The 140,494-nt window shown below is 45.1% G+C and overlaps 2 protein-coding genes and 1 pseudogene across 2 annotated transcripts; all 3 read left to right on the top strand.

Moving 5' to 3' along the window:
- Positions 1–3,477: 3,477 nt before the first annotated feature.
- On the top strand, positions 3,478–117,295 carry LOC8026114 (cytochrome P450 3A24). Its single transcript, XM_042290061.1, has 15 exons — positions 3,478–3,618; positions 3,651–3,753; positions 9,712–9,808; positions 19,399–19,451; positions 19,532–19,628; positions 23,934–24,050; positions 36,653–36,741; positions 41,013–41,158; positions 43,931–44,046; positions 101,931–102,078; positions 104,938–105,098; positions 115,916–116,007; positions 116,098–116,241; positions 116,816–116,978; positions 117,063–117,295. The coding sequence occupies exons 2-15, from the start codon at positions 3,689–3,691 to the stop codon at positions 117,141–117,143; spliced, it is 1,569 nt and encodes a 522-aa protein (XP_042145995.1). The 5' UTR covers positions 3,478–3,618; positions 3,651–3,688; the 3' UTR covers positions 117,144–117,295.
- An 8,082-nt stretch (positions 117,296–125,377) lies between these two features.
- On the top strand, positions 125,378–126,178 carry LOC120848838 (annotated as a pseudogene).
- A 2,141-nt stretch (positions 126,179–128,319) lies between these two features.
- On the top strand, positions 128,320–133,796 carry LOC120848843. The gene is made up of 3 exons (XM_040220880.1): positions 128,320–128,331; positions 128,396–128,483; positions 133,297–133,796. Exons 1-3 carry the CDS (start codon positions 128,320–128,322, stop codon positions 133,794–133,796), a joined length of 600 nt encoding a protein of 199 aa, XP_040076814.1.
- Positions 133,797–140,494: the final 6,698 nt, after the last annotated feature.

The following is a 140,494-nucleotide window of genomic DNA, read 5'->3' on the forward strand; positions in this document are numbered from 1 at the left end:
CAACCTTTTTGACGAAGGGGCCGGATCGGGGATCTGTCGCTGTCTCGAGGTCCAAAATATAAATAGGTAAGTATAGAAATTATAGAGAAAATGCAAGCGAGCTTGTGAACTTTCATCACTGTAAAACCCGAGACTTGGGACAAAAAAAAAGAAAAAAAAAAAGACCGTATTGCCACCTATTTGTCGTCTTTTTTTGTCTTAAGTCTCGGGTTTTAAAATGTTGAAAGTGAATATAAATCTGAAAAAAAAAAAATAATCATTCAGATAAGCGCTTAAATATGCAAAATTGAAAGTTACAGATAACCATGGAACAAGAAAGATAAAGGTGGATAAACATATCCAATTTAGTTATAAATCCAATATTTAGCTAGTTAAGACATTGTACAATAAATGGGACTAAAAACTTACCAGGCATAAATCAAAGTGCATAAAACCTTTGGAGTGTTCCGACGGGGCGGAAAACTAAGGAGAATGATAGAACTGATGCTGACAATATATGAAATATATAAAACACAGGAAGGACATTGTATACAGGGTATTCCACGTAACTTGAGCCAAGGTTTAAAAAAAAAAAAATATTTGGGTACATTTTAGAGAGACGAAACCAAAAAAAAAAAAGAATGTTCATTGTTTAGAGTAAGTCAGGCTATTTTCGTACTTTGCCCAATTAACTAATTAATTAATATCAGTTAATAAACATTTGAAATATTCAATTTAGAGCAAATGTTTTAATAGCAAAGCTGTAGAGCGTCCTCAGAAACGTCCAAATCAGTGGCTTTTGTCAAGAAACCTTTAAGACAGTTCGTTTTACTGGGCTTAAAAGAAAAATCATGCAAATTATTAAAAAACAAAGCGTGATTTTGCGCTTGAGAGTGTGTAGTGCAGCGCTCTGAGCCGCGGCTTGAATAAACTAGGCCCGCATGATGAATAGAACATTGTTGAGAGGGCGTTGTTCACGTTTTTTTTAAAAATTATATGCTAGTTTTTTTTTTTTTTGCTAGCTCTAAAAAACGAACAGTGTATGAGGTTTTTTGATAAAAAACAACTGAATTGGATGTCGTTGAGGACGCTCTACAACTTTGTGAGTAAACTTTTGCTCTAAATTGAATAATCCAAAAGTTCATTAATATCGATCTTAATTAATTAGTTAATAAGGCAAAGTATAAAAGATAGCCCGACCTGCTCTAAACAATGAACACGCTTATTTCTTCCACTTGGTTTTCCTAAATTGCACCAAAATATTTTTAAACCTTGCCTCAAGCTACGTGGAATCCGTCCTGTATATGGAAGCGCAAAGGAATTTTAAGATCCGTATAGTTACACCGATATGAAACGGGGCACTAATAATAGTAATTAGTAATGTTATTTATTATTCCACGCTTCAGAACGATCGAAGTCTTGATATGGTGATGCCGGTGATGCTGGTGGTGATGGCGATGTTTAATGAATAATGTTGCGACAGAACACACTGGTGGTTTTTTCTCGTTTTCTCTGGTCTCTTCGCTTACGCGGTTGATCCGTGTTGACCGTTGAGGAGCCGTTTCTATGCGGACAGCAAATCGTCTGCTTCTTGCGCAGGAGTTGCAATGACGTCAGAACAACGCCGAGCTCTGATTGGCTGTCTGAAAAAAATGGTGAAAGATCGCATTGTTGGATGTTTTCAGGTGTACCCACTATTTTTGTTTTTTCAATCAGCCAATAGGAGCTCGGCGTCGTTCTGACGTCATTGCAACTCCTGCGCAGGAAGAAGACGACTTGCCATCCGCATGCGCGCTTAGTTTTGCGCCGGGCGGCCCTGCTGGAATAGGGCCGCGGGCCGGGCTTCATTGGAAGGACCGCGGCCAGCCGCGGGCCGGTCGGAAGACCTCAGCGGGCCGGATCTGGCCCGCGGGCCGGGGTTTGGAGACCCCTGGTCTATACCAAAATGTAATTGACAAAAAAAGCTGCTTGCAGCTCTGCACTTTTTTTTTCACCTATTAAGTCCAAGCTTGATTGCATTTTTTGTGATTATATTTAATGATAATAATAATAATCTTTATTGGCTCGGGAGAGCCGTGGCACCGCGGAAAGGCGACAGCCCATACCAAGGAGGCCAGCGGTGCCACGTCTAGTGATGACGATTATAAGATGACATGCACAAGGGGAGGGCGACGACGTATAGATGAGAGAGAGGTGCTGACGCTGGCGATGTGAAATAAAGCCCGCGGGTGAGGGCGCGGGTCGATGTTGCGGGCGATGTGAGCCCAGTGTTTTCCACTGGACTGCTCGCTGGGCCTGTCCCCCGTCGAGCTCGCAGAAGTGTCCTGGCTCTCCAGGGTGGCGTCCGCAGGCCCCACCGTGCCTTGGGGCTGGGAAAGCCCTGGCGGCCCGGCGGTGACGAAGGCGCCATGCATGATGAGGACGACTCGCTCCTCCGAACCGCCGCGCGAGTCCTGGAGGCAACGGTGAAGGCCCAGGCGAGCAGGTCAAAGAGCCAAGGCGGCCCCGGCTGACCGTCCGATGTACATTCTCAAAGCAAAGTCCTGGCACCAGACGGTGCGGTCTCTCGCTTCGGTGAAGGCAGCGGCTCCAGAGGGGTGGCCCAGTCGAGGAGGCGGCTGCCACCCCCGATGCATTCATATCCAGGGCCAGAACCTAGCGCCGCGGTCACCCGGCACAGCTTGCTGCCATCGTCGTTTCTATTACGTTTTTATTACGTTACTAGAGCCTCGCACACTAACTCCCGAGTGTGCGATGCAAAATTAAAATGAGATACCCAGAAACCCGTTGCAGGTGCCCTGAAGGCCCTGAAGTCGCTGACGCAAATTTTGAGGAATGTATTTGGAAAAGTATTTGGGGGGAAACCAAACACATTTGGTTGTATTTGTATCTTGTACTTAAATGCTTTTTTTGGAAATGTAATTAGATTTGTAATTAAATACATTTTTGACGAAGAATTTTGTATTTGTATTTCGATACATATTTGCATGTATTTTGCCCATCCCTGGACGAATAGATAGGGAAAGAATTGCGGTAACTAGGAGGAAATCGGAAAATTGGTGAAAGAGATCTAGGAAAGGATAAAAAAAGAACAGATAAAAATAACCAATGGAATCACTTTAAATAGGGGGGGGGGGGGGTCGGTCTCTTATAACAAAATTCATACAAATAAAAAAAAAAGAGCTAGGTGGCGCAAGCTGCCGCCCGTTGCAAAGCTATAGCCATTACCATCTATCTACCCATCCGGCGGTTTACCCAAAAGTCTACGATCAAAATGCCAACCTCACGTGCAAGAAAAAAAAAAAGAAAAAGAGAGACACTCCCTTTGCGCGATGTTTTGAAACGGCCCGTTGCCCCCTTCCCCTCCGTCAAGGACAGAAAGACAGTCCGCCGCGCACCACGCGCACGCCCGAGGTCGTCGCCTACGGCAACAGCTTCTCTCCTTGCCCACTCTACCCTACGCTCTCTCAGGTCTCCTGCGCAGCTACGAATTGGAGAGGCTATGACGGCCGCTGGCGGTTTCGGAACAGCGTTGATGTTTGGGTGTCTTTTAGTTTTTGTCGCCGAGCTTGGTTGTCGTTAGAACGCCTGTGCTGGCGGATATAAGGAAAGAGCGCTGTAGAAATTCAGATTATACTTTGAGGAGTTTGTTCTGCAGGGAGGCATCGTTTCCACGCGTGCCGCTGTGCAAGGCGCCGACGTGTTGAGGATGAAATGCATGGGCGTTTTGGATTGGATACTCTTGTTGCTGACAGCTCTGGTTCTCCTGTACTTGTAAGTGGTTTCACTTTTTTTTATTTTTTATTATTGAATAGTTGGAGCTTAAAGTGTCCACGTTCGGGCTAAAGCTCTTCAGCGGTGGGGTCACTTGATGGTGGCTGCGTATTTTCGGCACCGATTTGTTATACAGGGGGGGCGTGGCCAATGACGCCACGAACGTCAAAATAACAGCTTTTATTTTGACGTCATAGTTATTTTGACGTCAACAACACGTTTTCTTTGGATGCTGCTGACTGCATTTTGAAATGTCGGTCGCTCGGCGTGTGCGTGGCCGGGTGCTCGGCGGTGTCCGCGCTGCTGCGTGTTGTCTTGTTGCCGCCTGCACTCGTCGCGTTCGCAGGAATCATCAAAATAAGCCTTCTCCATTTTCAAACTTCGCCCAGTGCCGTCCGTCACTCTTGTTGCAAATGAGGATTACGTGTACCGGAGGCGACAGAGCCGAGCCGCAGTAATTACATACGCATTTTTTTTTGGAGTGGTACCTGTGTGTGTAATACGACGGATTATCACCGTTGCATAGAATAGCTGCGAAGGCCGTGCAAGCGGCGAGCGAGTAGCCTTGACTGGCATGACTGCACCCGCTGCAGGAACGCTCGTGCCGCGCTGTCCAAAGCAACTAGCTCGTGCTTTTAGCACTGTCGTCGACAGCATTCTTTTTTTTCAGTGTCAGTCGTAAAAAAAGAAGTGTCGTAAATATCGCCGAATGCCCCAAGACAAAATGTTCGGGAAAAAAAAAGGAAAAAAGTAAGCCTTCTGCTGATCGAACCCACGACCGCTTACGCATGGGCAGATATTGTCACGAATGACAAGGTGACAAAACAACGAAATAACTGAGAAAACTGAAACGTTTAATGGGGCGAACTTGTGCCCAGGAATAAAAGGCAAAAGAAAATAACAACAGAGCGTCGCGGGCGTCGAAAGCGGCGAAGCAGCAGGATCGAACGCTGCGGCGAAACTCAGCCCGGTTCGCCACGCGGCGCCCCTTATGTATGCGTGAGCTTCTGGAATAATCGGCGTAGAATGTTCGACGCGTAGAACATGCGGACCTCGAATACGCCCAACATTATTCTCGAATCTACCAGAAAACTAAATTGCAGGAATAACAAAAGATGCGCGGCGCTCCCACGAATCGAACCCTGGCTTTCCGCGTGGGACGCAGGCGCGATAACCATTAGGCCACGCGCGCGCTGCCTACTTGGCCAGCTGCGCGCGCGGTAATATTTTAAACGCTAAGCGTTACGCTACGGCTTCGGAAGTCATGTTTTGACAATTCATTTTATACGAGACTTTCGGACGGCACTTAACGCGGAGTACGTAGTGTCGGTGGAGTATCGTCGGACGGCACTTGAACGCTTTGCAAAAGTCCCGTCGGACGTTACTGTAGTCACTATGAATCGCCTTTTGCAACATTAGTGACCGACGACACCGGGCGAACGAAATTGGAAAACACTGTCTCAGGATACGCGACGAGCAAAGGCGGCTCGTCGACACACACCAGCGAGTACACCAGCCGCCGAGCACCCGACCACGCGCACACACTTGCCGACCGACCGACGTTTTAAAATGCAGTCGGCGGCATCCAAAAGAAAACGTGTTTACGTCAAAGAACACCAAATATATATTGGACGTCCGTGACGTCATTGGCCGCGCCCTTTGCACTTCAAATCGGTGCCGAAAATGCGCACCCTTTGAGGCCACACACTTCCTACACCGTGGGCTACTCCAATTCAAACGTCAACTTTCGGTTACCTGAAGGACATCCGGTTTTACGGATTTCTTTGTGCGTTTTGTTAAGCAGGAATGAGCTGCGCGCATTTGAAGGTTCTATGAGGAAAATCGGATAAAGTACGTCGAAAAGCTGTTGCACCATGAATGGAGTTGTACCAAGTTCGTTCGCTTGTTTTTTCGTTACTCTAGCCTCCTCCCCGAAGGGACTTCTTTTGTGCACGCCGGTACGGAGCAGTCAGGCGATAGAATAGAGATCACGTGAACAACTACGTCGTCCCGCCTCAGTTTTTTTTTCTCTTGATAGCGTTCGCTGTCTGCGGTGTTTCTCCATCGCCCATTTGTTTTAGGGGGGAAGGGCAGAGAGAGATTTTCTAAAAGGAAACCGCTCTTTGTGTGCTGAGGCGCGCGATGTCGGATCGCGACGAACAAGCCATGCTTCGGAAGCACGCCAAGAATCTCAACGGTGCATCGGTTTCGACAGATGGCTACAACAAAATGTACCAAAGGCAGAAGGAAAGGCGTAAATAGAACAATTCACTCTTTATTAGATCGCTGCGTGTCACCAACTCACCTCGACGTGGCGACCTGCTGACGGGCGGGCGGGTGGGTTAACCCCAATGATACACGCGTGACGAAATGTCCGTACAGTCTCCGATTCCCGTAGCGCGGGTCCATGAAACGTTAGTGTCGACGAAACGTGCCCATGAAAAGTGGTCCACGGAACGTAATTCCACAAAACGATTTTCGACCTGGCCGGGGGCGGGCGGGGCTGGAGGTGGTTGGAATGCCCATAAATTGGAATACGTGTGTATGTTATAGGGGGGTCGGCTGGGAGGGGAGACTGAAGCTTCACAAGGCCCGCCTCTGGCTACGCCACTGCTGACGCTGGCTGGAGAACGAGAAGAATCCAAAGTGGAAGAGAATGACAGATGGCAACGTCTAACTCCGCTGACTGGTTTTTAGGGCGCAGCTCTTAGGTGCCCGTTTCCGGCTTGAGCGGCGTCGCCGTCGGCGTAACCGCGAGTGCATTATGGGACGTTCCCCATAATGACGTCACACTTGACGTCATGTGGGACGTCACGAGGGTCACCAGTGACACCATAGATGACGTCACCGCGCGTTGCCTTATGGGTAAATTTCCCCGCTAAATTTAGCAAAAAATTTTCCCCGCTAAAATTAGTGGAAACTTTTCCCCGCCAGCCGGAAAATTTTCCGCGCTAAAGTTAGCGGGAAATTTTCCCCTAAAGGGGAGGGGAGCAGTAGAGGAGGAAGGGAGGGTACGGATGTGGAGGAGGGGCATAGCCTCCTCTCTTTCCCCTCCTCAAGAACTGCGCTCTAATTCGAGGGGATTGGAAGCGTCTTTCATTTTTTTTTTCAGCGGACTCTTTCTATAAGCAAGTTGGAACATTCTCAAAGTCGCCAACCAACCACAGCACACATAAAGAAACGCCGACAAGTTGAGAACACAAGCGCGCACGAAAGATCTGACATACCTCCTAGAGTCAGCTGAGCTTAAGACGTTGCCTTGTGGGATTCTGTACCTTTCTATTCTCGTTGTCCGCCCCGTCTCGGGCGGTTTGAAAAAGATTGTCATATCTAGGCGTGAAACAAACGCGCTCGTTGGAGCCGCGACCACAAAGGAAGACTTTTACGGTTTCGCCGACCATCGAACACAGAAACATGACGCGTTTCATTGGAACTCGATGCCCAGGTTCTAGCTTCTAGCGAAAGATAATGCAACGAGAAACGCGAGGAGAAATGCCGGACAAGGGAAAGGAAAACCGGACGAAAATACGGAGCCAGGTTTCCGCAGGCGGTAACCTTCTTTTTCGTATCAGGTGACTGCCCGTACCGGCTTGCAAAAGAAGCGTCCCCTTTCCGAGTATCATACCTACCCCAACAGCCACAAATCAGTCGGTGCCTTCATTCGATGAACCGGAGAGCCTGCCTTCCCACGCAGTTGTGTGGACTGCCCGTCGTCGCGGCGAGTGTTCAAGTTGGTTCCCATACTATCGCATCACGACCGAGGTCCCAATTATACGACGAGGGAACAGGCGGCACGCCGGCGCCATCTATCTGGTGGCCCCAAAACCGCATTTCACTAGAGCGATGCTTTTTACCTAGTTGCGAGATCAATTCTACTAGGAGAAATGGTGCTTAATAACACCGGCAAATATATTCCAGCCAATAATTTAGAGAAAAAAAAGATGATGCGTGAGAAATAGGAAATTTACGAAAACCACAAGTATTCCACGGACAGATGGCGCCAGTGCGTTCTCGCGTCGAATGGGTCGTCAGCTGCTGCTCGTGTCTGAGTGCGGTCAGCGATGTTCCATGCAGGCAATTCGCGCTTTTTCCTGAAAATTTCGGTCTCAATTCCAGCGAAAAGTGAAATGGGAATTTTAACGCAATTGGCAGGTAATTTAAGGATTAGCGAGAGAATTGGGGGAACAATTTAAAGAACGCTGTATATTCTAAAAAAGAAAAAGTATTGTGGTTTATATGTTTACAGAAGAGAAAGTCACGGTGTAAGACAGAGAGGGGCCTGAGCGACTCGTAGGCGCCGGGATGCGGCCGCGTCTAAGGGTTCTTTCATGTAGTTTAGAAAAGCATAAACTGACCAGTATGATACTGGTCAGTTTATATGCGAAAATAAGGGCAAAGAACGTACGAAAATATGCGGGGATATCTCAGAATTTTGCGGGCAAGTACCTTCAATAGGGAATTTTTGGAGCCAAGAAAGGGGAATTCACTGAGTGTGGTTAAAGAAGGCAGTTCGTTTATCACCTAGACCAGACAGCGTTATTAAGCGATGACGCTGCTCCAGCTCCGCGAAAATCGAGCGTTTTCAACACGTTAGGTCATTCCTTGAAGCCCCGACTGCGTGACGGTGCTGATTTTAGGAAGCATCTATATAGGGGTAGCTCCGTAACTGACCTTTTCTACTAAATTTGGCTCCCCTGCGAAGGCACACCCGCGGGAAAGGTACAGTTCTTCATATGCGAATGGGAATAAGCGGAAAGATTGCATACGTTACGGCACTCTTCTGAAATAAAGCGAACAGCTCCAAGGAAAATGCGAACGCTAGAGTAATTATCGAGGCGCAAATACCTTAAATGAAAATAAAATAATTGGGAGGTACACGCAAAAATGTAGTGGTTCGCAAATTAATCAAATAAAAAAAAATAATATCACGTTCTTAAAAGAAACTGTTAAAAAGAAAACCAAAAAAAAAAAAAAAAACCACACCGTAGCACTGGGCGAGAGTTTCTATGGGTGCGTAAAATGGGTCAATAGTGGCTACCCGCAATGCAGAAAAATGTTGTTACTCAGAGTCCCCTAAATAGAATAAGCTACGTTAGAACGGGGCAGAAACGTATCTGTTTTAGACGCTCGTTTGTGGAGTGACCCTTTTCCCTTCCTTATTGTATATCAGCATTTTGCAGTATGCTGCCCGAAATTTGCTTTAATAGCTGTTAACTTAATCATTGATGGGAATCGAACTCTCGATTGGTTTTGTCAAATACCCCCGGTTAGTTCGACAATCCTAGAAACAACAACAACAAAAAAAAAGAATGTCGCTAGTTTGCAACAAAAAAGGAATGTGGTATTGAGATTACTTGGTGAGAAAGACGTGAAATACAAAAGTTTATAATTTATTTCCAGTAATTATAGCCGGCCACCAGGCAGTCATCGGACGATAGTTTAATAAAGGCCCACCACTGTCTAGCAATACCATAAAGTCCAATAATGTATGAATACACAATATTCAATAACGTAGGCTACGAAGTTTTCCTTATAATTACGTTTGTGGTGTACGAGGATTGAAGTTACCTATGATTTCTATTTTGTACACGTGTGCATAGGCGTAGACTATGGGGCGGCATCGGGGCTCGCGCACCCCCTGGTGAAATCCAGGGGGGGGGGGGGGGGGGGGCAGAGCCTCCCCCGGGCCCGGGCCATGATCCTTACCGAGACGCTGTTTACGTGCCATGCAACGAGCTTCTAGTCGTGGCATGTAAACAAAATTACGCCCACGTTGCCTTTATTGACGAAATACATAGGAAATGGTATCTCAGCGGGCTTTCGTTAGCTTCTATCTCGAGTTCTGTCGAGAAGGTAACGCGCAGCACCCCCCCCCCCCCCCCCTCCTCCCCGGCAAAATGGAAAGTCTGCGCCGCTGCACGTATGAGAAGTTTTCTTTTGCTCCTTCGACTATTTCAGGTATGCAGCCAGGTACAGGAATTACTGGAAAGACCAGAATGTTGTCCACGAAAACTTCTCCCTCATATTTGGAGCCGCAAGACGAATGCTGTTCAAGGTGATCATTTTATGACGGATGTTCTAAAGCTATATAAAAAAAGCTAGAATTGCGAGTAGTCCTATTTTTAACTGACAACAAGGCCTTCTTTTTGACGAAGGAACTTTCGAGCGAAACTAAGACCGATATATAACGTATACTTACGTTATATATCGGTCTCCGGTATATAACGTAATAGAGCTCCGGGCACTGAATTTTTTAATTTTTTTAAGGTAATAATGATAATTCTGTTAGCGCCCGTAAATCACGGCTTCGTGTGTTGGGCATTTTGTTCGATAAGTTAACGTTAGAGGTTGTTATGATTAAAACGTTGAATTTTGTTTGAAGTACCATTACTTACGTTTTCAGAAAAAGGCAAGCCGTGATAACAATATTGAAAAATCATCATGCACTGTACCGTTCTGCTTAACCATACTTCTGTATACGTATTTAAAATTATTTTATTTAAAAACATAAACGCTAATTTTAAGTTTTATTAATCAAGTTCATATTCTTATTCGTGACATTTTGGCGGAGGTGCGGGGTAACGACACCCACGATGCGTACGAGCTGTGCACTGACCACGATAGCTCCGAAGACGATGACCGTGAACACGACGTCCCCTGAAAACATTCGACGATGAATCCAACTGTGACATTAACGACGACCTCAACTATGGCCTCGAAACGACCCGGACTACGAACTAGACAAAGCCCCTGGCTACGACCTCGACGATAGCATGATGACGACGCCGACGATGAAACGGACAACGACATCATCAACAAACCCCGGCTGCTGAGCGCCCGGCCCCAATTTCCATCGCCGAGGTTGTACGAGACGAGGTTTAGCGAGCGTTCCTGCCAGATGCCACTGTTAGCGTGACTGCAGCCGAAGAGCCGACGCTGAATTACGCCGCGATGGCTCGACGACCGCCGCCATTTGCTGAACATTACTGGTGGCATCACGACGGGAACAACGTAAGCGTACACCCAACGCCACGGCGGACGACATCAGTGAGACCGCCGAGACACACCAAGGAAAACTGACGTATGGAGGGATTGACGCCCCATCTGCTGTCACAAGCCGACCCCATCTACCATCGATGCCCCTACCGGGGACTGCGCGGGTTCCACCCGCACCCAAGATAACACCCTCGTGACAGACCTCCGACGGTCGCCATCCTCACACTCAGGCTGTCACCTTACACCCTTTGGACCCATGGAATGCATTCCGAAACTTCAGTTCGATGCACTCGAGTCGAACAGACGGCCCCAAATTTTACGAGGGGCTTGAGAACGGAGCGATATAACTTATGAAATGTACGTATCAAAGACCACTGAGAGAAAACACTGAGGTTCTGCTATAAAGCCAGAAGAGCACCGATTATTTTTTTTTTGCAGTCAGTAACACGTACATCAGCTATTTTCATAAGCTGTACCACACGGCTATCAAGCCTCACGTGAAAGTTAGTGCCGTTGGATCGACGTCAGTGCGCTGTATGTCCAACTGAAGTTTTGGGGTGTATTGTATGGGACGAAGGGTGTAAGAATACACCTTTTTTTTTTTTTCGGAGAGTGCAGCGCCGCCTCTCCGCCCTGAAAATCCCGCTCACCATCGCCAAGACGTTCAGCGTGTCCAGCGCCACGACCCCGCCGAGAGAGTCTGTCTCCCCCTATGTCGCCGGGAGCACTAACTGCGCCTCGTGGAAGTGGCGTTGCCGAAGACGACCGATGTAAAGAGCCTCCAAGAACGCCGGAGCGCTCCCACAGTTTCGACACCAGGTATCACAACGATGCCGCTGCAACGGTGCCCAACATCCAAAACGTTGTTATCGACGGCCACGACGCATTAGCTCTCGTAAACACCGGAGCAGACTACGCAGCCTTGAGTGGGAGACTCTCTCGCCGCTTTCGAAAAGTGATGACGCCGTGGGATGGGCCGCAGATACGAACCGCTGGAGGACTCCTTATCCCGCCTGTCGGAAGGTGCACTGCTCGAGTCGAAATTCGCGGCGAGACGTGTCGTGTCCGGTGAAATTCGTCGTTTTACAAGACTGTGCAAGTGACGTCATTTACAGCATGGACTTTCTGTTTAAATACGGCACTGTCATCGACCTTGGGGAGAACAGGGTGACGCACGGCCTTGGGGAGAACAGGGTGACGCAACGGACACCTCTTCCGCCTCCAGAGAAACCCTAAACAATGTCAGTCGCCCGTCTTGACCGATGCAACTACCTGCAGCGAAGTTGTTCTGGAAGGCAACGTACACTTTCTCTTGGGAAGAGGAATAGCCGCCGCAAGAGGAGCATACCGGCACTTAAGGGTGGGCGCACTGTGGTCCACGTCATAAACTTCCGACAAGAAACGCAATACCTCACTAGAGGTGCCACTGTTGGCCACGTCGAGGAGCTAGGGAACTCTGTAGAAATTGCCGCAGTTTCACAAGAGTCCTCGCCCCCTCAGCAAGACAGTACGTCGCTAGCGTAGCTCGACATTGACCCTAAGCTTCTGGGCCCGAAACGACGGTAGCTGATTAACCTCCTCACCAAATACAGCGACTGCTTTGCGACGTCGTCGAAGGTGCGCCAAACCGCTGTTGCAAAGCATCGTTACTGAGGAGGACGCGCTCCCTGTGCGTCGATCGCCGTACAGAGTCTCCGTAAGAGAAAGGAAGGTAATACAGGAGGAAGTTCAAGATATGCTGAACGACGGCATAACCGAGCCTTCAAGCAGTTCCAGGGCCTCTCCAGTCGTACTGTTTTAGAAGAAGGACGGAACGCTTGAGCCCGGGTCGCCCTGCTCATACATCATACAAAAGACAGTCTGCAAACACGAGTCCTTGATTCGAATATGGGGTGCGCTAGTTTCTCCTCCTCCTCCTTGCCATACGGCATTCGAAGCACGGATCTCGCGCTGACTCGCGTTCGAATATGTTTGCAGACTGTCTTTTGTATGATGTATGAGCAGTGTGACCCCCGGCTTTAGTTTCTGCGCGGACTACCGGCAGCTGAATGCGGTGGCGAAGAAAGACGTCTATCCACTACCCGGCATCGACGACACGCCAGACCGGCTGCGCCACTCTGGATACTTTTCATCGATCTAAGTGAAGGCCGGCTACTGGCAGATCGAAGTCCATGAACGGGACCGAGAGAAGACAGCTTTCGTCACGCCGGATGGACTGTACGAGCTTAAAGTCATGCCCTTAGACTATGCAGGGGGCCAGTCACTCTCCAACGTGTCATGAACACCGTACTGGCAGTACTGAAGTGGCAGAGCTGTCTCGTATACCTTGACGACGTCGTAGTGCTTTCAAGCGACTTCGACGAGCACTTGCGACGACTCCGAGCAGTTCTCCCAGCCATACGGACCGCCGGACTCATCCTCAAGCCGTCAAAGTGTCGGTTCGCTTATGACGAACTGAGGTTCCTAGGCCACGTGGTTAGTAACAAAGGCGTTCGCCCAGACGCAGAGAAGACTCGCGCCGTGGCGGCATTTCCAGCGCCGACAGGCAAGAAGGCCGTGCGAAGATTCCTTGGGCTATGTACATACTATCGGTGCTTCGTTTCTGGATTTCGCTAGGATTTCAGAACTGCTCACGAACCTCACGAAGGACACCGAGAAGTTCGAATTGGCCGAGGACCAGCAACAGGCATTTAACGAGCTGAAGCGAACACTCCAGACACCTGCTGCTCTTAGATAATTTTATCAAAATGCGGAAACCGAGCTTCACACGGACGTTATTAACGCAGGACTTGGAGTGGTACTGGTTCAAGCGCAAGAAGACACCGAGCGATTCATCGCCTACGTAAGTCGGACAGTGTCCAAGGCGGAGAGAAATTACTCCACGACTGAAAAAGAGTGTCTTTCGGTCGTCTGGTCAATCACAAAGTTTCTTCCGTACTTGTACGGGGGCCAGTTCCGCGTAGTCACGGACCACTACTCGCTCTGCTGGCTTGCCAACCTCAAGGACCCATCAGGATGCCTCGCTCGCTAGAGTCTCCGACTACAAGAGTTCAACATAACTGTGATCTACAAGTCAAGCCGCAAGCACAATGACGGCGACTGTCTCTCCAGAGCCCCTGTCGAAAAGACTTCCGCCAGCAGCGACGACGACGACGAGTGCTTCCTAGGCGCAGTGAACACCGACGACATGGCACAACGTCAACGAGACGATCCTGAGCTGCGCGCCCTAATAGAGCACCTGGAATGGCGCGGGAGTACCGTGCCACGTGTTTTCTCACGAGCCCTGCCGACCTTCGCCATTCGACGAGATGTACTAGCTCTACAAAAAGAACTTGGGGACCACAACTCACCGTGTATGCTGGTAATCAAAACCGATCTTCATTTCATTTCATTCATTTATTAGCCATTTTGGTTGGGGTGGCAGGGACAGAAGGTGGAAAAATTCACCTGACCAGGGTCCGACACCCCATACAGATTTCAATGCAACGCAGCCAAAAAAAAAAAAAATATATATATAGATATATATAATTAAAATAAAAACAACGCACAGCGCAGTGTGCAAAACCAACAGCTCACACACACACGAAAAAAAATGCACTGCAGAAAAAAAGAACAGTCCAATGCAAAGGAAACACAATGCAATGCAAAAGGAAAAAATACTTGAAAATATACATTTCTACGCCAGGTTTTACACGTTTTCAAAAATAAAGGTCTTCATTATTTTCTTGAAACTATTGAGAGATGTTGCTATTTCTGCCATATCCAAAATTTGTGGTGCCTATTGAGAAGTTGTGTAATTTGCTGTGCTAGTTTCATCACCATAGTTCGAGAGGAGATCTCGCAAGCATGTCACGACGATGCGACGTCCGGACACCTGCGTTACATTTGTGAAAATTATTACTGCACCAAGCCCCCCAAAACCGTCCAGCTCTACACACGGTCATGTCTCAAGTTCCAGCGACGCAAGAAAGCACCGTCGAAGCCGGCGGGTCTCCTCCGCCAACTGCGCCGTTCCTGTAGATCGAAATGGATCTACTTGGTTCATTTGCGGAGGGGACCCTGGGAAACCGTTGGATACTCGTAGCCACTGATTATCTAACACAATACGCCGAGACAAAAGCCTTTCCGTCGGGCACTGCTATGGAAGTCGTCAAGTTCTTTGTCGAGTCCGTCGTCCTACGGAATGTTGCTCCTTAAGTCCTCATTACAAAACGGATGTCATCGTTCATAGTGCAGCTGACCAAAAAGATATTTCATCTAAGCCACGCCAAACACCGTCGGACCACGGCATGCCCTCCACAGAGCAGCGGACTGACAGAGCGGCTACACAAGACCATCGCCGACATGATCGCTATGTACGCCGACGTTGAGCACAAGATATGGGATGAAGTATTGTCGTACGTCACGTTTGCTACAACGCTGCAGTTCAAGAAATCACCAGAATGACACCATTCCAGAGGGCGCATGGCAGAAAGGTGACAACGATGCTCGACGCAATGCTTCCCCGCGACCCAGCAGTCGACGGAACCGACGACGCCCAGTTGATAAACCAAGGAGCAGAGGAGGTACGCCAGCTCGCCCGCCTGCGGATCCATTACCGACGCGGAACGGTACAACCTTCGTCGTCGCCTTCGTCCACTTTCAGCCCGGAGACGGAGTGGGGCTGTGGACACCCGTTCGCCGCCGCCCTCTCAGCAAGAAGCTGTTAAACCGCTGGACCATACAAGGTGCTTTGTCGACTCGAGGATCTAAACTACGAGGTCATGCCCGACGGAACAAGAATATCACGCCGCCCACCACGACTTGAAGTCGTCCACGTTGTACGCCTCAAGCCGTACTACGCGCGATAAGACTGAACTGTGATGCCGCGCTACGCTTGGTAGAACTGTACTTTACCAGCTTCCGGATTTCCCATTGTTTCTCTATTTGTTTTGCTTTGGTTTGTTCCCTTGCACGTTGCATAGAGACGATGCTCTTTTTAATTGGGGGAGTAATGCCAGGCGCGTTGCCGAGCGAGCGCGTCCGTGGCCGAATGGCTACCGTGCTTGGCTGCCGCGCGGAGGCTCCAGGTTCGACTCCAGGGAGAGGTAGACTCTTCTTTATTCTGTCAACTTGACATTCTGGTAAGTTCGAGAACCTTGTTGTCTAATCGAGTTCCGAATATTCTACGCGTCGAACGTTCTACGTCCAATGTTCCAGAGACTCGCGCGGGTATAAAAAGTGTTCCGCGTGACGAGCCAAAATCAGTCTTGCCCCAGAGCTTGATCCTGCTGTTACCCCGCCATCGACGCCTGCCGACGCTAGCCTTCTTCTCTCTCTTCTTTTTTAGCTTAAGTTCGCCCTATTGAACGTTTAGTTTCTCCAGTTATTCACCGCTGCATCATTTGTCATTCGTGACAATATATTGCTCTTAAAAACATTTTCGATTTTATTGATTGGATGTGAATTCCAAACTGTTCACTTGAATTTATTTTTCGGACGTAAATTTTCTAGATCATAAAACGTAGATATATTTCATTTCATTTCATTTATTGTACCTTAAGGGCCCCTGGGGGGCATTACATAAGGGGGGTAACATAAAACATAATATAACACTTCAAGGGTTGAAATCAAATGTAGGAACAAATAGGTTGAAAGAACATCTGTTATTTTACAGTGCAATATCTTCATTATACAATCATATGCTTAGTAAGTTCTGCTAAAAACAAGGCATGATCAGTAATTGTTACAATGGACTCAGGTAGCGCATTCCAATCCCGTATACACAAAAAAAGGGGAGAGTTTTTTAAAATGTTGGTTCTGGCAAAGGGCCTTTCTATCTTCTGGCAATCATCACGGCGTAGGGAGACATGACTGGCTGAAGAGAAGGATTCATGGTCAGTCCAGGGCTTGTAAAACAGGTTATGAAAAAAGGATAATCTATCTACGGTGCGTCTAGTATTAAGGAGAGGTAGTGATAAAGAAGCCTTAAGGGCAGAGATGCTCGTGGGTGAGTAGTCAGCAAGAATGAATCTAGTTGCGCGGTTTTGGATTGATTCTAACATGTCGGATAGGTAAGCCTGATGGGGGTTCCAAATGGTACAAGCGTATTCCATCTTGGATCTAACAAGGGTGCAGTATGACAGCTGTTTGATTTTCGGTGAAGCTTGACTAAGATGGCGTCTTAGAAAACCTAAAGTTTTATTAGCACCGGAAGTTATGTGTTCAATATGAGTTCTCCATGGGAGCTCAGAGCTTAAGTGCACGCCAAGGTATTTAAGAGATGAAACCTTTTCAATGGGCTGGGATGTAAGTTGATAGGTGTAATTTACTGGATTACGGGATTTAAAAAAAGATACACATTTACATTTATTATGATTAATGGACATAAGCCACTCGGCGCACCAGGTTTCAATTAGGGATAGGTCTTTTTGTAATGTTAGGCAGTCATCTTCACTGGAAATAGCGTGATAAACGACAAGATCGACAGCAAACAGACGAACACACTGCAGCTTCCCAGGCGATAACCGATATCATTTATATAAATAAGGAAGAGCAATGGGCCCAGTACAGTACCCTGTGGTACGCCTGAAATAACTGGTAAGGATTGTAAAGATGTTTCACCTAGACGTACGGATTGGGTTCTAGTCGTAAGAAAAGTTTTTATCCAATTAACTACAGTTACATTAATTTTTAAGTTTTGTAATTTTACTATAAGTCTGTAGTGTGGCACACGGTCGAAAGCTTTCGAAAAGTCTATAAAGAGAGCGTCTGTTTGTTTTCGTGAGTTAAGATTACTGTGGATATCGGTTACCAACTCGAAAAGCTGTGTTGTGCATGATCGATTCCTACAAAATCCATGCTGGTTAGAAAATAATACATTATTGATATCAAGAAACTGCATTATGGCTGTAAAAATAATATGTTCAAGGAGCTTACTACATACACTTGTTAAAGAAATACCTGTAATTGCTCAGATCGTCAAATGACCCAGACTTAAAAATTGGAATGACGTCTGCATGTCTCCAGTCATTGGGAAGCATACCAGTAATAAGTGATTGGTTCAAAATTTTACCCAGGTACAGGGACGAGATGTGCTTAGTAATTTTTAAAATCTTACTGTTTATCCCGTCGCGACCAGGAGCAGAGCTGACTGGAAGTTGCTCTATTAATTTTGATACTCCTTCAGAAGAAATATTTATTCACCCCATTTCGCCAAGTGCGTCCAGAAAAGCTAATTGCGGCATGGGGAACGTTTCGCGAGTGAAGACGCTACTGAAATATTTATTAAATCTGTCACATACTTCACTTTCAGTCGGCTGATTTCCAGTCGGATCTGAGATGATCGGACTTTTCTTTGAAGGAGGATTGATAATTTTCCAGAATCTCCGTGGATTTGAGATAAGAATGTTATACAGGTCGTTTCCAAAAAAAATACGTTTCGCCGTTCTTATTTCACGTTTACAAGTTTTAGCAAATTCACGGAAGCAAGACAACGAGGCGTCATCATTATCTTTTCTTTTTGCCGACTGGAATAGCCTCTCTTTCTTCCTTAGCATTCTCTTCGTATTAAGAGTGAACCATGGCGAACTGGGGTTAGAGATTGCCCGACATACCGGAACGTATTTTCTTTTGTCAGAGCATTTCTAGTCTTAAGTTGATTTTAGAGCATGAAGAGAAACGTTTTTAGTCGGCTGGAAATATATTTAAAGCACAAAGTACCACAACTGGGCAGAATAAATAGAATTCCATGTTTTCAGATGAATCCGAAAAAATCCGAATAGCCCTCGTTGATAAAATTTCTGTCCATTAGAATTTATCTAAAAAACCTTGAACATGGAGGTCACGACGGCAAAAGACGAAAAAGACCATGTTTTCGATATTTTTTTCTTTAAGAGCGTAGGGTTAGGGGGTATTAAGGAAAGGCCATTTGTGTTTTTCCCTTAAAATCTTCCACCGCCAAAAAAAGAAAAAAGAAAAAACAAAAACGGGTTTACTTCTCAGCTTTTCAAGGTTCGTTCAGTACCTCTGGGTCAAGACAAAAGTCATCGTTTATGTTTCCAGTCTGGGCCATGCTATTTGCGCTGCTTATAGGAACGAGGTGTATTGTTTCCAGAGCAGTGGATGCTACGAACCCATATATTTCAATGAAAAGAGAGGGCAGCGTACGCTTCCATGCTTTTCAACGACTACGTCCAGAAGCTTAGTTCTTTCCAAGCATCGACTGTCATTGAGGCAACACTTCATTGGGGGATCGGTCTTGGGATAGCTAATACTGCCAATAGCAAGAATGCTTATGTCAATAGCGGCTCCAGAAATAAGATTCGAGACAGATGAGTTCTCATTAATTTAGATCGGGTCTGTGTCCGAACTTTATTATTTTTTTTCATTTTGTTTATTTAGAATACAGTAAGATTTAACTTAGAAATTCGAAGAATTAGAAATCTAACGAAAGAAACTCCGATGAGCCCCCGATTTTCAGCGGAAAATAAATTCCGAAAAACAGCCTCCGAAATTCACTAGAAATAAACTCCGAAAAAACGGAATCCGAATTATAAGTCACGGCCATTGCGGACAAGCCTGTAACCATGGGTGGGTAGTTGGTGCAATACATAATGTTTTCGTTATTTCCACTTGCAAACGGCCATTACCTTGTGTTTTCTATTTCAGCCATTTCATCTTGTGGACCAAGAGCGGTACACTCAATTCGGGAAACTATTTGGGTGAGTCCCCATACATCTTGAGAGGCTCTTTTTAGCTAAGTTATAAACTTTCATTCCTCTGACTTTGGATTTGTTTGTAGTGTCTACGAATTCGGGAAACCGGTGCTCTTCGTGTGCGATCCTGAACTGGTGAAGTTCGTTCTCGTCAAAGACTTCTCTTCCTTGCCAAATAGAAGGGTGAGTAAGATATTGGATGTTCGAACTGTAATATGCAGTTGCATAAACGAAACAAGAGCTCAGGTAACTGGAGTCACCAGATATACGGAGTAGACGCTTGCAGTCACGGATAAGTAATTATTTAAAGCACTGGAAAGTTTATTCTCTCTGGCCACTTAAATTAAAATGAGAAAACTAGAATTAAAAAAAAAAAGCGTTTCGAGGAAGGATGCCATTGTAGATGTTTGCTTTTTACATTTTCGGCTAAAGAGCGGGTGTAACAGGAAAACATTTGTTTTAGTCATGACGCCTCGTTGGGATCACGCGGGATTTCCATCCTGAACACGGATGGCGCAGTGTTGCGAATTCAACAAATCCTTGTTGCTACGGAACAGTTGACTTTTGCTTCTTTCGCATGAAAAAATTGCGGGACTCATGCTCTTTGCTAAGTAGTTGTGCCGGAAATACATTATTCTTGTTATAAAGCTATTTTTATCGCTCATCGTACATTACGTACAGTTGTCAATAATTGTGGCCGAAAGGGGAATCTGGACACATTCCATTTCTACGGGCTAGAAAAAAAAATCAATGTGAAGTTCTTTTTTCTCTACGTGTAAATAATAATTTTACGAAGTTGCTCTGTTTGTTAATCCTAAAAGAGGAGCAAAGTAACGCATGCCTGAAAAGAACTATTCAGACGCTACCGAGGGATTACGAAAGAAAATATTTCAACGGTGTGACACTAAGCGCACTCTATAGAAAATTATTCGATTCAACAACTCCAAGGTTGAATCGAATAATCCAAGGTAGTTTTGGCTCCCCATGCCCCACCATGCAGCAAATATTAACGTTGGTGTACCTGCTGAACAGATACTCCGTTATACCTAGAGGATAAGTAAAACTAAAGCTAGAATCGTTGGCAGGTTTTCTTTAATAACGCCTCAGCCTGCGTACGCATAAAGGATGTTTCTGCTCTTCTATATCCTTTAAATTTGCTGCTATGTTGGGTCAAGTGGTGTACTTGTTTCGTTAGGTGGTTTCATTTGAAATCGAACACGCTTGTCGGAATAAGTCTTTCGATTTGAAAAAAAAAAAAAAATATATATATTTGTATTGCCCCATTTCTGGAAAGCACAAAACCACTTTTCGAAATTTGTTTAAAAATATTTCGTTTCACAAAAAAATGTTGAGTGGAGCAGGGTGAAAATTTGTTTTTTACTCCGCGATTTTTCTACCCAATTCTGTACGCTGGTATGAATACGGAAAGCATAGAAAACTCACAGTAATTTTTTGTGCTCTTGTATATTATTTCGACTATTTTCGAGTTCAAAGGAAAATACTGTTGTATTTTTGTTTATTGAGATAAAAAATGACAAACGTCGTGTCTTTGACAATTCGGTGACATCTTCAGAGCCTTGCAACTCATGAGTTATTATATTTGACGCTTACTAAATACTATGCGGGTGTAGCCCTATACATTGCCTATCGACTGACATAAGTTTAGTTTACCTTATCTCCACGGAATTGTTTATATAAAATTTGAAATATCGTCGAAAATGAGATTAACCGATATTTTGAACCGATTTATCGAAAAAGGCCATTTTCATTTCTTTCAATTTTGTTTAAATATTGCTGTCGATCATATGAACTTTCAATTGGCTTGATGCGATTTCGTTCTTTTTTTGTTGTATCTTCTCTAAAAGGGATCGAAACCGCTTCCACTTTCTCGGAACTGCCAAACGCAGTCTCCGCAGGGCGGCTTCGCTGCAAAGACTATACTTCTTATTTTTGTATTAAAAGGCAGCGGGTAAATTTATTTTTATTAAAAACACTCGTGCTTGGCTACATATAGTATTTTCTTGATTTTGTAATGATGGCAACTGACATTCCTTAGTCCGATCGTTAGCGGTTCAGCGGATGTTCCATTATCCAATGTCTAAAGCCAGGGCACAAAGAACGGAAAAAACGGAACGAGCTCTTCATGTAGCCAGACCGGGGTCATATGTCTGTTTGTGTTATACGCAGGTTGTAAGGCTTGAAGCACCTCGCCACAACACACAATTTTCGTTCGCAGGACGGCTCCTTGATGCGGACGTCAAAGTACTTCGTTGAAAAGAAAAATGAAAACAGTGACAGAAAGCGTTGTGCTTTTCGACTTACTGGAGAAAGAAATCGATATATTCAGGAAGCACAAAAGATAAGAATGGGCCTCAGTAGGCGCTCGCAAAGGATAACGCTTCTCACCTGTGTGGTGCACAGTTCGCGAGCCAGGCCTGGAACCTAAGGTGAAATTAGCACGAGATGTACATTCTCCGGCAATATGAAAGACAGATTCGCCGATGCTGTTTATGCAGCGGTGCCAAGCCCGCCTTGGCCGGACGTGCTTTATTTTGAACGAGAAAATAGGACAAACCTTTATTTATTCCCAAACCAAAGCAACGTGTGCCTAGCCAAAGCAAATCTACCGTGGCCACCTAAAATAAAATCGTCAAATCGCTTTTCCATTTTCCCGAAAGCTGTAGAATCTTTGCATTAAGCTCGGTGTGACAAAGTGGAGAACCTAAAAGTCTACAGAGACATTAAGTGACTGCTTTTGCTGCCTTCTGTGCATGTGGGGATCGTTGCTTCTTGGCATCAGAGATATCGATCAGTCTTGAACAAAACCCACCACTTATATTTTTATCTGCACGGATTCGTTGAAACAGAAGGGCCACCGTCTCGGGTTCACCGCTCGCGCTCGCTTTGGCTCCAGCTTTCGTTCTGTCCGTCTGGACTTACCACGCTGTTGAACTTCTTTGCTGCATCCGACCGTTGCGGTACAAAGTTCAGCTCGGCCCCCGCGCTCGATCTTCTCCGCAGAAGCAAGCCGATGCCGTTGTCAAAAAGTTCCAATATTGCGTTGCTCGTGAACTAGACTAATTAAAGCGCAGCAACATATTGGCTGTCAAGTGCATTCTAAATATATTAGCGCTAATTAGTAAAAGTGACTATTTATCGCCAATTGGTGTTTGTGTTCTGTAAAAAAATGTCTTCGCTTCATGTAAACTCAGTCCGTATTACCCACTCTCCTTCTGTAAACTTTTTTTTCCTTCTTAAAGAAGGCCACGTGATATTACATATTTTGATATACACACTGAGAATAACGAACAGGCAATCACATGGTTATTTGATTGCGCGCGACAAGACACATTATGGATTGGCGTCCCGTGCCGGATGCGGTGTAACGGACATAGCGCCAAGGGCCGGGCGTGCTGTGCGTGCCTTACAAGCTGTGTATAGCACAAACAGATATATGACCCCAGTCTGGCTACATAAAGAGCTCCGTTCCGTTTTCTCCGCCCTTTGTGCCCTGGCTTTAAACATCGGATAATGGAACATCCGCTGCACCACTAATGATCGAACAAAGGAATGTCAGTTGCCACCATTACCAAATTAAGAAAACACAATATGTAGCCAAGCACGAGTATTCTCAATCAAAATAAATTTACCCGCTGCCTTTTAACACAAAAATAAGCAGTATAGTCTTTGCAGTGAGGCCGACCTGCGGAAACTGCGTTTGGCCGTTCCGAGAAAGTGGGAGCGATTGAGCTCACTCCTAGAGAAGGCACAACAAAAAAAAAAAAAAAAAAAAAAAAAAAAAAGGGGGGAAATCGCAGCAACCCAATTGAAGGTTCCCATAATCGGCAGCAAAAATGAAAAAAAAAAAAATGAACGAAATAGAAAATAGCCTTTTTCGATAAAATGGGTTCAAAATATCAGTTAATCTAATTTTCGACGATATTTCAAAATTTATATAAACAATTAAGTGAAGATAAGATAAAATAAACTTATGCCCGCCGATAGCCCATGTATAGGACCACACACGCATAGTATTTAGTAAGCGACAAATATAATAACTCATGAGTTACAAGGCTCTGAGGATGCCAGTGGATTTTCAAAGAGACGATGTTTGGCATTTTTTACCTCTATAAACAAAAATGCAGAAGTACTTTTCTTTGAACTAAAAAATAGACGAAATAACTTGCACGCGCACAAAAAATACCTGTCAGTTTTGTATGCTTTCCGTTTTCATACCAGCGCATAGAACTGGGTAGAACAATCCCGGAGTAAAAAACAGATTTTCACCCTGCTTCACTTAATATTTTTTGTGTGAAGCGAAATATGTTTTAAAACAATTTTTGGAAAGCGGTTTTGTTCTTTGCAGAAAAAGGGCAACCACATATATTGAAAAAAAAAAAAAAAAATCTGAAGACCCACCCCGACAAGCGTGTTCAATTTCAAATGAAACCACCCTGTTGTGTTTATTTATTTATTTTTTATGCGCAGGAGATGAAATTTGCCGATCCACTTATGGACAACATGATGGGATTTCTACCTGTTGAGAAATGGAGGAAGATCCGACCCACAGCAAGTCCAGCGTTTTCTACGGGAAGGCTGCGCAAGGTTTGTTCATCTACACTTTGGAGTGTGTACGAACCTGAAGTTCCCCCTAAAAGGAGCCGAAAAACTCGGCGCTTATAGCAGTGAGGCAAGTGCTGCGCAACTTGCGCCAAATAAACCTTTTCCGAGAAGCGTTCTGCGCACGCCCGAACGCCCGATGCCAAGCGCCTAAAGTCGGAACGAAAAATCGAGGAAATTCGGAAGGAGGCTGGGGATCAGCGAGTCGAACACGTAATTGCAGCATATATATAATTGCCTTACAGAAAAAAAGAAAGTGGACGGAAAGAAAAGCACGATGTGTGGGTGGACGCCACAGATGCCCCTCTTCGAAGTCGCGTTGGGCACTCGCCGCAGCTCAGAGATCGAAAAAACTGGTAGCGTAGCTCCCATTATCGATTGGTAGCGCAGGTAGGTCACTTCCTCAATTTTTAGTTCGTGCAGTCACCACCTGGTGCCCTCGGTATGTGGAAAAGGTCCATTGCGACATGAACGAAGGCCTGTTACTGTCACAGGCTTGCTGATATTCTCTGTTTAAACACAAAGGACTGCCGACCAGGCGATTGGTCCACGCCTCGGTGGAGTCTTGCCAATGAAGGGGAGACCACAGTTTTGCAACCAAACGAATTTAATACTACAAAACAAAACAAAACAAAAGACAAAAAAAAAAAAGATTAACAAGTGCCGAGCTGCGAAAACAATAGGACTCGAACGCACTTCACCCGGCCGGTGCACTGGTGGCGAAGATGAAATCACTCAACACACAACGAATTAGGCAAAACCCAAAGTCTACCGCTCACTGCAATGCATTAACCATCTCTTACGCGGGAGCTTCCCCGAACATGGAAAGATAACAACTTCGGAGCTTAAATGTTATCAGTTAATACAATCGGACATCCGTGAGAATAAAAACCAACTACGTAAATACGGGTACCTTAATTACTATAAAGAAAAATGCGAGTGGAGGGGAAATCTTGTCTCACAGTGTCCAGGAGGGACGGTCTTGCGAGGCGCTGTCCGATGGAGGAAGGAATGGTCCCGGCGGTACCACGGTGGGTTGGGCGGCTTGAAGCGGCCACACAATCAAACACACACACTTCGTCGTCCAAGTCTTCCCCAGTCCGGACCTGGCCCGCTACCGTTGAGCTCGACGGACTCGACGCTTCCTCGTCTGTTGCTTCTGAGTTTCCCGCTCAAACTGCTCGCCTTTGCCCCAAAGAGTCCCCCTGGACGGGCCCCAGCACTCCAGCACGCAGGCGTGGAAAACAAAACAAAAAGAAACCCATGGGACGCTGGCCCGCTCGCCCCTTCCCCCAAAGGGAGCATCGCTTCGTTTTCGTGGGAGCTGGGTCCAAGCCTCCACACCCCGCGAATTTCTTGGAAGGACGCGTCTAGTCTAGCCCGGGAGAATGGATAACGTAACACAGTCGGATTTTGTGACATGAATAACGTAACATAGCCGGATTTTGTGACAGTTACATCTCGCGCCAAAATGCATTTTTGCTAGGAATTGCGCCACCCATGCGCCGAGATGGGCTTAAAGCGCAAACAAAACTATTTTATTATCGGTCCACCCAGTGTGAGAAGTAGAAGAAAAGTTGCGCAAATATGAATTTCACTGCGTCCCTACTCACTGAACACTTAGTTTTGTCTTAGGTCAGAGCACATTCGAAGGTTCGAACACATACAACCCCAAATGCACGTACTAACAGCGCTAGTCAGGTGACAAAGGCGGCACTTGATTGGTTTAAGAACGGGTACAAGGAGATGACGAATGCCATCATGTCGCATTTTTGATTCTGCCAATCAACCGGCCAGAGCCGTTGACACTGGACATCAACCGCTCTGGCCGGTGAATGCGCTGGCTGCTTGACCGCTCAGATCGTCTCAATTTCCAGACCACGTCGTCGATGTCGGGAACTAAGGGTCCCGAGAAAACTTGGTAAAATAGTCGGATTGCCGATACTGCGATAAGACAGGGTCTCACACTCCTGATAAATCGATTATCGTGTGTACCACGTGACTTTGTTCCGTAGCTGCAGAGTAGCGTGGCACCGCTCGCTCCAAGCTTCGCCGCCTCTGACAGCGTGCGGAGCGTCGAGCTTCACCGCTTTGCCCCGGAGCGCTAGGAGCAGCTGCTGATCCGGGGGAGTGTTTGGGTAGCGCGAGAGGCGCGCAAATTATGCTCGGGATTCTGACGGGTCGACCTTCTTGGTCTTCACTGTAAATTAATCTCTAACTAACAAGACAATTGAGCGGGGAAAGAGAGAAGAAAACACCGGTCTCTATTTGAGTGAATACGGCAGTCACGGTAGTTCCCGTGCAGCTGTCGATCGAAACAGTAGCGAACTTCGATGGAAATCTGGTTCCTACGCCGCTAAAGAGCATTGTTACCCTTAAAGCGCAAGTGGAGACTTGTAGAATGTTTTGGGTGGCTGTTTCTTCAGTTTATGATATTGCCGCGCGCAAGGCTGAGAAAGCAACGCTCGGTCACGGTCCTCCAGAAAGTTCCCGTTTATTCATGTACCGCACGTCACTTCTATCATTTATCCCTGCATTTGTTTTCTAGAAAGTGCGTGTTCATTCTCGCCCCGATCACGCGACGCTCGAACCGCTTTCGCCGAATCTTCGAGATAGCGACGCACTCTAGATAACAGGCCGCCCGCGACCTTGTCGAGTCAGTCTCGCCCCAGCGCTCGATTCTGGTGACACGCCGACTTCGACGCCCGCGACGCTCTGCTTTCTTCTGTTTCCTTCTTTATTTTTTTGGCACAAGTTCGCCACATTAAACGTTTATTTCTTTCTGTATATTTCCTGTTTTTTCGTTTGGTCACCACCCGTGACATTTGGTGGAGGTGCGGGGTACCGCATGCCCTTGCAGCGTTCCCCTCCCAGGACCCGCAGTGCAAGCCCGACTCCAAGCTCGCTGAGAAGACCACTCAGCGCGGAACCTGAAACTCGGACCAGCCGCCGCACCAAGGGAGAGGATCCGGAGTACGGTTTGCTGCTGGACAAACCCAAGCCGAAGAAGACGACGATGGACAACCAGTCGCAGGCCCCCACCGCTCCTGCCGTCGTCTACCTACCCGTCGCTCCTCGGACACCGGCTCCATTCCACGGCGAAAGCCACGAAGACATCGACGACTGGGTACAACACTACGAACGAGTGGCCCGTCATAACGGATGGACACCGGAACAGTGTCTGCAAAACGCTTACTTCGCCTTGGAAGCCACCGCCCGGAACTGGTTCGAGAACCACGAAGCTTCGATCACTTCCTGGGAGCAACTCAAGGCTGAGTTGCGAAGAACGTTCATGAGCGAACACCGAAGAGAACGCGCGGAAGAGCTTCTTCAAGCGAGGATTCAAGGCCCTAACGAGAGCATCGTTAGCTTCGTGGAAGATGTCCTGCGACTGAGCAACCGCGCCGATCCCGAAGCATCCGAAGCAAAGAAGCTCAGAGTCTTGATGCGTGGCGTCAAGGAAAGCATTTTCGGTGGTCTTGTGCGGAGCCCGCCTACCACCGTCGAAGGCTTCATGACGGAGGCCACCAACATCGAACGTGCCCTTTCTAGCACGAGCCACCCACTATCACCGAGTTCCCGGCGTCGGTTCCTTTTCGCCTTCCGGCTGCAACACCGCGGACATCCGCGAGATGATCCGAGACGTTGTCCGGGAAGAGATCAGGAAACTTCTACCTGCCGCCGCAAGCCCAGCCTCGCCCTCAATAGCCGAGATTGTCAGGGAAGAAGTCCAGCAAGCGCTGCAGCCTGAGGTTGTCGTCAGCACCGCTCCGGAACCACCGACGTTGAGTTACGCCGCAGTGGCCCGACGGCCACCGCCTCCTCGTCGCACCTATGTCACGCCGCCCCGACGTCAGTCTCCTGCGCCGCAGCACGACCGACGCCACAACGACCAGGTCCAGTACGCCTGCCCGGAGCCTCGCGCACCCCGCAAGACCGACGTGTGGCGAACGCCCGACCGACGCCCTCTGTGCTTTCATTGCGGGGAAGCGGACCACACCTACCGCCGATGCCCATACCGACGACTCGGGCTACGCGGGTTCCACCCGAACGACCCGCGCCCCCGTCATGGTGAACGCCCTCGGGAGATCGACGAGTACCTGCGACGACCCCAGTCCCCCGAGCCTGCGTCCCGCCGAGAGTTCCGGTCGCCGTCACCGCGACGTCCAGCTTCGCCGATGCACCGACCCCGACGTGAAAGCCTGTCGCCCCTCGCTCCTCGCCGGGGAAACTAGGCGCGGCAACCCCTGGAGGTGGAGTTGCCGAAGACGACCGACGTAAAGAGCCTCCAAGAACGCCGGAGCGCTCCCACTCTCCCGACGCCACGCATCGCTACGACGCCCCTGCAACGGTGTTCAACAACCTAAACGTCGTCATCGACGGTCACGACGCATCGGCACTCGTGGACACCGGAGCAGACTACTCAGTCTTGAGTGGGAGGCTCTCCCGCCGCCTTCGAAAAGTCATGACGCCGTGGGAAGGACCCCAAATACGAACCGCCGGAGGTCATCTCATCACACCAGTCGGGAGATGCACTGCTCGCGTCAAGATCCACGGTGAAACGTGCCCTGTCAAGTTCGTCGTTCTGCAAGACTGTTCGAGGGACGTTATCCTCGGAATGGACTTTCTCTGCGAGTATGGCGCCGTCATCGACCTCGGAACAAACCGGCTGACGCTACGAAAACCTGCTCCACCAGCGGAGGAACCCGAAGCGACGTCACCCACGGTCCGAGTCCTCGCAAACCACGTAAACCTACCACCGCGGTCGAGTGTTTTCGTACTTGTCGGGATCGATGAAGCTTCCTGTGGCGAAGTTCTTCTCGAGGGAAGCCTCCAATTGCTCCTGGGAAGAGGCATAGGCGTCGCAAGGGGAGTAGCTGAACTTCAGGATGGGCGGACTGTGGCCCTCGTGACGAACTTCCGAAACGAAACGCAACACCTCACGAAAGGTGCAGCCGTGGGCCACGTCGAGAAACTCCGAAACCCCGCCGAACTCACTGCGATCACTGACGAATCCTCGCCGCCCCAGCAAGACAGTACGTCGCCAGCGCAGCTCGACATTGACCCTAAGCTTCCGGACCCTGAACGGCGTCAGCTGGTTAACCTCCTCGCCGAATACCGCGACTGCTTTGCGACGTCGTCGAAGGTGCGCCAGACCGCGGTTGCCAAGCACCGCATTGTTACTGAGGACGACGCGCGCCCTGTGCATCGATCGCCGTACAGAGTCTCCGCTAAGGAAAGGGAGGTGATCCATCAGCAAGTTCAAGAGATGCTGAATGACGACATAATCCAACCTTCAAGCAGTCCATGGGCCTCTCCAGTCGTGCTGGTTAAGAAGAAGGACGGAACTCTTCGGTTCTGCGTGGACTACCGGCAGCTAAACACGGTTACGAAGAAAGACGTCTACCCACTCCCCCGCATCGACGACACTCTAGACCGGCTGCGCCACTCTCGATACTTTTCATCGATGGACCTGAAGAGCGGCTACTGGCAAATCGAGGTCGACGAACGGGACCGAGAGAAGACAGCCTTCGTCACGCCGGATGGACTGTACGAGTTCAAGGTGATGCCCTTCGGACTATGCACAGCGCCAGCAACTTTCCAGCGTGTCATGGACACCGTACTGGCAGGGCTGAAGTGGCAGAGTTGTCTCGTCTACCTTGACGACGTCGTAGTATTTTCAGCTGACTTCGACGAGCACTTGAGACGACTCCGAGCTGTTCTTCAAGCCATTCAGACCGCCGGACTCACACTCAAGCCGTCAAAGTGCCGGTTCGCCTATGACGAACTGAAGTTCCTTGGCCACGTGGTTAGTAACGAAGGCGTCCGCCCAGACCCCGAGAAGACTCGCGCCGTCGCGGCATTTCCAGCGCCGACAGATAAGAAGGCCGTGCGACGATTCCTTGGACTTTGTGCCTATTATCGACGCTTCGTTCGGGATTTCGCAAGGATTTCCGCACCACTTACGAATCTCACGAAGGACGCCAAGAAGTTCGAATGGGCCGAGGAGCAACAGCAGGCATTCGACGAACTGAAACGACGACTCCAGACTCCTCCTGTGCTTGGACATTTCGACCAGGATGCGGAAACAGAAATTCACACGGACGCAAGTAACGCGGGACTGGGCGCAGTACTAGTCCAAGTGCAAGAAGGCATCGAGCGAGTCATCGCCTACGCAAGTCGGACATTGTCCAAGGCGGAGAAAAATTACTCCACAACTGAGAAAGAATGCCTTGCGGTCGTCTGGGCAATAACGAAGTTTCGTCCGTACTTGTACGGCAGCCCGTTCCGTGTAGTCACGGACCACCACTCGCTCTGCTGGCTTGCGAAGCTGAAGGACCCGTCAGGACGCCTCGCTCGATGGAGTCTTCGACTACAAGAGTTCAACATGACAGTGGTTTATAAGTCAGGCCGCAAGCACAGCGACGCCGACTGCCTGTCCAGAGCCCCCGTCGAAACCCCTTCCGGCTGCAGCGACGACAATGACGACGAGTGCTTTCTAGGAGCAGTGAACACCGACGATATGGCACGACGTCAACGGGACGATCCTGAGCTGCGCGCATTAATCGAGCACCTGGAAGGGGGCAGGAGTACCGTGCCACGTGTCTTCTCACGAGTACTGCCGACCTTCGCCATCCGACAAGGTGTACTCTACAAAGAGAACTTCGGCAACAACAACACACCTTGGTTGCTGGTAATCCCGAGTGACCTTCGAGAGGAGATCTTCCAAGCCTGCCACGACGACCCGACATCCGGACACCTTGGTTACAGCCGGACACTGGCCCGTATTCGTGAAAAGTATTACTGGCCGAAGCTCCCCAAGACCGTCCACCTATACACACGATCATGCCACGAGTGCCAGCGACGCAAGAAACCGCCGACGAGGCCGGCCGGACTTCTGCAGCCCATTCCTCCTCCAACTACACCCTTCCAGCAGATCGGAATGGATCTACTTGGTCCTTTTCCGCCTTCGACGTCGGGGAACCGCTGGATCATCGTCGCCACAGATTATCTCACGCGGTACGCCGAAACGAAAGCTCTTCCTTCAGGGACTGCTGTGGAAGTCGCCAAGTTTTTCATCGAGTCCATCGTCCTCCGGCACGGCGCTCCCGAGGTTCTGATTACAGATCGCGGATCTTCGTTCATGGCCCTGCTGACGCAAGAGATCCTTCGTCTCAGTGGCACCGGCCATCGTCGAACCACTGCATACCACCCGCAGACCAACGGACTGACCGAGCGACTCAACAAGACAATCGCCGATATGATCTCTATGTACGTCGACGTAGAGCACAAGACGTGGGACGAGGTGCTGCCCTACGTCACGTTCGCCTACAATACGGCGGTTCAAGAGACCACTGGATTCACCCCTTTCCAGCTGGTACATGGTCGGAAGGTAACGACCATGCTGGACGCCATGCTGCCCCATGAGCCATCTGACAACGAGAGCGACGACGCCCAGGCGGTTGCTCAACGCGCCGAAGAAGTTCGCCAGCTCGCCCGACTCCTAATTCAAGACCAGCAACGCGTCGACGCCGGCCGCTACAACCTTTGTCGCAGGGACGTCCACTTCCAGCCCGGAGATAGGGTGTGGGTATGGACGCCCATCCGTCGCCGCGGCCTCAGTGAGAAACTGCTGAAACGGTACTTTGGACCATACAAGGTACTTCGTCGCCTCGGCGAGCTGAACTACGAGGTGATGCCCGACGGAACACGAACATCGTCACGCCGCCCACCACGACCTGAGGTCGTCCACGTCGTGCGCCTGAAGCCGTACTACGCTCGATAGGACTGTGGACCTTTTGTGCTCCAAAAGACTCTTTAGTTTATCGTTCTTTTTTTTTATTTTTGTTTTACACTGCATCGGGGCGATGCACTTTTAAAGGGGGGAGTAATGCCGCGCGCAAGGCTGAGAAAGCAACGCTCGGTCACGGTCCTCCAGAAAGTTGCCGTTTATTCATGTACCGCACGTAACTTCTATCATTTATCCCTGCATTTGTTTTCTAGAAAGTGCGTGTTCATTCTCGCCCCGATCACGCGACGCTCGAACCGCTTTCGCCGAATCTTCGAGATAGCGACGCACTCTAGATAACAGGCCGACCGCGACCTTGTCGAGTCAGTCTCGCCCCAGCGCTCGATTCTGCTGACACGCCGACTTCGACGCCCGCGACGCTCTGCTTTCTTCTGTTTCCTTCTTTATTTTTTTGGCACAAGTTCGCCACATTAAACGTTTATTTCTTTTTGTTTATTTCCTGTTTTTTTGTTTGGTCACCACAGAGTCTCGACTTTGGTAGGTTCATGAAATCTACGGGTCGCATTTTTATTGCTAGACGCGTTTTGCCTATATGCTGGTTCTTTCTGGCATTTTACAGAACTTACGTTTACGGGCTAAACAGGCTCCCGAATGTAAAATGAGGAAAGGAGGAAGGGTTTATCCTAACGACGTGTTGCGCTATGATTTCCTTTCCAACCATTTTTTCCCAGTGTAAATGAAACCTACCCTGACTAGAGCGTTATTTAAGAAGGCTGTTTCTCTTACGCCCAGTCTATTCTTATCACGAATGGCAAGAAGTGATATGCTCGAGTATGAGCTCAAGTATTTGTCGAAGCATTTGTTTAGTTGTGGATTTTATCTCGTGAAATTTCGAGGCGTGGCTTTGGCTTTTTGGAAATGAAGAAAAATGTACTTTTCCAGGGCTGTTTGATGTCAAGTTGGATTACACGAAATTGATATTTAACCTGTTCGGCCACGACCGTCGTGTTATTTTGCGGTTGCTACACGCTACGTTACCTCCGGGTAAACGCAATAAGCCCGCTGATAGTCGAGTCCGTCCTTATACACTGTGAGGTTAGCGCATCAAGTGAGAAACAATGAAACAAATGCATACATCGAAATCTGTCACGGACACGTCATAAACCCCTATCAGTAGCTTTTAAAGATTCTGGGTATACACCTAAAAACGCAGTAAGCGTGTGGGCCCGTGGAACGACGCGTTTATCGACATAAGATGCCAACACGCTTTTCCCAAGTCCGAAGTACCGGCGCTGCCTCGATGTGGCAGGACCACCGGTCCTGCCACATCGAGGAAGGGGAAGAGCCTCAAATGGAGCTCCGTGGAGCAAGGCACTCCCCTGCCGAGAGCCCTCGGCCGTTGTTTTGGATCGGCTTGTGTTGCCTGCGGGAAATGGACGCGCCTATGATTGAGCGACGGTAGTAGGTTCGCTCCCCGGAAAAGCAGACGCTTCCAAGTAGGAATGGTCCCGAAGGGTGGCAGCTCACCCGAGAAGGGAGATCCGGTTAGCGCAATCGACACAGAGGCAGCCACGCCCTGCTTGAGCGAGGCTTAGATAGGGATGCGGGGAACGAATGTAGGACAAAATGGACCCGGACACGATGGCCCACGCAAAATGACCCGTAACAAGATAATCCCTAGTGCAATTCCGGACAGAATAGTCCCGAGTGAATTTCAGACACTCTTTAATATTATGTGAAGTGCTATTCTGTAGTTGTACTAAACAGACGTTTAATGTTCTTATAATACAGTTCTTGTAGGGGCCTACGGCGGAGGGGTTCGCATCTTCGTGGTTCCAAGGCTGTCCGATACCTAATAAATCAGAGAGGTTCTGGGGTCCTTCGCGAGGCGGTGGCGAACGCTTCAACATCCAGTTAAGATCAACGCGCATTTCATGATGAAATCGAGTGCGTCCGCTGGTAATGCTGCTCTTACACTGCCGGTGGGAATGCCGCACTACATCTGCGGCGATGCCAGTGAGCTCGAACGTTGACTCTCATTACGAAAACACGGAAGAAACCGGACAAAGTCGGGGAAGCATACACCAGACAGGCGCCTCTCCCACGTGCGCTTCTTCGACTTTATACCGTCTATTTCGCGCTTTTCTTTTTTTCATTATGTCGATTAACCAACTAGAACAAACAATATACTATTCCGCTGCTTAATACAACTCTTCCGGAGCTCCCGCTGTCAGCTTTAATTCGATGCGGTATAGTTACTTTTTGTGAACTTAATGTTTTACTTTAAAAGCTATCCGGTCTTCAGTCAAACATTTCTGGAAGTTGCCTTCTGACACTTTTGAAGTCAAGAAGAAAAAACCGATTTCGCTTGCGTGTCCTAATTGTTGTGTAAAAAAAAAAAAAGACAAGTTTTGGCATTTTTGGCACCCCTCCACTCGCTCCCAGTCTTCAGGGTCACATTTGGTCCCCCTCCTAGTGACGTCATTCATAGTGCCGTGTAGGTTCCCACGTGCTCTCTCGAAGGACGCTTCCTCTCTCTCTCTCTGCTGGCATCAGCGCGCGTTACGTTGCAGCTTAGAGCGGAGCGAGGTCACCTAAGCTTCTCGCCGCAGTTCCGTTGGCCGCCACTCGCGGCTTTAGGTGGGGGAAAAAGCTCGACTTTGGCTTTGCGATTATGCAGCGGAATCGCGACATTTTTTAATGAAGGACATGTCTTCTCTATCCTCCGGGGATAGGATAAACAACGTAAAAATAAAGAGAGGCCGATTCTTTTAATCCTAAAATCGTTGCAATTAATCTTAAAGACGTTAATAAAGTTCCGTGTTTAAAAAAAAACAAAAAAAAAACTATAAGACGTGATGAGTGAAAGGCATTCATCACGCACATTTTTCACCAGTTTTTTTTTTGTGTAGTTCAGTGAAAGGAAAATATTACACTGGTCGGTTTTAATTACCAGCATCAAGTTCCAATTCAAACTTAAAACTAACTACTGTACTTAAAGTATTAATTTTGTAATTGGATTTTTGTTTTGGTATATTGCGCATATTTACATTTTTAGATGTTGGGATAGACTTAATAAAAAAATATAAGGAGCAAGAACAAACCCCACAAAAACGTTTGGGAAAGCTTTCTCTGGATTTACAATTGGGACCATTTTGTTCGGACCATTTTTTCGGGGACCATTTTTTCCCGTGACATTTTGTCTGCGGCCATTTTATCCGGGCCATTTTGTCCGGTTCCCGCGGGAACACTTGGTTCCCAGAAGATAGGCTACACCATATCTCGATCAGAACGCCACGCTTTAACTCTCTCACTCAGTCAACCTTCAGAGTTCTGAGCTGTTACAGGGGCCTCATGATCGATTATAAACATTTCTTCGTAGCGTTTTCCAATTGTGAGCACACATTTGTCTTTGGCGAGATTCTCAAATTTGTGAATTTTATAAAGCGAGCGGAAAAACATGCGTTCAATTTTTCAAAATTGTTCCAGGTAGCCGTAACTGCTAGGGATGTTATGGGCCTTTGCTGAACTAATAACACATTAATTATGATGCAGGTGAGAAGAGTGCCTGCCAGATTCCTACAAATAATGTTCTGGCCAGAAGTCCGCAGAAGTTCCCTTGTCCAAGGTGTTGCAAGAGCCCTCCTCTAGAAGGATAGGCTTGCGGGCGAAAGACGAAAGATGGAAAAAAGGATTGGAAACTTGTGTGGCGTACGCGTTCTATTTCAATTCCGGCATCTGGGCGTTAGCATAAAGGCTCGAAACAGGGCACTTCCACCTTCCCTCGTGTGCTTTTTATAATGGCGAATGTTTTCGTGACGGACACGAGTTGGTTCGAAAAATTCTCGTTCACAGCAGGACACTGCTCGGAGCCAAGCATAGCCCATTCGTCGTCGAAATAAACAAAAGGAACGGGGTTTTCCAAGAATGGCTTAGTGCGGTGCGTACAGGCGCACTTCAATCCCTTCGTTTCCTTTTTTTGGTGACGTCTTCGGTGTGAATGAATGATAGAATCTTACGAATAGGAATGTGCCAAGAGAGATTCGAATTTAATAGCGGTACGTGTCATTCGCAACCTCCGCAGTGCGTTGGAAAGACACGAAATGGTGGATCTCTCCACAGTGGTAAAGTTAGAAATGAGCACTGCACTATTTTATGCGCGTCACTATGAGCATAACACTACTCAACTACTCAAAAATAAACATAATGTCACCATAAGAAGGACCTTCATTACAGTGTAGAAGAAAAACGACATAGAGTATTTAGATCTGGACAGATATCCAACAAATTTCCATTCGTTTTGAGAGCTAAGTAGTAGGCTAATTTGTGTATAAGGAACAAAGATCAATCATATTGGCCTCTACATTTTTTTTGGTTAATGAGCATTTCAGTTAAGCATGTTAACAGTGCAGCTTGGGCGAGTTGGTTGTTCATACGTCCTGTGTTACAGCGCAGAAAAGCAGACGCCATTTGCAGAGGCACAGAACAGATAGTCACGCAGCGCTGAACGGCAGAAAACAGCGCTGTGTGAGTGTCCGCCTTTTCTGTGCCTCTGCAAAATGTATGTCTGCCTTTGTGCACTGTAACATCGGAAGCACTTCAATGCCTCCTGTTAGATCAGAATTCTAGTTTCAGAAAGGGTAGATTCTAAGCAAAGTTCGAAGGTCATAAAGAGAACACTGAGAGTTCAGGTGAATAGTGCAAGTTTAGCACGTTTTCTAACTTTTCCTTTCTTACACATCAACTTTTGAGTGTTTTCGTTTTCTGTATCCCAGTCCCAAGTGTTTAACGTCATTTTCAAAAGAAAAAAAATATATATATTGATATATTCTTACAGATGAATAATTTGATCGCTGATTGTGCTCGAAAAACAGCGGAACACTTGAAAGAAACAGCTGAAAAAGGGGGAGAACTGGACCTTAAACAGTGAGTGAAAATCGGCATTTGCTTCTATATTTCAGTGTTTATTAAAAAAATTGTATTTGTGTCTATTGAATACACACGCAGACACACATACATATATATATATATATATATATTCATTCAAAACAAAACAAAAAAATGACGGACGCGTTAAATTTTTTTTTGAGATACAACAATTACAAATAAAAATGAGAAGGGGAAGGAAGATTTTCAAACTGTTTTGCTTGCCGTGGACCCGTAGTCCTATTCTTTTTAGTTGAATAAACAGATTTTAAAATCGCGCTGCTCGTGCTCATCGTAATTCTTTTGTTTGTGTGTATCTTAAAGGAGTCATGAAACGCTTTTTCAACTTTTTTCTGTTTAGCTTTCCTCCTCAACTCATAAATCACGCATTGTACCAAACAGTTCAAGAAGTCGAAAAGGGGGGAGTCCCCTCTTGCTCGGAATCTCGCTTGACTAGCCGGACACAGCCACTGTCCCCCTAGAAGATTAGCCCGTCGCTCAAAATTCCGACTATACTCCGTTTCACCTTCAGTCCGAGCGCAGCGGACCTTACGAGCCATCCCAGCCAATCCAGCGGGGAGAGAGTCTTATGTGATTTTGAGCTCCCTGCGTCGCTCTGCCCCACCGGCAGGTGGGGCAGAGCGACAGACCTCTGTCCTCTGCGGCAGACCACAGACCTCTGTCAAAAATGTTTACGTTTAAACCGGCAGGTCACGCGATATTTTCCCGGTGCTGGATCGGCTGGAATAGCTCGTGGCGTCGACTGCGCTCGGACTGAAGGTGAAACGGAGTATAGTTGCTTTCCCCACCCCGTTCACCCCGTAGCTGACAGTGCTGTGGAAGCTACGTGCTCGTTGGGCCAGCCACACATTTTCCACGTGATCATGCTCTCTCGCGCATACCGACCCGCAGAGAATGAGGACAGGTGATGAAAGGGAGACGGCTGATTGGTCCGGCAAGCGCGTAGCTTCCACCGCCATGTCAGCTTAGAGGTAAAGGGATTAAGTGAGGTCCGGTGTCGTGTGACGTGCGCTTGGGCCCTGGTGACGCGCTGCGGGGGCCCGGTTATGGTGGCTAGTAGCCCGGTGACGCGCTGCGGGGTCCGCGGATGTATCACAGTGAAAAGGCGGAGAGTTTACGAAGGGAAGGAGGTACGAATTAGTCCGCTATGTTTTGCAAATTTTCGTAGCGAAAGTCAGGCTTCTTACTTTCTACCTTTGTTCTTTTGGCCCACTCAACGATGTGCTATTAGTAAAATCCCAATATAAATTGATTTACTCCAGCCCAAAATTCGTTTCATGGGTCCTTTAAAGGTTTCAGAGGGCATTCTGAACGGGGAGGTTAAAATACAAATAGCAGAAGGACAGATATTTTATTAGTTTAATACTGCGGGCACTGAACGCACCGCTATGCGCGTCCATTCTCAAGAACAGAAAAAAAAAATCGTGAGCTCTCCTCTCACGAGGATCAGTTCCTTCCTAGACGCCACCGAAATACAACGCCCTTGGATCGGCCGTCTCCTGCCTGGTCCTTTCACCCGATCTGGTTACCCCTGCGAGGGGGAATTGGGATTCCGCCTGCAGGAACCCAATAGACCGATGTCGCCAAGCGAACTGCGCAGGCGCGCGCATTCCGGAAGTGGTGCCGCCGCCATGCTACTTGTAGTCATCCCTTCCCGGCTACATACGGCTGCGCGTACGTACATCATCATAGATTATCATTTGGCACGCCCCGGTATCACCTTGATTCTCTTGCATGTTTTTACTTCATAAGATTGTGTTGTTTGTGATGCCTTACTTTCCTCAGCAAGTGCAGAAAAGCAGTTCCAGTCATCTTATCGCTTTAGAATCGCTTTGTCGTCTGCTTCGTCGTCGTCTGCTTCTTCGTCTTCGTGAATGCGTAAGCCCACTGCCCTTCGCGGGGTAATCCCACTGCGGCCGCGGAAAAAACAAAGCAAAAAAACAACGGCGCCACTACTCGAGCATTCCGACTTCTCGGACGTCTCAATTACCTTGCAAACAAGTGAACATATAGTGCAATAGCAAAGAACAAGAAAATTCGAGGGACAATCGGCTCGGTGTAGCACCACGGAGCAGCATCAAATGTGATGAAAAACTGAGCTTGGTGGTGCTCAGTCTTGTGCAACCCGTTTAATCAGCCATCAAGTAAGAGAAGCTAAATAGACTTTCTCGGTCAGCGATAGTTTTCTAGAAGCTGTTTCATTCTGGTTGACAGCCTGTGCGAGAGTACTGATGAACAGCAAGAGAAGCCTGCACACAAAGAACGGATCTACAGAAAGGCCATGCCTGACACGCCGTAATAATTGGCATCTATCAAAAAGAAGCAACCATGCCATATACCTGAAAGCTTGGGTGGAGATGATTTTTCGTGCACAGTTTCTGTTCATTTTTATTTTGTTTGCGCAAGATCCGAACGCTAACAGTCGCCCGACGGGGAAAGCTTTTTTCTGCGGTCTCAACTGGTGCTAATGCAGAATGGATCAGTAACACCAGCCGAATAGACCACCACAAAATGGATGAGGTTCGTTTGTTACATTTTTGGCGGTAAGTACGTGTTGCACTTCTAAATTGCATTATGTAATCTTTTCGCGTAGGTATGAAAAAAAAAACAACTCAAGGCTGCTTCCGAAAAAAAGTTGTTTTATATCAAGTGGTGCATATCGGGAATCGCTGCTCTTTTTTAGTGATTGTCCTGATCTTTTGAAGCACAGTTGTGCTTGAAACATGTCGTCGCAATACCGGTTATAACCACCAAAATACACCGAGTAAGAAGTGTGTTAAAAACGGCCTCCGCAAAGCAGTGCGGAGGTCTTATTTGAGATAGACCAACGGATAGGTCGCTACGGAGCAAATGGTCAGAGAGATTCCAGCTTACGGAACACTTCGGCACGCTGTATATCTCGTGCCCTGTAATCTTACATATTTTAGCTGACGTGCAATAATTGTATATAAATTATGAATCAAATCGCGAAACAAATCGTAAAACGCTATTTTTCCTGCCGCTCTGTCCGGCTCTGTCGACCTTTCTTTGCCATGCTTCTTTCTTGAGGGAAGACATAATATCCGAGGCCTCTTTGCCTGGTGCTGTTATTATAGCTCCGTGGCATACAACACGTGAAGCCACCCATTGAAAACCTTGAGTCAACACCTGGCTAAAAAGTCTCGTGCTAACCCGAAAATTTCCAAACGCCGGGCGTACAATGCGCGCCGACGCGGCCGGAAAACTGGGGAGAACTACAGGTACCAGAATGCACCGCGGCAGCGGTGGCGTCGCGCAACTCCTCGTGAGATCGGTCTATTCGCAGATCGCAGTCCCAGTGCGGTGGGAGGCGGACTGCGGCTGCTGCAACAGCGACTTGCGGCGGACCCGATGGCTCTTCTTCCGGCATTTCTGCAGTTTGCTATCACGTCCGGGTCAGCAGTTACGGCTGAAGGGGCAGGCGGGAGACGGCCATCCGAAGCGTTGGATTGCGGTGGCGTCTGGGAAGGAACTCATGATCCTCGGGAGCGTGGAGCTCACACCTGCCCTTTTTTTTCTCTTTTTCTATTCTTGAGACCGGACGCGCCTAGCGGTGCGTGCGGACCCTACAATATGATCAGGGGATAACTTAAAGCTGCTTTGGCTCAGCTCCCGAGAGGAATAACTTGGCGAAGACGACGGCAAAAATAACGAAAGGTTTGATTCGGGGATGGAAGAATCATAAAATATCTGATAAAAGTGCGAATGACTTATTTAAATTTGCCCAAAATACAAATAGGGAAACCTGGCTTTGGGTCAGAACCTTGCGACACTTGGGTGGCATCACTAACCTGAAACTGTGACATATGCTCGACTGTTTCCGAGCCTTCTAAGCATTCGCTAAGGTCGGCTTGAGAAGATCCTCCAAGTAGATGCCTTAAGATGTTTCAATTAGGAGTGTGCGCTTTTTGTGTGAAGTATAGGGGTTTTGGAGAAGCAAGTCAATTGCATTTATTAACTGCTTATGAATACCTAGCTTTTAAGGTAATGTGAATATTATGAATTATTGTGTTACAATTCAAACTGTGAGGTACGCTCGAGAAGGTCCCCCTAACCCTAACCTGATGCCTTACAATCCTTCATCCGGTGGTATGTCTTTGTACGTAGTGTCTGGAGCTGACTCGGGAAGCGAGTCAATTACATTTGGTAAATCCTAACGAATACGTAGCTCTTAAGGTAATCCTATTACTATGAAGTATTGTGTTTTGTTAACATTCAATTATTTTTTGTAGATTTTATGGCAACTACTCCCTCGATGTGATTGCCAGGTGCGCCTTCGGCACCCGACTGGACTCGCACACTGAGCAGAGCAACGAGTTTGTCACCAAAGCCAGGCAGGCTTTTTCGGGCAAAATAACGCTGCGACTAGTCTGTCTCTGTAAGTAGAACAAGGCCTTACAACTGCACCATGCAGGGTTCACTTGGAAGCATGTGTGTTTTTGTTTTCAATATCCCGACGCTTTTATTTGAAATGTTCAGGATTTAAGCCTCCTTATTCGCTCCGGATGCTGGCACAATCACGTTCGGGGCTGAACTTTTGTTTAGGCTTATCTAGATTGAGGTTCCAAGCTCACTCTTTTTTTTTCTCGGAACATAGGCTACGTTGTCTACCCCCTCTCTTATTTCGTCTTTTTCTAGCCTCGTTCATGCCACCTGAACTATATGTTAATATTCATCCCCTTCCACTTTTCTGTGAGCCCCTAGAATCTACAGTTTTACAGGGATGCCTAGGTGTTGTCTATTGGTGAATTCCGCTCGCAGATCTCGAGCGCTCCAAAAGTGCTCCATTTGGAGCGCGCATATTCCGCTCGCAGATCTGGCTCAAGTTGGTCATCTTCCGCTCGTAGATCTCTGGCAGCGCCCGCTCCACGGAGCGCCCCAAACTCCGCCGAACTTGCTCTGCGGGATTTCACAGATCTCTCCGGAAATTGACAGAGCGGCCCACGTGATTTCCGTCTAAATCGGCGGTGCGCATGCGCGGCGAGGTTGGAGAGATCGGCGGGCCGGTCGGGCCACGCCGCACCGTCGGGTCGTGGAGTTGGATCTGTTCGGGTGCGTCGGTTGTTTACTCTGGACTGTGACGGCTCGAACGCTTCTACCTCGCGTAGATCAGGGATAAAAAGCCGGGAATGTGGAGCGTGGCAAATCGTAAGCGCTGACATCTGTGATCACCGAGGAAGAACGACAGAAAAGCCGGAGGCAGACGGAAGGTTAGGCCTATTCATTCTGCAGCCAGTGATTGTTTACCTTTTTACACTGCATTCCATCGGCGTTTTCCCGTGAAATAAAGCAAGAAGTGGTTAGGCAACGACCGCGCAAGTGATGGTTTGCTACCTCTGTGTTTATTAAAGTCGTACTAGCAATCTGAACTCCACCGCTGGCAATCGCTGTCCGTGCCCCGCCGCTTCGAGGCGGCCGAAAGGTATGTGACGGTGCCGAACGCGGACGTCTTCGCTATTTGTGACATGGGCGCCGTGGTACGTATAATTCCGCCCGGCCTGTGTCGCGTGTTACTTCTGCAGCTAAGCAGTGACAGTCGTCACTGCTCGTCGGAAAGATCAGCCGGCTGAGGCGTTGGTGGGCTGGTCAAGTTCGAGCAGCGGCCATTTTGAACGGCGGAAGGAGAAGGGGTGGGGAGGGGTGTGGGGGAGGTCGCTCCAAAAATGCAAGTTTATCTTCCCCTCGTCGATACGGAGCGGGTCCCACGGAGCGGAATTTTGCCTCCCTCGCGGATTTTGGAAAGCACTCCAGATCTACGAGTGGAATTCACCATATGATAGACGCCTTCAGATTTTTTGTTGTGTTTCTCACAGGTGTCTGCAAGTTTTATTGAGTCTCGCTCGTATACTTCTTGCTTCATTTCACTCCGCAACTCGTTTCTGGATTCGTAGTAAAATAAACACCCCCATCCATCCCAGCAAAGTTGGAAAGTTGATAGCATAGTCCGATACCGGCATAGTCATCGAATATATTTACAAAGTATTAGACATGCTGATGCGTTCTAGTTCGACCAGAACTATTTGGAATGTTTTAATGTAATCGAAAAATGAAAGCCGTTTACAATTCCCTGTAACGCCGGTTAGAGCGCAGCTCTTGAGGAGGAAGATGGAAGCGTACTGAGGGATAGGTGACTCCTTGAGGTCACGTGACTTCAGGGGGTCACGTGACCTCAGGGGCTCACGTGACCTTTGGGGGTCACGTGACCTCGGGGGTCACGTGACCTGAAGGGGTCACATGACCTTAGGGGGTCACGTGACTGACTTCAGGGGTCACGTGACTTCTGGGGTCACGTGACTTCTAGGGGTCACGTGACCTAGGGGTGTCACGTGACCCCAGAAGTCACGTGACTTCAGGGGGTCACGTGACCTAGGGGAGTCACGAGACTTGGGTGGGTCACGTGACCTCGGGGGGGGGGGGGGGGGGTCACGTGACCTCGCGGTTACGCCGACGGCGACGGCGACGCCGCTCAAGCCGGAAACGGGCCCCTAAGAGCTGCGCTCTAAAAGGACGACCCCGTATTAGACGACGATCGAAGAATCGATCGTGCAATATGAAGCCTGATTTGTTTATATAGCGGTGTCAGGTGGTGATCCTATACTCTTGTCATGATCCCAAATATGATTGTTGCCCACATATCTACTTCAAAATATAAGGCATTGTACATAATGTTAGCAGAAGTATTTCGGTCATCAGAACACAAAACTCTTCGCGACAAAATGTTGCTATCTTATTTGACTATCATATAAACGCTCACTATGTTGAAGCATGAAAGGAATATGCTTTTCACTCGAGGTCATGCTTTATGATAGCTGTATGAAATGGTTGGAAATGACTGTTTTATAATGGTGTTGCAAATGCTAGCAAATTGACGTGTATCGGTATTTATGAATAATAAGTTGATTGCAGTTTAGTTTTTTTTTTACAAAATCATTCCCGTGCGTGCGTGTCGAAGTTTGTCACTTTGGTGCGCATGATGACCATGCTAGGGTTATTTTCGCGGTCCTGATCGAATCGATGCTGTTTTGACGTTTTATTTAGCCTTAGAAATGACGTAAGCGATGAAATGTTTAATGTGCATTCCGTGGGAAACGAATCTTAGGATATCAATTTTGAAAATATTTATTTTGCTTTCCTATTTTGTATGTTTCAGTTTTCTTCCCGAGACTCTTCAGACTGCTAAAAATGAGGGCCTTCAACTCGGATATCCTTCTCTACTTCAGGAACCTCTGCCTCGGGATCATTGAGAATCGGAACAAAACCCAAACTGTAAGCACACATTCCCATTTATAGCGATCTATTTGTTTTATGTATTACACGGGGGTTTTACGCGGAAGATGCGCAGCTGCGAACGAAATACCGCCTACTTATACGCGTTCCACCAATGACAGTCTCCAGCAGGGGTCTCCGAGCGTTTCGGTTAAAGGGCCCGACTATAGACGTTTTTCGCAAGCGCGTCGCCATCTTGAATTGTCGTCACTTCCAGTATGGGCGAAAAGATTGTTTTGCCGTCGCCACGCCAACAGAAGGCATTTAGGGCGTAAACGTAACCGTCGCACATTCTCGCTTTGCCTCCCCTCTATTTTTTTACTGTTTGCAGGTTGAAACGTTCTGATATTTTTTTGTCGCCCATACCGGATATGCCTACTTGGCGGTCGGGGGCGAGAGTAAGCGGAAAAGGTCTATACTCGTGTTCACCTCAAGAAAAAAAGAGGCTCTGCGCATTGTTCATACGCCGGGAGAAGTAGTTCTTACAAGATTTGGTTGTCGGAGGAAAAAGCGATGCTTTTGCGTTTCAAACCCGTGCATTTCTTGATTAGGTAACACATACCTAATCTAAGATGCACCTGCGCATATCTTGATTCTTTAAATAAAGGGGGAAATTAGTAATGTTCCGCGAGGAGCCGGACTCCTTTTACTAGGGTTCTTGAGGTGAAAACGGGGATAGGGATCTCTCGCAGTCTCCAGGACCGGAAAATAAATAACCTAATAAAAATGAAGAAATTGTGAAAAAGATATTACCCTGCTAACAGGAAAGCAGATACCTAAGCACTTCCCATGAGTTATGAATGCGAAAGCGCGAATGTCGTTCTTCCGTTCCCTTACTTCTACTGCGGCGTCGTGGCGTGGACGTTTCGCTACTGGCGCGGTTGCGGCCGCCGGCGATGCAGATGCCTCAGGCGCCGCCACGTTCCTCGACGCCGAGAGGAGCAGAAGCTCTCTCTGGGCCCCAGTCAACGGCCGAGACGAGAGCGGCGGCCGAGCGCGCGCTCTCCTGCAGCGGCCGCCAGTGGCTTTCCAGGAGCCGTTTCCCTCAGCCAATGGGAGTATGGGCATTTCTTTCGCCTTTTGTGGCGGTTACAGCCACTGTAGTAGCTCACCAAGAACACCAGTACATGCAAAAGAGGAGTGTGTGTATTGGCTCACTAGTGGCTCCACTTTTATGCGGATAGTTTTTTTGCCATCTGTGGACGAGCCATCCAGGACGTCCTAAAAATACGCGCATAGCGGCAATCTTTATATACGTGGACAATTTTCTTATTTTATGCACCGCACAAATTAACGAAAAAAAAGACGGGTCCTCAACACCACCGTGACAGTGTTCCAACAACGCTGCGTGGGTCTACTCCTGTGGAAAATTCCATTTGGTTTCTGGATTTAGCTTTGACATTCCAAACGAGGCATGTACGTTGGAAATATCAAGCACGATCGGGGAAGGCATTTCTTTCTTAGGAATCGGAACATTCATAGAACGTGAAGCAAGCTGTGGCCATCTCAGCTCTCGCAGCAAGCCTAAAGAAATCATATCAACATCCAGTCTCACAAAAGTTTTGACACCCAAATGTCTCGACTTCATAATGCGGGATACCCGAAACCCACGATGGCCTCCATCTGTGAGAAAATATACCTCACCATCAAGAAAAATAACGTTACGAGTCAACGAACAAAAAAACCCAGACCACCCTTTGTAGTTATCCTATATATAATATATTCACAGGGTTACCCATAAGCTAAAAAAAGATAGCGAACCGGCAGAACCTGCAAGTCCTCCGTTCGGCGCCTAATAAGGCATATTCAATGTGCCGCAAAATTAATCGGGCACCAATCAACACTAAAGAAAAGTGTAACACCAGGCACCGACCACAATACGCTCCCTGTGAAAAGGAAGTTAGATATAACATACCGCTAACATGTGGGCCCTGCTACATCGGAAAGACCGGTCGATGTATCAGCGACCGAGCGCGCGAACATGCAGCAAACCTTAGGAACCTCGTGGTACCAGAACATTTAGCCGCCTATTGTCGGACATGCCAATATAAAGCAGGGTTCGACCATCTTCACATGATAGGACACCATAAAAAACAGGTTGCGAGGGAGGTGTTAGAGAACCTTGCTATAGAGAGACGAAGAATATGACAAGTGCGTGAGCATTCCTTCAATCGCCTTGCAAGCCAAAGAGAAACTTTTTTCTAAACGACCCCCTTCGGCAAAAAATAAAAGCAATGGAAAAGAAAAGAAAAAAAGGAGGAATGGCCATAAATGAATAGAAGGATAGGAAGATGTAATAAAACAGTTGGTAGTCCAGCGATCGATCCGCCATTCTTTTCTCCTGTCATCCTCCTTCCTTTGTTCAGCTGGTTTCACCCAACATAGTTAAAGCTTTCGCATTAATAAATATACCTATATAAGCATTTAAATACAAAAATATAATATAGAGCAATTCTTTTTTTTATTCAGGAGGATGAACAACTACATTTACGCTTTATTTTTTAAACTGAACGCGGCGCTAATTATGACATTACAGAATAAGTTTCACCCGGAAAACTCACTAACCACAAATAAAAGTGCATAGGAACTTCTGCGTACTCACACGGGCAGACGACGAATGAGAACGCTAGACCCGATGATGACAATATGCGAGACTTATGACACAGGCCTCTATAAGCACGATATACTAGAGAACGCAAATAAATTTTAGCGCAGTTACACAAACATGAAACAGGGGATTATGGACAGTGGAGCACGAGGAACAATAAATATTACGCTTCTAGTGCACGTCGCGGCGCCGTGTTTTGGCTTTGCTGCAGGGCGTCACTGGAAAGACCGCAGCAGAGCGGCCATCTGCAGACCGGGCTTTGGAGACCCCTGGTCTACACAGATGGGCAAGGGTGATTTATGACTGTCGTGAGTGAATTATACTAAATGTTGTAAACGTTAAGTACTACTGATTCGCGGGTAATAAATTTGCGGTAACAAGAATACCCTTGGACACGGGAAGCGGTGGCCAAGGATGTCAGCACACAGCAGTTCGGGGTACACGGACCGGAAAGGCCCGTTCAGGCGGGAGCGCTTGCTGACTTTTTCTTCCGTTGTCTTATGATTCGACCACCAGTCGCCGGGACATAAGCCTCGAGGCCCGTTCACATTCTTTGCAACCGAGTACGACCGAGAGAGACCTGTTCAAACCTCTTGAAATTTCTGAGGACACTGGCACGCTGGCGCCATCTATGCGGCGACCCTGGGACTGCATTTCACAAGAGCGACGGTTTGGCGGGATTTCCGAAATCAAGTGCGCGTAACACCTATGAGAAAGGCTCGTTTATAACTTTGACTAAAGTTCTCCGAGCCAATAATGAAAGGATAATGCGCGAGAGAAATAGAAAATATGCCGGACCGGCAAGTTTACACTGCTACCCAACAGATGGCGCCAGTGTGTCCTCTCGTCGTAAGAGATATTCCAAGGTACTCGGTTCTGAGAGGTCTCAAGTGTGGGAACGGGCCTTTGACGCCCTGTCAGACTGAGGCAACACGACGGAAATAGCAACCCAACACGTAGTCCAACACTCGGGCAACTTGTTGCTCGCCCCCGTGTTGTCCGACGAAACTGTCGCATCGGGGCAAGAGTAGCGCAACATCGACGACAACGAAAATGTTGTCTCGGTATGACAGCTTTTGGCAACAAAAGTTGCAGCAACTTGTGTTGGTAACGTGTGTTGCCCTGATCGCTGGCTGAGTGAGTTTAGAACCGGCAACACGACAACACAGATAGCTTCGTTGCGGAGCTGGTCCACTATCAATAACGTCTTACTCAGATAAAAGGCTCCTAAAACGTTATTTAAGAGTAATTAAGACTGGCGTGCAGCTAGAAGAATTTGATGAACCTTTTTACTGTGGAATTACGGAAATCGATATTCGAAATGGTCACAGCTACGGTCGTGAACGTTCAGGCGGAAATAAGAACTGCCGAGAGACCACCTCACATTACTGTTTGTGAAATAAAATGGCATACCTACTCATCCACTAATAAAGCATAATAATAAAAAAAAATCCAGGAAAGCAAAGATTATAAAACCGAAGCATTAAAACGACCACTTTGATCATGATTGTTGATATTTGGAACTTTGGAACAGCCGCTACCAGACACCTGATTTGTTTCAAAAATACCCAGGACATCTTAGGGAATGAATCCATCACTAGCAGGCTGTAGGCAAATAGACAGCGTTGAAAAATATTTATTCCACCGATTGTTACGAAGACTGATCTTGTCGGTTTTGCAGTTTTAAGCACTGTCAGTTCAGCTCAACACCTCGCTTCAAAAGACGCTCTGGGGTACTGACTGTGTTAACTCGTTTTTACAGTACGAATAGGAATCGCATGAAAGCAATAGCCCGCCAGAAATACTTCAATCGGTCGCGTAAATCCCGAACATAAATGGCCCACGAACGATTTTAACATCGAGAGAACGTGCACCCTACCGTTTTTGTTTACTTTAGCGCAATGACCATAAAACACGACCACTTCTCTCGAAATGTCGCGAATGCGCTGCGGAACCGCAGAAGCAAAAAGGAACAATTTCTTGGCTTGACTTCACGTATGGCGGCCATAGGAACTAACTTTGTGACGTCACGACGGGTGCGGTTGCTGAGATCTCTTTTGAACGAGTATATTCTCAGTTTAATGGCAACGTTTAGAAATGATTTCGTTCCAACGTAAGCAAATGAATCGAAAGTTTGATATTCTTGTACAGTTTCTCCGGAATAAGTCAAGGCATCCCCGCTGCTCCGCTGCCTTGCAACGTTGGCTGGCTGCTACCGGACGAGCGGCGGGATCAACGCGATATAAAAACCACGTTTCGGCAGCTGCGAGGTTCGTTTTCTTTCTCGTGCGCCTGGTTCGCCTAGGGCGCCTCAATGTCCTTCGGTTTAGAGTGATGCCACCCTTTGTAGTACCCGATGCCGACAACACGCGCTCACGGGGAAAATACGAAGAAATCGACGAAAACAAAATGTCGCCATAGCACAGTCAGCGTTACAGACGCGTGCAGGGACACGCTCTTTCACGCGCTTCTGAACAAAAAATAAATGAAAAAGTGGGAGAACAAAATGGCCAGATATCTCCACTCTAAAGGCGTGTTCACACATGCAGCGGAGCGCTACAAGCGTAGCGCTGACCTCGCGCTAAGCGCGTGCGGACGGCAGCGTCTACCAGCTTTGTATCACACCGTCAAAACTGTTGCTCACGGCAGACGATAAGTAGCGGATGACACGTGAGAAGCGCTTCATTAGCGCTTCGCTGCATGTGTGAACCCAGGGTTGGGCAGTATCGCGATACAAATGTATCGCGATAGTATTTCAGAAATACATTTCGTATCTGTATTTCTGTATCGCGATACATTGTTTTCACCAGTATCTGTATTTCTGTATCGAAATACATTTTGGAACGTTTCTTTGTATCGCGATACAATCAGGATGAAATGTATTTCGTTACATTTTTTGAGAAATACCCCCCTCCCGCCCCCCCCCCCCCCCCCCAAAAAAAAAAAAAAAAAAAAAAAAGCAAGTCCGAGCCCGTACTTTTTTATTTGTTTTTACTTCTCAGGGCATCAGAGTTAAGGAGATGCTGGGGCATTGTTGCTATGCCGACCAAGGTTCCTTCCGATTCTCCAGACTATTTTTCTATACATCCTCCTCTCTCTTCTGAGAAGTGTTGCGTAGTCGGGGACTCGAACCAGGTGACGTGCCAGGAGTGGAGTCAGAGCATCTTCTGCCGCAGGTCCTTAGCTAAGGATTTCTTGGGTCATTGTTTGCTGGCATCCAATGTCCGCTTATAAATGTCTCTCTTGCCTTAGCGTACACAGTACGCACAACCGGCAAGGCTGAGTCACGCACAGTCTGTTGCAGCACGAGCCTGGCGGTGGTTGACCTGAAATAGTAGGATGACTCGCGCAGTGAAGTTCAACACATATTCGAATGCGGCCGCGCCCGTAATATTGCACGACTCAAGCGTACGTCATCAGCCGACATGAACGTGACCCGCTGCTCTGGGGATCCGAAACCCAGGAAGGAGGCCAGACGTGGCCTCGCTGTGCCGACCCAGACTTCGTACACCTGCGACTCGTCTCGAGCGCGCCGTTTCTCGGAGAGCTCGCACCTGTGCCGGCAATATCAGGTCGCAGTCCACGAGGTCTCTGTTTGGGGGATGCTATGCGAAACTTGATGACTGCAACCCATGTGTCGGTGGTGGAAGGTCTGCACGAAGGACTTTCACAACAGGGATGCTATCGTATCTTTTTTTCAACCGTAACAGAAGGTGAGACCTCGTGGACTGCGACCTGATATTGCCGGCACAGGTGCGAGTTCCAGAATGCTCCAGGTGGAACCTGGAACCTACAAGGAAAGTACCTATTGTACTTTCATACAGCAGTGAGGTAAAGTGTAATGCTCTAGGCCACACCTACGGATAAAAAAATACCAGTTTATTTCACCGTGACTTCATGTGATCAATGTTCGCAGGGACGTCCCCCTTGGACAGGGGCATGGTGGCGTTCTGATGGGATTTAGGGTGTCATAGAATTTATTTAGAGGTCGAAGTATTTCCGCATCCCTCGTCAGAAAGACAGGATGTCAGGGAACGGACCGCAGTCAGTCCTTGATGTAACGTTTTTTTTTTTTTTTTTTGAGCTTAGTGACGACTCCTTGTCGTCCGAAACCACTACCATCAAGGCAAAGTGCCAAACCTACGGGAAAGTAATTTTGGGGTCAAAAACTTCCACTTCAAGCTTCATATCAGTTGGCGTCTCTAAAAAATTTGAAAAATGTATTGCAGTATCAGTATTTCTGTGTTCGTATTTCTGCCCTCCCTAAAATGTATTCCTGTATTTGTATTTCCAAATACTTTTTGCCTCTATTTCAAATGTATTTCCGATACGTATCGCGATACATTTTTACAGATGTATTTTAGTATCAGTATTTTGGCTACTTTTTTAATGTATCCCAGTATTTGTATTTCCAAATACATTTTTGAGTATTTCTGCCCAACCCTGTGTGAACCGGCCTTAAGCAAAGCGCACATGAAGGCACCCTAGGTTCGCCTGCCTGCAACTTTAGTTGCACCTTATGTTGCATCGCGACGAAGGCTAGAAGTGCGCCCTTACAAAATGTGTACTTAAATTCTTTTGAATTTTTGTTGAAAATTTTTTGGAGCCGTATTGAATTTCTTTTAAAAGGTTTTTTAATGTTTTTTAGACTTTCTTTTGACAACTTATTTAATTCCTAGTTAAAATTGGCCACTTAATTTTTTTAGAATTCCTTCTTACATACATTCTTTTGAATTCCTTCTTACATAAATTTTGTTGAATTCCTTTTGACGGAACCGCAGATTAACGTTTAAAAAAACCCTCAATTTTTTAAATATATTTTTGAATTTCGTTAGGAAATAGTGTCTTTTTGGTACAAACACATCCCACGAATAAGCAATGTAAACTACAAAAACAGCATCAAGCACTCAACACCAGAAACACAGTCCTGTTTACAGCACCAGAGCCTTATATAGCCTACATATTGAAGCCTTTTAGCCTACATATCATTTGGCCGGTGACCACCTCAGCACTTACTAAGTTTCCAGGTCTCCGTTCTCCTTCTCGAAAGTCTGTCAAAGGGAAGACAGTGTTTCGAAGTTCGTGGACTTATATCTCTTACTAAAAAGCATTGGTACGACTAATAATAATTTCGTGTAGTCGCTAAAACAACATCCACAAAAACGGATCATAGAACAAATGTTATCGCTTCTCTGCATAGCACCACTCAGTGCGAAGCCAGTCAAGGCGGTTGCTCCACTTTAAAATAGTTATTTTGCTCTTCTTTACTAGTTGAATGGGGTCAATGATGCCACGATAGTCATTTACAAAGTGAGAACGGCTGGGCGTGTTTTTCGAACGCCTGGCCTCCAGAACGCGCCCCATGCCTTCCGTCGTGCTTTGACTGCGCGGTCGACCTCGAGGGGCGCGAGACGTGGAAGAGTTGTCAAGGATAGAAAGCTCGCGCTGGAGGCAGGATAACGGAAGCTCCTCCCTGCGGTTCTCAACTTGTCAGAGACTATTGAGAAACTTAGTGACTTGACATTTAGCCAAGATGTATTATGTTCAATAAAAAGTCAACAAGTCAACAGAAAGTTTATAGCTTTTCTTTTGACACTGGCTACAAAATCAACTGAATAATTTAAACACGAAGTAAACAGAACGTCTGCAGTATTTCTGATAACACTTTCAAGAGGAAGTCAACAGAAAAAGATCCAACGTAGAGTTAATAGAAAGTCAATAGCTTTTCTTTTGAGTCAGGCAAAAGAAAATCATAAAAAAGTTTCAACACAAAATCCACAAACTTTCTGTTGACCATGTCAACAGGTTGTCATGTCTGTCAAAAGAAAGTAATCAGAGTGAACAAGAAGTCAACACATTTGCAATAAAAAGTAAAAACAAAAAAAAACATCATATCGGATTCCGCACACGACCGCAGACCTAATAAAATAATAAAAAAATGTCTCTTTTTATAAAATAATATAAAGAAATAATGTCAATAAGTTTCTTTTTATTTTTTAGAAAATAACCTACAAAAAAAAAAACACGTCGTTACAACTTCTTTTTAATTTTTGTATAAATAAGTCTACAAAACAAAATCTATTGTTTTTCCTTTTGAATTTTTTTTTTTAGAAAATAACCCGCAGAAAAACGTTTTTACAAGTTCTTTTTTAATTTTTTATAAATAAGTCTACAAAAAATTCAATATTTTTTCGTTTGAAAGTTTTTTGACAATTCGCAACTCCAGCGCGCCGCTCGCCCTCCCGCAGACGAACGGAGAACCAGAGGAGCGGGGACGGCAGCGGTGGCGGCGGCGCGGAAACGGTGGCAGGGACTGCCGTCATTGATGCTTGAAGCCGTTTTAACGAAAAAGTGAGCGCGTTAAAATAGGAATAGACCGATTTCACTGGGACTTCGGCGCATGCGTGACGCCGCCATAACTTTAGTTCACAGGAGGCAGACGGCGGTGCACGAGAGGGTTCGTGACCTTTCGTGCTCTACACGCGCAGAGATCCAACCAGGTTGCCGCTCGTGCTGAAAGACTACAGTTCCCTCAATGCATTGCGGCAGCGGTGGTGTAGTCAAACTGGCTGGTGAGATCGGTCTATTCTTGTGCTCCGCCTCACATCAGCCTTGCACAAAGGACAGGGATGTCTAATTTCATTAGGGACTTTCGTGTATCGCATACGCTGCGGATTTCTGGTCCTGTGCATGGCCACCAGCTCAATCTGTGCTCAACGTGACGGAAAACGCTCCCGCTAATAATGAAGAACTCTACAGTACGGACTACGGAAAGTCTATTCTTTGCCATAAGTAGGAGAAGACTCGTCGCGCAACGGTATGTCGAGCAATACAAATCGGGAATGGGTTCACGTTTTACGGCTGTTACAAGGAACATGACCATTTATTCCAAGCACTTTAAGAATACAGAATTCCCGTACTTGCTTTCAGTTAATTACAAAGCAAATAAAGAAATGCTCGAAGCATTTTAAGCGCGTCTGTGTTAGTGAGCCGTTCGTGAAGAGAGCTTAGAACGCGCAGTTTTGGCCAAAGGGACCGCAATGTTGCAAATAACACGGTACAAAAATGTACGGTATATTAAAATATTTCTTTTTGATAGAGCAATAAATGCAACCCCTAAACACGCCGATTATATTAATAGGCAGTGTTTGCATAGCGTACGACACCCCTAAACTTCAGTTGGACGTACAGCGCACTGACGTTCAACCGGCGCTACCAACTTTGACGAGCGACTGGTTAGCCGAGTTGTGCAACTTAATATAATAGCTTAAGTAAGTGTAAATGACTGTAAAAACAAAAGAAAGTAATCGTTTTTTTAATCCTACTGCAAAACCTCTGCGTTTTCTTTCGTTTTTTTTTTCTTTCTTTCTGTACTCTTTGATGCGTACTTTAGCTGTTTAATATCTTATATTGCGCCGTCATCAAGCCTCTCGCAAAAGTTAAGGCCGTCAGTTTGATGTCAGTGTGCTGTTCGGCGAACTGAAGTTTTGGAATGTCGTATACGGTATATGTGACAAGGGGTGTAAGGACTACAAAATTCTTTTTAGGGTGTGAGCACGGCAACGCTCCAGGTGCACTGAAAATTGTGCTTCAAAAGCGCAGCGCGAGCTTCCGGTTGTAATGCTACACCTCACGGTAGTTTGCGCTAACAAACTTCCTATCAATAACCATAGAGCAGTTTTATTACGTGTTGCAATACACTAAAATCGAGACGGTGAGCAGCGAGTTGTGAGGCTGTGACGCGAAGACACCAATACTGTGAACGCTGCTCTTCTTAAGGCCACGGTCCCACTGAATGTGCCAGTTTAGGTACTTTTTGGCAGGTCATTACTCGTCTCCTTTTAAATTCTGTTTTGTGGGATTGATGTCATTCGAAAGGCAATGCAATCCTCTTTCATTTGATATTATGTATGAGTTGGTTTTTACTGTTCATGCGCATTTGTAGCGTTGCGAATATGATGGCGCGGACCCTCACTTGCTCCGCTAGTTCATGTTTTATGAACGATCCATTAAAGATAACACGGTTCCAATATAGCAGTTCTGTTAAGATGATGTCGGAGCAGAATTTAACGATACACTTTTTTGGTATTTGCACTACTTTGTTTTTTTCATCCCTCCAAATATTGCCCTAACATTGACATTTTACAGCACAAATATGTTTTTAATGACTAGCGTTAGGGTAATGAAATTAGCTACAGATGTAGTGCTTATAATTGGTAATATGTAGAAAAAGTTTAATGTTGTGTAAAATTTTTTTTGTTTAGATATTTTATATCAAACGTAGCACTTTTTTGTACTTCGAGTCATGGTACTTCAAATGCCGCTGAGGATATAATTACACTATGATAAAATCTTTTATAACATTTAGAGCTACAAGGGTTGCCCAAGAGGTGGACGATGGCTTTTTTTAATTTTCAAAGTCATAACGCTCCAGGAGGCCTTCAAACTTACCTGTTTTTGACGCATATCTTTTTTGGACATCAAACAGATTCATTGGCATCTAATATTTATTGGTTGGAATCGATATACATTGCGATGTATTACATTTTCACAATGATCTTGCTTTGGTTTCTTAATAGGTGTAGAGCTTAGCTAATTTTAAAAACAATTAAAACTGTTTGGGTGTTTTGTTGCGCTACCTGGCGGATGGCAGACAAACTGCTGATTTCTAATGTTCATAAAATTTCCGAGGGTGGCGCTGGCGTCTGTATCATCATCAATCTCCGTGTCTTTTTACCTTCACATTTAAAAAATATTTTGAAAGATTTACTATCGATAAATGAATGGTTTAAGTACTAGGTCAGGTTAATACATCTAAGACAAATAATTACACAAGCGTAGCGTGATATAATGTGTTCATTATACGATTTAGTTGAATTCAATGAACACTAAAGACGAAAAGGAAAATAATACACCCGAGTTCACTTCATGCCTAGAGTCAATAAATGAGCTTTAAAGTATCGGCATTCCGTTCCCCAAAATTGTTTTGGGCGCCGCCATTTTGGGTCTTGTTCAGAGCAAACGCAACTGCCGATTGTCATGATCCAAAAGTAAGACTTCCTCAGCATTAGATGCGGTGCTAGGAAGCTGATGCACTATTGCAATGCTCTGTCGCGGGTTGTTTAGACATTTGTGGGGAACAGAAAAGCGTTTCTTGTGATTTTAAATAAAGCTTCAGATAACTGGCAACCATGATTTTAAGCCACAATATGGCCAAGTGTCGTTACTCTGAACCGTAGCTAATTTACTGGCACAAGCAGGACCAACGATACTGCTTCACAGCGCACAAGATCAGACACACTTAAAAGAAATTTCACGCATACACAGGAAGAACACTCACGCAGCGCTGACTGACAACTCAAATGTATTATGCATCATCTTCATCTTCCTTCACTCCGATGCAAATGGCAGCGAAACAAAAAACCGATGATCATATGAAAAAGGGAAAGGAAAAAACAGAAATAGGAATAAAAACAAAATATAGAAGGAAGAAAAAATAGAAGGAAGAAAAAATAATGGATTCCCTGTACAGGGGACGTTGCTACCGTGCTTGTGCTATATAGTTCAACTCTTTTTCCGTTAAGGCTAGCGAAGGAGTACTAACACAAATTCTATCTAGCCTTACAATGTTAGCGGTTTCTACTATTTCTCGCGTCAGTTTGTTCCTGCTCCGTCCCAGTATGGTGCATTTGTCCAGGAGGGGAGAACATCCACACTCTCTGCAGTGGATGCCTAAATGACCCGAGTCGGCATTTTTGGCGTTATTGTGATGCTCACGAAGTCGGTCATTTAGACAGCGACCCGTCTGTCCGATGTAACACTTGCCACAAGTGAGGGGGAAGGAATAGATTACTCCCTCATTGCAGGACACGAACTTTGTCTGATGGTTTTTGATGCATCCGACTGGTCGACCTGATGTCCCATTCACCTTCTTGCACAAGCTAGAAAGTCTATTCGGCGCGGAGAAAGCAACGTCTACGTTGATTCTATTGGCCATTTTCTTGAGCTTTTGGGATAGGTTATGAATGTAGGGAACTATGACAGGCCTTGTGGTGCGGTCTCTATCTCTGCGTGTGATAGCTCCTTCCTTCTTCACCCCCCTGAGTAGGACTTCGGCAACGGAGGTTAATAAAGACGGGGGGTAGCCCGCTGAAACCAACCGGGAAATTTGCGGGTTGAAACTCATGAGGACTGTGTGCTTGCAAGATTTTTCCAGAGAGTTTTTTAGGCAGAGTCTTACAATGCCTCTTTTTACAAGCTTAGAGTGGGCGGAACTATGGTTTAGAAGTGGCTTCTTTGCTCGAGGTTCGTAGGACCAGCAGGTGTGACTGCTTTCAAAAAAGAGTCGAAGGTCCAAGAATCTTATAGATCGCTCAACTGGAAGTTCATGGGTGAGTCTTAACGAGTGAAGGCAGGCCTGGAAGGTGGACAGAACACTGGCCACTAAGTCGGGGAAGGTTCTATTGTTACTGTCAACTAAATTCAGGTAATCATCCACGTACCGAAACACTCGCACTGCTTTGAACTGGTCAAGGTTATGCTGCAATAATCTGTTATGAAATGCCAGAAAAAGGTCACTAAGTACGGGAGCTATGCAGGAGCCAATACATACTCCCGTTTTCTTCAAGTATGTTAAACCTTCCCAGGTGGCAAAAGTAGAATTCAGGTAGGCGGTTATTAAATCAAGGAAACCCTTGACTGAGACACCTGACGCGTTTTGAAAGGCTATGACACCATAGGAGTCAACACTTTCTTCTATGCACCTAAGAAGACGGTCTTGAGGAAGGGCATAATAAAGATCTTTGACATCGATGGAAAAAGCGTTGAGGCTTCTATCTGTGACATCATGTAGGAATTGCCTGACCTCATCTGAGCTCCTAATCAGGTAGGGATCATTGATTTCAAAAAGGTTTAGTTTGTCTTGGAGGAACACTGCGATGGACTTTTGCCAAGTGCCTCGTTCAGACACAATGACCCTGAGGAGGCAGTCAGTCTTGTGTGTTTTTGCACTGAAGAAAATCTCAAGGCTGGATGATTTGCTTCTGTCGATAGATGAACAAAGTTGCCTGAGGTCAAGAGAGCTACATAACTTCTTGGCTTGGCTTTTGATCTTACTTAAGGTGATATCTTGGTGGCATTGGAAGACGGACTCAATGGCTGTTAAGGCCTTATTGCCAAACAAGGCCTTGTGCATGAGCACAAAACCTCCTTCTTTGTCTGCCGGTAGAAGAGATAAGCTACGCTCTTTTAAGTAGGTTTCAGCCCTCTTAATGGATAGTGAACTGATCGGAGTTGCGTGGCGCGTGAGAATGTCCACTCCTTCTGAAATACATCGATCATTTTCAGTATTGGAGGCTCGCTGTGAAACCTGCCTGACCAAGAGAGGAGCTCAGGTGCCGACTTGCGGGGTTCAACCGCGAACTTAGGGCCGAGGCTGAGCACCTTCTCCACGCTTGGTGGAAGAGGAATATCGCCGATGACATGCAGAGGCAGGTGTCAAAAGGTAGTGGCTTGTGGAATCCACGGGGCTTACCTCATGGCCCCTACAGGTATTACAAGCCTCTTGAACAAGAGCATGAATAGAGTCATTAAATAAGCCACGCTTCAGAGTAGCGACACTTGGCCATATGTGGCTTAAAATCATGGTTGCCAGTTATTTGAAGCTTTATCTGAAGTCATAAGAAACGCTTTTCCGTCCTCCACTTTGTTTGCGACAAAGCAAAGCAACATTACATGAGCTTCGTAACACCGAATCTAATGCTGAGGATGACGCACTTTTGAATCATGACGATCGGCAGTTGCGCCTGCTCTGCACAAGCACCAAAATGGCGGCGTTCACAACACTGTCGGGGAAGAGAGTGCTGATACTCTAAGCGCAGCTCATCTATTGGATCTAGTTCCCGCGAAACTCCTTTTCCCTGACTGAAACTGAAAGTAAATATGAATAATACACCATTATTATAGCTTATTTAGTTATAACCAAATACACATAATGAGAGGAGGAAGCGGCCGGGTAGGAGAAACGCGGGTTTTATGTGCGACCATTCTAACCGTCTCAAAAGAGAGAACGCGCGAGCTTCCGCTGGTTAAAAAACAAAAAAGCATCCAAAGAAAAGAGGCGGCACGTTGTGTTCTTTGTTATTATGCGTCTAATTGCAAATTGTTGTGTGTATGTTTATACAGCCTGAAGTTAGTCTGCCTTAGTGGGCGTCTGGTGTCTCAGCTGTAGATGAGCAATTTAGCCAGTGCGGTACAACCGCAAACCTGGGGTCTTTAACGTGCACCACGCAGTAATGATACACGACCGCACGCCGGTACGATGCTCTTCCAGATCGAAACGGGCAGGGGCGGGGTGGATTCTGCAGCTCGAGCTTTCGCTCCATGTGCTCCAAGCTGATGTGCGCTAGACCATGAACTCAGCCACCGCCCCCCCCCCCCCCCCCCCCCCTCTGTGCGTCGAATTTATATACAGGTATAAGTATTTGAAGATCGACGATGGACGTCGATCGTCTCGAGGTAATGTGACGTGTTATAAATAATAAATTTGTTGAAGGCCTGAACGACTCAATTTTTCAATTCCTGGATTGTAATATGGCGGTAGCCTATTGTACTTACTGTTGATAAAGAGCAATATGAGGTGATGAGGTAATGATTAAATGATGAGGCTCTATAAGACGATGACATTAGTGGGTGTCGAACCACAACGTACAGTGCAGACTTGTTTCAAGTATCGTGTACCCAAAGACTTTCGTCACCTGCAACAGAATACGGTAGAATCAATGAGGATGCTGCTTTACAACTGTACGTGGAACAGGAAAACTGCACTGTGCAGAAGTGCGGCTTATTCGTTAATTTGAGGGACGGATTGCTAGCTGCATTCCCTGATTGACTACTTGGAACAAATGGCCTCGTTGGCGTAAAGTGTCCCTGTTCCAAAAGAATCTTGAAGCATACTTAAACCGCAAAGGAGTATGAGGCGAAAAATAAGAAAAAGGAGCCTGGTGTGACAGGTCCAAATCACCACCATAGCTTCTACTATCAAATACAAGGGCAGTTACACAATACACAAGGAGAGTTTTGTGATTCAGTTATATTTACACTCAAGGGCATTGATATCGAACGTATACTCAGAGGGATGACACCTTCTGGTCACCCAACATAGAGCCTTTTCTACTCAAGTTTTATATGGAAGGCCCGACTTCCGCTGAAATTCCTCACGTAGACGAGTTGTCCGGCCGAAGAAACTGCCATTACTCCCGACCTGGGAATCTCTCGATCTTCGTTCGTAGGCCATAGTATCATGAGATCGGGTGGTGCGACTCTTCGTCCGCCGAATATTGCTTCGGCGGGTGTTTTTACCGTGTAAGGTGAGGCCGTCGCGTGCTGCTGGAACAAAAGCCTGGCGATTCTTCACTGAACTGCTCCTTCCGTAAGCTTCAAAAGGGCTTTTTTCGTTTCGCACACCATCTGTTCTGCTTGCCTGTTAGTTGCAGGATGCTATGGTGCACTAATGTGATGCCTGATGCCGGTTTTTTTTTTCTTCAAAAACTTGTTTATTTTATTTGAAGCAAGATTTGGCGTGTTTTCAGAGATAAGTATTTTCGGTAGGGCAAAAGTAGGTAAAAGAGACCGTAGAACGTCAATGCCGTGTTTGGACGTAGTGGCAGGCATCGTGTAAACTTCCAGCTACTTAGAGTACGCATCGACCATGACTCCGCAGATGTGGATACGTTTCGCCACCCACCGACTGAATAGAGGGTCGTTTTCAGTTACTGTTCATGATGGCGTTGGACTCAAGGAAGACTTCGAGTCTTTCCAGAAAGTTAGCCTAGGTGCCAGGGCTTTTGTCGAAAGCGGTAAGTGTTCGAAACGTCGAAAACGTCGGTAGCCTTGTGCTGTTCTTGACACTGGACACTTACCATTCGCTGAGAAGAAACTTGCTTGTTCGTCTGCCACGAGTCGTCCGATATCAGGTCATCACCGCAACACCATCTCCCGTCAAAACTGGCCTTCATTGTCCGCATGTTCATAGTTAGCAATCACTTGAACTTATAAATTCCCGAACGCTCATAACTTGCCGTCGCTAAACGCCGTTCATTCATAGCGTCTTCATTGCAAATAAACGTCTTCCTATTTCTTCTGATGGTTTTCATCATATTCCTTCTAGCTGTACTTACAACATTATGTGTGTCGGTACTTCCGAAAATATTGCAACGGCGTTTGTTTTCAGGAAACTATAATGTAACAACCTTTACAACATCTTCCGGACCCCGTGAAACACAATATTTCGTGAGGTTGTTTTAGTCGTCAATAAAATGTTGAGGTAAGTACCGTAAATCGCGAAGCAGTTTACGTGACGTCCGCTTCCACTGGTGTCTTGGAAGATTGAGTCTACTGAGCGTGCACTCCTGCAGAGGAAATTTTCATTGATAGAATATTGACACGTCAATCAACATTTGATTCCTTCTTGGTAAGATTTATTGCGAAAGCCCGTTTCAACCGCCGAACCGCATCTCCCTATATCAGAGAACAATTTATACCCAGCCTGACATTCTCGCATACATCCGTTTGATGGGCCACGCTACTTGAGCCAGCTGAGCACAGCTGGCAGCGGCGCGAGCAAGGCCACGAGGGGAACGTGATGGTGCTCGAGCCATCCCACTGTGAACCAATGTTTCGGCCACCTCACGGGTGCGTGTCGCCATCTATTGGTGGAACTAACGCCTTGTTCAAGATGGCTGCCGTGGGACCGCAGCCTTAAGCTCAACGGTCACCGTTCGCGGCTCTCTTCTTAGAGCACTAATGGCCAGGCAAAGCGCAAACATATCTTAATCACCCTCAAAAATATTCTACCACAAACAGTAACCTGGCCGGTGCCTAAAACGCGCACGCTCACCACAAAGCTTCGCAATTTCAGGTTTCTGCAACTTTTAAATAACAGCATGCTCGCTTTCCTAACGTCCATTAGCATCTACGTCACCTGTAATATGATCCCTCGCTAACCGCTTTGCGTTTTTAGACATATAAAGCATTTTTAGCGCGCTGAGCAGCGTCAGCGAGCAGGGGCACGGGATATCCTCGAGAATCTATCCCCGTCTCTTCCGCCATTTTGGAACTACCGCCCCGCCACCTATAGGGCGTTGGAGTTGCCAATAGTCAAAACAAAGTGTGTTTATAAAGGAATTCAGTAGGATCGCGGAAAGTCAATAAGAAGTAAAAAAAATTAAAAAGAATGTTGAGAACCGTTTTTGTAAGGGCGAGCTCGTAGCGTGCCGCTTGTGCCGCCGAGGTGTGCCATAGAGCAAGGAGCTTGTAGGGTGCCTTCATGTGCGCTTTGCTTAGGGTGGAGACATCTGGCCATTTTGTTCCCACTTTTACATTTATTTTTTGTTCAGAAGCGCGTGTCCCTGCACGCGTCTGTGGCGCTGACTGTGCTATGGCGACATTTTGTTTTCGTCGATTTCTTTGTATTTTACCCGTGAGCACGTGCTGTCGGCATCGGGTGCTACAAAGGGTGGCATCACTCTAAACAGAAGGTCATTGAGGCACCCTAGGAGTTGCTAGGAGCTTGCGCTTGTAGCCTTTCCTGCGGTACAACACAAGGTGAAACAGAGTATAGGAGGTATTCACTGCCGGCCATAGCAGTGTGCGCCACTGCTGAGCGTGTGCTGATGGCGAGCTTCCAGGGTTCTTTTCCAACGTGCATTCCACACCGTCAAAATGGCCGGTCTTAGCAGCCTTTTAATGGGGAGAGGGGGAGGGTCTGCTCTCGCTGTAGCAACGCCCACAGTGCAAAGGAGAGGACAAGACCGGAAGGCGCGTACCCCGCGGCGCGTCATGCGCACGTGACCGGGAAACATTGTATAAGTTGAGGGGCATCCCCAAACGCCATCTTATTGGGCCGGAAGTACGAAAATCGTTTCATGGGTCCTTTACGTTAGCGATCTCACTTTCCTCGGTTAGGGCTATCTGCTTTGTCAGCGAATGAAGAACACCTTATTAAAATAGAAATTGTGGGAAATACTCCCCGTGTCAAGTTTTCTAATCGCAATCACTGGTTAATGTCGTCCCGTAGTAATTTCCGGCCCTTCGAACGAACGCACTAGCACTTTGTAGAGTCGAATTTCCAGCGACGTCGCGCCCCACACGAGCGAAGGTAAACAATCAAGATGGCGGAATGTTCCCCGTGTTGTCCCCGCCGTCAGCGCGGTGTGACAGGGTGGTCGGAGAACAAATCGGCTAAAGCGGTGTCCAAACAGGACACTACAAAACGCACGACTCCGACAAATCGTGAAAATTGAAGCGGACGCTCCTATAGAAGCGCCCGCTTCAATTTTCACGATTTGTCGGAGTCGTGCGTTTTTTAGTGTCCTGTTTGGACACCCCTTAACACGGTTGCCGGGCCGCAGCAACATGTTGCCTGACTGTTGTTGCCGCGGTGTGACAGGGTCGCCGGCAACACGATTTGCTGGTGTTGCCCGACAGAGTTGTCCAACGGTTGTCTCTGTGTGACATGGCCTTAACGCCTTGCCGTAGCCTTGACCTCCTCTCCACCCCGCTCGCGAATGTCATTGGCGTAATCCAGTGGTTTCGTCATGGAACACGGCACGGGACGCCGTAGCTTGCCGGAACGAGTCGTGGCGAGGAGTGAAGTCTCCTCTGCTTTGCCATGAACTTCCTCCGGCTCGCCACGGCCACAGCGCCAGTTTGCATACTCCTTTACAAGACGAAGGGCAAAACGGAAAGCTAACAACACATCTACTAATTCTGAAATCATCTACACACACACACACAAAAAAAAAAAAAAAAAAAAAAAACCTGAGAACGTTTGGTGATTTCTGGAAGCGGTGATAACATTGCAATCTAGGATGTTGAGGTCGAGTAATTCGACACTTTTACGGTATTTTCCACAGTGAATGTTTCCCGGTCAAGGTCAAGATGCAGGTCGACTAGTAGCAGAGGTGCATTAACGAATGCACCTCTGCTATTGCATTAACAAATGCGAAAAAGTAATGTGCAGAAGATGAAAAGGAAGGTGATGAAATAGCACCCCTTATTTTAGTAATAACCGATGAAAAAGTACGCGTTCAATTGAACACGCATCGGATATTCCGTGTGCCGAAAAGTCCGCGCGCCGACGTGTATTCCACTGAAAACGCGTACCAATCCGTGCACCAAAATGTCCGCGCACCGCAAAACACGTAACCGAACCGTCCACACGGGCACAGCGGGCGAATGGGCACGGGGATATTCGCACTCAGGGGAGCGAGACGGGGATTTCGACACCCGGGGGAAACGGCACGGGGCATTTGGGAGGGGGCAAAGGACATCGGGGGAATCGTGCTACAACCGCAGCAGGGATGCCCGCCTCGATTGACGGCACGCTGCACTCGGAGAGGCACCTTTTATAGAATTGGAAATGATGCTACAAATGGAAGGTATTCACTCGCCGGATACATCATATAGTAAGCTAGGCGTCGCAAAGGCCACGTTGGCTACAAATATGCTGCCTATATTAGCTTCGATTATGTATAAAATGGCTACAAGTAAAAATAAATGGTTGTGTTATAACTTTTGACTATAGACCAGGGGTGACCAAGCTACGGATCTTCGCGTGTTAAAGTGCGGCTCCCTCCCCTACCCCCCCCCCCCCACACACACACACACAGACACACACACACCGCTTCCACGCCCTCTTTCTCGCGGTCATACGAGCACTTCCCGAAAAGGAGAAATGGAACGCGTGTTAAATAGAAAGATAGGTTGCGGTTTGGTAGTCTTGTGCTGCTACGTCACCTTACGTACAGTAGAACCGCTTCTGACTCAGATGGATTGAAAAAAGTTTCAGTTACGTTTATTGCTCTAGGCAAAAGTTTGCCCCCCCCCCCCCCCCCCCCCCCCGCGGCTTTCGGAAGTTTCGTGGTTTTGTTTGCAACTCTTAGGCCGGGTCACTCTGGCCTAAGAGCTGTCATTATATCATTAGTTAGGAGTGGTCTGTCTCAAAATGCAAGCGTAATTTCTTTTGCTTTGAGGTCCAGTAAAAAATGATTTGACCGTTATTACAAAAAAAAAAGAAAAAAACAAAACAAAAAACATGCCAACTAGACTAAAGCGCAACAAAATACATCTGTAAATGAAACAGGCAAAAAAGGAAGATGCAGTAATCGAAGTGCTGCGCCATCTGCGCCAAACTGCGCCATGACCGAAAGTCTGCCACATCTTGTGCCGAAATGCAATTTTTGTTAAGAATTGCGCCACGCGTGCGCCGAGGTGGGCTCAAACAGAGCAAAAGATATGTATATATCGTAAGTTATTATTGGTCGGTTTTAATATTGATAGAAGTAGAAGGAAACGAAAATGGCACAAATAAGTACTTCATGGCGTTTATAGCGTATAGTTTGTTTCTTATGTCAAAGCACCGTCGAAGACTGAAACGGCCACTAAGACACACATGCTAAAAGCGCCAATCTAGGGGCATTCGCTGCGCTCGATTGTTTCAGCGGCTTTAGCCGACCAAAGCGCGTGTACAATTCGACCTGTGCAATGTCGCACTCTCATTCTGTTTCATCGGTTTGCTCTGTTTGAGCCGAGGTGGGCTCAAACAGAGCAAAAGATATGTATATAACGTAAGCTATTATTGGTCGGTTTTAATATTGATAGAAGTAGAAGGAAACGAAAATGGCACAAATAAGTACTTCATGGCGTTTATAGCGTATAGTTTGTTTCTTATGTCAAAGTACAGTCGAAGACTGAAACGGCCACTAAGACACACATGCTAAAAGCGCCAATCTAGGGGCATTCGCTGCGCTCGATTGTTTCAGCGGCTTTAGCCGACCAAAGCGCGTGTACAATTCGACCTGTGCAATGTCGCACTCTCATTCTGTTTCATCGGTTTGCTCTGTTTGAGCCGAGGTGGACTCAAACAGAGCAAAAGATATGTATATAACGTAAGTTGTTATTGGTCGGTTTTAATATTGATAGAAGTAGAAGGAAACGAAAGTGGCACAAATAAGTACTTCATGGCGTTTATAGCGTATAGTTTGTTTCTTATGTCAAAGTACAGTCGAAGACTGAAACGGCCACTAAGACACACATGCTAAAAGCGCCAATCTAGGGGCATTCGCTGCGCTCGATTGTTTCAGCGGCTTTAGCCGACTAAAGCGCGTGTACAATTCGACCTGTGCAATGTCGCACTCTCATTCTGTTTCATCGGTTTGCTCTGTTTGAGCCGAGGTGGGCTCAAACAGAGCAAAAGATATGTATATAACGTAAGTTATTATTGGTCGGTTTTAATATTGATAGAAGTAGGAGGAAACGAAAGTGGCACAAATAAGTACTTCATGGTGTTTATAGCGTATAGTTTGTTTCTTATGTCAAAGTACAGTCGAAGACTGAAACGGCCACTAAGACACACATGCTAAAAGCGCCAATCTAGGGGCATTCGCTGCGCTCGATTGTTTCAGCGGCTTTAGCCGACCAAAGCGCGTGTACAATTCGACCTGTGCAATATCGCACTCTCATTCTGTTTCATCGGTTTGCTCTGTTTGAGCCGAGGTGGACTCAAACAGAGCAAAAGATATGTATATAACGTAAGCTATTATTGGTCGGTTTTAATATTGATAGAAGTAGAAGGAAACGAAAATGGCACAAATAAGTACTTCATGGCGTTTATAGCGTATAGTTTGTTTCTTATGTCAAAGTACAGTCGAAGACTGAAACGGCCACTAAGACACACATGCTAAAAGCGCCAATCTAGGGGCATTCGCTGCGCTCGATTGTTTCAGCGGCTTTAGCCGACCAAAGCGCGTGTACAATTCGACCTGTGCAATGTCGCACTCTCATTCTGTTTCATCCGTTTGCTCTGTTTGAGCCGAGGTGGGCTCAAACAGAGCAAAAGATATGTATATAACGTAAGCTATTATTGGTCGGTTTTAATATTGATAGAAGTAGAAGGAAACGAAAATGGCACAAATAAGTACTTCATGGCGTTTATAGCGTATAGTTTGTTTCTTATGTCAAAGTACAGTCGAAGACTGAAACGGCCACTAAGACACACATGCTAAAAGCGCCAATCTAGGGGCATTCGCTGCGCTCGATTGTTTCAGCGGCTTTAGCCGACCAAAGCGCGTGTACAATTCGACCTGTGCAATGTCGCACTCTCATTCTGTTTCATCGGTTTGCTCTGTTTGAGCCGAGGTGGACTCGAACAGAGCAAAAGATATGTATATAACGTAAGTTATTATTGGTCGGTTTTAATATTGATAGAAGTAGAAGGAAACGAAAGTGGCACAAATAAGTACTTCATGGCGTTTATAGCGTATAGTTTGTTTCTTATGTCAAAGTACAGTCGAAGACTGAAGCGGCCACTAAGACACACATGCTAAAAGCGCCAATCTAGGAGCATTCGCTGCGCCCGATTGTTTCAGCGGCTTTAGCCGACCAAAGCGCGTGTACAATTCGACCTGTGCAATGTCGCACTCTCATTCTGTTTCATCGGTTTGCTCTGTTTGAGCCGAGGTGGACTCAAACAGAGCAAAAGATATGTATATAACGTAAGTTAATATTGGTCGGTTTTAATATTGATAGAAGTAGGAGGAAACGAAAGTGGCACAAATAAGTACTTCATGGTGTTTATAGCGTATAGTTTGTTTCTTATGTCAAAGTACAGTCGAAGACTGAAACGGCCACTAAGACACACATGCTAAAAGCGCCAATCTAGGGGCATTCGCTGCGCCCGATTGTTTCAGCGGCTTTAGCCGACCAAAGCGCGTGTACAATTCGACCTGTGCAATGTCGCACTCTCATTCTGTTTCATCGGTTTGCTCTGTTTGAGCCGAGGTGGGCTCAAACAGAGCAAAAGATATGTATATAACGTAAGCTATTATTGGTCGGTTTTAATATTGATAGAAGTAGAAGGAAACGAAAATGGCACAAATAAGTACTTCATGGCGTTTATAGCGTATAGTTTGTTTCTTATGTCAAAGTACAGTCGAAGACTGAAACGGCCACTAAGACACACATGCTAAAAGCGCCAATCTAGGGGCATTCGCTGCGCTCGATTGTTTCAGCGGCTTTAGCCGACCGAAGCGCGTGTACAATTCGACATGTGCAATGTCGCACTCTCATTCTGTTTCATCCGTTTGCTCTGTTTGAGCCGAGGTGGGCTCAAACAGAGCAAAAGATATGTATATAACGTAAGCTATTATTGGTCGGTTTTAATATTGATAGAAGTAGAAGGAAACGAAAATGGCACAAATAAGTACTTCATGGCGTTTATAGCGTATAGTTTGTTTCTTATGTCAAAGTACAGTCGAAGACTGAAACGGCCACTAAGACACACATGCTAAAAGCGCCAATCTAGGGGCATTCGCTGCGCTCGATTGTTTCAGCGGCTTTAGCCGACCAAAGCGCGTGTACAATTCGACCTGTGCAATGTCGCACTCTCATTCTGTTTCATCCGTTTGCTCTGTTTGAGCCGAGGTGGACTCAAACAGAGCAAAAGATATGTATATAACGTAAGCTATTATTGGTCGGTTTTAATATTGATAGAAGTAGAAGGAAACGAAAATGGCACAAATAAGTACTTCATGGCGTTTATAGCGTATAGTTTGTTTCTTATGTCAAAGTACAGTCGAAGACTGAAACGGCCACTAAGACACACATGCTAAAAGCGCCAATCTAGGGGCATTCGCTGCGCTCGATTGTTTCAGCGGCTTTAGCCGACCAAAGCGCGTGTACAATTCGACCTGTGCAATGTCGCACTCTCATTCTGTTTCATCGGTTTGCTCTGTTTGAGCCGAGGTGGACTCAAACAGAGCAAAAAATATGTATATAACGTTAGCTATTATTGCGAATTTAAAAGTAGCGCTAAAGACGAGGACAAGTAGAAGACACAGACACGGACAGGCGCTGACTCGCAACTGATATTTAGTGAAGAATAAAAGAAAGATAAAGCAGAAGTGCAAGGTCATATACGAAATGAAAAAGAAGACTAACCAAAACGAAAGAAAGCAACAATTATTTTTGACTTCAAAATTAAGAAATAAGAAAAAAAGAAAAAAAAAAGAAAAAAATTACAATAAAAATTAAAAAAAAAAGATCAACGAACAAGAGAAGTTTATGAGGCGCAAGTCATAGCAGCTAAAGGGGATACATGCATCAGTGCACCGGTGGTAGCCTTATCGGCGTAGGAATTGCACTACTTACAACGTTTTGTGTGAGAACTTCGTTTAACGAGATTAATTTTCAGAGACCTCTTCTTCCTCTTTCTTTTTCTTTCTTTCATTTAATTAGAGTAGGTTTTCATTTGAATGTTTTGTGTAAATTTTTTAAAAATTAAAATTTTTTTTTTCATTTTTATTGTAATTTTTTTTTCTTTTTTTTCTTTTTTTCTTATTTCTTAATTTTGAAGTCAAAAATAATTGTTGCTTTCTTTCGTTTTGGTTAGTCTTCTTTTTCATTTCGTATATGACCTTGCACTTCTGTTTTATCTTCCTTTTATTCTTCACTAAATATCAGTTGGGAGTCAGCGCCTTTCCGTGTCTGTGTCTTCTACTTGTCCTCGTCTTTAGCGCTACTTTTAAATTCGTAATGTATAACCAACTAGCCCGTCACATGATCCTTGTATAGCTATTATTGGTCGGTTTTAATATTGATAGAAGTAGAAGGAAACGAAAATGGCACAAATAAGTACTTCATGGCGTTTATAGCGAATAGTTTGTTTCTTATGTCAAAGTACAGTCGAAGACTGAAACGGCCACTAAGACACACATGCTAAAAGCGCCAATCTAGGGGCATTCGCTGCGCTCGATTGTTTCAGCGGCTTTAGCCGACCAAAGCGCGTGTACAATTCGACCTGTGCAACGTCGCACTCTCATTCTGTTTCATCGGTTTGCTCTGTTTGAGCCGATGTGGACTCAAACAGAGCAAAAGATATGTATATAACGTAAGTTATTATTGGTCGGTTTTAATATTGATAGAAGTAGAAGGAAACGAAAATGGCACAAATAAGTACTTCATGGCGTTTATAGCGAATAGTTTGTTTCTTATGTCAAAGTACAGTCGAAGACTGAAACGGCCACTAAGACACACATGCTAAAAGCGCCAATCTAGGGGCATTCGCTGCGCTCGATTGTTTCAGCGGCTTTAGCCGACCAAAGCGCGTGTACAATTCGACCTGTGCAACGTCGCACTCTCATTCTGTTTCATCGGTTTGCTCTGTTTGAGCCGAGGTGGACTCAAACAGAGCAAAAGATATGTATATAACGTAAGTTATTATTGGTCGGTTTTAATATTGATAGAAGTAGAAGGAAACGAAAATGGCACAAATAAGTACTTCATGGCGTTTATAGCGTATAGTTTGTTTCTTATGTCAAAGTACAGTCGAAGACTGAAACGGCCACTAAGACACACATGCTAAAAGCGCCAATCTAGGGGCATTCGCTGCGCTCGATTGTTTCAGCGGCTTTAGCCGACCAAAGCGCGTGTACAATTCGACCTGTGCAACGTCGCACTCTCATTCTGTTTCATCGGTTTGCTCTGTTTGAGCCGATGTGGACTCAAACAGAGCAAAAGATATGTATATAACGTAAGTTATTATTGGTCGGTTTTAATATTGATAGAAGTAGAAGGAAACGAAAATGGCACAAATAAGTACTTCATGGCGTTTATAGCGTATAGTTTGTTTCTTATGTCAAAGTACAGTCGAAGACTGAAACGGCCACTAAGACACACATGCTAAAAGCGCCAATCAGGGGCATTCGCTGCGCTCGATTGTTTCAGCGGCTTTAGCCGACCAAAGCGCGTGTACAATTCGACCTGTGCAACGTCGCACTCTCATTCTGTTTCATCGGTTTGCTCTGTTTGAGCCGAGGTGGACTCAAACAGAGCAAAAGATATGTATATAACGTAAGTTATTATTGGTCGGTTTTAATATTGATAGAAGTAGAAGGAAACGAAAATGGCACAAATAAGTACTTCATGGCGTTTATAGCGTATAGTTTGTTTCTTATGTCAAAGTACAGTCGAAGACTGAAACGGCCACTAAGACACACATGCTAAAAGCGCCAATCAGGGGCATTCGCTGCGCTCGATTGTTTCAGCGGCTTTAGCCGACCAAAGCGCGTGTACAATTCGACCTGTGCAACGTCGCACTCTCATTCTGTTTCATCGGTTTGCTCTGTTTGAGCCGATGTGGACTCAAACAGAGCAAAAGATATGTATATAACGTAAGTTATTATTGGTCGGTTTTAATATTGATAGAAGTAGAAGGAAACGAAAATGGCACAAATAAGTACTTCATGGCGTTTATAGCGTATAGTTTGTTTCTTATGTCAAAGTACAGTCGAAGACTGAAACGGCCACTAAGACACACATGCTAAAAGCGCCAATCAGGGGCATTCGCTGCGCTCGATTGTTTCAGCGGCTTTAGCCGACCAAAGCGCGTGTACAATTCGACCTGTGCAACGTCCCACTCTCATTCTGTTTCATCGGTTTGCTCTGTTTGAGCCGATGTGGACTCAAACAGAGCAAAAGATATGTATATAACGTAAGTTATTATTAGTCGGTTTTAATATTGATAGAAGTAGAAGGAAACGAAAATGGCACAAATAAGTACTTCATGGCGTTTATAGCGTATAGTTTGTTTCTTATGTCAAAGTACAGTCGAAGACTGAAACGGCCACTAAGACACACATGCTAAAAGCGCCAATCTAGGGGCATTCGCTGCGCTCGATTGTTTCAGCGGCTTTAGCCGACCAAAGCGCGTGTACAATTCGACCTGTGCAACGTCCCACTCTCATTCTGTTTCATCGGTTTGCTCTGTTTGAGCCGATGTGGACTCAAACAGAGCAAAAGATATGTATATAACGTAAGTTATTATTAGTCGGTTTTAATATTGATAGAAGTAGAAGGAAACGAAAATGGCACAAATAAGTACTTCATGGCGTTTATAGCGTATAGTTTGTTTCTTATGTCAAAGTACAGTCGAAGACTGAAACGGCCACTAAGACACACATGCTAAAAGCGCCAATCTAGGGGCATTCGCTGCGCTCGATTGTTTCAGCGGCTTTAGCCGACCAAAGCGCGTGTACAATTCGACCTGTGCAACGTCGCACTCTCATTCTGTTTCATCGGTTTGCTCTGTTTGAGCCGAGGTGGACTCAAACAGAGCAAAAGATATGTATATAACGTAAGTTATTATTGGTCGGTTTTAATATTGATAGAAGTAGAAGGAAACGAAAATGGCACAAATAAGTACTTCATGGCGTTTATAGCGTATAGTTTGTTTCTTATGTCAAAGTACAGTCGAAGACTGAAACGGCCACTAAGACACACATGCTAAAAGCGCCAATCTAGGGGCATTCGCTGCGCTCGATTGTTTCAGCGGCTTTAGCCGACCAAAGCGCGTGTACAATTCGACCTGTGCAACGTCGCACTCTTATTCTGTTTCATCGGTTTGCTCTGTTTGAGCCGATGTGGACTCAAACAGAGCAAAAGATATGTATATAACGTAAGTTATTATTGGTCGGTTTTAATATTGATACAAGTAGAAGGAAACGAAAATGGCACAAATAAGTACTTCATGGCGTTTATAGCGTATAGTTTGTTTCTTATGTCAAAGTACAGTCGAAGACTGAAACGGCCACTAAGACACACATGCTAAAAGCGCCAATCAGGGGCATTCGCTGCGCTCGATTGTTTCAGTGGCTTTAGCCGACCAAAGCGCGTGTACAATTCGACCTGTGCAACGTCGCACTCTTATTCTGTTTCATCGGTTTGCTCTGTTTGAGCCGATGTGGACTCAAACAGAGCAAAAGATATGTATATAACGTAAGTTATTATTGGTCGGTTTTAATATTGATAGAAGTAGAAGGAAACGAAAATGGCACAAATAAGTACTTCATGGCGTTTATAGCGTATAGTTTGTTTCTTATGTCAAAGTACAGTCGAAGACTGAAACGGCCACTAAGACACACATGCTAAAAGCGCCAATCAGGGGCATTCGCTGCGCTCGATTGTTTCAGCGGCTTTAGCCGACCAAAGCGCGTGTACAATTCGACCTGTGCAACGTCGCACTCTCATTCTGTTTCATCGGTTTGCTCTGTTTGGGCCGAGGTGGACTCAAACAGAGCAAAAGATATGTATATAACGTAAGTTATTATTAGTCGGTTTTAATATTGATAGAAGTAGAAGGAAACGAAAATGGCACAAATAAGTACTTCATGGCGTTTATAGCGTATAGTTTGTTTCTTATGTCAAAGTACAGTCGAAGACTGAAACGGCCACTAAGACACACATGCTAAAAGCGCCAATCAGGGGCATTCGCTGCGCTCGATTGTTTCAGCGGCTTTAGCCGACCAAAGCGCGTGTACAATTCGACCTGTGCAACGTCGCACTCTTATTCTGTTTCATCGGTTTGCTCTGTTTGAGCCGATGTGGACTCAAACAGAGCAAAAGATATGTATATAACGTAAGTTATTATTGGTCGGTTTTAATATTGATAGAAGTAGAAGGAAACGAAAATGGCACAAATAAGTACTTCATGGCGTTTATAGCGTATAGTTTGTTTCTTATGTCAAAGTACAGTCGAAGACTGAAACGGCCACTAAGACACACATGCTAAAAGCGCCAATCTAGGGGCATTCGCTGCGCTCGATTGTTTCAGCGGCTTTAGCCGACCAAAGCGCGTGTACAATTCGACCTGTGCAACGTCGCACTCTTATTCTGTTTCATCGGTTTGCTCTGTTTGAGCCGATGTGGACTCAAACAGAGCAAAAGATATGTATATAACGTAAGTTATTATTGGTCGGTTTTAATATTGATAGAAGTAGAAGGAAACGAAAATGGCACAAATAAGTACTTCATGGCGTTTATAGCGTATAGTTTGTTTCTTATGTCAAAGTACAGTCGAAGACTGAAACGGCCACTAAGACACACATGCTAAAAGCGCCAATCTAGGGGCATTCGCTGCGCTCGATTGTTTCAGCGGCTTTAGCCGACCAAAGCGCGTGTACAATTCGACCTGTGCAACGTCGCACTCTTATTCTGTTTCATCGGTTTGCTCTGTTTGAGCCGATGTGGACTCAAACAGAGCAAAAGATATGTATATAACGTAAGTTATTATTGGTCGGTTTTAATATTGATAGAAGTAGAAGGAAACGAAAATGGCACAAATAAGTACTTCATGGCGTTTATAGCGTATAGTTTGTTTCTTATGTCAAAGTACAGTCGAAGACTGAAACGGCCACTAAGACACACATGCTAAAAGCGCCAATCTAGGGGCATTCGCTGCGCTCGATTGTTTCAGCGGCTTTAGCCGACCAAAGCGCGTGTACAATTCGACCTGTGCAACGTCGCACTCTTATTCTGTTTCATCGGTTTGCTCTGTTTGAGCCGATGTGGACTCAAACAGAGCAAAAGATATGTATATAACGTAAGTTATTATTGGTCGGTTTTAATATTGATAGAAGTAGAAGGAAACGAAAATGGCACAAATAAGTACTTCATGGCGTTTATAGCGTATAGTTTGTTTCTTATGTCAAAGTACAGTCGAAGACTGAAACGGCCACTAAGACACACATGCTAAAAGCGCCAATCAGGGGCATTCGCTGCGCTCGATTGTTTCAGCGGCTTTAGCCGACCAAAGCGCATGTACAATTCGACCTGTGCAACGTCGCACACTTATTCTGTTTCATCGGTTTGCTCTGTTTGAGCCGATGTGGACTCAAACAGAGCAAAAGATATGTATATAACGTAAGTTATTATTGGTCGGTTTTAATATTGATAGAAGTAGAAGGAAATGAAAATGGCACAAATAAGTACTTCATGGCGTTTATAGCGTATAGTTTGTTTCTTATGTCAAAGTACAGTCGAAGACTGAAACGGCCACTAAGACACACATGCTAAAAGCGCCAATCTAGGGGCATTCGCTGCGCTCGATTGTTTCAGCGGCTTTAGCCGACCAAAGCGCGTGTACAATTCGACCTGTGCAACGTCGCACTCTCATTCTGTTTCATCGGTTTGCTCTGTTTGAGCCGATGTGGACTCAAACAGAGCAAAAGATATGTATATAACGTAAGTTATTATTGGTCGGTTTTAATATTGATAGAAGTAGAAGGAAATGAAAATGGCACAAATAAGTACTTCATGGCGTTTATAGCGTATAGTTTGTTTCTTATGTCAAAGTACAGTCGAAGACTGAAACGGCCACTAAGACACACATGCTAAAAGCGCCAATCTAGGGGCATTCGCTGCGCTCGATTGTTTCAGCGGCTTTAGCCGACCAAAGGGCATGTACAATTCGATCTGTGCAATGTCGCACTCTCATTCTGTTTCATCGGTTTGCTCTGTTTGAGCCGATGTGGACTCAAACAGAGCAAAAGATATGTATATAACGTAAGTTATTATTGGTCGGTTTTAATATTGATAGAAGTAGAAGGAAATGAAAATGGCACAAATAAGTACTTCATGGCGTTTATAGCGTATAGTTTGTTTCTTATGTCAAAGTACAGTCGAAGACTGAAACGGCCACTAAGACACACATGCTAAAAGCGCCAATCTAGGGGCATTCGCTGCGCTCGATTGTTTCAGCGGCTTTAGCCGACCAAAGCGCGTGTACAATTCGACCTGTGCAACGTCGCACTCTCATTCTGTTTCATCGGTTTGCTCTGTTTGAGCCGATGTGGACTCAAACAGAGCAAAAGATATGTATATAACGTAAGTTATTATTGGTCGGTTTTAATATTGATAGAAGTAGAAGGAAACGAAAATGGCACAAATAAGTACTTCATGGCGTTTATAGCGTATAGTTTGTTTCTTATGTCAAAGTACAGTCGAAGACTGAAACGGCCACTAAGACACACATGCTAAAAGCGCCAATCTAGGGGCATTCGCTGCGCTCGATTGTTTCAGCGGCTTTAGCCGACCAAAGCGCGTGTACAATTCGACCTGTGCAACGTCGCACTCTTATTCTGTTTCATCGGTTTGCTCTGTTTGAGCCGATGTGGACTCAAACAGAGCAAAAGATATGTATATAACGTAAGTTATTATTGGTCGGTTTTAATATTGATAGAAGTAGAAGGAAACGAAAATGGCACAAATAAGTACTTCATGGCGTTTATAGCGTATAGTTTGTTTCTTATGTCAAAGTACAGTCGAAGACTGAAACGGCCACTAAGACACACATGCTAAAAGCGCCAATCTAGGGGCATTCGCTGCGCTCGATTGTTTCAGCGGCTTTAGCCGACCAAAGCGCGTGTACAATTCGACCTGTGCAACGTCGCACTCTCATTCTGTTTCATCGGTTTGCTCTGTTTGAGCCGATGTGGACTCAAACAGAGCAAAAGATATGTATATAACGTAAGTTATTATTGGTCGGTTTTAATATTGATAGAAGTAGAAGGAAACGAAAATGGCACAAATAAGTACTTCATGGCGTTTATAGCGTATAGTTTGTTTCTTATGTCAAAGTACAGTCGAAGACTGAAACGGCCACTAAGACACACATGCTAAAAGCGCCAATCTAGGGGCATTCGCTGCGCTCGATTGTTTCAGCGGCTTTAGCCGACCAAAGCGCGTGTACAATTCGACCTGTGCAACGTCGCACTCTTATTCTGTTTCATCGGTTTGCTCTGTTTGAGCCGATGTGGACTCAAACAGAGCAAAAGATATGTATATAACGTAAGTTATTATTGGTCGGTTTTAATATTGATAGAAGTAGAAGGAAACGAAAATGGCACAAATAAGTACTTCATGGCGTTTATAGCGTATAGTTTGTTTCTTATGTCAAAGTACAGTCGAAGACTGAAACGGCCACTAAGACACACATGCTAAAAGCGCCAATCTAGGGGCATTCGCTGCGCTCGATTGTTTCAGCGGCTTTAGCCGACCAAAGCGCGTGTACAATTCGACCTGTGCAACGTCGCACTCTCATTCTGTTTCATCGGTTTGCTCTGTTTGAGCCGATGTGGACTCAAACAGAGCAAAAGATATGTATATAACGTAAGTTATTATTGGTCGGTTTTAATATTGATAGAAGTAGAAGGAAACGAAAATGGCACAAATAAGTACTTCATGGCGTTTATAGCGTATAGTTTGTTTCTTATGTCAAAGTACAGTCGAAGACTGAAACGGCCACTAAGACACACATGCTAAAAGCGCCAATCTACTTATTCTGTTTCATCGGTTTGCTCTGTTTGAGCCGATGTGGACTCAAACAGAGCAAAAGATATGTATATAACGTAAGTTATTATTGGTCGGTTTTAATATTGATAGAAGTAGAAGGAAACGAAAATGGCACAAATAAGTACTTCATGGCGTTTATAGCGTATAGTTTGTTTCTTATGTCAAAGTACAGTCGAAGACTGAAACGGCCACTAAGACACACATGCTAAAAGCGCCAATCTAGGGGCATTCGCTGCGCTCGATTGTTTCAGCGGCTTTAGCCGACCAAAGCGCGTGTACAATTCGACCTGTGCAACGTCGCACTCTCATTCTGTTTCATCGGTTTGCTCTGTTTGAGCCGATGTGGACTCAAACAGAGCAAAAGATATGTATATAACGTAAGTTATTATTGGTCGGTTTTAATATTGATAGAAGTAGAAGGAAACGAAAATGGCACAAATAAGTACTTCATGGCGTTTATAGCGTATAGTTTGTTTCTTATGTCAAAGTACAGTCGAAGACTGAAACGGCCACTAAGACACACATGCTAAAAGCGCCAATCTAGGGGCATTCGCTGCGCTCGATTGTTTCAGCGGCTTTAGCCGACCAAAGCGCGTGTACAATTCGACCTGTGCAACGTCGCACTCTCATTCTGTTTCATCGGTTTGCTCTGTTTGAGCCGATGTGGACTCAAACAGAGCAAAAGATATGTATATAACGTAAGTTATTATTGGTCGGTTTTAATATTGATAGAAGTAGAAGGAAATGAAAATGGCACAAATAAGTACTTCATGGCGTTTATAGCGTATAGTTTGTTTCTTATGTCAAAGTACAGTCGAAGACTGAAACGGCCACTAAGACACACATGCTAAAAGCGCCAATCTAGGGGCATTCGCTGCGCTCGATTGTTTCAGCGGCTTTAGCCGACCAAAGCGCGTGTACAATTCGACCTGTGCAACGTCGCACTCTCATTCTGTTTCATCGGTTTGCTCTGTTTGAGCCGATGTGGACTCAAACAGAGCAAAAGATATGTATATAACGTAAGTTATTATTGGTCGGTTTTAATATTGATAGAAGTAGAAGGAAACGAAAATGGCACAAATAAGTACTTCATGGCGTTTATAGCGTATAGTTTGTTTCTTATGTCAAAGTACAGTCGAAGACTGAAACGGCCACTAAGACACACATGCTAAAAGCGCCAATCTAGGGGCATTCGCTGCGCTCGATTGTTTCAGCGGCTTTAGCCGACCAAAGCGCGTGTACAATTCGACCTGTGCAACGTCGCACTCTCATTCTGTTTCATCGGTTTGCTCTGTTTGAGCCGATGTGGACTCAAACAGAGCAAAAGATATGTATATAACGTAAGTTATTATTGGTCGGTTTTAATATTGATAGAAGTAGAAGGAAACGAAAATGGCACAAATAAGTACTTCATGGCGTTTATAGCGTATAGTTTGTTTCTTATGTCAAAGTACAGTCGAAGACTGAAACGGCCACTAAGACACACATGCTAAAAGCGCCAATCTAGGGGCATTCGCTGCGCTCGATTGTTTCAGCGGCTTTAGCCGACCAAAGGGCATGTACAATTCGATCTGTGCAATGTCGCACTCTCATTCTGTTTCATCGGTTTGCTCTGTTTGAGCCGATGTGGACTCAAACAGAGCAAAAGATATGTATATAACGTAAGTTATTATTGGTCGGTTTTAATATTGATAGAAGTAGAAGGAAATGAAAATGGCACAAATAAGTACTTCATGGCGTTTATAGCGTATAGTTTGTTTCTTATGTCAAAGTACAGTCGAAGACTGAAACGGCCACTAAGACACACATGCTAAAAGCGCCAATCTAGGGGCATTCGCTGCGCTCGATTGTTTCAGCGGCTTTAGCCGACCAAAGCGCGTGTACAATTCGACCTGTGCAACGTCGCACTCTCATTCTGTTTCATCGGTTTGCTCTGTTTGAGCCGATGTGGACTCAAACAGAGCAAAAGATATGTATATAACGTAAGTTATTATTGGTCGGTTTTAATATTGATAGAAGTAGAAGGAAATGAAAATGGCACAAATAAGTACTTCATGGCGTTTATAGCGTATAGTTTGTTTCTTATGTCAAAGTACAGTCGAAGACTGAAACGGCCACTAAGACACACATGCTAAAAGCGCCAATCTAGGGGCATTCGCTGCGCTCGATTGTTTCAGCGGCTTTAGCCGACCAAAGGGCATGTACAATTCGATCTGTGCAATGTCGCACTCTCATTCTGTTTCATCGGTTTGCTCTGTTTGAGCCGATGTGGACTCAAACAGAGCAAAAGATATGTATATAACGTAAGTTATTATTGGTCGGTTTTAATATTGATAGAAGTAGAAGGAAATGAAAATGGCACAAATAAGTACTTCATGGCGTTTATAGCGTATAGTTTGTTTCTTATGTCAAAGTACAGTCGAAGACTGAAACGGCCACTAAGACACACATGCTAAAAGCGCCAATCTAGGGGCATTCGCTGCGCTCGATTGTTTCAGCGGCTTTAGCCGACCAAAGCGCGTGTACAATTCGACCTGTGCAACGTCGCACTCTCATTCTGTTTCATCGGTTTGCTCTGTTTGAGCCGATGTGGACTCAAACAGAGCAAAAGATATGTATATAACGTAAGTTATTATTGGTCGGTTTTAATATTGATAGAAGTAGAAGGAAACGAAAATGGCACAAATAAGTACTTCATGGCGTTTATAGCGTATAGTTTGTTTCTTATGTCAAAGTACAGTCGAAGACTGAAACGGCCACTAAGACACACATGCTAAAAGCGCCAATCTAGGGGCATTCGCTGCGCTCGATTGTTTCAGCGGCTTTAGCCGACCAAAGCGCGTGTACAATTCGACCTGTGCAACGTCGCACTCTTATTCTGTTTCATCGGTTTGCTCTGTTTGAGCCGATGTGGACTCAAACAGAGCAAAAGATATGTATATAACCTAAGTTATTATTGGTCGGTTTTAATATTGATAGAAGTAGAAGGAAACGAAAATGGCACAAATAAGTACTTCATGGCGTTTATAGCCTATATTTTGTTTCTTATGTCAAAGTACAGTCGAAGACTGAAACGGCCACTAAGACACACATGCTAAAAGCGCCAATCTAGGGGCATTCGCTGCGCTCGATTGTTTCAGCGGCTTTAGCCGACCAAAGCGCGTGTACAATTCGACCTGTGCAACGTCGCACTCTCATTCTGTTTCGTCGGTTTGCTCTGTTTGAGCCGAGGTGGACTCAAACAGAGCAAAAGATATGTATATAACGTAAGTTATTATTGGTCGGTTTTAATATTGATAGAAGTAGAAGGAAACGAAAATGGCACAAATAAGTACTTCATGGCGTTTATAGCGTATAGTTTGTTTCTTATGTCAAAGTACAGTCGAAGACTGAAACGGCCACTAAGACACACATGCTAAAAGCGCCAATCAGGGGCATTCGCTGCGCTCGATTGTTTCAGCGGCTTTAGCCGACCAAAGCGCGTGTACAATTCGACCTGTGCAACGTCGCACTCTCATTCTGTTTCGTCGGTTTGCTCTGTTTGAGCCGATGTGGACTCAAACAGAGCAAAAGATATGTATATAACGTAAGTTATTATTGGTCGGTTTTAATATTGATAGAAGTAGAAGGAAACGAAAATGGCACAAATAAGTACTTCATGGCGTTTATAGCGTATAGTTTGTTTCTTATGTCAAAGTACAGTCGAAGACTGAAACGGCCACTAAGACACACATGCTAAAAGCGCGAATCAGGGGCATTCGCTGCGCTCGATTGTTTCAGCGGCTTTAGCCGACCAAAGCGCGTGTACAATTCGACCTGTGCAACGTCGCACTCTCATTCTGTTTCATCGGTTTGCTCTGTTTGAGCCGAGGTGGACTCAAACAGAGCAAAAGATATGTATATAACGTAAGTTATTATTGGTCGGTTTTAATATTGATAGAAGTAGAAGGAAACGAAAATGGCACAAATAAGTACTTCATGGCGTTTATAGCGTATAGTTTGTTTCTTATGTCAAAGTACAGTCGAAGACTGAAACGGCCACTAAGACACACATGCTAAAAGCGCCAATCAGGGGCATTCGCTGCGCTCGATTGTTTCAGCGGCTTTAGCCGACCAAAGCGCGTGTACAATTCGACCTGTGCAACGTCGCACTCTCATTCTGTTTCATCGGTTTGCTCTGTTTGAGCCGATGTGGACTCAAACAGAGCAAAAGATATGTATATAACGTAAGTTATTATTGGTCGGTTTTAATATTGATAGAAGTAGAAGGAAACGAAAATGGCACAAATAAGTACTTCATGGCGTTTATAGCATATAGTTTGTTTCTTATGTCAAAGTACAGTCGAAGACTGAAACGGCCACTAAGACACACATGCTAAAAGCGCCAATCTAGGGGCATTCGCTGCGCTCGATTGTTTCAGCGGCTTTAGCTGACCAAAGCGCGTGTACAATTCGACCTGTGCAACGTCGCACTCTTATTCTGTTTCATCGGTTTGCTCTGTTTGAGCCGATGTGGACTCAAACAGAGCAAAAGATATGTATATAACCTAAGTTATTATTGGTCGGTTTTAATATTGATAGAAGTAGAAGGAAACGAAAATGGCACAAATAAGTACTTCATGGCGTTTATAGCCTATATTTTGTTTCTTATGTCAAAGTACAGTCGAAGACTGAAACGGCCACTAAGACACACATGCTAAAAGCGCCAATCTAGGGGCATTCGCTGCGCTCGATTGTTTCAGCGGCTTTAGCCGACCAAAGCGCGTGTACAATTCGACCTGTGCAACGTCGCACTCTCATTCTGTTTCGTCGGTTTGCTCTGTTTGAGCCGAGGTGGACTCAAACAGAGCAAAAGATATGTATATAACGTAAGTTATTATTGGTCGGTTTTAATATTGATAGAAGTAGAAGGAAACGAAAATGGCACAAATAAGTACTTCATGGCGTTTATAGCGTATAGTTTGTTTCTTATGTCAAAGTACAGTCGAAGACTGAAACGGCCACTAAGACACACATGCTAAAAGCGCCAATCAGGGGCATTCGCTGCGCTCGATTGTTTCAGCGGCTTTAGCCGACCAAAGCGCGTGTACAATTCGACCTGTGCAACGTCGCACTCTCATTCTGTTTCGTCGGTTTGCTCTGTTTGAGCCGATGTGGACTCAAACAGAGCAAAAGATATGTATATAACGTAAGTTATTATTGGTCGGTTTTAATATTGATAGAAGTAGAAGGAAACGAAAATGGCACAAATAAGTACTTCATGGCGTTTATAGCGTATAGTTTGTTTCTTATGTCAAAGTACAGTCGAAGACTGAAACGGCCACTAAGACACACATGCTAAAAGCGCCAATCAGGGGCATTCGCTGCGCTCGATTGTTTCAGCGGCTTTAGCCGACCAAAGCGCGTGTACAATTCGACCTGTGCAACGTCGCACTCTCATTCTGTTTCATCGGTTTGCTCTGTTTGAGCCGAGGTGGACTCAAACAGAGCAAAAGATATGTATATAACGTAAGTTATTATTGGTCGGTTTTAATATTGATAGAAGTAGAAGGAAACGAAAATGGCACAAATAAGTACTTCATGGCGTTTATAGCGTATAGTTTGTTTCTTATGTCAAAGTACAGTCGAAGACTGAAACGGCCACTAAGACACACATGCTAAAAGCGCCAATCAGGGGCATTCGCTGCGCTCGATTGTTTCAGCGGCTTTAGCCGACCAAAGCGCGTGTACAATTCGACCTGTGCAACGTCGCACTCTCATTCTGTTTCATCGGTTTGCTCTGTTTGAGCCGATGTGGACTCAAACAGAGCAAAAGATATGTATATAACGTAAGTTATTATTGGTCGGTTTTAATATTGATAGAAGTAGAAGGAAACGAAAATGGCACAAATAAGTACTTCATGGCGTTTATAGTGTATAGTTTGTTTCTTATGTCAAAGTACAGTCGAAGACTGAAACGGCCACTAAGACACACATGCTAAAAGCGCCAATCTAGGGGCATTCGCTGCGCTCGATTGTTTCAGCGGCTTTAGCCGACCAAAGGGCATGTACAATTCGATCTGTGCAATGTCGCACTCTCATTCTGTTTCATCGGTTTGCTCTGTTTGAGCCGATGTGGACTCAAACAGAGCAAAAGATATGTATATAACGTAAGTTATTATTGGTCGGTTTTAATATTGATAGAAGTAGAAGGAAATGAAAATGGCACAAATAAGTACTTCATGGCGTTTATAGCGTATAGTTTGTTTCTTATGTCAAAGTACAGTCGAAGACTGAAACGGCCACTAAGACACACATGCTAAAAGCGCCAATCTAGGGGCATTCGCTGCGCTCGATTGTTTCAGCGGCTTTAGCCGACCAAAGCGCGTGTACAATTCGACCTGTGCAACGTCGCACTCTCATTCTGTTTCATTGGTTTGCTCTGTTTGAGCCGATGTGGACTCAAACAGAGCAAAAGATATGTATATAACGTAAGTTATTATTGGTCGGTTTTAATATTGATAGAAGTAGAAGGAAACGAAAATGGCACAAATAAGTACTTCATGGCGTTTATAGCGTATAGTTTGTTTCTTATGTCAAAGTACAGTCGAAGACTGAAACGGCCACTAAGACACACATGCTAAAAGCGCCAATCTAGGGGCATTCGCTGCGCTCGATTGTTTCAGCGGCTTTAGCCGACCAAAGCGCGTGTACAATTCGACCTGTGCAACGTCGCACTCTTATTCTGTTTCATCGGTTTGCTCTGTTTGAGCCGATGTGGACTCAAACAGAGCAAAAGATATGTATATAACCTAAGTTATTATTGGTCGGTTTTAATATTGATAGAAGTAGAAGGAAACGAAAATGGCACAAATAAGTACTTCATGGCGTTTATAGCCTATATTTTGTTTCTTATGTCAAAGTACAGTCGAAGACTGAAACGGCCACTAAGACACACATGCTAAAAGCGCCAATCTAGGGGCATTCGCTGCGCTCGATTGTTTCAGCGGCTTTAGCCGACCAAAGCGCGTGTACAATTCGACCTGTGCAACGTCGCACTCTCATTCTGTTTCGTCGGTTTGCTCTGTTTGAGCCGAGGTGGACTCAAACAGAGCAAAAGATATGTATATAACGTAAGTTATTATTGGTCGGTTTTAATATTGATAGAAGTAGAAGGAAACGAAAATGGCACAAATAAGTACTTCATGGCGTTTATAGCGTATAGTTTGTTTCTTATGTCAAAGTACAGTCGAAGACTGAAACGGCCACTAAGACACACATGCTAAAAGCGCCAATCAGGGGCATTCGCTGCGCTCGATTGTTTCAGCGGCTTTAGCCGACCAAAGCGCGTGTACAATTCGACCTGTGCAACGTCGCACTCTCATTCTGTTTCGTCGGTTTGCTCTGTTTGAGCCGATGTGGACTCAAACAGAGCAAAAGATATGTATATAACGTAAGTTATTATTGGTCGGTTTTAATATTGATAGAAGTAGAAGGAAACGAAAATGGCACAAATAAGTACTTCATGGCGTTTATAGCGTATAGTTTGTTTCTTATGTCAAAGTACAGTCGAAGACTGAAACGGCCACTAAGACACACATGCTAAAAGCGCCAATCAGGGGCATTCGCTGCGCTCGATTGTTTCAGCGGCTTTAGCCGACCAAAGCGCGTGTACAATTCGACCTGTGCAACGTCGCACTCTCATTCTGTTTCATCGGTTTGCTCTGTTTGAGCCGATGTGGACTCAAACAGAGCAAAAGATATGTATATAACGTAAGTTATTATTGGTCGGTTTTAATATTGATAGAAGTAGAAGGAAACGAAAATGGCACAAATAAGTACTTCATGGCGTTTATAGTGTATAGTTTGTTTCTTATGTCAAAGTACAGTCGAAGACTGAAACGGCCACTAAGACACACATGCTAAAAGCGCCAATCAGGGGCATTCGCTGCGCTCGATTGTTTCAGCGGCTTTAGCCGACCAAAGCGCGTGTACACTTCGACCTGTGCAACGTCGCACTCTCATTCTGTTTCATCGGTTTGCTCTGTTTGAGCCGAGGTGGACTCAAACAGAGCAAAAGATATGTATATAACGTAAGTTATTATTGGTCGGTTTTAATATTGATAGAAGTAGAAGGAAACGAAAATGGCACAAATAAGTACTTCATGGCGTTTATAGCGTATAGTTTGTTTCTTATGTCAAAGTACAGTCGAAGACTGAAACGGCCACTAAGACACACATGCTAAAAGCGCCAATCAGGGGCATTCGCTGCGCTCGATTGTTTCAGCGGCTTTAGCCGACCAAAGCGCGTGTACAATTCGACCTGTGCAACGTCGCACTCTCATTCTGTTTCGTCGGTGTGCTCTGTTTGAGGCGATGTGGACTCAAACAGAGCAAAAGCTATGTATATAACGTAAGTTATTATTAGTCGGTTTTAATATTGATAGAAGTAGAAGGAAACGAAAATGGCACAAATAAGTACTTCATGGCGTTTATAGCGTATAGTTTGTTTCTTATGTCAAAGTACAGTCGAAGACTGAAACGGCCACTAAGACACACATGCTAAAAGCGCCAATCTAGGGGCATTCGCTGCGCTCGATTGTTTCAGCGGCTTTAGCCGACCAAAGCGCGTGTACAATTCGACCTGTGCAACGTCGCACTCTTATTCTGTTTCATCGGTTTGCTCTGTTTGAGCCGATGTGGACTCAAACAGAGCAAAAGATATGTATATAACCTAAGTTATTATTGGTCGGTTTTAATATTGATAGAAGTAGAAGGAAACGAAAATGGCACAAATAAGTACTTCATGGCGTTTATAGCCTATATTTTGTTTCTTATGTCAAAGTACAGTCGAAGACTGAAACGGCCACTAAGACACACATGCTAAAAGCGCCAATCTAGGGGCATTCGCTGCGCTCGATTGTTTCAGCGGCTTTAGCCGACCAAAGCGCGTGTACAATTCGACCTGTGCAACGTCGCACTCTCATTCTGTTTCGTCGGTTTGCTCTGTTTGAGCCGAGGTGGACTCAAACAGAGCAAAAGATATGTATATAACGTAAGTTATTATTGGTCGGTTTTAATATTGATAGAAGTAGAAGGAAACGAAAATGGCACAAATAAGTACTTCATGGCGTTTATAGCGTATAGTTTGTTTCTTATGTCAAAGTACAGTCGAAGACTGAAACGGCCACTAAGACACACATGCTAAAAGCGCCAATCAGGGGCATTCGCTGCGCTCGATTGTTTCAGCGGCTTTAGCCGACCAAAGCGCGTGTACAATTCGACCTGTGCAACGTCGCACTCTCATTCTGTTTCGTCGGTTTGCTCTGTTTCAGCCGATGTGGACTCAAACAGAGCAAAAGATATGTATATAACGTAAGTTATTATTGGTCGGTTTTAATATTGATAGAAGTAGAAGGAAACGAAAATGGCACAAATAAGTACTTCATGGCGTTTATAGCGTATAGTTTGTTTCTTATGTCAAAGTACAGTCGAAGACTGAAACGGCCACTAAGACACACATGCTAAAAGCGCCAATCAGGGGCATTCGCTGCGCTCGATTGTTTCAGCGGCTTTAGCCGACCAAAGCGCGTGTACAATTCGACCTGTGCAACGTCGCACTCTCATTCTGTTTCATCGGTTTGCTCTGTTTGAGCCGAGGTGGACTCAAACAGAGCAAAAGATATGTATATAACGTAAGTTATTATTGGTCGGTTTTAATATTGATAGAAGTAGAAGGAAACGAAAATGGCACAAATAAGTACTTCATGGCGTTTATAGCGTATAGTTTGTTTCTTATGTCAAAGTACAGTCGAAGACTGAAACGGCCACTAAGACACACATGCTAAAAGCGCCAATCAGGGGCATTCGCTGCGCTCGATTGTTTCAGCGGCTTTAGCCGACCAAAGCGCGTGTACAATTCGACCTGTGCAACGTCGCACTCTCATTCTGTTTCATCGGTTTGCTCTGTTTGAGCCGATGTGGACTCAAACAGAGCAAAAGATATGTATATAACGTAAGTTATTATTGGTCGGTTTTAATATTGATAGAAGTAGAAGGAAACGAAAATGGCACAAATAAGTACTTCATGGCGTTTATAGTGTATAGTTTGTTTCTTATGTCAAAGTACAGTCGAAGACTGAAACGGCCACTAAGACACACATGCTAAAAGCGCCAATCAGGGGCATTCGCTGCGCTCGATTGTTTCAGCGGCTTTAGCCGACCAAAGCGCGTGTACACTTCGACCTGTGCAACGTCGCACTCTCATTCTGTTTCATCGGTTTGCTCTGTTTGAGCCGAGGTGGACTCAAACAGAGCAAAAGATATGTATATAACGTAAGTTATTATTGGTCGGTTTTAATATTGATAGAAGTAGAAGGAAACGAAAATGGCACAAATAAGTACTTCATGGCGTTTATAGCGTATAGTTTGTTTCTTATGTCAAAGTACAGTCGAAGACTGAAACGGCCACTAAGACACACATGCTAAAAGCGCCAATCAGGGGCATTCGCTGCGCTCGATTGTTTCAGCGGCTTTAGCCGACCAAAGCGCGTGTACAATTCGACCTGTGCAACGTCGCACTCTCATTCTGTTTCGTCGGTGTGCTCTGTTTGAGGCGATGTGGACTCAAACAGAGCAAAAGCTATGTATATAACGTAAGTTATTATTAGTCGGTTTTAATATTGATAGAAGTAGAAGGAAACGAAAATGGCACAAATAAGTACTTCATGGCGTTTATAGCGTATAGGCGTATAGTTTGTTTCTTATGTCAAAGTACAGTCGAAGACTGAAACGGCCACTAAGACACACATGCTAAAAGCGCCAATCAGGGGCATTCGCTGCGCTCGATTGTTTCAGCGGCTTTAGCCGACCAAAGCGCGTGTACAATTCGACCTGTGCAACGTCGCACTCTCATTCTGTTTCATCGGTTTGCTCTGTTTGAGCCGATGTGGACTCAAACAGAGCAAAAGATATGTATATAACGTAAGTTATTATTGGTCGGTTTTAATATTGATAGAAGTAGAAGGAAACGAAAATGGCACAAATAAGTACTTCATGGCGTTTATAGCGTATAGTTTGTTTCTTATGTCAAAGTACAGTCGAAGACTGAAACGGCCACTAAGACACACATGCTAAAAGCGCCAATCAGGGGCATTCGCTGCGCTCGATTGTTTCAGCGGCTTTAGCCGACCAAAGCGCGTGTACAATTCGACCTGTGCAACGTCGCACTCTCATTCTGTTTCGTCGGTGTGCTCTGTTTGAGCCGATGTGGACTCAAACAGAGCAAAAGCTATGTATATAACGTAAGTTATTATTAGTCGGTTTTAATATTGATAGAAGTAGAAGGAAACGAAAATGGCACAAATAAGTACTTCATGGCGTTTATAGCGTATAGTTTGTTTCTTATGTCAAAGTACAGTCGAAGACTGAAACGGCCACTAAGACACACATGCTAAAAGCGCCAATCAGGGGCATTCGCTGCGGTCGATTGTTTCAGCGGCTTTAGCCGACCAAAGCGCGTGTACAATTCGACCTGTGCAACGTCGCACTCTCATTCTGTTTCATCGGTTTGCTCTGTGTGAGCCGATGTGGACTCAAACAGAGCAAAAGATATGTATATAACGTAAGCTATTATTGGTTGGTTTTAATATTGATAGAAGTAGAAGGAAACGAAAATGGCACAAATAAGTACTTCATGGCGTTTATAGCGTATAGTTTGTTTCTTATGTCAAAGTACAGTCGAAGACTGAAACGGCCACTAAGACACACATGCTAAAAGCGCCAATCAGGGGCATTCGCTGCGCTCGATTGTTTCAGCGGCTTTAGCCGACCAAAGCGCGTGTACAATTCGACCTGTGCAATGTCGCACTCTCATTCTGTTTCATCGGTTTGCTCTGTGTGAGCCGATGTGGACTCAAACAGAGCAAAAGATATGTATATAACGTAAGCTATTATTGGTTGGTTTTAATATTGATAGAAGTAGAAGGAAACGAAAATGGCACAAATAAGTACTTCATGGCGTTTATAGCGTATAGTTTGTTTCTTATGTCAAAGTACAGTCGAAGACTGAAACGGCCACTAAGACACACATGCTAAAAGCGCCAATCAGGGGCATTCGCTGCGCTCGATTGTTTCAGCGGCTTTAGCCGACCAAAGCGCGTGTACAATTCGACCTGTGCAACGTCGCACTCTCATTCTGTTTCATCGGTTTGCTCTGTGTGAGCCGATGTGGACTCAAACAGAGCAAAAGATATGTATATAACGTAAGCTATTATTGGTTGGTTTTAATATTGATAGAAGTAGAAGGAAACGAAAATGGCACAAATAAGTACTTCATGGCGTTTATAGCGTATAGTTTGTTTCTTATGTCAAAGTACAGTCGAAGACTGAAACGGCCACTAAGACACACATGCTAAAAGCGCCAATCTAGGGGCATTCGCTGCGCTCGATTGTTTCAGCGGCTTTAGCCGACCAAAGCGCGTGTACAATTCGACCTGTGCAACGTCGCACTCTCATTCTGTTTCATCGGTTTGCTCTGTGTGAGCCGATGTGGACTCAAACAGAGCAAAAGATATGTATATAACGTAAGCTATTATTGGTTGGTTTTAATATTGATAGAAGTAGAAGGAAACGAAAATGGCACAAATAAGTACTTCATGGCGTTTATAGCGTATAGTTTGTTTCTTATGTCAAAGTACAGTCGAAGACTGAAACGGCCACTAAGACACACATGCTAAAAGCGCCAATCAGGGGCATTCGCTGCGCTCGATTGTTTCAGCGGCTTTAGCCGACCAAAGCGCGTGTACAATTCGACCTGTGCAACGTCGCACTCTCATTCTGTTTCATCGGTTTGCTCTGTGTGAGCCGATGTGGACTCAAACAGAGCAAAAGATATGTATATAACGTAAGCTATTATTGGTTGGTTTTAATATTGATAGAAGTAGAAGGAAACGAAAATGGCACAAATAAGTACTTCATGGCGTTTATAGCGTATAGTTTGTTTCTTATGTCAAAGTACAGTCGAAGACTGAAACGGCCACTAAGACACACATGCTAAAAGCGCCAATCTAGGGGCATTCGCTGCGCTCGATTGTTTCAGCGGCTTTAGCCGACCAAAGCGCGTGTACAATTCGACCTGTGCAACGTCGCACTCTCATTCTGTTTCATCGGTTTGCTCTGTGTGAGCCGATGTGGACTCAAACAGAGCAAAAGATATGTATATAACGTAAGCTATTATTGGTTGGTTTTAATATTGATAGAAGTAGAAGGAAACGAAAATGGCACAAATAAGTACTTCATGGCGTTTATAGCGTATAGTTTGTTTCTTATGTCAAAGTACAGTCGAAGACTGAAACGGCCACTAAGACACACATGCTAAAAGCGCCAATCAGGGGCATTCGCTGCGCTCGATTGTTTCAGCGGCTTTAGCCGACCAAAGCGCGTGTACAATTCGACCTGTGCAATGTCGCACTCTCATTCTGTTTCATCGGTTTGCTCTGTTTAAGCCGATGTGGACTCAAACAGAGCAAAAGATATGTATATAACGTAAGTTATTATTGGTCGGTTTTAATATTGATAGAAGTAGAAGGAAACGAAAATGGCACAAATAAGTACTTCATGGCGTTTATAGCGTATAGTTTGTTTCTTATGTCAAAGTACAGTCGAAGACTGAAACGGCCACTAAGACACACATGCTAAAAGCGCCAATCTAGGGGCATTCGCTGCGCTCGATTGTTTCAGCGGCTTTAGCCGACCAAAGCGCGTGTACAATTCGACCTGTGCAACGTCGCACTCTCATTCTGTTTCATCGGTTTGCTCTGTGTGAGCCGATGTGGACTCAAACAGAGCAAAAGATATGTATATAACGTAAGCTATTATTGGTTGGTTTTAATATTGATAGAAGTAGAAGGAAACGAAAATGGCACAAATAAGTACTTCATGGCGTTTATAGCGTATAGTTTGTTTCTTATGTCAAAGTACAGTCGAAGACTGAAACGGCCACTAAGACACACATGCTAAAAGCGCCAATCAGGGGCATTCGCTGCGCTCGATTGTTTCAGCGGCTTTAGCCGACCAAAGCGCGTGTACAATTCGACCTGTGCAATGTCGCACTCTCATTCTGTTTCATCGGTTTGCTCTGTGTGAGCCGATGTGGACTCAAACAGAGCAAAAGATATGTATATAACGTAAGCTATTATTGGTTGGTTTTAATATTGATAGAAGTAGAAGGAAACGAAAATGGCACAAATAAGTACTTCATGGCGTTTATAGCGTATAGTTTGTTTCTTATGTCAAAGTACAGTCGAAGACTGAAACGGCCACTAAGACACACATGCTAAAAGCGCCAATCAGGGGCATTCGCTGCGCTCGATTGTTTCAGCGGCTTTAGCCGACCAAAGCGCGTGTACAATTCGACCTGTGCAATGTCGCACTCTCATTCTGTTTCATCGGTTTGCTCTGTGTGAGCCGATGTGGACTCAAACAGAGCAAAAGATATGTATATAACGTAAGCTATTATTGGTTGGTTTTAATATTGATAGAAGTAGAAGGAAACGAAAATGGCACAAAGAAGTACTTTATGGCGTTTATAGCGTATAGTTTGTTTCTTATGTCAAAGTACAGTCGAAGACTGAAACGGCCACTAAGACACACATGCTAAAAGCGCCGATCTAGGGGCATTCGCTGCGCTCGATTGTTTCAGCGGCTTTAGCCGACCAAAGCGCATGTACAATTCGACCTGTGCAATGTCGCACTCTCATTCTGTTACATCGGTTTGCTCTGTTTGAGCCGAGGTGGACTCAAACAGAGCAAAAGATATGTATATAACGTAAGTTATTATTGGTCGGTTTTAATATTGATGGAAGTAGAAGGAAACGAAAATGGCACAAATAAGTACTTCATGGCGTTTATAGCGTATAGTTTGTTTCTTATGTCAAAGTACAGTCGAAGACTGAAACGGCCACTAAGACACACATCCTAAAACGCCAATCTAGGGGCATTCGCTGCGCTCGATTGTTTCGGCGGCTTTAGCCGACCAAAGCGCATGTACAATTCGACCTGTGCAATGTCGCACTCTCATTCTGTTTCATCGGTTTGCTCTGTTTGAGCCGAGGTGGAGTCAAACAGAGCAAAAGATATGTATATGACGTAAGTTATTATTGGTCGGTTTTAATATTGATAGAAGTAGAAGGAAACGAAAATGGCACAAATAAGTACTTCATGGCGTTTATAGCGTATAGTTTGTTTCTTATGTCAAAGTACAGTCGAAGACTGAAACGGCCACTACACATCCTAAAAGCGCCAATCTAGGGGCATTCGCTGCGCTCGATTGTTTCAGCGGCTTTAGCCGACCAAAGGGCATGTACAATTCGATCTGTGCAATGTCGCACTCTCATTCTGTTTCATCGGTTTGCTCTGTTTGAGCCGAGGTGGGCTCAAACAGAGCAAAAGATATGTATATAACGTAAGTTATTATTGGTCGGTTTTAATATTGATAGAAGTAGAAGGAAACGAAAATGGCACAAATAAGTACTTCATGGCGTTTATAGCGTATAGTTTGTTTCTTATGTCAAAGTACAGTCGAAGACTGAAACGGCCACTAAGACACACATGCTAAAAGCGCCAATCTAGGGGCATTCGCTGCGCTCGATTGTTTCAGCGGCTTTAGCCGACCAAAGCGCGTGTACAATTCGACCTGTGCAATGTCGCACTCTCATTCTGTTTCATCGGTTTGCTCTGTTTGAGCCGAGGTGGAGTCAAACAGAGCAAAAGATATGTATATAACGTAAGTTATTATTGGTCGGTTTTAATATTGATAGAAGTAGAAGGAAACGAAAATGGCACAAATAAGTACTTCATGGCGTTTATAGCGTATAGTTTGTTTCTTATGTCAAAGTACAGTCGAAGACTGAAACGGCCACTACACATCCTAAAAGCGCCAATCTAGGGGCATTCGCTGCGCTCGATTGTTTCAGCGGCTTTAGCCGACCAAAGCGCATGTACAATTCGATCTGTGCAATGTCGCACTCTCATTCTGTTTCATCGGTTTGCTCTGTTTGAGCCGAGGTGGAGTCAAACAGAGCAAAAGATATGTATATGACGTAAGTTATTATTGGTCGGTTTTAATATTGATAGAAGTAGAAGGAAACGAAAATGGCACAAATAAGTACTTCATGGCGTTTATAGCGTATAGTTTGTTTCTTATGTCAAAGTACAGTCGAAGACTGAAACGGCCACTACACATCCTAAAAGCGCCAATCTAGGGGCATTCGCTGCGCTCGATTGTTTCAGCGGCTTTAGCCGACCAAAGCGCGTGTACAATTCGACCTGTGCAATGTCGCACTCTCATTCTGTTTCATCGGTTTGCTCTGTTTGAGCCGAGGTGGAGTCAAACAGAGCAAAAGATATGTATATAACGTAAGTTATTATTGGTCGGTTTTAATATTGATAGAAGTAGAAGGAAATGAAAATGGCACAAATAAGTACTTCATGGCGTTTATAGCGTATAGTTTGTTTCTTATATCAAAGTACAGTCGAAGACTGAAACGGCCACTAAGACACACATGCTAAAAGCGCCAATCTAGGGGCATTCGCTGCGCTCGATTGTTTCAGCGGCTTTAGCCGACCAAAGCGCATGTACAATTCGACCTGTGCAATGTCGCACTCTCATTCTGTTTCATCGGTTTGCTCTGTTTGAGCCGAGATGGACTCAAACAGAGCAAAAGATATGTATATAACGTAAGTTATTATTGGTGGGTTTTAATATTGATAGAAGTAGAAGGAAATGAAAATGGCACAAATAAGTACTTCATGGCGTTTATAGCGTATAGTTTGTTTCTTATGTCAAAGTACAGTCGAAGACTGAAACGGCCACTAAGACACACATGCTAAAAGCGCCAATCTAGGGGCATTCGCTGCGCTCGATTGTTTCAGCGGCTTTAGCCGACCAAAGCGCGTGTACAATTCGACCTGTGCAATGTCGCACTCTCATTCTGTTTCATCGGTTTGCTCTGTTTGAGCCGAGGTGGAGTCAAACAGAGCAAAAGATATGTATATAACGTAAGTTATTATTGGTCGGTTTTAATATTGATAGAAGTAGAAGGAAACGAAAATGGCACAAATAAGTACTTCATGGCGTTTATAGCGTATAGTTTGTTTCTTATGTCAAAGTACAGTCGAAGACTGAAACGGCCACTACACATCCTAAAAGCGCCAATCTAGGGGCATTCGCTGCGCTCGATTGTTTCAGCGGCTTTAGCCGACCAAAGCGCATGTACAATTCGATCTGTGCAATGTCGCACTCTCATTCTGTTTCATCGGTTTGCTCTGTTTGAGCCGAGGTGGAGTCAAACAGAGCAAAAGATATGTATATGACGTAAGTTATTATTGGTCGGTTTTAATATTGATAGAAGTAGAAGGAAACGAAAATGGCACAAATAAGTACTTCATGGCGTTTATAGCGTATAGTTTGTTTCTTATGTCAAAGTACAGTCGAAGACTGAAACGGCCACTACACATCCTAAAAGCGCCAATCTAGGGGCATTCGCTGCGCTCGATTGTTTCAGCGGCTTTAGCCGACCAAAGGGCATGTACAATTCGATCTGTGCAATGTCGCACTCTCATTCTGTTTCATCGGTTTGCTCTGTTTGAGCCGAGGTGGGCTCAAACAGAGCAAAAGATATGTATATAACGTAAGTTATTATTGGTCGGTTTTAATATTGATAGAAGTAGAAGGAAACGAAAATGGCACAAATAAGTACTTCATGGCGTTTATAGCGTATAGTTTGTTTCTTATGTCAAAGTACAGTCGAAGACTGAAACGGCCACTACACATCCTAAAAGCGCCAATCTAGGGGCATTCGCTGCGCTCGATTGTTTCAGCGGCTTTAGCCGACCAAAGGGCATGTACAATTCGATCTGTGCAATGTCGCACTCTCATTCTGTTTCATCGGTTTGCTCTGTTTGAGCCGAGGTGGGCTCAAACAGAGCAAAAGATATGTATATAACGTAAGTTATTATTGGTCGGTTTTAATATTGATAGAAGTAGAAGGAAACGAAAATGGCACAAATAAGTACTTCATGGCGTTTATAGCGTATAGTTTGTTTCTTTTGTCAAAGTACAGTCGAAGACTGAAACGGCCACTACACATCCTAAAAGCGCCAATCTAGGGGCATTCGCTGCGCTCGATTGTTTCAGCGGCTTTAGCCGACCAAAGGGCATGTACAATTCGATCTGTGCAATGTCGCACTCTCATTCTGTTTCATCGGTTTGCTCTGTTTGAGCCGAGGTGGGCTCAAACAGAGCAAAAGATATGTATATAACGTAAGTTATTATTGGTCGGTTTTAATATTGATAGAAGTAGAAGGAAACGAAAATGGCACAAATAAGTACTTCATGGCGTTTATAGCGTATAGTTTGTTTCTTATGTCAAAGTACAGTCGAAGACTGAAACGGCCACTACACATCCTAAAAGCGCCAATCTAGGGGCATTCGCTGCGCTCGATTGTTTCAGCGGCTTTAGCCGACCAAAGGGCATGTACAATTCGATCTGTGCAATGTCGCACTCTCATTCTGTTTCATCGGTTTGCTCTGTTTGAGCCGAGGTGGGCTCAAACAGAGCAAAAGATATGTATATAACGTAAGTTATTATTGGTCGGTTTTAATATTGATAGAAGTAGAAGGAAACGAAAATGGCACAAATAAGTACTTCATGGCGTTTATAGCGTATAGTTTGTTTCTTATGTCAAAGTACAGTCGAAGACTGAAACGGCCACTAAGACACACATCCTAAAACGCCAATCTAGGGGCATTCGCTGCGCTCGATTGTTTCGGCGGCTTTAGCCGACCAAAGCGCATGTACAATTCGACCTGTGCAATGTCGCACTCTCATTCTGTTTCATCGGTTTGCTCTGTTTGAGCCGAGGTGGAGTCAAACAGAGCAAAAGATATGTATATGACGTAAGTTATTATTGGTCGGTTTTAATATTGATAGAAGTAGAAGGAAACGAAAATGGCACAAATAAGTACTTCATGGCGTTTATAGCGTATAGTTTGTTTCTTATGTCAAAGTACAGTCGAAGACTGAAACGGCCACTACACATCCTAAAAGCGCCAATCTAGGGGCATTCGCTGCGCTCGATTGTTTCAGCGGCTTTAGCCGACCAAAGGGCATGTACAATTCGATCTGTGCAATGTCGCACTCTCATTCTGTTTCATCGGTTTGCTCTGTTTGAGCCGAGGTGGGCTCAAACAGAGCAAAAGATATGTATATAAGGTAAGTTATTATTGGTCGGTTTTAATATTGATAGAAGTAGAAGGAAACGAAAATGGCACAAATAAGTACTTCATGGCGTTTATAGCGTATAGTTTGTTTCTTATGTCAAAGTACAGTCGAAGACTGAAACGGCCACTAAGACACACATGCTAAAAGCGCCAATCTAGGGGCATTCGCTGCGCTCGATTGTTTCAGCGGCTTTAGCCGACCAAAGCGCGTGTACAATTCGACCTGTGCAATGTCGCACTCTCATTCTGTTTCATCGGTTTGCTCTGTTTGAGCCGAGGTGGAGTCAAACAGAGCAAAAGATATGTATATAACGTAAGTTATTATTGGTCGGTTTTAATATTGATAGAAGTAGAAGGAAACGAAAATGGCACAAATAAGTACTTCATGGCGTTTATAGCGTATAGTTTGTTTCTTATGTCAAAGTACAGTCGAAGACTGAAACGGCCACTACACATCCTAAAAGCGCCAATCTAGGGGCATTCGCTGCGCTCGATTGTTTCAGCGGCTTTAGCCGACCAAAGCGCGTGTACAATTCGATCTGTGCAATGTCGCACTCTCATTCTGTTTCATCGGTTTGCTCTGTTTGAGCCGAGGTGGGCTCAAACAGAGCAAAAGATATGTATATAACGTAAGTTATTATTGGTCGGTTTTAATATTGATAGAAGTAGAAGGAAACGAAAATGGCACAAATAAGTACTTCATGGCGTTTATAGCGTATAGTTTGTTTCTTATATCAAAGTACAGTCGAAGACTGAAACGGCCACTAAGACACACATGCTAAAAGCGCCAATCTAGGGGCATTCGCTGCGCTCGATTGTTTCAGCGGCTTTAGCCGACCAAAGCGCATGTACAGTTCGACCTGTGCAATGTCGCACTCTCATTCTGTTTCATCGGTTTGCTCTGTTTGAGCCGAGATGGACTCAAACAGAGCAAAAGATATGTATATAACGTAAGTTATTATTGGTGGGTTTTAATATTGATAGAAGTAGAAGGAAATGAAAATGGCACAAATAAGTACTTCATGGCGTTTATAGCGTATAGTTTGTTTCTTATGTCAAAGTACAGTCGAAGACTGAAACGGCCACTAAGACACACATGCTAAAAGCGCCAATCTAGGGGCATTCGCTGCGCTCGATTGTTTCAGCGGCTTTAGCCGACCAAAGCGCGTGTACAATTCGACCTGTGCAATGTCGCACTCTCATTCTGTTTCATCGGTTTGCTCTGTTTGAGCCGAGATGGACTCAAACAGAGCAAAAGATATGTATATAACGTAAGTTATTATTGGTGGGTTTTAATATTGATAGAAGTAGAAGGAAACGAAAATGGCACAAATAAGTACTTCATGGCGTTTATAGCGTATAGTTTGTTTCTTATATCAAAGTACAGTCGAAGACTGAAACGGCCACTAAGACACACATGCTAAAAGCGCCAATCTAGGGGCATTCGCTGCGCTCGATTGTTTCAGCGGCTTTAGCCGACCAAAGCGCATGTACAGTTCGACCTGTGCAATGTCGCACTCTCATTCTGTTTCATCGGTTTGCTCTGTTTGAGCCGAGATGGACTCAAACAGAGCAAAAGATATGTATATAACGTAAGTTATTATTGGTGGGTTTTAATATTGATAGAAGTAGAAGGAAACGAAAATGGCACAAATAAGTACTTCATGGCGTTTATAGCGTATAGTTTGTTTCTTATGTCAAAGTACAGTCGAAGACTGAAACGGCCACTAAGACACACATGCTAAAAGCGCCAATCTAGGGGCATTCGCTGCGCTCGATTGTTTCAGCGGCTTTAGCCGACCAAAGCGCGTGTACAATTCGACCTGTGCAATGTCGCACTCTCATTCTGTTTCATCGGTTTGCTCTGTTTGAGCCGAGGTGGAGTCAAACAGAGCAAAAGATATGTATATAACGTAAGTTATTATTGGTCGGTTTTAATATTGATAGAAGTAGAAGGAAACGAAAATGGCACAAATAAGTACTTCATGGCGTTTATAGCGTATAGTTTGTTTCTTATGTCAAAGTACAGTCGAAGACTGAAACGGCCACTACACATCCTAAAAGCGCCAATCTAGGGGCATTCGCTGCGCTCGATTGTTTCAGCGGCTTTAGCCGACCAAAGCGCGTGTACAATTCGATCTGTGCAATGTCGCACTCTCATTCTGTTTCATCGGTTTGCTCTGTTTGAGCCGAGGTGGGCTCAAACAGAGCAAAAGATATGTATATAACGTAAGTTATTATTGGTCGGTTTTAATATTGATAGAAGTAGAAGGAAACGAAAATGGCACAAATAAGTACTTCATGGCGTTTATAGCGTATAGTTTGTTTCTTATATCAAAGTACAGTCGAAGACTGAAACGGCCACTAAGACACACATGCTAAAAGCGCCAATCTAGGGGCATTCGCTGCGCTCGATTGTTTCAGCGGCTTTAGCCGACCAAAGCGCATGTACAGTTCGACCTGTGCAATGTCGCACTCTCATTCTGTTTCATCGGTTTGCTCTGTTTGAGCCGAGATGGACTCAAACAGAGCAAAAGATATGTATATAACGTAAGTTATTATTGGTGGGTTTTAATATTGATAGAAGTAGAAGGAAATGAAAATGGCACAAATAAGTACTTCATGGCGTTTATAGCGTATAGTTTGTTTCTTATATCAAAGTACAGTCGAAGACTGAAACGGCCACTAAGACACACATGCTAAAAGCGCCAATCTAGGGGCATTCGCTGCGCTCGATTGTTTCAGCGGCTTTAGCCGACCAAAGCGCATGTACAATTCGATCTGTGCAATGTCGCACTCTCATTCTGTTTCATCGGTTTGCTCTGTTTGAGCCGAGGTGGGCTCAAACAGAGCAAAAGATATGTATATAACGTAAGTTATTATTGGTCGGTTTTAATATTGATAGAAGTAGAAGGAAACGAAAATGGCACAAATAAGTACTTCATGGCGTTTATAGCGTATAGTTTGTTTCATATATCAAAGTACAGTCGAAGACTGAAACGGCCACTAAGACACACATGCTAAAAGCGCCAATCTAGGGGCATTCGCTGCGCTCGATTGTTTCAGCGGCTTTAGCCGACCAAAGCGCATGTACAGTTCGACCTGTGCAATGTCGCACTCTCATTCTGTTTCATCGGTTTGCTCTGTTTGAGCCGAGATGGACTCAAACAGAGCAAAAGATATGTATATAACGTAAGTTATTATTGGTGGGTTTTAATATTGATAGAAGTAGAAGGAAATGAAAATGGCACAAATAAGTACTTCATGGCGTTTATAGCGTATAGTTTGTTTCTTATGTCAAAGTACAGTCGAAGACTGAAACGGCCACTAAGACACAGATGCTAAAAGCGCCAATCTAGGGGCATTCGCTGCGCTCGATTGTTTCAGCGGCTTTAGCCGACCAAAGCGCATGTACAATTCGACCTGTGCAACGTCGCACTCTCATTCTGTTTCATCGGTTTGCTCTGTTTGAGCCGAGATGGACTCAAACAGAGCAAAAGATATGTATATAACGTAAGTTATTATTGGTCGGTTTTAATATTGATAGAAGTAGAAGGAAACGAAAATGGCACAAATAAGTACTTCATGGCGTTTATAGCGTATAGTTTGTTTCTTTTGTCAAAGTACAGTCGAAGACTGAAACGGCCACTAAGACACACATGCTAAAAGCGCCAATCTAGGGGCATTCGCTGCGCTCGATTGTTTCAGCGGCTTTAGCCGACCAAAGCGCATGTACAATTCGACCTGTGCAACGTCGCACTCTCATTCTGTTTCATCGGTTTGCTCTGTTTGAGCCGAGATGGACTCAAACAGAGCAAAAGATATGTATATAACGTAAGTTATTATTGGTCGGTTTTAGTATTGATAGAAGTAGAAGGAAACGAAAATGGCACAAATAAGTACTTCATGGTGTTTATAGCGTATAGTTTGTTTCTTATGTCAAAGTACAGTCGAAGACTGAAACGGCCACTAAGACACACATGCTAAAAGCGCCAATCTAGGGGGCATTCGCTGCGCTCGAGTGTTTCAGCGGCTTTAGCCGACCAAAGCGCGTGTACAATTCGACCTGTGCAATGTCGCACTCTCATTCTGTTTCATCGGTTCTATTCGGGAGTTTTCGTCGATCGTTTTGGCCGTCCCGCAACGCCCTCCGCAACCGGCTACGCTAGCCGGAACTCGACAGCGAAGGCCGTCGGCGTGCAGGCGCAGCAGCGGCTTCTTCGTTGAGGAGGCGGAAACGCGGTCTGCGAAAACTCCCTATCCGGAGGGCTTGCGGTGACGTCATAAGGACGCCGAGCTCTGATTGGCTTTAATTGGAAGGATAGTGGACAGACCTCAGTGTTCAAGGCCTCGAGGTCTGCCCACTATTGGTTTCGATATCAGCCCAGAAGAGCTGGACGTTTTGACCGAATCACAACCCCTGTGCAAGAAGCAGACGAAATTGCGCTTCGACTCGTACCGTCGCCTGCGTCCCGACAGCTCATCGCTTTCATTTGCAGACGATGTCGGAGATGTTCGCGGCTCGAGAGAAAAATGTGGGAAATAGTTGGCCACTGTAATTAGACAGAACCAGTGTTTCACTGCAGACGACTTGAAAATCACGTCTGCTACCTGCCTCCATGCCGTGGTTCCAGTGTACCGTGGCACTTGCGCCGCTTGCGTGAACCTTCACGGCCTCACATCAGCGCCTCAAGCTCCACCGCTTTGCAATGCGGGCTGCTAAGAGCAACGGCTGACGTGGGGCAGCTTTAGTGCGATGGGCTCGCAAATTGTGCTCAGTCTTAGCATTTTTGGTATTCACTGTCGGTTGACCGCTAATCTTAAAAGGTTGCCGAGAAAGAAGAAAAAAAAAAAACGCTTTTCGATATTTGAATAATTGCGGTAGTCAAGGTAGTTCCCGTGCAGCAGATGATCGAAAGGGCAGCGAACTTGACTCTACCTTGGTGCGAACGCCGCTAAAGCGTGCTGTTCCTTTTAAGAGGAAACTAAAGGTTTTAATATTTTTTTGTGGGTGGTTGTTCTTGCAGTTTAGGATAGTTATGTCTCGAGTTCGGTGTTCATAAAGCTTTGTGGGAAGTATTTTATCGATAAAGGTTTTATCCGATATGCTAACTTTCGCCGTCATTTTATGGGGATTATATTTACAGGCTAAATGAACTACCGAGTCTAGAAGATGGAGAGAGACGAAAGCTTTATCTCGACTAAAGCGTTGGGCTATGCTTCATTTTTCAACATTTTCTTTTAACACCCATTTTAAATGGAACTTACTCTGACTTGAGTCTTATTTCTAATAAGAATTAAACCTGCGTGTTCCTTTTGCGTCCTCTCTATATTTACTAGAAAAGGTAATGAGTAACATGACTCAGTACCAAAGAGGGACCCTTAATCATTATCAGATATGAACTCGTATAGCCATGCAATCCCATTTTCAAGTGACGTGCTAACAGATGGTGCCATCTGCTCCAAAAATGTCAGCGACTGCTCCGAACCTGTATTTTGCCTGCTACAGAAGGTTAAATGCCGCTTCCATCGCTGAAGATGTAACGTAGGGAAACCAGTAGTAGGAGTGCGTCATGGTTTCCTAACAAGCTTAGGTTTTTAAACCAGATACAAATGAAACAGGACGCATAACACAAGAAGCAGTATTTTGTTCAGCTTCGACCAAATTTTTTCATGTCTTCGTTGCTATTTTTAAACCCGATTAGTGCATGTGTATATATTTTAACGTCCAATGTCTCGCAATACACTTTTTCCGTTTTTTTTTTCATTGCGTTTTGAGAAAGTGAGTAGAGATAGTCCACTTTTATTTCTTTTTCATTTTCCCTTTCTTAGCGACAGGAGGATTTCCTGCAACTTATGATGGATACGCGAGAAGGAGCCGTTGCAGCTACAGATGAAATAACCAGATCAGCTGACGAGAAGCTCTTCAACCTTGACTCCGAGATAAAGACGGACACTTCGTTTGCTGGAAGAGTTAAAGGTCTGCGTTTATTCCTTGTTCTAGAATACATGCCGCTTAAGTTTTGTCGATCAGAATAGTTGATAAAATATTTGAATAAAATGTTTTCCCATTTTATTTTTTAGGTTTTCATAGATTATTATTTTGACCGCACATGTTTCTTGTTTTCTTTTGTTTCTTTATCGAGGGACATTTTTATATTTACTGATCCCGTTAATTTGTGCCTGTACTTTTCGCTTTGTTGGTGCTTCCTTTACTTTCATGTTTTCCTTTTGTTGTGTATTCCGTGTTGCTCCCAAATTCATGTCATCGGCATTCTCCCCTGATGTTTGTTTATCCCAAAAATATTTTCCGCCTTCATCGCCTTTTTTTTAGGTTACTTTTGAAGAATGTCATAAGATGTTTTTTTCTACAGTTTTTATTTCCCTTTCTGTGAGCCGATTCTTTATCTCTCTCTGATCCGTGTGTGTCGAGCTCTGCTTTGAAGGTTCCCTGTTCTGAAAGCGGTCGCACGACCGCTTCTGCTGATCCCTTTGTGTCCCACGCGCCATCCTTTTTCGTTAGGTTTCAGTCGAAGCCGCAAAAAATGCACGATCAGCTACCTGGCAAACTTATGCTATTCTGAGGATAAGCCTTTTCATCTGAGTAGCTACACGACCGGCGGATAGAGGGCGCTGGCGCACTCACCGCCATTGGGTGGCTTCGATTTGGTTGGCTTCAGTTTCAGCGCGCTCACGGCTCTGTTGGTGTCTTAGTTATTTTCGCGCAATGTTTGGATGCGAATATGCCCGTTGTAGCACACCACCAATGCGACAGCGGTACCGAGTTACTTTTGCAGTGGTTTCGAGTCATAATCGTGGACTTTTTACTAGAACTTTACGATGCGTGTCGTCATGCTCGTCCTTAATTTCGATCAGTTTCGGCGACGAAACTTATGCACCGCAGGGATTTAATTGTCTACGACCGTTCCGCGCTCACCCCAGTTTCCAGAAAAATAAACTAATGAAGAGATGAATGCATAGATGCACAGGAATCAAAAGCAGCTCGATAACCCGATTATATTCTGCTGAAATCCGAAGAACGCGTGAAGTCGCAAGTTAGCTGCTTACCGTTTGATTTTTGCGGACACCAACTTTTTCTAAACCTTAGAGGCTGGAAACGTCTCCTATAATAACGCAGGCAATCTAAGCAGTCATATAATCAATATTGTATAAGTGACAGGCCCGTCAAGTGAAGTTTGACAAGTGTGTTATTTGTGTAAAATTTGCCAAATTAAATTAAAGGACGTCAGAAAAGTCACCCTCGGCAAGTTAGGCTGAATTCGAATGCTAGGCATAATTTCATGAATCTCTGTAGACAGATAATGTTTCGTTGAAACAGATGCGCTTTGTACATTTTGGCGACACTAGCCACTTAACGCTATCCGGCATTGAAAAAGCTACACTTGGGTGATTTTCATGCAGACGACTTTTCTTCGCAGTAACATTATTAGGGCCATCAGCACACTCAAACTGTCTGTGCCGTCTTTTCCTTTTTTTTGGGGGGGGGGGGGGAGGGGGTCAGTATTAATTTATGCGTTAAAATAATTCAAATAAATTAATTCAATTCTGTCTTAAGAAATTCGTTAAAACACTCGACGGACTGCTGAAATTGAACCAAACACGATGTGCACTTTTTTTAAGTTCTAATTAAGCAGATCAAGTGAATGTTGATATCGAAAAAAAAAACGATTAGGAACGTCTAACATATTTTAGTGTAAACCCACGAACACACAAATCAGCCTGATGTTGACGTTATCATTATTCCTAATATTAGATAAAGTGCAAGTTACACGTTCGTTACCTATCCCCCAATATATCCAAAACCAAAAAATTTTAAAGTTTATTTACGGAAGCTCGACGCTTTCAGAAAATGCCCATAGTTGCTGATTTCGCTTATTACTTTTTTTCCCCCACCTTCCTTAAGACCCTAAATAGGCGATTCTAAATATACATTGCGCTATTTATTTCCAATGTGCCGCCTGATTGAGCGAATTCGGGTTGTCATACGGAATTGGGCTATCAACAATCATGATGGCTTACCGCTCAATCACACTGGAAGGGGATCCGCGTTCGCAAAGCGGTTGTGAACGCGGTTGTATAGACGCTTTGCACCACCTGTGCGTGGGCGCCGCCATTACCGACCTTTAGTTTATGTTTCCTCTTATTCTGTTTACATCACTTAATTGTTACCGCAGTAGGACTAGTTATTGCCATTTTAGCTTCTACTGTGTCCTGCTCCACAGCCATAGCCTTATGTGGAAGCTCTTCAACGCCCTCTTTGGCGTCTCAGTATCTCGGTAAGACAAGAGAAGGTCAACAATGGCGGCTGTAAGCTGGCGCGCATGTAAAGTGTCTATAAGGATGCAGTGCAATTGCACGCGCACTCGATGACATCAAGTGCGCGTGACAATTGCATTGGATTTTTATACAACCGCGTTCGCAACCGCTTTGCGAACGCGGATCCGCTTCCAGTGTGAATGAGCGGTTAGTCATGTACGCAATCAACGTGTGCCAGAGATAACGCTGATTCCCTTCCCTCCGCTTTCCTCACACCTGTCTGGTAAAAATAGTCAAAGCGTGTAACAAACACCTCTGCAGATGTTGTGCACGTAATGATGGCAAACGACACCGGACGACATTTGAAAAAGTAAGGCACCAATCCAACGCCATGGCGGTGAGCTAGGGAGCGACAAGTTGAAGCCCTTTTTACGGCGGCCGCGTCACAAGAGATGGCAGCGCCCATGGGACAAAGGGAGAAAAGGCCCCTAGTATCGCTGACAAAAAACTCTACGAATGATACTCGTCCTTGCTCATTTGTATTGCTTCTGGACTCTTGCAGCCCTAACCGAGGATGAGGCCATGGCGCAGTGCGTTCTCTTCTTTCTTGCTGGCCAAGATACGACGTCAGGGGTGCTCGCTTTTACTCTCTATCTTCTCAGCCTGCATCCCGAAACACAAGCGAAACTCAGGGAGGAAGCCGATGATTGCTTCAGACAACACGTAAGGCGTCTCATGCATTTCCAGCAGAAATCATGCCTTTCCACTCTCGTGAAGACCAGCGGAGCTCTACTCGATACACTGTGTGCTTCTTCGTCGTCGTCTGTTTTTCGCTCCGTTTCCTACGATGAATTCCCACCAACGCGCCCAACTATCCATTCTTCTATGATAGCTGGAAAGGTTGCCGCCATCTATACGAGCGACGGCGGAAACCTTACCGGTTGTGTGCTTGCCGCCGTCGCTTATAGATGGCGGTAGCTGTCCAGGTAACCACGATAAACCACGACTTCTGTCAAGGCACTTTAGCAAAGCGCAGCAAACTGTGGTCTCGTTCTGGGGAGTTTAAAGCTCGAGGTCATAAAGTGTCTCTTGATTACGATAAGCTGCGAATGAACGATGATGTATATGAATGGGACGAGGAGAATGATTGTCTAAAATTTATTCGCTCTCAAGTACAACGAAGCAGAGATGACTGACTTGATAGCAAACAATTGCGCGTTGTTCTCATAAATGCCAGAAGCATTGTCAATGAAGTTCACGAGCTTGAAGAAATCATATTTACATATGATCCACAAATCATAGCGATTACAGAGACCTGGTTATCAGCAGACATATCAGATTCCGAAGTAGTTCCCCCAACGCACAAACTGGTTAGACGTGATCGAGGCTCCCGAGGAAAGGGAGTTGCTTTAGTAGTCAAAAAGGAAATTATTTCCGTTACTATGGACGAAATAGACGACAATGAAAGTGTGTGGTGTCAAATGGATTATCTTGGGTTCTCGGCTCTTGTAGGTGTGATCTATCGGCCCCCCGCCTCGCCGGAGTTGTTTTTGTAAAAAATTCAGTCTTACATGGAGCAAAAATACAAACCTAATCAAAAAGTCATATTAGCCGGGGACTTTAACCTACTGACAATTGATTGGCACACTTTACACCCCGGTACGACGGACGTAAAAAACTGCAACTTGTTACTTGAATTGATGCTAAACTTTAATCTCATTCAGCTTGTTAAAGAGGGTACAAGAGTCACTCAAAGCACGGATAACGTACTAGACTTTATATTTGTTGGAAATTTCCCAGAGGACACTACTGTGAGTGTTTGCGATGGTATTTCTGACCATAAGCTTGTTTTACTTACCTCAAATTTTTGTCCTGTCAAAAAGAATCACACGAGTAAATGTGTCTTTAACTTTTCCGCTGCCGATGATGAAGCTGTTATAGATTCACTTGACCTTTGCTTCAGTGACTTTGAGGTGGGAGGTGACGTATCGACTTTGTGGATTACCTTTAAAAACATTACTGCGTCATGTCTTGATAAATTCGTACCAAAATTTCAGAAAAAGAAACAGCACAACCCCTGGATAACAAGGGACATAATACATTCGAAAAGAGCTATATCTCGAAAACGCAAATCAGCTCGTAAAGATAATAGTGTCATATCTTCCCTTTCAATGACACTGAAGCAAAAAATACGGAGCGCTCGAGATTATTTTTTTGGAACGACACTTGTAAACTTCATGAAATACGCGCCGCAAAAGTTTTGGGGATATCTATCTGGCAACAATAGGACTGTCGACCAACTTCACATTGATGGTTGTGGGGTTACTGACCCTTACCGAATTGTCAATGAGCTTAACAGCACATTTCATAGTGTTTTTGGTCGTCGGGGCACGACCGAAAATGCCATCGAACATTTTTCTCTTTCATCTAATGTAATGCAAGACATAAATTTAAACGTAAATGGGATTCGTCTTCTCCTTTTAAGACTTGATGTAAAAAAGTCTTCTGGCCCTGACGGTATTCCCAACGCCTTTCTGAAGCGTTATATGGACATGATTTCGCAGTATTTGTATGTTTTGTTCAATGCATCCTTGGATCAGGGATGCCTGCCTCCTGATTGGCTGTGTGGGAAGGTTGTGCCGGTGCACAAGGACGGGAGCAAACTGCTGGCTGCGAACTACAGGCCGATATCATTAATCAGCAGTTGCTGCAAACTGCTCGAACACATAATTTCCAGCCACATCACTTCGTTTTTAGAATCCAATAACATATTAGCCAGCTTTCAGCATGGGTTCAGAAAAAAGCTATCAACCACGACTCAACTCGTATCAGTTGTACATGACTTCGCCAATGCTATCAACAAAAGGAAACAAATTGATGCAATATTTTTGGATCTATCAAAAGCTTTTGATAGGGTACCGCAATATCTACTACTAAAAAAACTGCAGCGTGTAGGAATTTCTCCACGCCTTGTGAACTGGATTTCTGCGTATCTAACGAACAGAACGCAGTTTGTAGAAATTAACGGTTGTCAATCGCAAAATCTTGATGTCCTGTCAGGTGTTCCCCAAGGGTCTGTCTTGGGACCCCTTTTGTTCTTGATATATGTCAATGACATAGCTGACGACCTTGACTCGGGTGTGACTGTGAAAATGTTTGCAGACGACTGTGTGATTTATACTACTGTCATTAACACCTCGGACCAATTATTGCTTAACGAAAACTTGTGTAAAATTGCTGACTGGTGTGAGAGGTGGCAGATGGTTTTAAACTACTTGAAAACATGCGCTCTTACAATAACACACAAGAAATCTCCTCTCGAATATACGTATCATGTCCGCGATAAACTCATTGAATCAGTGAATGACGTAAAATACTTAGGTCTAACTATTAACACGAAACTTAGCTGGGACACCCACATAGACAATACTTGCGCCAAGGCCTACAAAAAACTGTGTTTTTTTAAGAAGGAAATTGGGAGCGTGCAATTGGACTGTAAAACTTTCAGCCTATAAAGCCCTAGTTCGCCCAGTTATAGAATATGCGTCAATCGTGTGGGACCCATATTTAAAGAAAGATATAGAAAAAGTGGAGAGGATTCAGCGACTAAGTGCACGATTTATTTTTTCTGATTTTAGGCGCCTCTCCTCGGTTTCTGAAATGTTGAATAGATGTGGGCTAGAATCTCTCGAAGCCAGGCGGAAATTTGCAAGATTAAGTTTTTTTTATAAAATTTATCATAACGAAACTGGCTTAAGTAAAGACTTGTATATTCAGCCACCTCCTCAGCACTCAGCAAGGCTAAACCACTCAAAAATATTAGACAATATGCTCCTAGAAATAATCTATTTAAGTACTCATTTTTTGTGCGAACCATTGAAGAGTGGAACTCACTGCCGTCAGACTGCGTGAACGCTTCAACATCCAATAGTTTTGATTCCTTCCTTATAAACATGTTGTAACCCTCTCCTGCTAGGATGGTGGAAAACCATCCGCAGTATTTCCTAAATAAAAAAAAAAAAGGTAGGTTTGTGTCAACATACACGGACACGATCCTGGGGAACCTAGCTCTTAAATGGGTACTCCGGCGATTTCTTCATGGTCTCCGATTTGCTTGAAATTTTGCTAAGCTCGCCAAACAACATCGCCAAAATAGTATCCCAAATATTAGGTCAAAATAATTTTTTTTTCACGAAGTTATTGAATTTACAATTTTGGTACTCACCGTGTTTTTCAACCTGAAAGTATCTACTGGCAAAAACGAAGAAGTGACGTCAGTGGAAGTGCAGGACTCTTTGGACTGTAGAATTTGTTCTCAACTGATTCGAAGCAGTTTCATGGTGTCGAAGGAATGCTTTGGAAGCTCGCTACAGTCCCCGCGCTCCAGCACGGAACAAATGATTGGCATATTCTATTTTTTAGACTGCTCGCCCGACTGGCAAGTTACCTTCCACTGACGTCACGGCACTGAAAAGTGCGCGTATGTTTGAATGTTGGTTTTTGCATAATTTTCATTTGCCGATTTCGCAATAACTATTAGGAATTTCGCGATACTAAATAGCATACCGGAAAGGGTAAAGGCCGGCGAGTAAGAAAATATAGTTAGTTGAGGTAGCTCAAAAAATCGCCGGAGTAACCCTTTAACAGCTCCGCTGTAAAAAAAAATCATGTTCCTGATACGTGTTCTAAGATGATGACGCGTCTTCGCCTCTATAACGTGGTTGCTATCATCTCGTCAAATATTTAGTTACTGAATTGTGGTTGTTGTTTACTGTACGTTTTACTTCTACTATTTGCTCTTCGTGAGCTTTCATGACACCGTGTAATGTGTATTCGGTTAATCCTCCAGTATGCCTGCCTAAATAAACAAATGATCCCTCGCGAATTTTTTTAAAACTTTTTTTGTTAGTTTTATAAGTATTATTAAAAACACCACACCTATTTTTCTGCGGTGGAACTATTGGGTGAGGATGTAAGATTTATCTAGCATATTTCTGCAGAAACGACAGCTTCTATAATAACCTAAATCATGTTCCAGTATTTATGAACGATCACATGTTCTGCTAAGGACTAGTCCGCTCAAGTCCGCAAAATAGTCCGGTAATTTATTCAATTAAACGTATTAAAGAAACTGTAGGCGCCATTAGTTGAGTTTTTATTCATTCAAAAATAATGTCCATATTTCCTATTTAGTTGACAGTGCAGGAGTGGACAGTGCAGGATGAAGAGAAAAGTTGGCGTAGTAATGCAAATTGTAGAAAGCCAATCTGCAGGGTGTTTGATTTTCATTAAGGGTGTGCGAAGAGCGGTTCAAATCGAATAGCACCGCGTCATTCATAACCTTCGCAGTGGAAGCGAAGCAACGACAACCGGTCTTCTTGATAGTGTTAAAGCTGGTAATGACATTGCGCTGTTCGACTCGAACTGGCATTCGCCCACTATAATAACAGATTTATTTTAATAACCTCACTGAAAGGTAGACGAATTCGGTCAGTCCAGGTGAGTTATACGTTCGGGGGGACATAAAATATTGGGCCGATTCTCGCGATAAATGAAATAATTAACTAAAATGTCCGAATTAACACGATAATTAGTGGAAATAAACGTACGCTTTCACTTAGAAACGAGCGTCATCGAAAAGCACTAAACCAGTCATTTCAGCGAGACTCCAAGCAGGCGCCAACCGCGGGGATGCACCAAAGTCGCCCCTCGCGCAACAGGCGCAAAGCGATCGGTGGGAAAGCGCAGATGAATCTACTTGGTGTTTTACCAGCTAGCTGTTCCACAAGTGGGAATATTGGGTGCAACCCCGCGTTCGCCACGTGCTTCAAATCAAATCAAGTGCATTTGTTGCCACATTTTACGTGACAACAGGGACTGGGACAAAAAGCTGCTAAAGAGCAGCTGGACAAGGGTCCCAGCCCCCGTGCAGTTCGCGATAGCTTCAAACACAATTTAACGACTAAAATTTGGACTACAACTACACAGTGTACAGAGACGAGTACAAACCAATGCAAAAACTTGATTTGTACAATACTCAATTTGTTGAAAACGTATAGACGGAAAATACGCAGGCCAGTGAAAGAAAAACTCGACTATTTAAAGCAATGATACAATCGTACATGAAATAATGCATCCTGTTCATAACGAAAAATATAAACAGTATTCAAAAATCGCATAGAAAAGTAAGTTCTTTTAATTCCCTATGTGATAGTGACTCAAAATGTCGACCCTTTCTGTACAAGCTATTTAACGTGGTGGACAATCTGAAATGGAGCGTCTGAGGTAATTTGTACGCGTTGGGCGAATCATCCAGGGTTCATTTTGTCTTAGGTTGCGTAGGATGAGGCGATGTTTAAGGTTGGTTAGTTTAATAAAATGAACATTATTGTGCTGAAGAGCCCTGTGATACGTTGACAGAAGCTTGTAAGGATACATTTGCTCGACGGTTTTGACATTTACGGATTTGAATAGTGATTTAGTGGGATAAAGAAATGGAGTTCCTGAGATTGCACGGACGACCTTCTTTTGCAATAGATGCAACTTATTCAGATTAATTTTTTGTTGTGTTGCCCCATATCAGGTTACAGTAATTTAAGTGAGAACAAATTAATGCATTATATATAGTTAATTTCATTCGAGTAGGAAGTAAACTTTTAAACTTTGTAAGTAGGCCTACATTTTTAGATAGTTTTGCTTGCACAGAGTCTATGTGTGCATTCCAGCTCCTATTATAAGAAAAAAACACACCCAGAGTTTTAATACAATCTACAAACTCAATTTCTTCATTGTTTATTGTAAGATGAGGTAGGTTATTTATTTTCCTATTTTTGGGCCTAAACAAAATAGCTTTGGTCTTTTTACAGTTTAATTTTAGTTTGTTGGTGTTAAGCGTCCAGGTGGCGATTTGTTGTAGCACTTCATGCACTGTAGCAATGGAAGTACAAAAATTGTTATGGGAGAAGAAAATTCTTGTATCATCAGCGTAAATTATCAGCTTTACATCATCGCTTTTGGCCATATGCACAATGTCGTTTATGTATAATATAAATAGCAATGGGCCTAAAATGCTACCCTGAGGAACACCCGATTTGATAGAAAGCCTGTCCGAATGAAAATTCAGAAAAGACACGTATTGATTCCTATTTTCTAAGTATTATTTTATGAGATCGACGCCTCTTATTCCAAAAAATGCTAATTTGCCAAGTAAAATATCATGATCGATGGAATCAAAGGCTTTTGAGTAATCAAGAAAGATGCCCAGTGTCATCTTTCTTTCGTCAAAAGCTTTCACAGTTTGTTCTTTCTGGTTTAATAAAGCCAATTCGGTAGATCGATGTTTACGAAAACCGAATTGCGCATCGGCAATTAAAGCGTGCTTATCAAGATGTGTTATGAGTCTATTGTGTATTAGTTTTTCAAGTGATTTAAAAAAGACAGGAAGGATTGAGATGGGCCTATAGTTATTTATGTCAAGCCTATCACCGCCTTTATGAAGAACACTAATTTTTGACAGCTTCATTCTTAGGGGAAAACAGCCTGTTTCTAATGCGAGGTTATATATGGATCTTAATTATGGTGCAATAATATCGCGACTCGGCGACGCGTTAACGCGACTCGGCGACGCGTTAAAAACTGTCGCTTCCCTCCATTCATTATTTTTAAGCTTCCCCTATATTTGCCCCGGCTACAATGCAAATAGCTGCTGCTCAAATTATTATGCACGCGTTGTAAAGGGTCAAGAAGTCAAGAAAACAGCGAGAGAAAAAACATGGTACTGGCCACAAATTCTCAGCATGGTTGTTCGCGAAGTGACCTTAAAATATTCAGTTTGACATCAGCTGCGATGACTTGTAGCGGAAGTCATAAAATAAAGCGGCTATTGAAGGATTTGCGGACAATGGCCAAATAATTATAGGAGTTGTTCTCCGACACTTCTGAAGTAAAGAACAGAAAAGCGATTTAGTCTGTGTGCCCTAATTGTGATTTTAAACAATAGCAAAGATTCAAGTTTCCGGTACCACTCAACTTTCCGAATGACGTGCTCAGTGACGTCGACGTGAGGATGCACCGGTTTCCGTGCGCTCTCCTCAAGGATGTTTACCGTGTTTACTCTTTCTCTCTCTACTGCTCTTCGTGAGGCGTTGAGCTGCAGCAATCCCCGCGTCACCGTCAAGGCGCGTTTCCCATGGCCGCCGCGCACGGCTGCAGAGGGTAAATATTTCCATTTCTGCTTTGCGATTACACAACAGAATTGCAACATTTTGCAGGAAGGTGATACTTTTTCGATTCTTTCTGACGCCATCAACATTATAAAAATTACAAGCCACCCAAACTGAATTAGCGCCTCTTTTTCCTTCCGTTTTGTTTCTTGTTTCTTTCTTGGGAGGGGGTCGAAAGAATATTTCTTTCTTATTTGGCGTTCTCTTTTTGCTCGTCATTCACCACTTTACCGTGCGTGCATGATCACTCGGAAGGAAGCCCAAGGCTGCCTCGAGTACGCGAATACAAGTTCTACAATTTCTTGTTGAACTTATTGTAGAACGCAGTTCTACAATAAGTGACAGTTTTTAACGCGTCGCCGAGTCGCGGGAAGGATATGCGCGAACGGCGCGTGCCGCGGAGCACGCGAGCTCGTCCCGAGCGGTGAGCGAGGCTCTCGGAATCTTGGTTCCCAGGGCGGCACCTAGCGCCCATTTAATCGCTCAGGAGCGCATCGCGTTGAAGCGAGCGAACCAGTGGGCCAGCAGATAAGAAAGGACGCGCGTGCGCATTGCGCGGGTCTCGGCACCAGGCGCCGCGCCGTCAGGGAGCGCGGCGATGCAATTCGGTCGGCGCTCCCGTGTTGTCCAGACTTTTGCTCACGACAGTACCAACATTTACAAAGAACTTATTGAAAGCATTTGCCATGTTCACTTCTTTTACTGTAATGGAGTTTATACTTATTTCATGGGGCACGTTTTGATATGGCTTATGATTCAGTACTGACCGTATCTTCTTCCACAAAATGTCAGGTTTCTTAGTTTCTAACAGATCGAAAAGATTATTGTAGTAGTCACGCTTAGCATTTCTTAGCAGACTTGTGAGTTTGTTGCGGTATTTTTTTAAAGGTTTCAAGCTTGCTAATCTCTTTTGTTCGTAAAAAATTTTTGATATAAATTAGTCTTAACCCGTATCATTGAGAGTAGCTTTGGCGTGACCCAAGGCCTACGTGACTTCTTAGATGCCTTGAGGTTGACAAAAGGAAAATGCCTACTATAAATTGCAGTAAATGTATCGAGGAATGAATTGTATGAGAATACATTTTAGCGCTCAAAAAACAGGGACAAAGAGGCGAGAAACAGACAGCACAGTGCGCACTGTGCTGTCACAGACAGCACAGAGCGCACTGTGCTGTCTGTTTCTCGCCTCTTTGTCCCTGTTTTTTGAGCGCTAAAATGTATTCCAAATTCCAAAACCAACTAGCCCAGCAATCGACTCTACTGAAATTTATTTCTTGTACAACGGGCCCTTTTATTTGTTCTTCGTTGAAACCATGCTCCATTGAGCGCACTGTGCTGTCTGTTTCTCGCCTCTTTGTCCCTGTTTTTTGAGCGCTAAAATGTATTCCAAATTCCAAAACCAACTAGCCCAGCAATCGACTCTATTGTATGAGAAATTTGTTGATTTTGTTGAAAAAATATGTTCCCAAGATGTCTTTTCAGTTTCTTCTCGAAAACTACGCGATTGATCAGGGGTGATAGACTGAACTTTAACCACTGGAACAGGGTCACTGCGGTTTTTCTGGGACTACTCACTGTACAAGCAAAAATAAATGGGAAGATTATTGCTGATATCAGTAGAAAGAACACCTGATGATACCACCGATTTTTCATAGTTCGTGATGAACAAATCAAGCATAGAAGATGACGTATTTGTTAATCATGTAGGATGTGTGATAACATGCGACAACCCATTTGAAGCAATAAGATTTGAGAAAGAGATTTTTTGACCAGAGTTCGAAATCATATCAATGTTGAAGTCACCACCCATAATTACCTTGTAATTGTTATCATTGACATAATTGAACGATGTCTCCGCAAAATTAAAAAAAAAAAAAACGGTATGACCGGAGATTTCGATGGCTTATATACAATGGAGAGCAGCGTATTTTTAAAATGTACAGTTACAACCTTATAAAAATCAGTAATTTAGCAGAACGATTTTAATATCTCACAATTTCTTTCATTTTTTACCAACTTAGCAACACCACCGCCTGGCCTATCATTTCTATTTAGGTTGAAATGAGAATATCCCGGAAGCACGAAGTAATCAGTCGAGTCTTGACTGATTTAGTGGCTTTCCATGATGCTCTGCAAGTTTCTACTTTTTAGAACGTACGTTTATTTCCACGTATTAAAAAGCTAATTAAGAAAGGTTAGTTAATTATTTAATTTATTATGGGAATTAGCCTCCTATAATATGTTCCCCTGGCCGCATAACTCACCTGCACAAATCGCATTAGTATACCTTTCACAGATTTTTTTAGGAGCGAAGCTCCTTAGGGTCTAGCCTTGTCCGGCGTCCGTGCTCACATCGATTGCCATCCCATCTGTCTTCTTAAAAAATGGAAAAAAAGGTTTGCGCAGTCGACAGGATTCGAACCTGTGCGGGGAAACCCCAATGAATTTCTAGTGCATCGCCTTAACCACTCGGCCACGACTGCGGGACGAGTAGGGGGCTCTGGATGTGGTAGCAACTCAAGAACTGGGGTTTCTGTCATGGATGAAATGTTGCATATAGCCGCTCAACGTCTATACAGGAGAGACCGCTGCGGTCAAATGCGTATATAATCGCGTTAAACTTTGCATGCATTGGCTCAACGTTTATAGACGAGACGGCACTGCGGTAAAATGCTTAACTGCGTATATAACCACGATCTATACCACACATTCTCTTTCTGACATGGACCTTCTAGCGCATCCAAGCTGATCCGCTAGAAGAAGCACTGGCTCTGTATTTCACCGACCATAAAGCAGTAATAATGAAGTCGAAACGCAACCCGGAACTCAGCACTACCTATGAGCAATAAATAAAAATCAGCACCATCAGCACTACCTATGAACAATAAAATCAGTATCATCAGCAGCACCAGAGCTTCGCCCCAATCAACATCATTCACCACGTGGAGATGCGGCGTCTTTTTTTAAAAAATAAACCTGCTTTAGTTAAAATTAGGCCCCCTTTGTAGTTGGCAATGAACAAGTTTGATCGTGTGTACATAGATGAGAATACAAAGATACAGCAGAATATCTTACCATATAGGTTCTCCTTCATTGCACATTTTATTGAGATGTATCTACATAAAAACTCGTATTAATTTTTAACACCCAATTGGAGTCAAGCAATCAACACCGCATTATGTTTGTTGTTTTGTTAAAACTGGCCACTTGTTTTCTTTTTGATTGCTGTCAAGTGCCAATTACCGCACAAAATTATGTTCAGTTAAGAGAATTCAGGTGGATAAATTACTGTACTGTTTTTTCTTGACCTCTACCAAGGGACCAGAGCCAAGCCTGGATGTCATTTCAAAGCTCAAGTACCTCCATGGGGTTGTGTCAGAATCACTGAGGATGTTCCCCCCCGGAGCGAGGTACTCGTTTGCTGTTCCCAATCGCATGTTCAGTCGATTCAATATATGCGTGCTTTTGGCCTTCGCGCACGTTCGCCTTCAATGTTTCAGGCTGGAGCGATGTGCGGCTAGCGACTACGTTCTGGGTGAGACCGGAATACAAGTTCCAAAAGGCTGCGTGGTTGCCATACCCGTCTACGCAATGCATCACGACCCGGAGAACTTTCCCGATCCAGAAACTTTTGACCCAAACAGGTGCGTGCAACATAGTGATCTTTCGTTTATATCTTTTTATGGTGATATCTTCACTGTATAACGGCAACTCATGGCATCGGAGAAAACATGAACGTACACCTACACTTTAAAAAAAAAGCCGTGCGACTGCTTTCCCGCACAGCACTCGGAGAGCCAATCGCCACAACCTACGGAGGCAGCTCAGCGAATGACGATGCCGAAACATATGTTTAGACCAAAAAATGCAGTCTGAGTTATGACATTAAACAATGCAAACGTGGCGTTTTGCATTGCTTAATGTCACAACTCAGACTGCGTTTTTTGGTCTAAACAGATGTTTCGACATCGTCATTCGCTGAGCAGCCTCCGTAAGTTGCGGTGATTGGCTTTCCGAGTGTTGTGCGGGAAAGTAGACGCACAAATGTTTTTAGAGGGTACTGTTATTCGCAGATTTTATTATGTTAATATTTGGTGAGAACCAGTTGTGTCCAGATTGCACGTGGGTAGAGCGGTACATTTCGGCGATCACTGTGTGATCTAGAATTCTTTACATCGCAGTATTTGAGTCATATTCTTTATGGCATTTTCCCAACAGGTTCAGTGAAGAGAACGTTGACAGTATTCGGCCGTACACCTACCTTCCCTTTGGAGCGGGACCTCGGAACTGCATTGGCAGGAGGTTCGCTCTCGAGGCCGTCAAGTTGTCCCTCCTGCATTCCGTTCACAGTGTCGAATTTGTTCGTACAAAAAACACAAAGGTAAAAACATTTTTTTTTGTTATTTTTTATTGTTTACCACACGCGTAAAATAAAAATAAAAACTTACTTGTATGTTCTTTCCAGGTACCCCTGGAATTTGTCGTTGGGTTTGGGGTTTTCAACGCCAAGAATATCACCGTCGGAATCAGGAAGAGGACTACGTGAAACATTTCAAATTTTAAAGGGCAACTCCGCTTCATTTTTGATATTTAGAAAACTATGTAGCCCTCTTCAGTATCATATAGGAAGACCCCATGTCAAATATTACGATCTAATTCCGTCTATATATTTAATAAACTAGCCAGCAAACTTTGAAATCAGCCAAGTCGCCGAATTCTGCCAACTCCAGCGTGCGACGTGAGGCGCAATCGTTAGCGCAGTCAATGCGACGGAGTTGGAGCAGCCAACATTGAGCCACTGCGTCGGAGGCATGACTACGTCATTCTCACGTTTTGTTTGTTTTCACTTCTGAGAGCGAAATTGAACGATGACGTCATGAGTTTCTCCTCCCGGTGTTGGCTGAGCGGCGTCCTCGTGATCACCGTAACGCGGATGCGCTAGTTTGCGCTGCCCTGCGCGCTTATCAGTCTGTTTCGACGCTCCCCTTCTCCTCTTTCGTCTTCTCCCCTCTCCCCCGGGCCATCACCGTCCACGCCATGCGAAGCGACCTGCCCGCATCGCGTGTCCTGTTCCTCGCCCCCACGAACGTCACAAGACCGCGTGGTTCGACGTGACGTGGCCATGACTCTGACGGCACGAGACCAACGTTGCCTGACGCAACCGAAGTTTCGGTTTCGGTATCAGCTGATGTTTAAATTAAGATTACACAAATAATATTCCACATTTCGCTAATCCGAGGACGTAGAGCTGTTTAGTAGTGCTTTGTGAAATGGAATCACATGTAAGCCTAAATGTTTAGGAATTGAGCGGAGTTGCCCTTTAACGTATGTTCAAACTAATCAATTTGTGTTCTCATGGTTGCAGGGAACCGTACGAACGTTAGCAGAGTCATTTATTTGAGTCCTATTTTATCACCGATGCAATCGCCTTGTGTGTGCACCTTCGACGAATAAAGAAATGGAGTGTTACTCGGCTCTGTAACTTGAAAGTGAAATCAGTGAATACAGTTCTGTCATAAATAGAATCCGACGTTTGGTATGATCTGAGTAATCGAAAAAAAAAAAAAAGCTGCTATTGGGTTACAATTGGTCAGGGACATACCAGCTGCCACGAACCGGACAAAAACACCGACAAATTGAAACGAGTGTTCTCATATTCTGTTGCTGTAAAAGTAGTGTCGAAAAATTCTCGATCATGATCCACCAGCTAAAAGCTGAGTACTTGCGTTACCATTAACGCGAGGGGGAACCTCTTAATAGGGAGTTTTCGTAGACCGCGCTGCCTCCTCCGCTAAGCGTTCCGCAACGAAGTTGATACTGCGCCGGCGCGCCGATAGCCTTGACTGTGGAGTTCCCGCTATCGTAGCGGGTTGCGGAGGGCCCTTGCGGGAGGGCAAAAACGATCTACGAAAACTCCCTATTGTCGCTCACGCCGCAAGACCACTGTCAGACGGGCACGTTGAAGAAACTCCGTTAAACAATCGGCGAATCAGCTCGACATTTCGTGCCCATGCGTGCGCTGGTTCGTTCATCTTTTAAGAAGTTCGCTCTGAAGACCTTTAGCCTTCCCGACTAGTCTTACAATCGCCACGTAAACTAATAGTACTAATAATTGTGCAGCATGAGAGACCGGCGAACGAAGCAGGAAGCGTGATCATGATCAGCCACTCCTTAAGTTGTCAGGGACTATGGCATCCTAAGATGAATGTCGCGGTGTAACTGATCTCAATCGGGGAACCAGATCATCACTAATCGCGGTACGGGCACACGGAAGAAATGATGGGGAGAAATGGTCTGGCCATGGTTGAAAGCGTCAGTGAGCACGACGGGGAAGGAGAATCATGAAACCTGAAAGGGGACGACAATATTTCGAGACGCGTTAAATGTATAAAATACCAAAAACCGCTTCTGGCTTCAAAGAAAAAAACGAGTACCTTTGCAAACAACTCGTGGCCTTCAAGAGTCGAGAAAGGAAATTTCCTTTCCCCGAATGTGTCTTTTTTATTTATTTATTATGCCTTTCTAAAATGCTTATGGCTGAAGCCATCGCCCCCCCCCCCCCCGGCCCCCTCTTTTTTCTCCCGCTTTATGCTTTTTTTTTTCTAGGCTACTTGGGGAGGGGGTGAATCGCCCCCTCCTTAACCCCTTGTTTCAGCGCCTCTGCCCAGAAAAGTTCCAAGTACTTGGAGGAACAGTACAGCGTGCAATTTTCGAAATAATGTTTCCAGAGGTTCCGGAATTAAACAGATTGGCGTTCCATGAACTCCCGAGCGGCCATGGCAGACTGGCGAGCGAGAGGCTCGTGCCATGGCTTGTAGTGTGTAGACGCGCTCATTGGCGTCCTTTCTAGTTCCTACCTGTGGCGCCAGGCCACGTGGCGTCAGGGTTATCAGCTGAAAACGACAAATTCGATGGTGCGTGATCGAATTGACGGTGACAAGTTTCTGTACGATGGAAGATTGAAGTCATTGCGTTCTCAAAAACAGCACCGACAATACTGACAACCCTACATCACTCTCATTTCCTTCGATGAAAGCGGAATTACGCCCAGTTTGGCTAAGCTTGGAAAGCCGCCCACACCGATGTTTTTGGTCGTGTACGTGTCCAGGGTCGCTAAACCCGTCAAACACAAAGTTGGGGCCAAAGTTCGCAGAGTGTTCTGATTGGACTCTCGCGACGATGGCGTCTCGCGGGACGACATGTCAATCATCCAGACACTCGGTGCTCAAATTTAAAGGGGCCATGAAACGAATTTCGTGTTGGGATGATTTTAAATTGGGACTTTACTAATCGCATATCGCTTAGTGGGCCAAAAGAAAGAGGCTAGAAAGTCAAAAGCCAACTTTTCGGTACGAACATTTGAAAATATAGCCGACTATTTTGTACCTTCTTGCCTTCAAAAGCTCTCCGCCTTTTCATTATGATAGATCCGCGGTTCCCAAAGCGCGTCACCGGCGCCAAACTGACGTCAGCAGAGCCCAGCTCACGCATTGGACACGAGAACTGCGTCACTCGAACGTATGCGCTCGTCAACAATCAATCCGTCGACGAATATTTGGATTCGCGTTCGTGGCCAATGAGTGCCCTGACGGAGTTTATTGTCACTGGGGAATGACAAGTTCTATGGTGTGCATAAAAAGCACCGTGGAAGCTAGGAGTCATCGCACCGGTGCCGAAGGAATGTCACTACCACGTGATTTCACAATTCGCATTTGAGTTGAGGATTAAAGCTAAGGAGGAAGAAGCAGGAAAATCGTTTCATGACCCCTTTAAGCGAGATTGCGAAACGCAAAGTCGTAGTGAGCTTCGCCGGTGCGCGCGCGAGCAACACCGTGGGACCAGCCGATAGTAAAGCCCCTCTATCCTGGGAAAAGTGGCGCCATTCATTGTTGTTGACATGCTCGAGACACGTGCCGCGCGCCACTTCCGGGAAGAACATGGCGTCCGAAATGTCGCTCAGTGCTGCGCTACAGTCTAGCTGCGCTGTGCCGCCATGATCTTCCCAAGGGCTGCACGTGCCTCGTGCATCGACGCACCTTGCGCCACTTTTGGAACATGAAGGGGCTTTAGCCGATCGAACGGCTGCACTGGAGACGTCGTGCCCGCGTGTCCCTACATCCCTACGCTGCGTTAGAGCCAATGCTGTTTCGATTGTCCCTAGGCAGGCTGTGAATACTCGGAACTTTCTCATCGCGAGATCGTCGTTTGTGGAAGTTTTTGGGGACGACCAAGCGGCGTTTCACAACTTTGGGAAGGAGTTATTTGAGGCCAAAATCTTTGCTTCGCAATCGAGCCGAAGATTAAAATCTGTGATATCGTGGAGCCATGCGCGGCGTACGCCCGGCTTTAGAGCTCATCATCCACCAGTGTCAACAAAGCTACCGGGGTCACCAAGAGACGGTTTATGTGGGTACGTCAGTAGTGTGTGAGAGATGAGGCGACGGGGGATGGCGACGAAAAACCGAGGGAAATAAAAAAGGGGACGATTAACGCTCAAATATGGGCGAGGAAGTGCCGTAGCAAATGTTAGGGAAAGAGAGGGGTAGTGAAGAAGGGGATATTGTCACGGGTGGTGACCAAAACAACAGGAAATAAACAGGAAGAAATAAACGTTTAATGTGGCGAACTTGTGCCAAAAAAAAAAATAAAAGGGTACAAAAGATAATAACAGAGCGTCGCGGGCGTCGAAGTCGGCGTAGCAGCAGAGTCGAACGCTGGGGCGAAACTGACTCCGCTCGCCTTGCGGAATCCCTTATGTACCCTCGTGGGTTTCTGGATCGTTCGGCGTAGAAGGTTCGGCGCGTAGAACATTCTAACCTCGAATCAGCAAGACGGTTCTTGAATTCACCAGAACATCAAATGACACTGTCAACAAAAATGTGTAGCCGCGGCCAGGAATCGAACCCTGGCCTTCTGCGTGGGAGGCAAGCGCGATAAGCGTTAGGCCACGCGCGCGCTGCCTACTTGGCCGGATGCGCGCGCGGCAATATCCCTTCTACTGATTTTTTTATTACACCGTTCTGAGATATATGGGCACTATATTGAAGGCTATGGTCTGGGGCTGGTGCGATAGCCTCTCCCCCCCCCCTTCCATTTTTATACCCCTTTCCCCCTCTTTCGATGCCACTTGAGGGGGGGGGGGGGAGTCGTTCCCTTCCCCATCCCCGTTTCGACGCCCCTGCTTAGAGATATTTCAACTGAACAGCGCAGGGTGCAATTTTTGAAAATAATGGTTCCAGGGGTTCTGGAATGGAAATCGTTTGCGTTCCATGATATCAGGAGCGGCTGTACCGACTTTCAAGAGAGAGGCTCGTGCTAGGGCTCGTAGTGTGCCGGCGCGTTCGGTGGCGTCCTTTTAGAGTTTCTCTACTCCTGCCTAGGGTGCCTTCATGTGCGCTTTGCTTAGGGTGGAGACATCTGGCCATTTGTTTCCACCTTTACATTTATTTTTTGTTCAGAAGCGCGTGAAAGAGCGTGTCCCTGCACGCGTCTGTGGCGCTGACTGTGCTCTGGCGACATTTTGTTTTTGAGACGTCGTCGTGTTTCTTCCACCCAGTCTCAGGTGGTCTAAAAAAATGGTAATTTTGTTTTCGTCAATTTCTTTGTATTTTCCCCGAGAGTGCGTCAAGTCGGCATCGGGCACTACAAAGGGTGGCATCACTCTAAACAGAAGGTCACTGCGGCACCCTACCCCTGACATCAGGGTCGGGATTATCAGTTGGGGACGATCAATTCAACGGTGCGTGTTCGAGTGGACGGGGATAAGTTGGATTGTGTACGATGGAAGCTTGGAGTCATCGCGTTCTTTAAGCAGTACCGTTTCCATTGAGGAAAGCAGAATTAATCCCAGTCTGGCTAATCTTGGGAAGCCGACCACACCGACGCTTTCGCTAGCGCACGTGGCCAGTAGTCATTAACAAAGAAACAAAAACAGTCAAATGATTTTGTTCCGTCGATGGGGGGACAACTCTCCGGAGGCGAAATCCACCGAAAGCGGACGCTACTCGGCTGGTTCTGACCTAGCCAGGTCGGGCTGCACTTTGATCATGAGAAATGAAAGGAATGGCAGGTATGCTGTTCAGAAAATTCTGCTTTATTGGCGGAAATAAGAGCGGTATCAGACTGTCAACTTGGACGGTGTTACTTTTAGAATGCCAGTATCCGAACCCCCCGCCGTGCTTTCTCGAGACTATCAAACTTGTCGGTCGCAGCTGGGAATCCTTGTCGTGACGTCACACGTATGAACCACGGTCGTCCCCGCGCGCTCTCTCGTGCTGCTCTTGTTGGGCGCCTAGGGAGGGCTGGAGATTTTCCGTCCCTTCAATGGAAACCGTCGCGAAGGTGAACGGATCTGCGGGTTTCTGAGGAAAGAAAACTTGGCGGCAATCATTCGCCTCCTCCCCACACCATTTCCCAACACAAAGAATCTTTGTATTGGACGAGACTAGCGACTTAGTGGAGGAAACAGCCCATAAAATCTATCGCTGTACAATGAGCCTGGCACTCAAAGTACAGAATTATAGTACCTCATACTCCCTCGTATATCGACAAACTCCAAAAAGTAATCCCCAAGACGGTCTATATCAAAATCGTGGAAAAACAAAACATCTAGGATGGGAGCCCTCGAGCTCGAGTAACGTTAAAAACCCAAGATTCACAGTAGGAGTTTTCTATAGACTCGTCTTTTCAGGTCGCAGTAAGTGCTGACACGGTTGATATTATTAACGACCCACTAGTGTGGCCTGAGGGGTGTCTCTTTCGTCAGTTTCGTGGTGTACTAAGAACCGACGAACTTGCTAATGCAGACACGGGAGAAGCTTAAAACTTTATCAATCTACTACCAAGACGTAAGGGGCCTTCGCACTAAGGCCGATACGTTCTCTGAGGGGGTAGCACTTTCAGACTACGACGTGTATTGTATTACAGAAACTTGGCTGCTAAGTGACATCTCATCTTATGAATATTTTTGTGACAGCTACTCCATATTTCGCCGCGACCGCAATTACGGAGTTACCGGACGGAAATACGGTGGTAGTGTAGTCACAGCCATACGCAACAACATTACGGCAGTTCGTCGCTTGCACCTCGAAAGGTATGAAGAATGTGTTTGGCTTGAAGTGAAATCTGGCGGACCCAAAAATCTTTTAATTGGAAATTATTATATACCCCCGTTTCTCGATTCCAAGGAATTTGAGCGGGTTCTGATAAGTTTATCAGAAAAACTCGACCCCGCCAACTTTAACGTGATCATTGTTGGCGATTTTAATGTACCTGGTACGTGGTGGTCGAGCGAAGTTTCAGAGTCAAGCTGTCGTAAAGGAAATCAGCTCTTAAATTTTGTTCACTACAACGATCTTTACCGCGGCGAAGTTCCTTCAGACGTATGTGGAAACGCTCTGGACGTTCTTTCTACTAATCTTGAAACTTACAATATTGCAATAGTGAGCAATCCAATTGTTTTTCTCTTTCTCTCGTCCGTGAAACACAAAAACGTATATCGGTTTGATTACGCCAACGGCTCATATCTTGACTTTTATCTTTTCCTTGCTGCGTACGCGTGGGACGACGTCCTTCGTTTACACTCGATTGACCAGGCGGTCACTGCTTTGACCAATATTTTGATGACCGGCATGCACAGCTTTATACCTCGTAAACAAACTTATTGATCAAACAGATATCCCCCCTGGTTCTCTCGCGAATTAAAACGCGTAATGCGCAAAAAGTTACATTTGGACCGTCTTTACCGCGCTACTAACAGCAACGAAGTTTATGACAGGTTTAAAATATGCCGAGCCACGGTCGAAGAACTGTATAAGCGCGATACAGAGGCTTATCGTAGACAAGTCGAAGGAAGTGTTTCCTAGCGTCCCCGGGAGTTTTGGCGATTGGTTAAAAAGCATACTCGAGATAGGTCGAGTCCTGCTTCACTTATGATTGACGGAGTATATATATTCTTCTGATCCTGATAAGATATGCAATCAATTCGCAAAGTTTTTCCTGTCCACCTTTTCATCAGTCAGTGTCGAAAACACAGAGATTTTACTAACTACTCATAACCATTTTCCTCCTCCGACAATTGACCTCGCCGACGTTGTTTGGGCAATTAATCAGCTCCCATCTAAAAAATCTTGTGGCCTTGATGGCATACCGAATTTCATAGTCAAGGGGTGTGTCGACTTACTGGCTCCCATTCTACACCACATATTTTCTATGTCGCTGAAGCAGTCTATCTTTCCAACCGCCTGGAAAAAGGGCTTGGTAATCCCTCTTCCTAAATCACCTCATCGAATAACACAAACTATAGACCGATATCAATGCGTTCCGCATTTTCGAAGGTATTCGAAAAAATCATTCATAAGCATCTAACACACTGTTTTAAGCGCTTAATACCCGAAGTTCAACATGGTTTTTTGAGCGGCAGGTCTGTTGAAACGAATCTTGCGTGTTTTTTAAATGATGTTGCCCCCAGAGTCTGTTCGCGAGAGCAAGTTGACGCAGTGTATTTTGATTGTAGCAAGGCATTTGATCGTGTAAACCACAAGTTACTGTTACACAAACTTTCTGTTTCTGGTCTCAGCGACGAGTACTGTTCTTGGTTTGAAAGTTATCTTTCTGCAAGAGAAAACTGTTTCGGCTACGCAAATGTTAGATCTTGTTTTTTTCCTGTGCCATCTGGTGTACCCCAGGGTTCCAATCTGGTTCCTCTTCTTTTTAATATATTTGTTAAAGATGTCCAAGACATCATTCGCCATTCGAGCCTCTTGCAGTTCGCCTGACGACCTCAAGATCTATAAAAATATTTCGTCATTAAATGATTATGCTCTACTGCAGGAAGATATCAACGTCATCGGTCTATGGTGTAAAGATAACGGGCTTGATATTAACATTGGAAAAACAAATATAATATCTTTCACGCGTAAGACTAATCCAACTCACTTTCTGTACTACTTGGAAAATTCGTCGATTAGTCGAGTTACGATTGTGAAAGATCTGGGAGTGATGCTAGACTCCAAACTCAACTTTAACTCGCACGCGACATACGTTGTGAGCTCTTGTTTTCGTCTTCTTGGTGCAATTTCAAGATTTAGTAAGTGTTTCTCAAGTGTTTACTTTTTCTACGTACTTTACCGAAACATAGTTCTTCCAAAACATGACTTCTGCACTGTGATTTGGAACAGCCTTAGTGCTGCAGCTTCCAATAATGTGGAACGCGTACAGAAAAGATTTACCAGGACTTATCATTTTAGATCCCCATCACACGATCTATATGATTAGAACGAAGTGCTTAGACAATTGCAAATCACTAACCTTGCATCAAGACGATGCTCGCGCGACCTTTTATTCTTGTTTAAATGCATACATTCTAATCACGATATTAGCTCTCTGGTCACATCTATTAACTATCATATACCCGGTAGAAATGTTCGTTCTAGTCGCACTTTCCATGTCAATTACAGCGATTTCACGTCACCCTCGGGCCGACTGCAAAACTACTTCAATCATCTGGAATCAGATGGCATTGACATTTTCAGCCCTAACCAACCTCATTTTAGGAAGTGCTTGCTTCATGTATTGCAATAATGTTCATGCTTTGCAACTATTCAATTCCTGTGTTTTTCCTTTAGAGGTGTGTGAGGCGACCATACTTTTCTTGTTTGCGTTTATATGATATCTGAAATGTTACTTACAAGTGCGCCAATGTACAGGCTTTGGCTGTTTTTGGCCACTCAAATAAACAAACAAACAAACAAACAAACAGCCCTCAATGAACGGTCCCCGAGGCTGTTTTCATTTTTCTTCGGGAAGTGCATCTCGTCCTTTATCTTCTAGGTATGGGCACATTTCCCATGTATTCAGGAAACGCGGGGTTGAATAGTCCCACAGCCGTGTGGTGTTTTTTTTTTGTTTTTTTTTCAACAAAATTCTTTAAAACACCGAATCTGTAGAGGGAAAAAGAAACGGAAACACAAAATCCTACACTTATCCTAATTTAAAAAATTCACAAAATTCGTTTTTTTTTGTCTAAAGTCGCTGCTTCGAATACTGCACTAAACGAGTAGGGTGAGAATCAAGATGGAACTACCGCTTGAAACAAGGAGACGGTAGGCTCTTTAAATCGACCGGAAAATTCGGTTTCTTAACCTATCACGCTACGACTTTGTGCAGCGTTGCCCACAGATGGTGCATTTTTTTCGTAAAATTTGCAAAGACCGAACTTACCTGAGGAAAAAGTAAAGAAATAAAAGGGCTTAGCTCCTATGGAAACGCAGCGACGCCTCCGGTCTGCGAACAAAACGGCGCCGCTTCGCACGGGAGACAAGAGATGGCGCAAGCGGTCGCGACGCCAACTGCCGCCAACGAACGAGCAGACGACGCCGAGAGCCGGCGTATTTAGCAGACAAGGAACTGCAGTTCCTTGCTGTTACCGCGGCTGTATTTTTTGTTTCTGCGACTGTCGCCGCCTACGGAACGCGCTCCGCTTTTGAGTCGAAAAGATCGTCTGCTAAAAAGCCTTTGAGGAATACCTCGGCCGGCTCTCGGCGCCGTATGCTCGTTCGTTGCGGCGTTCGTTGCGCCATCTCTTGTGTCCAGTGCGAAACGGCACCGTGTTGTTTGAAGACCGGCGGCGTCGCTGCGTTTCCATAGGAGCTAAGCCTTTTTCTTTCTTTACTTTTTCCTCAGGTAAGTTCGCTCTTTGCAAATTTTACGAAAAAAATGCACCATCTGTGGGCAACGCTGCACAAAGTCGTAGCGCGATAGGTTAAGAAACCGAATTTTCCGGTCGATTTAAAGAGCCTACCGTCTCCTTGTTTCACCCGGTAGATCGGAAGAAACTAAAAAATCGCAGAATGCTCAAATGTAGCGCGTTTACCCACGTTACTATCGACCTAAAAAGAAAAAAAAAAATTATCAGAATCTAGGCGCTTTCCAATCGAGTGTCCATTGTAATGCTCAGCCCTGCGCGCGATTTCGTCAGTCCGGCACGCGGATGTTCCTCGCTTCGGAAAGCGAGCAAATCACGAACATTGCACGGGGAAGCGAAGCCCTTTTTCCGAAAGTAGCTTCTTTCGATTTCCCTCCTGCACCGGTGCAGAAAAGTGGAGCGCAGTCTACTTCCGGTAGGTGTATGGAGATACGACCGGAAGCCCTACACTTAAGGCCCGTTCACACTCTTGCAACCGAGTACGACCGAGAGAGACCAAACCGGTTTTTAAGCCTCTTGCGATCTCTTAGGACCAGCTCCGCTCAGCGCATCCGGTCTCAAGAAGTCTTTCTCGGTCGTACTCGGTTGCAAGAGTGTGAACGCGCCTTTATTCTGCACCGGTGCATAAAGGTCAAGTGACTGCGAAAGGAGGAGTCCCTGTTCCAGCGCGAGCTTCCCGGACGTGTAGAGAGCTTCGAAGATTAGCCAGAACAGGACGAAAGGCAGCGTGCTGGAGTCGGTTCGAGAGAGAGACGACCTGACATTCTCCCTTTGACTCTATGCAACCCCATTGAAAGTTCACGGAACGCCTGACTGTGCAAACACGGACTCCGACAGCCTTGACTCCGTGACACGCCACGTACATGAAACGGTGCCAACTGGACCCGCAAATTGGGCGATTGCGAAGCGGGTCTCTGGAGCAGACTCGTTGACAAAGGGGGAGATCGGTCCACGCTCGCCATCTGGGTCCCAAGCACCGCCCATTCGAGAATCCTTTTTGTCTCGGGGTGCGTACGACATGAACGCCGCTGCTCGTGGTTTTCGAGCCACTCGATCGCCGAACACCGGCGGCTCGGAAGCCGCACCCCGAGAAGGGGAGCGCTCGATTCGCACGAGCGGCCTGGCTGCTTGTCGGCGCTCGATTCGCGGCGCCTTCAACTGGTCCAGCGGTCCCGGCGTCCGGTAAGACAGTTGGGGACGCACACGGACGTTTCTTAGCACCGTTCGGGCGTAAAAGCAACAATGCCTTTTCACCCACATAGTAGTTCGAGTTAATGCTAAAGCTAATGCTCCGGGCGCCGGTGGTTAGGGGCGATAGAAATGCGTCTAAAACTATTTATGTTAAAGTTATGTTGTATAGTCTCTGCCAGCTTAAGAAATCAAGTCCCGAGCACCTCATTATCGCTCCTCAGCCAATGAGATTAGCCAATAAGAACGCACAACAGCCAATCACGAAGCGCAAGCGTGAACACAATTCGCCACGTCCTGCGATCCTTTTAAAGCCGCCAGTAATATAGAAGCATTCACTACATGTTTTATGAACAATGACAAAATTTTAGTATTAAGGCCCATACGCACATTCGCATTTGAACGCGTTTGAGTGCGTTGCGGCGTCCCTGCGGTCAGGAGCGATCGCTTGCGATGCGACGCGCGCCTTCCCGCAACGCTACGTAGCGCGACGCAAGCGAGTAGAGACTCGCTCAACTTTCCGAAGCTTTGCGGTGCGTTTGAGGTGGTGTTGGTTTGACCGATCTGAAGCCGAGACAGGAGGGTGTCGTGTTCGCTCGCGCCACTCGGCCGACTCCGCGACACGTATCCGGTTCTTCGCTCGCAGAACTTGCTTCTTCGTTTTGGGGAGCGGTCGGGAGTGTTTTTCAAAGGCTGCGATGGTTCAAGCTTGACAAAACGTCGGGGACGCCAGCGGGATTGTCCCAATGTCGAACACTTCGACGCTGTCGCTGTGCGCCGCCATGTTGGCTTGGATTTCGCTTACTATTGGTGAGCCGCTAGCGACGATAGCGCGTTCTTATTGGCTCGTGACTGCGGTTGTACGCACAGTTGCGTGTCAACGCAACTGTGCGTACAAGTGTGGCGCAAGCGCTCTTCGCAAACGCGACGCGTCCGCTTGCCGCTACGGAACGCACCGCGCTCAAACGCGAATATGCGTATGGGCCTTTATACGCACATTCTTGGCGTTATTTAATAGGCACGTATTCGATAGGATTGCAGGCCTGGCGATTTAGGGCGATTGTCGCATTTTCCGTTGTAAGTCTTCCCAAACAAACTTTCGGTGGGATAAATACGCACTGACAAACAGCGTCGGGGAAAATTCAATTACCGTATTTGCTCGAGTAATAGCCGCTCTTCTTTCGAACGAAACCCTCGCGTCTACTTGCCTCGGGCTTGGACAAAATACTCAATAAAAGTATTTAAGTTAAGTTACCAAATACCTGCGTCATAAAGTATTTAAAATACTACTCAAGTTACTTTCACTGTAAAGTATCTTGGGTAGAGCACAAATACTTAGAAATATATTTCAGTTACTTTTGAAGATACTTCCGCATTGCTTAATTTGTATCAACGTCATTGACAACGATAATTATGCAGCTACGCAAATCTGGGTTACCAGAATGGTCTATTAGCACGCAACAACGCAAAACGAAAAAAAAAAAGTATCGTACGGCTATTTTATGCACTCCAACTACGAATAGCTTAATATTGTCACGAATGATAAATGACGAGGCGGCGAATTACTGAAGGAACTAAACGTTTAATGGGGCGAACTTGTTCCCAAGAGTAAAGAGAGAAAGGCCAGCGTCGCAGGTGTCGATGTCGGCGCAACAGCAGGATCGACCGCTGGGGCGAGACTGACTCCGGACCGCCACTCGGAGCACCTTTTGTACCCGCATGGGTCTCTGGTACATTCGGCGTAGAAAGTTCGGCGCGTAGAACATTCGTAACCTGATTAGACGACAAAATTCTCGAACTTATCAGAATGTCAAGTTTGAAGAAATAAATAAAAGACACGTTCGCCTTCTGGTATCGAACCCGGAGACTCCGCGCGAGAGCCAAGCGCGGTAACCATTCGGCCACGGGCTCGCTGGGCAACGCACGTGGCAATATCACTGATAGATGTTACAAAACATTTCTGGGACAAGAAGGAAGAGGTCGCTTTAGCTATTTTGAAGGAGATCAGACCGTGGCGCCCCCAGCGGTTAACTTTAGAACTTGATGGATGGGGACAACAAATAGAATGGCTCAGCGCTCGGCTGAACCAAACGCGGCGTCGGCGTTCGGCTGGAGTTCGTGCTCTCCGGTGAGGGGGAGGTGGCGCTCTTTTGTTACCACTCCGGCCTGCATGAACAATGCAGCATGCACCCTGCCCAGCTCAGCACAAAAGCCCAAGTGGGACAAGTTCGCATCCTCTGACGACTGCTTTTGGGGGAGATCCGGCACTTAACGTCACTTCACTAATTGTTGGTATTTTTTCATTACACTATGCCCCGCGCTCTATTAGAAAAGATGACACAAACATGCCCACAAGGCCTGTGGGCATGTGCACAGGCCTTGTGTTGGATAAACACCGAGGTGTGGGGGTGACAAACGGGGCAGAGTGCTTCGCCAATAGTGACATCGCTGAATATCACATCCTGCGGCGCACCTTAGACGCATCGTGTAACTACAATCCATATTCCCTATACGGGGAGTTCACTATAGACGAACTTGGGACACGGATATGAGTGAATGGATAGCAAAGAGAACCCACATAAAAGCCACGGCAGTGGTCGCACCTTCTTCAAATAGGTTGCATTCAGAAAAGAACTCAACGTTGGGGGACATTTTGTTGGCATTTTGAGAGGTCACCCAGCTCCTAGTTCGTTTCCTGTACTGTTCTCTGCTTATCAATGTTCGCTTACCGAGAGTGTTCGCGAGAGAAATTAATGCCGGACTGACAAAAAAAGAAACAACAACAACAACAACAAAACCTCGACTTTTTGCTTTAGCGGGGTCAAATATACAAAAAGCAAAACAAAAATGTCTACTTTTGTGTGTGTCCACTTCTCATTTTCTTCTATTTGTTATTTTCTTGACACTCAAGTCTGCATTGTTTTCGAAGGTCGTTTCCCGGTCTACGTTGCGCCTCAGGCTGGCATCTTTACTTCTGTAAAACCACACCTTTGGTTTGAGGATTTTTTTTTTGAGGGGGGGGGGGGGGGACTGTATATAAACAAAAGGTGCCTTTGGGAAGGCGAGGGGAGAACCTTGATTGTACGAACTTAGGGCTGAAATATGAGTCACAGGCGGCAAAAAAGCGATATTTTCACGAGCTCGGTTAAAGTCACCGTAGCTAATCGGAGCTAGCAACAGGATTCGGTTGCTCGAAAGAATGTTCACGATTGCCCGTGCCACGCCCACGCCACTTCATACCGAAAAACTCGGAAAATGGCGGAATGTCAAAAATTTTGAAGATAATGAGGACAAGATACTCGGAATTGTAATTAGAGTATTAAATACTCTCCATCGAAGGTATTTCTAAGATACCAAGATACTCCAAAAAGTGTTTAAGATACAGTATCTTGAGTAGAGTATTTGAGATAGGCACAAGTCTTACTGTCTTGCCTGTAGAACACACGCACAGCCAATCATCGCGTCCTGCATGAAAAACGAGCGAACAGCGAAACATACGATTCCCGTAAAAAATGCGATTTAAGCAGATGGCAATTTCGCGTAAAGACGTTACCTCTGTCCCGTAAATCACTCCCCATTTCGTTCCTATCGCGGTGATTGGCTATTCCCGTGAAAAAAAAAGCAGATTTACGGGTTGTGTTCATAACCAGCCCGGCTATTGCTCGAAGGAATACGGTAGACTCCGTTGATGGACTTATTTATACGTGGTACTTTTGACGAGAAAGTAGAGCTCAGAGTATTGGCGAACAGGCATGCGGTCCTGTGAAATCACTACCGCTTAATACTCATCAAGACCCCAGGTTCGGGAGGGTGCTGCACCGCCGAATTGGTTCATATAGAGCGGAAAAACCGGAAGCCATTTTAAGGTAGACGAACTTGCCGCTGTCTAAACATCCGTTCGACCATTTTAAACTTTTTTTTCGCCGTCGCCGCCAAAAAAAAAAAAAAGTAAAAGTGATTTTATTTGCAGGTTTTCGTGACATTTCAGCGCTTCCACAATCTCGATCTAGACATATTTCCCCTAACCAATAATGTACCTACGGATATAGTCTGGCCAGAACCATGGCGCAACTAGATACGCAAGTATAAGGAGAAAACAAGTGGTAGCATTGCAGTGAGTTGCGGAATGCACTAACGCGAGAAATCGATTTGAGCATCTCTAACGTGCGCGCAACATGCTCTTCTTGTACGGCCTGGCGAGAGCACGCAACTGGCACACTCTTCCGAGTACTCATGGTAAGACTTGAGAACAGAGAGAAAACAGTAAAAGGGCAGAAAAAAGGGAAGGAAGAGGGTTTTAAAAACCACGGTTGTCCCCTTTTGAGGGAACTGCTTGAGACGCTATATGTCGCCAGTTTTACTTTTCTCTCGTTTTACTGTTTTAACTTTTTTTTCTGGCCCTGTTTCATTGTTTACCATCATGATGAATGCGTCGAGAAAGTGAGCCAGAGCAGGAGAGAGGCCGTCAGAACTATGGTTCGAATGATTCGAGGGTAAAGCTCCTTTGTCTCCACTGCCACGGCCACTGGGATCGGGTGACCGTACCACTGCGCTCGTCGAAGGCGTTCGAATGCGAGAGCCAAACGCCGGATGCCGGCGTTCCATGTTTTAACGTGTTCGATCAGTGCAGTGGACACAGAGGCAGCTCTAGCTTTCGGTCTCCCCACTTCGAACCAAAGCTCCTGACGCCCTCTCTCCCTCCCCCTCGATTTCTTGGCGCATCGGCACTGCGCTCTAAGAACGTTCGCGTTGATTGTCCGAGTGTTATGTTGTTCGAGGACTGCGTACTTTTTCCCGTCAATTGCAGGTAACCCAAGGAGCTCTGAGAACCTGACATCGCTCGGTCAGCCTGAATCCATCGCCGAATCGAGGCTGGCGAGGCAGACCCGGCTTCCCTTGTACAGTCGTCAGCTGGCCTACTATCCGTTGGGTGCGAGCTACGCAAGTGTCTACTCAAACCTATTTGGCAGCCGGAACGGACCTCGTTTCGAAAGTCAGTTTGGAACTGGCTTTGCGAGCCCTTTTGGAAGCCGTTTCGGAAGCCAGTTGGAAAACCAGTTCGGAGGCCGCCTCGGCGGTCAGTTCTCCAGATACAGACCCGTGGGGAGTTCACTGGGAGCATTGCTCCCCATCCAGAATCCGTCGTCGGCTGTGCTCATCCCTCAGTTGACGATCAACTACCCGAATGGGCTGCCCTACGTCGTTGGGATTCCCTACCCCGTGTACATCCCCCTCATACCGACGGGGGTTCGCGGCGTCGGGCTGCTTTTCCCTGTCGACGCTGGATTTGACGCCGCCGCCAAATAACATCGAGCTCGCATTGTGGGACCATTGCTGCGTTCGCGATAACCTCTTCATTATTTGCGAGCTGTCTCTGATTGCGCTAAACTTGGCGTAATATTTGCTACCTCCTTTCATGGTATACGTCCGAGCGCCGTCGAAGGCGCCAACCCATGCGTGCAATCACGAACATACTCAGCCTTTCTTTTCAACGTGATGGGATTAGCGACGATGAAACGCGGACATCTTGATGCTTTTGACGCTCTTTGGATTGTTCCCATCGCATCGGCTGCGTCCGGACTTACTAATATTGCTTTACGCTAAGCAAGCACACTCAAATTGACCTCAATACAGCTGGAGTATTTCCGGATAGACGTAAAACACTAACCGCCTTCTCTCGAGCGAACTTATCTACCGAGCAAGGGAGAGAGATGACGAGAAGAGAGCAGACTTGTGATGATCTCAAATACTCTACTCAAGATACGGTATTTCAAATACATCTTGAAGTATCTTGGTATCTTGCAAATACTTTTGGTCGAGAGTATTCGATACTGTATTTTTATTACATTTCTATGTATCTTACACTCATTATCTCAAATACATTTTTTACATTCCGCCATTTTTCGAGTTTTTCGGTATTACCCTATTGAAAATCGCTCTGAGAGGACTTCAGGAATTCTTTAAAGGGTGTGAAGGGGACTTCAGGAATTCTTGTGATGTTTGAAGGGGGCACCGATATTTCCTGGTGGGTTCGTTGGCCCCGTCAGAGGCTCTCCTTAACTGTCTGAAGTGCCCTTTACAATGCCTTGAAATGTCTGAAAGCATGTCAAGAACTTTTCTAATGGGTCGGGAAAACCTTCAGGCGTCTTGAGATGTCTGTGGGGCCACGGCCTAGGTGGAGAAAACAGATTTTCTGGAATTAGAACATAGCTACGTATTGTTCGCAAAGGGAAAAAAATAAGTATTTGGAAAATGTCGATCGTATGTGTGTACGTTCAGTTTTTTATTACTGCTCTTTTATCAAACGCGACTCTGCTCCTTGACCCGTCTGTCACTGGCCGGGTGTTCGGTCGCCAAGGGGGCTACGGGTTTGACCGCCTGATGTGGAGAATTGACCAGGCGCGGGCCGAGTGTTGTTGGCCGAGCGGCGTTTTGAGGCGAACCAGCTTTACTTGTTGCACTAATAATGATAAAAAAGGGCAAGCCGAGAGCTGCGCGTTGCCCAAAAAGCAGGGTCGCTGTGGAGGGCGAAGCGGCAGCGACTCGTCCCGGGAACCGGTTTTCCCGCGGGAAACGGCTCCCAAAAAGGAAAAAGAAAGATAAAAAAATAAACAAAACCATTTTGCTTTTCACCAGAGTTGGAAATCTTCTCTTCTTCGTCGTCGTCAAAACCACGAAGAGGCAACTCAAATTGCCTCCCCCCCCCCCTCTCACAACGCCTACACCTTGGCTGCGCCCACCAGCACGTGGTCACGTGGTCACGAGCGGTTGAGTTCTCGCTGCTCACTGATGGCTCTAGACGGAGATTTTTACCGGAACCCCGCGCCTACCCCATCGAAGTAACTTCGCACGTGACCCGGAAGATGATGTACGAGTTGAAAGGTTGCAAAAGCCTGGATCTTTTTAATTTTTTAAATAAAAAGTAGGGTATCCAGGCAAAAATCTGTTTTGTGTAGTGCACTTCAGAAGTATCAGGCATCAACTTCCACAATTATTGAAGCAAAGCCCTGAAATTGTTGCACAGCTCCTTTAAGTCTAACAACTAACCATTCCAACCAGTGCTCGGCGTTCTGACGTGCTCTCATCTCCTCTCCTTTAGCTTCTTGGGACATTCAACTGCCCACTTTGAGCTCATGAAAATGTAAGCAAGATTTAATATTTTCTAATAAACGCTTTGACTGTTTGTTTGACTGTCTTTCTCTCACGTTATTTGGTCATGTTCACTTTACAACGTGAGTTTCGCGAGTTTCTCCTACTTCAATTATCCCGATTAGCATCACCGGCCCACAACGCTTGTATACTATCCTTCATGCAGTTATTTTTGATATTTTAACTCATATTTTTAGCATTTATATTGTGTCTGACGTGTGCAATTTGTTGTTTGCAAATTAATGAATGATTCAACTAGCGGAAGAAGGATAGCTCGGGGCTTCCACGGTGTAGAAAACGTCTAAATATCCCTCCATGACGTATTCCAGTAAATAAACCAGAATGTCGCAAATAATGGAGAAATAAGGGTCACTCCGCAGGTTTTTCATTGCCTCCGCTTTGCTTCAAATTTCGCTGAACTCACCAACAAACATCGTCAAAATAGTATCCCAAATATTAGGTCAAAATAAATTGTTTTTCACGAAGTTATTGATTTTGCAATTTTGGTCCTCACCGTGTTTTTCAAACTGAAAGTCTCTGCTGGCGACAACGAAAAGGTGACGTCAGCGAAAGGCAGGGGTCCACCTTTTGAATTGTAAAACTTGTTCCCAACCGACTCGAAGCAGTTTCATGCTGTCAAATGGAGGCTTCGGAAGCTCGCTCCAGTACCCGCGCTTTAGCAAGGAACTAATGATTGGCATATTCTATTTTTTAGACGGCTTGCTCAACTGGCAAGCCTCCCTATTACTGACGTCATGGCACTGAAAAGTGCGGGTATATTTGTTTGTTGGTGCTACATCATTTTACTTTCCTGCTTGCACAATAACTATTATGAGTTTCGAGACGTTGAATAGCATACCGGGACGGGTAAAGGCCGAAAAGTCATAAAATGTAGTTAGGTTAGGTAGCTCAAAAACATTTGGAGTACTCCTTTCAGAGCGTCCTGATATATTGTGTGTCTGCGGATTTGCAACTCAAATTAGGCCGTTTTTGGAGTAAAAATTATTCAACAACAATATAAGAAGACGCTGAACGGATGCTTCCATCCGATGCTTTCATGTGTACTATAATGAAATATTAAAATGTGAAATACAACAATTCAATGAAAGTTGCGAGGTCCACCAAATCGGCTTGTTCATCACAATTGTGGGATTTTATCTATGTTGACAAAAAAATGCTTAAAACTCGCAAGGTGTGTTGCCTAGTTTGTAATTTATTACCGCACATTTCGTGTCAGCTAGAAACGCAACCAGTTCCTGAAGGAGTAGCCTCTTCGCGATGCTCGGCGCCATCGTTCCGCCGACTCACTATTGCATGGGCTGCACACATGACTGCGAAAAAAAATACGAGTAGAGCAGAACACATTAGAATGGATGCTCCTGCACATGACTGTTATGGTGGAATCGTCGAACTCCGCACTGTTTGGAAAATTTCTGGGGCGCTTGTGACTGTTCCTGAGGTTCCAGTCCAGGTTGCTCTTCTTGATTCAGGCGCAATACTTGTAGAAGTTGACTTTATAGACTTTTCAATCCCGACCTCCACAATTTTTGAAACACCGCTCACTTGGCTGCAATTGTTCCAGTACCGCATACCGATGAAAAGAAGACCTGCGTCGTCCCCTAGGTACTCCGGAGGAATGGCAATTGTCATTTTCTGAACTCTTGAGTTGAGGGTGCGTGCAAGAAGAAATTAATGTTGGAACACACATATGCTGCTCTTTTTAGATCACTCCTTCATAGGAGATTTATATAGATGGAAAGGCAGCGGTGCGTCAAAATGATAACGAAAATGCGAATAGACGTCATTACGTTAAATATTTAACATGGTGGAACGTTCATTATTTAGTGCATAGTCACTTTAACATAATATTCTGAATTCCTAATTGCTGTCTTCTCGATCCTCGAAGGCAAAACTGAAATGTAGCCCTCTTTTTCTCTGCTCAATATTTATAATTTTGTTTTTGAATCCGTGCTTAATTTTTGTTCCTTATATTAGTCGTTTGCAATTTGGAGTGTATTTTTTATCCAGGATGAATCGAAGTAACCCTTTTTTAGCTGACTTTTTTGTGAATATGTTTTATGATGGTTCATAGCGCGTTTTCGTGAATGTTTCCATGGAATAGTTGTTCCGTGTTGCATCCCTTGTTTGAGTGATTTTACAGAAACACACTCTAGGGAATCTCGATGGGGCCTTTGGGGTTTGTGAAATCAAAATTAGTCTGATTTCAACCGAGCCACGGAATTATGCGGTGAGGAACGGGTCCATAAAATGGTCAACCTTATAAAAATGTTCAAAGAAAGACGTCCTTTCTGCTGTGTTTTGTGGCATAATTTTTAGTGTTCCGCGACACGCTGTCCGAAGGTTTTGCGCAAAAAGCTAGGTATTGCACTGAAAAGTAATAGATACCGTGTCAGATATGTGCATGAAACACGGCGGTTTTTTTCTGCAACCCAGCCCGAAATGCATGTTTCCACACTTCAAGGTGTACGTCGAGAGGCTGTAATCTTTTGTTTAAAAATGTGAAAACCTTTGCCCTTGTCGACCGCATATTTATTAAGAAAATCTTAGACACTTAATAACCAGATCCATCACCAAACATTGCGCCAGATATGTTTATAACAACAAGTCTAACAGCGCTGCATTGTCGTTTTGGTTCTAGCACTTTATCATTCGGGGCGTAAAGGTTTTTTAGGTACTCCCTATTTAAAATATAACGAGTTGTGCATGATATGGCGACCAAGTTTTTCAACCCCCAAAGCAGTTACGTATCTCTGTTTCTCGACAATGCAAGAGACGGAATGTTACTTCTAGTAAAGAAAATATTTAAGGTCTTCCTTCTTGCCTTCAACCGGAATCAACGATGCAGTCACGACTTCGTTCCACGTGATCAGAGTTGTCTGCGTAAAGTTTTTTATGACCTATCACTAATTCTAATTTCGACGAAGGAGGCTGCAATAAATTCGGTGTAATCAGTGGTGGCGTACATAATTATGTCCATCTAAATGATCAGACCCTGCTTAGGGTACGACACCAAACACTGCAACACGTCAAGCAGACTACTGATAGCGTATTACAATATCGAAAGAAAATAACCTTAAATAAAACATCAGCCAAGCAATAACCGAACTCGAAAACTAAAGCGTTAAAGCCTTGTTGCTATACTCCGTTTCACCTTCCGTCCGAGCACAGCGGACGCTAGGAGCCATCCCAGCCAATGCGGCGTTGAGGGAGTGTCATGCGACCTTGAGCTCCCTGTGTCGCCCCGCCCCACCGGCAGGTCACGCGACTTTCTCCCGGCGCTGGATCGGCTGGGATGGCTCGTGGCGTCCACTGCGCTCGGACTGAAGGTGAAACAGAGTATAGTTTAATGTGTGTGTTTTTTTTTAGATATTGTCTGCGATTAAGAAATTGCCGTCTTCAGGTTGGTGAAATTTTAAGCCGGGTATAGGTCTTATTAGTGTTCTTTCTGGCGGTCTTTCATGTATTAGTTTATGTTTATTCATCACAAAGTGCTAACTTACTTGGTGAGCTTGGTTGGTAAGTCATAGTGCAAGTCAGCATTGCTTACTTCCAACATAATATGGCGGGTTAAATAGAGCCGCTAGCAATGTCATTTAGATATTATGTTGAAAAACACTAAAACGTGTTGCGAACAGAGCCGCGCGTGAACGCCTGAATGCGTTTTCAAAGTGCACCAGATTAATTAGGCTTGATAGAATATTCATAAATTGAAAAAGGAGTTTTTATGCTCCTAAATTTCTACACTGGTTAAAAAAAGTTCAAGGCCACGCCAGACAAGTCAAGTTCACCCGTGTAAACACGTTTCCGCAATGCGTGGAAGGTTTTATAGAAACTTTGAGTTGCATCGATTGCCTCACGAAACGTCAAGATGGCGGAGGCCAATTTTGTTAGTCGTGGCAAAATACCTGGGACTAACGGTAAAAGCAAGGTGAACAAGTGCACATTGTTCTGCGTATAAAAGGGGGGGGGGGGGCTGAGCAAAAAGAACATTCCCTTATGGCGTTTTTGTTTTAATGTGCGTCTAAGCCAAAAATTAGCAAATTGAAATCCAAATTCTCCTGCACTGCTCTCTGACATCAGTTGTTTTTAGCGCGTCTCCGAATGCATTTTGCGGATATTTAATTTTTGAGTTGCAACACTGGCTGAAACACCATTAACGTTATGCAATTTAAAAAGCGTTATTGGGTCCAATAGCGTCACTACGCACAGCCCTAAACATTTAGAGTGCATTTTGAGTAAAAAGTGTATGAAACAACCTAAATACTTTTCAGTATCCTCTTATAATATGTCCTCTGACGTAAAATAACAAGCATTCAAAATTCTGCATAGCAATATGCTCCATAGCAACCTACGTAACTCCTGTTTATAACATCAACTATTGTGTATGGTGGACGGTAAAAAAGTCCGTGATATCCTAAGGACAAATAAAATGAAACTGAAAGAATTATCTCCAGAGCTAGTTCAGGAAATGCAGATAAGTTGTTGGTCAGGCATATATTGAACAAGACTAAACGACCTTAAAAACAGAAGTAACACACATGTATAAATATATGAACTCATTAATTTAATAATGTGTTAAAATCTGTCGAAAACAGGAGATGATTACACTCGTTATTTCAGCTTTTTTACTTCACCTGACCTCAATATCGTTCAATGAATCAAAATAACAAAAATAGAACCATATCGTGTTACATACCAGTGGTTCATAGTATTTTTGTAAAGAATGCGGTTTTTCATGTCCTTCTGTGCTTATGATGCTTCTGTGCTCCACTGTGTACCTCGCCTGGTGTGCCTTTATTCTTTTCTGTTGTCGCTGCCGTTACCAGCGCTCTCGT

The sequence above is a fragment of the Ixodes scapularis genome, unplaced genomic scaffold, assembly GCF_016920785.2.
Source record: "Ixodes scapularis isolate PalLabHiFi unplaced genomic scaffold, ASM1692078v2 PGA_scaffold15__6_contigs__length_5221840, whole genome shotgun sequence".
NCBI classification, from domain to species: domain Eukaryota; kingdom Metazoa; phylum Arthropoda; class Arachnida; order Ixodida; family Ixodidae; genus Ixodes; species Ixodes scapularis.

What these genes read in the sequence shown, in the direction of transcription:
- LOC8026114 (XM_042290061.1), top strand. Translation starts at nt 3,689, where the DNA reads ATGAAATGCATGGGCGTTTTGGATTGGATACTCTTGTTGCTGACAGCT. An exon ending in ATGATTGCTTCAGACAACAC is followed by an intron (nt 105,099 to 115,915) that starts GTAAGGCGTCTC and finishes ACCTCTACCAAG; the next exon opens with GGACCAGAGCCAAGCCTGGA. An exon ending in ATGTTCCCCCCCGGAGCGAG is followed by an intron (nt 116,008 to 116,097) that starts GTACTCGTTTGC and finishes TCAATGTTTCAG; the next exon opens with GCTGGAGCGATGTGCGGCTA.
- LOC120848843 (XM_040220880.1), top strand. An exon ending in TCCAGCGGTCCCGGCGTCCG is followed by an intron (nt 128,484 to 133,296) that starts GTAAGACAGTTG and finishes CGTCAATTGCAG; the next exon opens with GTAACCCAAGGAGCTCTGAG.